This window comes from Cnephaeus nilssonii (genome assembly GCF_951640355.1).
Source record: "Cnephaeus nilssonii genome assembly, chromosome: 7".
Lineage (NCBI taxonomy): Eukaryota > Metazoa > Chordata > Mammalia > Chiroptera > Vespertilionidae > Cnephaeus > Cnephaeus nilssonii.
The window spans coordinates 27,926,131-28,070,309 of NC_137078.1; the positions used below are offsets into that span (position 1 = coordinate 27,926,131).

The 144,179-nt window shown below is 43.0% G+C and overlaps 1 protein-coding gene across 1 annotated transcript; it reads right to left on the reverse strand.

Moving 5' to 3' along the window:
* Nucleotides 1–7,545: 7,545 nt before the first annotated feature.
* Nucleotides 7,546–114,817, reverse strand: MBOAT1 (membrane bound glycerophospholipid O-acyltransferase 1). Its single transcript, XM_079778072.1, has 13 exons — nt 114,383–114,817; nt 59,655–59,800; nt 58,052–58,129; nt 53,306–53,401; nt 39,926–39,981; nt 37,399–37,453; nt 35,438–35,621; nt 33,051–33,243; nt 28,746–28,849; nt 26,424–26,488; nt 23,684–23,816; nt 20,808–20,959; nt 7,546–7,776 (listed from the first exon to the last, which is right to left on the reverse strand). Exons 1-13 carry the CDS (start codon nt 114,476–114,478, stop codon nt 7,656–7,658), a joined length of 1,479 nt encoding a protein of 492 aa, XP_079634198.1. The 5' UTR covers nt 114,479–114,817; the 3' UTR covers nt 7,546–7,655.
* Nucleotides 114,818–144,179: the final 29,362 nt, after the last annotated feature.

Below are 144,179 nucleotides of genomic sequence, written 5' to 3' on the forward strand. Positions count from 1 at the left end.
CATCTGCCTCCGCTGGCCGGCTCAGCAGTTCTGGAAAAACTGTGAGGGGCGCCCACAAGCTGACACAATGCACGAGGAGGCCAGCTGGTACCCAGGGCACGCAGACGGCCAGTCTGCTGAAACATCGCCAAACGCTCACTTGGACTCTCCACCTCAGGCCTTAGAGAGGATGCTCATCTGAGAAAACGCCATTGAAGATTTATGGTTCCTTTTTGTCCCGCTTGTCCCTGCGTGGTGCCCTCTGCTGGCTGTTTGTGAGAAGGGAAGAGGCTTGTGCCTGTGAGAATTACACTCTGCTGGGTCAGGAGGATTCACTTCTACCCTCAACCCTGCCACAGAAGAGCTTTGTGATGCTTGGGGCAAGTTGTGAAACTCCCGGGCCTCAGTTTCCTCAGAGGTAAAATAAATGAGGCTAAGCCAGTAGGTCGCAAACCTGGCTGCACATCAGAATCACATGGGAACGAGTTAAGTATATGGATTCCTCCGCATAACTCTGGGCCAACTGAGTCAGGAGTGGGACCCTGGGGTCTGTGTCTAACCAAATATCTGGTAAGGCATCTGTAAGATGTCGCTGCACTTAGAAATTCAAATAGAAAACATAGCACCGTCCCCAACCATATGACCAGCATTTTGGCCAGTATTTGGGGGCGGCGTGGGGGGCGGGGGCGTCTCTCACGAGGCTTAGATTACTACAGAACATATCTTGCCCCAGCCTATAGTGTCTACTGCGTTCTCTGTCTCTCCTCCCAGCGATGCCAAACTGGAACTAAGTGCCCCCTGCTTTAAGGTTAAAAGTGTCAGTAGCCACGGTAGCAAGAGAGGGAGATTCCCTAACGCCCAACAGTTCTACGACTTCCTATTCCTTAATTTTTTTAAAATTTTTAAAATTTAATACAGTTGACATACAGTATTATTTTAGTATCAGGTATACAACATAGCGACTAGACATTTGTCTAACTTACAAAGTGATCACCCCAATAAGTCACCCCTTCTGGCACCAAACATACTTATTACAGTATTATTGACTTTGTTCTCTATGTTGTACTGTACATCCCCATGACTATTTTAGGGGGATAATTTGTACTTCTTAATCCTTTCACCTTTTTCACTCAACCCCCCCAAAGCCCTTCCCATCTGGCAACCAACAATTTCTTCTCTTTATGAGTCTTTTTCTATTTTAGTTGTTCATTTCTTTTGTTTTTGGATTTCATATATATGTAAAATCATATGGTATCCATCTTTGTCTGACTTACTAGTATTTCACTTAGCATGATACCTCTAGGTCCATCCATGTCGCAAATGGCAAGATTTTATTCTTTTACTAGAAGCCCAGTGCATGATTTAATCATGCACGTGTAAGCTATCTGTCCGCTGGTCGGCAGCTCCGAAGTCCCTGGGCCCCTAGGGCGAGGCAGGGCGGGGGCGTGGTCCTCCTGCGGCCGGAGCCCAGGCCGGGGTCTTGCCTTTGCCTCCCGCCCAGGAAGGCTGGGGCCGCCGCCACGTGCTCCTGTGGCCCAACTGCCGCCAGACTCCTCCCCGGGGAGCCATGCCGCCTGCCCACCGCCCGCCGCCTCCAAACCTCCAAAACGCTGGCTCGGCTCGGCTCGCTGCCCCAGAGGCCCGTCTGTGCCGCAGCACAGCCCTGGCGCAGACGCTGAGCTCGCATCACCGCTGGCAACGCAAGCTCAGCGTCCTGCCGGCCCAATCACCACCCCAGCCACCCTGAGTCCCGCCCCCTGTGTCTCCCGCTGGCCCAATCGTGGGCGTAGCGGAGTGATGGTAATTTAAATATTACCTTTTTATTATGTAAGATATGGCTGAGTAATATTGCATTATGTACTTGTACCACATCTTCTTTATCCATTTATCCATCAGTGGACACTTACGTTGCTACCATATCTTGTCTAATGTAAACAATGCTGCAATGAACATAGGCGTACACATATCATTTTGAATTACTGTTTTTAGATTTTTTTTCAGATAAATATCCAGAAGTGAAATTGCAGGGTTGTATTGAAGTTCTCTTTTTAACTTTTTGAGATAACGCCATGCTGTTTTTCACAGTGGCTGCATCAATTTACAATCCCACCAGCCATGCATCAGGGTTCTTTTTTCTCCACATCCTCACCAATATTTGTTATTTATTGATTTATTGATGATAGCTATTCATTATAACAGGTGTGAAGTGATACTTCATGGTTTTAATTTGCATTTCCCTTATGATTAGATGTTGAGCATCTTGTGTCTGTTTTATGTCAGTACCAGCCTCCTAATGTACTTTGATATCAGGTAGCATGATACCTCCAACTTTGTTCTTTCTCAAAATTGCTTTGAGTATTCAGGGTCATTTGTGGTTTCATATAAATTTTAGGCTCATTTTTCTAGATCACTGAAAAATGCCATCAGAATCTTAATAGGGATTGAATTGAATCTGTAGATTGCTTTAAGTATTATGTACATTTTAATGATATTAATTCTTCTTATCAATGAACACAGTATATCCTTCCATTTATTTGTATTTTCTTAATTTTCTTTCTTCAATGTTTTATAGTTTTCTGAGTACAGGTCTTTTAATTCCTTGGTTAAATTTATTCCTAGGCATTTTATTCTTTGTTTCTGCAATTGTACATGGGATTGTTTCTTAAATTCTCTGATAGTTTGTTATCTATAATAATAAAAGGGTAATATGCTAATAGACCGGACATCCTTCTGATATCATTCTGGACGTCCTTCTGGACAAAGCGGGGGCCAGAGGGAAGCCAGCCCGGGTCCAGGGTGCCAAAGGGAAGCTGGTGCCGGCAGCCGGGGAAGGAAGGCCTACTCTTACACGACTTTCATGCATTGGGCCTCTAGTTGATGTATAAAATGCAACCAATTTCGAATATTAATTTTGTATTCTACTTTACTGCATTCATTTATTAGTTCAAATAGTTTTTGGAGGAATCTTTAGGGTTCTCTATAGATAGTATCATATCATCTGTGATAATGACAGTTTTGTTTCTTCCTTTCCAATCCAGATGGCTTTTATTTCTTTTTCTATTATGATTGCTGTGGCTAGGACTTCCAGTACTATGTTAAGTAAAAGTGGTGAAAATGAGCATCCTTTTCTTGTTCCTGATCTTAAGAGTAAAAGCTTTCGTCTTTTCACCATTGAATATGATGTTAGCTATAAGTTTGTCATATATGGCCTTCATTATGTTGAGGTATGTTCCTTCAATCTCCACTTTGTTGAGAGTTTTTATCATAAATGGATGCTGGATTTTATCAGATGCTCTGTCTCCTCATTTTGGCCAACTCCCTTTGCTTGTTTCTCTGTGTGAGGTACACCAGCTACATCAGTCTTGGCAGAACGACCTGATGTCACTCACTCCATCTCCCTGGTCCCCTGAGCTGGGTGCTCAGGAGTACCCCTTCTGTGGGTTTTGCATGCCTTCCTGTTGTAGCTAAGCCTCGATTGCCATGGGCATGTCAGTGGGTGGGACTGACCCTTAGGCCGACTGGCTGTGAAGGCTGGCCTAGCGCATAAGCTGTTGTGTGGACCCTGGGCCACAGAGGAGGAGTCACTTTAGTGGAACTCTGATGCCAGAGGAGTCTGCTCCTCAGGTGTGTAGTTTGTGGAGCTGGTTGGGTGGTTCTCTGGTGTGGTGTGAAGCAGGCTACCAGGTGTGTTGATTCTGGAGCCTCTTGAAAGGGGCTCTGGTGCAAGCTGATGTTGGCCGCCATGCGTGCCCGGCGTGGGGCCACCTGGTTGGAGCTACAAGGTGATTTCAGGTTGTTTGCCGCGTGTGCTGAGCTTGGAGGCACTTGAGAGAACTGAGGCCAGCTGCCGCCAGTGCTGGCCTGCGATTCTCGGTGGGCACCACGATGTGAGCCGAGGCCAGCTGCCCCATGTGCCAGGCTTGTGGCCACTTAATTGAAACCACCTTCCAAGCCAACACTGACCACAGCTTGGACAGGCGTTGGGCTAATTGAGACTGGTTGCCACTGTCACTGGCTTGGGGCCACTTAGCCAGAGGTACAGGCCACACTGAGGTCAGCCCTGCTTGTTTGGGGTTTGTGGACCTTTGAGGGGTTTTAGGAAAGTCCTCAGAGGAAGCCAAGGCAGGCTGTTTGAGCGGCAACTGCATTCACTGATACTGATATGTTGCCAGGTCAGCATCCAATTTCAGGCCAAGGGCAGGCTTAACTCTAAAAGTATTGGACGTGAGTCCTGGGCACGAGACTGAGGAGCAGCAATTCTCCTGGGTAACCTGCAGACACCATGAGACAGTGGTGAACTTATGGGAAAACAAGGATATGTCCATCAGTCACTGTAAATCTGATGCTAGGGCTCTCCGGGCACCCCTACAGCAGGCGCTCTGGGTCATGTCTTTCCGATCTCACTGTGAGCACTTCAATGGCACAGACGAGCCTTTAGCATCCTTTACCTGCACTGTCTAACAGAGTGCCAGGCCCATACCAGCCATGGCAACATTTGATAAATAAGCGAATTCATTAATTAATGTCATGGACCAGGGCAGTTCCGAATATGTAAATTGGCTGGCTGAGTGGTTATTTCACATAATATGCTTTCACAATTCCCTAAAAAACACAAGCCTTTCTTTCCCAAACTAATTCTGAAAAGCAGAAAAGATTCCCAGTGCAAAAATGACTCCAGCAAAACTGTCAAGTGCAATGACGCATTAAACTAATTCATTCAGCCCCTCATTCATCAGCAAACACTCACTGAATCTTCATTACCGCCAAGCACTATGCCAAGGGTAGAGACAAGAAGGGAAATAAGATGTGATCCCTCAAAGGGCTGGCATCAATCAAGTTTTAAAAATGTTCCTCTGTGGTCCCAGCGCGCACCAGGGAGGAGAAGGGCTGCCAGGGAAGGCCGCTGCTCACCCCGGAGCGGGCACAGTACTGGGGGCACAACCCCCATCTGGACACCACCCACCAGCTCCTCTCCCACCTCCCAGTTTCTGCCTTGTCCTCACTTCACCAGAATCTCAGACTGAATTCTTTATTTCTTTTTGCATCTATCAAATAATGTTTCCATGCTCTATGGTTACCTTAAGCAGAAAAAAAAACAAACACAAAACACCACAAACAAAAAAAAACAAGAACAAAAAACACTAAAATAAAATATTGTAAAATTAGCTTTTTCAAAAACAGAAGTAGAAATTTCATTTCTTTCAAACTGAAATCTCAATAAATACATATTTATTAAATTATTATTATGTGTAGGACAGCTTGGATCTCTAAGGCAATAAAAAACAGCCCCAACCTGGTATCTGCATTCACTTATTTATCAAACTTTGACTCTAAATGAAAATGATTTTCTATGGGTACATGTTCTCAGTGGGGGCAAAGGTGCCAATCACTTTTCTGCGCATTGTCCCTTTAGGGCTGAATAAAGCCTCCCAGTAAGAAAAGTGTGCCTGTGTCAGGCCCAGGAGTAAGTCTGACATTCACCTTCGAGAAGCCCAGATTCCAGAGGCCTGGCTTCCACTCCATTCCGTAAAGGATATATGACTCTGGGTGGTCACCAGGGGAACCACAAGTCCCCATCTTCCCAGACTGAGGGGCCCACAGAGTCCCTGGCAAAGCAGGAGGGCTGGTCACTCCAGTGGTCACCTCTGCTCTCACTCCCCAAGTTCTCCTCTCGGAATTGAAGATGCTTAAATTCCGTGAACCCTGGTCATAAATCCTACTGCGAGTTCACAGGCTGCACTGTGATGTGGACTATTCCATCCACTTCATGCCAGTGGGGGCAGCTGCTATTTTTGCTGCTGTACAAGCGATGTATTTTTGGTCTTACACCTAAAATATTCCTGTTGGAGATAGACCCCGACAGATCTGGGGCACGTACACCACCACCCCTTCCCTACTCTCTAATATTCCTCCTGAGACAGCAAAGTAGGGTCGTCCCAACATTTCCTGGTAAAATTAGGGTAAGCCTCATACTCTGGCCCAAATGTGCTACTTCTTAACTGCCACTGTTTCACACGGGAACTGGGGTTCAGGTGCCGGTCCTCTCCCCCACACCAGGGACAAGCACGTTGCTTCACACTTCCCTGCCCTAAGAGAAGTACCAGCCCAACACCCACCCCGGCCGACCGCTTTCCTGGGACGGCCGTGGGCCCCGCTCTCAGCTCTACCACCAACTCTGAGACCCTGGAGGCAGCCAGCAAACACCTCCCTGATTCTGCTTCCTCCCCTGTCAATCGGGCGCGCATGGCCTACAAAGTCGGCAAACGAAGGTCGGAAATCACACCAAAAACCAAAACCACCCAAGTGCCTGACAGAGAGGACACACTGAACAGGTGATAATCTCACGTTTTCAACGAGTGGAACCTTACGTTTGCTGTGCACATGTGTTAAAATTTCAGAATATCCAGTCTCTACTGATACAAAAAGCAATTCTCTCTTCAGAAATATTTCCTTAATATAACGGTCTTTATTCAGTCACAAACTAATTTTTAGCCATCTGATTTGAACAAATTCTTTCCTCCCACGGCATTTGATTGAGGGCACAGCATTGTAGCATATAATTTATTATCATCATTATTATTTTCCACAACATTTAATACCCTGTTTCTTTCTCCATGTAGAATATTACCCAACAGAAATCCCCAGAAGGAGCCACAGCACATTCATAACAAAGATAGAACACTGTCTCCGTTTTTGCTTTCCTATAGGAAAGTTCAACTAATACAAAGTCGGATCGAATCAGCTCTGAAAGGAAACGGGACAGCCAGCCCCTGGTGGCCATGACTATTAACACCTCCATGAAATGAGGGGAGAAAAGAGCAAAACATCAGCCTCTCACCAAACTTCTGTGTTCCTTTAAATTACTCTTTTAAACCACTATTTCTTTAGAAGACATTCTTCTGCCTTCGAGGCTGTAAACTCGGGGCTGATTCCTCAGGGCCGGCCCTGGGCAAGCAGTGGCGCCTGTGAAATGGGAAGAGATCTGGGAACAGCAGCCCCTCCGAGATTCCTGGTGGACGTGTCCAGGCGGCTTTCTGGTTTACAATCTTGGCTCAATTCAGAAGAGGAAAGGGAAGAGAGACATCCCTGGGGAAAGGTGCAGCCTACTTCAGGGCAAAGCTGCCTTCTGGTCCATTCAAGTGTTCAGGCAGCCCTCCTGGCTCGTACAGTTTTCAGTACCTGAAATACAGCCTCCGCGACCTTGCTCCTCCATGATCTTCGAGGTGGAGTTATTGTGTTCGAAACAGTCATGTCACAAGTCGAAGGATTTGGGGCATCCCGAGGAACAACTCGATGTGGTATGCTCTGGTTTGATAACCCTAGGACAGTCTCAGCAGTCACCTGCTAGCGTCTGGAGCAGATGTCCAGGTCCCAGCGTCCGCTTGTCAGGGGCTGGAAATCACACCAGAAAAGCAAAGACCCAGCAGCCCTGACGGACTATTGCCGCAACTCTGGCCCATTCACCACTCAACCGTCCTATAAAATATTAAAACAGATTAACTGGACGTGGCGGATTTAGCGGTACAAAAACGCTTTATAAAAATACTCCCTGAACTTTTATTAAAAAAAAAAAAAGCATGTAAACATCGCCTCCAAGTCACAGAAGAACCCTGGAACCTTGTCATCTCATTTTCCAATGTTTTGCAGTTTTCCGTGTCCAGCTTTCCTTGGAGATATCAGTCTGTTTTTTTCCTGTTAACAGAGTTCTGAGGCTGCCTTTGAATATGAGCTTGTGGTCTGATTGGCAGGAACAGTATTATCAGGAGACTTACGATGTGTAAATAGAAGTACATGGACCTAGGAATAAACACACATAAAAGTTATATTTCAAACAAGGACACGAATGGGAAACGTCACACGAACGGGATTGCATCATCTGCAGGGTGAAGACGAGGCACTGCTTTCTGAGGAGGGGGCGTGTTTTAACTCAGGCTCATCTTGGTCCACCCCATGATACTGCCTTTGGTGGAGAGAGGGATGGGGATGGACTGAAACTACAAAAGCAGGCAGAGCAGAGCAAGCAGCCCATCTGTGAATAGGCCTGCGTATGATGTCCGGTCAATGTAATAAGACTCAGAGAATGAACCCCACAAAAGCCAGAACTCAAGGTAGCCGGATGCACGGGACCAAATTCAAACTCTATACTATTGGTTCCCCACACACAAAGGCAACTGACACTTTAGCCAACATGCTCTACTCAAGGGCACAGAGCTTTCCTCGGGTATATGAGGAGCCAGAAGAATCCAAACTTTGAAAACTTACTCCATGACTCTGAAAATAACTTTCATCCAAACGTATAAGAAACAAGTTTTGCTTCTGATGCTTGTGGACTTTTATTGCATAAGTGTGCTATTCAGCACACTGGGTACAATGTAGGCAATAAATACTGGGCATATCAATAAATGCAAGGAATTAGAAACAGGTTACATTTGTATAACTGTTCTATATCCACTCAGAAAAGTCAGACTTATACTTTCTCCAATGCTTTTTGAAGAGCAAAGGAAAATAAAAATGGAGGAAAATCCCACAGTTGGTCTATGTATCATTCCTCAGCTGTCAGGCATACTACAATCAGGTAACTCGAGTATCCCCTGAACTTTCGGACCCTTTAGCAAGAGGAATGCCTCCCTGAAAATGTCTACAGAATAGTCACGAGCTCTCACAGAAGCAAACGTATCTTCATTCATTTATTCTTTTAATGAGGTTGTACTGTTTAGAATGCACCAAAGCATTAAGCTAGGATCTACAAAAAGGCGAAGCCGCTGCCACTTCCCTTGGGAATGGAAAACAAGACAAGTACAGGAGTAACAGGAATGATTCTTTTATGTTCAACAAACTCCTATTGTGATTATTATTACTCGTATATTCTACCAGCCACTATACAAATATTGTGGTAGGGTGGATAATGCCCCTTTAAAGATATCCACACACTAATCCTCAGAATCTGTGAACATATTGCCTTATATGGCATAAGGGACTTTGCAGATGGATCAAGTTCAGGATCTTAAAATGGAGGGATCATTCTGGATTACTGGGTTGGCCAGTGTAATCCTCTAGTAAGAAGTATGCAGGAAAGTCGTAGTGAGAAAAAGGAGATGTGAGGATGGGATCAGAGGTTGAAGTGATGTATTTTTAAAGACTGAGGAAGGGTTCATGACACAGGCAGCTTCTGTAAGCTTCTTTTAGAAACTGTCAAGGGAACAACTTACTTTGTGGTTCCATATACATTTTAGAATTAGTTATTCTAGCCCAGCTGGTGTGGCTCAGTGGTTGAGTGTTGACCTATGAACCAGGAGATCACAGTTCCCCGTCAGGGCATATGTCCAGATTCTAGGCTCAATCCCAGTGTGGGGTGTGCAGGAGGTAGCCGATCCATGATTCTCTCTCATCACTGATGTTTCTCTCTCTCTCACCCTCTCCCTGCCTCTCTGAAATCAACAAAAATATTTTTAGAAAGAGTATTTGAGTTTAAACAAGTAGGTTTATTCTAGTTCTGTAAAAAATGTCATTGGTACTTGGATAGAATTTGCATTACATCTATCAATTGCTTTGAATGGTATGGACATTGTAAGACTGTTAATTCTTATGGTATATCCTTACATTTACTTGTATCTTCTTCAGTGTCCTATAGTTTTCCTAGGTATTTTTTATGCAATTATAAATGGGATTGTTTCCTTAATTTTTCTTTCTAATCGTTCATTATTGGTATATAAAAATGCAACCAATTTCTAAATATTAATTTTGTATCCTGCCATTTTACTAAATTCTTGTATCAGTTCTAGTTTTGATTTGGATGTGTGTGAGTATGTGTGTGAAATTTTAGGGTTGTCTATATATACAGAATGGGGCAAATGTAGGTTTATAGTTATGAGTACAAAAAGTTTATTCTTGTAATGTTTATAAATTATTGTATTACTTTCTCTTTTTTCTCCATTGCTTTCCAGAGAGATTGGGGGAAAGGGAGGGAGGAAGAAGAGGGAGAAACATCAATGTGAGAGAGACACATTGCTTTGTTGCCTCCTACACACACCACGACCAGGAAGGGGAGCAAACCTGCAACCCAGGTAAGTGCTCTTGACCGGGAATCAAACCCATGACCCTTCAGTGCACATTAGCAAGGGAGAATTATTGTATGATTTTTCCATACAAACATCTGTAAACCTTCTTTTGTCCCACCCTGTAGTATCATGTCATCTGCATACAATGACAGTTTTACTTATTCCTTTCCAATTTGGATGCCTTTCATTTCTTTTTTTCTTGTCTGACTGATGGGGCTAGGACTTCTAATACTATGTTGAATGCCTATGTTCTAGGATTTTTATGGTGGCAAAAGTGGGCATCCTTATCTTGTTCCTGATCTTAAAGAAAAAGCTTTCAGCTTTTCACCACTGAATATGATAATAGCTGTGGATTTGTCAAATATAGCCTTTATTATGTTATGTTCCTTCTATCCCCACTTTGCGAAGAGTTTTTTTAATCACAAATGGATGTTAGATTTTGTCGATGGCTTTTTCTTTATCTATTGATATGATCATATGACTTTTACCCTTCATTATGTGTATGTGGTGTATCATGTTAATTTGCATTATTGAACCAACCTTGGATCCTGGGGACAAATCCCCCTTGATCTAAGTGTATAATATGTTTAATGTACTGCTTTATTTGATTTGTTGAGAATTTTTGCATCCATGTTCATCAGGGAAATTGGCCTATAATATTCTTTCTTCTTCTTTTATTTTTTATTTTTGTAGTGTCTGTGTCTGTTTTTGGTATCATGATAAAGCTGGCCTCATAAAAATAGTTTGGGAGCCATCCCTCCTTTTCAACTATTTGGAATAGCTTGAGAAGGATAGTTATTAATGCTTCTTTGAATGTTTGGAACAATTCGCCTGTGAAGCCAACCAGTCCAGAACTTGCGTTTGTTGGGAGTTTTTTTCATTGTTGATTCAATGTCTCTACTAGTAATTGGTCTGGTCAGATTTTCTGTTTCTTCCTGATGCAGTCTTGGAAGATTATATGTTTCTATGAATTTATCCATTTCTTCCAGGTTGTCCAATTTGTCAGCATATAATTGTTTGTAGTATTTCCTTATAATCCTTTGTATTTCTGTGGTGTCAGTTGTCACTTTTCTTCTTTTATTTCTTACTAGTGGCCTGGTGCACGGATTCATGCACATTGAAAGGAAATTAATTAGAAGATTCGTGCAGTAATTACGTTACTAAAAAAATTACATGTTGATGATGTCGCTTTCTTTCGGCTTCAGAGGTACATTGCGCCAATAGTTGGTCTTCAGATACATTTTGGCATCACGTGCGATTGGCGCCAGCGAGAACTTTGTATGTGTCACGCATGCGCGAGTCAACGTTTATTTTTAAATTATCAGTGTGCGTCACATGTACCGGTTGGTTGGACAGACGGACAGATGAACAGATGATCACTTAGCCTTTTATTTATGTAGGCCTTTCTGTTTTTTCTTAATGAGTATGGCTAAGGGTTCTACAATTTTGTTTCTCTTTTCAAAGGCATGCTTTTGGTTCTGGGATATTTTTTTTTTTTTATATTTAGACTATTTTATTTTCACTTGATATTATTGTTGTTAATCCTCACCGAAGGGTATTTTTTCCATTGATTTTTAGAGAGAGTGAAAAGGAGGGGGAGAGAGAGAAACATTGATGTGAGAGAGACACATCAATTGGTTGTCTCCCGCACACGCTCTGGGGCTGGGGATGGAAGCTGCAACTAAGGTACATGCCTTTGACTGGAATCAAACCCACAACCCTTCAGTCCAAGGGCCAATGCTCTAACCACTGAGCAAAACCAGCCAGGGTTCCACTTTATCTTTATTCTTTCCCCCTTTCTATCTTTATTCTTTCCCTCTTTCTATTTATTTTAGGCTTTATTCTTTTTCTAGTTCCTTTAGGTATAAGGTTAGATTGTTTATTTGATATTTTCTTGTTTCTTGTGGTAGGCCTATACTGCTATAAATTTCCCTCGTAGAAGTGCTTTGGCTATGTTCCATAGCAGTATGTGTGGTCACTGTGTTTTCATTTTCATCTTAAATTTATTGAGACTTGTTTTGTGCCTCACATATGGTCTGTCCTGGAAAATGTTCCATGTGTATATTCTTCTGCTTTGGGGTAAAGTGTACTAAAAATATCAATTCCATCTCGTCTAATGTGTCCTTTAAGGCCACTATTTCCTTGTTGATATTCTGTCTGGTTGATCTATTAACATGTTGATGTTAATGAGGTGTTAACATCCCCTACTACATACATATTACTGTATTACTAGCAATCTCCATCTTTATGTCCATCAATATTTACTTTATAGTTTAGGTGCTCCTACATTGGGTTCATAGATGTTTACAAGAATTCTATTCACTTGTTTGATTGTTCCCTTTATCATTATGAAATGCCCTTCTTTGTCTCCTGTCACAGCCCTTAACTTAAGGTCTACTTTGTCTGATATATGTATTGCTCCTAGCTCTTTTTTTATTTCCTTTTGCATAGAATACATTTTTCATTCCTTTACTTTCAGTCTCTGTCTTTGGATCTGAAGTGGATCTCTTATAGGCACCAATGTACAGGATTTTTGTGTGTGTTTGTTTTTTTTTAATCCATTCAGCCACCCCACTGTAGCATTTAGGACATTTACATTTAAAGTAATTATTGATAGCTATTAGTTATTGCCACTTTATTGTTTTCTGATGGTTTTTGTAGTTCTCCCCTGTACCTTTCCTATTTTCTTGCTTTCTCTTGTGTTGATGCCTTTTTACAGTGTTGTGTTTGGATTCACTTCTTTATTTCTTGTAAATTTTTGGTTTGTGGTTACCATGTGCTTCCTATAAACCAAGTTATGTTTATAGCAGTCAATTTTAAGTTGATGGTTGCTTATGTTCGAACACATTCTAAAATCACTAGTTTTTACCCACCCCATGTATATTTGTTTTTGTCATTATTTTTTACTTTTATTGTGTCTGTGTTAGTGGGTACCCTTAATTTATTGTTGTAATTACACATAATATTCATACTTTTGCCTTTTAACATTTGTAATAGCTTTGTAGTTGGTTGATCCATTGCTTTATTGTTTGCCTTTGCCAGTGAGGACTTTTTTCTCCTGAAATTTTCTCATCTTTTCTACTTTAAAAAGTTCCTCTATCATTTCTTGTGATACTGATTTATAGGTGATAAAATTCTTTAGTTTTTTTCTTATCTGGGAAACTCTTCATCTCTTCTACAATTCAAAATAATAGCCATTCTAGATAGAGTAATCTTGGTTGTAGGTCTTAGCTTTTCATCACTTTGAATAATTGATGCCACTTTCTTCTGGCCTGCAAAGTTTCTGGTGAGAAATTAGCTGGTGGTCTTTGGGAGCTCACTTGTACATAATCTATTGATTTTTCTTGCTACTTTTAAGATTCTTTCTTTGTCCTTAACATGTGGCATTTTAATTGTGATGTGTCTTGGTGTGGACCTCTATAAGTCCATCTTGTTTGGGACTCTCTGCATTTCTGTGATTTGTATGTCTACTTCTTTTACCAGGTTATGGCAGTTTTTAGCCATTATTTCTTCAAATAGGTTTTTGATCCCTTGCTAGCTCTCTTCTCTTTCTGGTACCCCTATGTTGTGAATGTTGTTATGGTTGATGTTATCCCAGTAGCTCCTTAAACTATCCTCATTTTTAATTTTTTTTCCTTTTTGCTGTTCTGATTGGGTATTTTCTGGTACCTATTTTGGTTTCCAGATTGTTGCTTTGGTCCTCTGCTTCATCTAATTTGCTGTTGATTCCCTATATTCTTCATTTCAAACTGGGTCTTTTTTATTTTCTATCTTTTTGTTGAAGTACTCTCTGAGTTCATCACCACTGTTGGAACCCTGTATCTTTTAAATTGCTTGACTCCATTTTATTTAGTTCTTTTTCTGGAATTTTGTCCTGTCCTTTCATTTGGGGCAAGTTTCTTTATCTCCTCAGTTGGCTGATTCCCTATGTTTGTTTCTATGGTCAGATAGATCAGCTATATCCACCAGTCTTGGCAGAGTGGCCTTATGTAGTAGTGATCCCCTGTGGTCAGAGGCGCAGTCTTCATTGTCATGTGATCTGGGGGTTTCTCTTGTGTGCATTGTGTATGTTCTTCTGTTGTTATTGAACTTTGATTGCTGTGGCACATCAGTGAGTGGAAAAGACCCTGAAGCTGACTGGCTGTGAAGGCTGGCCATGGCTACATCAGACAAGTGATGTGGAGACTGACCCCACAGAGCAGGAATCGCTTTAGTGGGGCTTTGGTGCCAGTTGAGTCTGACCTTCGCATGTGTCATTTGTGATGCTCAAGTGTGGTTTGAGGCCGGCCACCAGGTGTATTGGTTCTGGAGCCTCTTACGAGGGACTCAGTTGAGGCCAAGGTAAGCCACTGTTTCTGCCCAGCTTGGGGCTGCCTGTGGGAGCTATAATTGATCTGCAGTTGGTTGTTGCTTGTGCTTGGCTGGAGGTGCTTGGGAGATGCTATGCTTTGAACCATGATTCTTCCACTAATGCTGGGCTTGGACCCTTTGGTGGACACCATTATGTGAGTTATGGCCAGCTTCCTTTTCTGCTGGGCTTGTGGCTGTTTATTTGAAGCTGTGTGCCACGCCGACATTGTTTGCAGCTTATGCCAGGCTTGAGGCTGCTTAGCATGATACACAGGGCACCCTGAGGCCAGTCTTTGTTGTCATGTGATCTGTCACTGCTTCTTTGGGGTTTGTGGACCTTTGAAAGATTTTAGGAAAGTCCACATCAAGAACTGAGGCAGTGTGCTCCTTTGGAAAAGCTGCTGGAAGAAGCATAGGCTGGGCACTCAAGTTGGGTGGGGCAGGGTCTCAGGGAATCACCAGGGCAGGGCAAATAGTGTTAGCCAGGTTAATACAGAGTGCAGAGTTGGTGGTACAGGCCTGTGCCAGCCAGCTGGGTGATAAAGGGAAGCTCTGCAAATTAACATTGGCATCTGCCACCACTTCCATCCCAGGGGAGAGCTACCCCTCCAGTCCTCACTCTGAAGCTAGTCAATTCAATTCCTCTGTTGTCTGTCCCAGGTGTTTTTCAAGTTGCTGCCCCTGCACTGGAGGAGCCAAGAGCAACTGATTATATGAGTAAGTACATGCATGGGACCCTCAAGGGGGACCTCTGGGACTCCAGGAACCCACCATCTCACTCAGATGCAATCCCCACTGGTTTTCACAGTCAGATGTTATGACTGGCACTGGTGTTCTGGACTGGGGGGTCCAGTCCCCTCAGTCCTCAGGGGGGATACCTTCACAGCTGAGATATCTCTCCTAATTCTTAAATGCCACACAGTGGGTGTGAGACCTGCCCATTCCATGTCTCTACTCCTCCTACCAGTCTCATTGTGGCTTTTTATATCCTTAGTTATAAGACTTCTGTTCAGCGAGTCTTCAGGTGGTTCTCAATAATGGTTGTTCTGGTTGTAATTTTGATGTGGTAGTGGGAAGGGGTGAGCACAGTGTTTACGCTGCCATATTAACCAGAAGTCTTCAGAGGAGCAACAGTAATAACCAGCAGAGAGGTGAAGACCCACAGGAAGTGTAATGTACTGTCTAAACCACATATTGAGAATGAAAGAAAGCTCTACAGATAAACATGCTGGCTCAACAAGTGTAAACTGGGCTTCTCACAGACACACCCTAGCCACAGGTAACTCCAGCTTTCAGTCTGCTCACCTAAAAAACACTTTGTTCTTGCATTTTGCCTTAATTATTCCTATGTGGCCAAATGTACACTGGCGCAATTACGTTCGAGTAAATCTAAATATTTCAGTAATGAAAAGAAAAAAATTTCAGTTCCCTAGTGAGGTTTAGTAACCTATCCTGACAGTCTATATTTCTGTAAAATTTTAAGGAGTACTTCATTTTTTACTATGGAAAAGCTCAACTAACAGTTATTGGGCATGCTAGGAACCCAACTTAGTACTCTGGATACATAGATGAATAAGCATTGTTCCTACACTCAACAAGTTTGCAGTCTACAAAAATTTCTGCACAAAATCTAACATCCTTACACATTGAATTTTAAAAATGGCATCTGCCACCACTTCCTAGTTAAAGACAAATTAATGTGTGAGGATTTGCTTTACAAAAATGGTTTCGTTATAAAGGTTCTGCTATGGGTTGAATATTCGTGTCCCTTCAAAATTCACGTTAAAGCCATAACCCCCAATGTGATAATATTGGGAGGAGTGGCCTTGGAGAAGTAATTTGATTTAAATGAGGCCATTGCAACAGGGTCCCATCAGGGGCTTAGTGTCCTTATAAGAAGAGAATGAAACCAGAGTACTCGCAAGATCTTTCTTTCTCTCTCTCTTTGTCTCTTCCTCACTGTCTCTCTGTTCTTTCTTGCTGTCTTTCCTCTCTTCCTGCCTCTCATCCTCTCTCTCCCCCTGCTGTATGAGGACACAGTGAGAAGGCAGCCTTCTGCAAGCCAGGAAGAGAGCTCTCACCAACTGTGAGAAATGTATATCTGTTGTTTAGGGCCTCTAGTCTACAGTATTTAGTCACAGCAGCCCAGCTGAGTACAAGAGGTTCTCTGATAATACAGTATTCCCCATCTCCTTATCTCCTTACCCATGTTCAACAGAGGTCTGAAATACTGAATGGAAAATTTCAGAAATAAATAATTCCTAAGTTTTAAACTGCACACCGTTCTGCGCAGTGCAATGAAATCTTGTACTATCCCACCTAGGATGTGATGGTGCACCCCTCTGCCCAGTGTCTCCACACCTGTTATAGCCCCTCAGTTATCAGATTGACTGTTGAGGTATCTCAGGACGTACGTTCAAGTGACTCTTATTATACTTAGCGATGGCCCCAACGCACAAGAGTAGTGATTCTGGCAATGCAGCTATGCCTAAGAAAAGATGTAAAGGGTTTCCTCTACATGAAAATCTATGTATGCAAAGGGGAAGAAATAGAATATACAGGGTTCGGTGCTATCTGCAGTTTCAGGCATCCACTTTGGGTCTTGGAATATATCCCTGTAGATAAAGCACTGTACATACAAGCATTCACTTGGGTGTAATTTACAAGTTAAAGAAAAATATTAGACTAAGGGATATAAAGCTGAGATTTGAAGTCACTATAGAATGAAAACTGACTGGACAGAAAAATGAAACACATCTGAAATTTAACGTTAAGCGGTGACGGACGTACTGAGACAAGGATATGCATACAACTGTGGCTCACTGCTGAAATTAGCCCCAAGGGAGGAAAAGATCTGGACTACAACCAGCCCCACTTTCGCTGAAAGACCACGCAGGTTTAATTTCTTTTACAAGATTTAGTGATTCTCTTAAGAGATCCTGAAAACACTTTTTGGAGAGACAATCTATACTAGCTGTTGGCAATATGTGGCTGCTTCAATTCAAATTAATTAAAATGAGATAAAATTGACATTTCATTTTCTCCATCACACTAGCCAGGTTTCAAACGCTCAATGGCCACATGTTCTGGTGGTCAATGTATTGGACAGCATTTCTGTCACTGTAGAAACGTCTATTAAACAGAGCTGCTGTGGGTAAGGATTTTAAGTTATATATACAGGCATACCTCGGAGACACTGTGGAGTCAGTTTGGACCACAGTGAATATTTCATAAAGTGAGTTACACAATTTTTTTTATTCCCCACTGCATTTAAAAGTTATATTTACAACTGTAGTCTATTAAGTATGTACCTTAATTTAAATATACTTTATTGATAAAAAATGCTAACCATCCTCTGAGCCTTCAGCAAGTCATAGTCTTTTTTGCTGGTGGAGGGTCTTTGCTTCAATTTATACAATAGGCAATATCTGAGAAGCACAATAAAATGAGGTATGCCTGTGTAAATGGCTTTGAGAACAAGATAAAACATTAGGTTGAAGCATCTGAAATTGACAAAATTAACAGAAATGTCAACTTCACCCTAAACAAAGGAGTTTTTGTTTTAATCGTCTAGATTGGTTTCAGAAAGAAGTGGGAATCTACTTAGGAGTCATATGGATAGATGACTATTTGACTCTTACCCTAGAGCCCTGCCTAAGTGTAGGAATTAGCAGACTTTCATTGGTTAAGTGCATGTCATCCCAAATAAATCAACACTTAGTGTGATCCCCAAGCAGTAATTTTCTTCCAAAATAATTTGTCCTAAAGAAATGTTCAGTAACTGTACTATTGATCTTGCTGTTAAAGGAACTCAGGTCTAGCACTTACTTGCTGTGTGAGTTTTGTTAAATTACCCTCTCTGAACCTCCACTTCCTCTAATGACAAATAGGGATACTGACAACTACCCTTCTCTTCTCGGCTCAACATCCTCTACCTGGGATTGATTCTGTGTTCTGCACACCCTCGGGTTTCTCGAGTATTCTGTGCACAGAGCTTCCTCGTATCACCAGGGGCTTGTCTCTGGTGTTGCCTATGTTTAGAGCAAATCCACAGTGTTCTACCTCACCCACCACCCTCTGTGTCTGCTTCACTCCTACAATGCAGCTTTCAGGACTTAGCTGAAATGCCACTTCCTCCTAAAAGCCACCCTTGAGGCCCAGTCTGAGTCAGATTCCTGTTACTGTTCTCTTAGATCTTTGTACCATTCACTCATTGTGATATTAGTGTATATTTATAAATTTGTCAATTACCACCTATCTCTTCTAACAAGCTATTCCCTCCATTCGAGCAGGAATGAGTTCTACAGTTTGGTCACCATTTTAGCCCCACCTTCTAGAACAGTGCCCAGCACACTGTAGGTACTAAATAGCATTGAGTTGAATACAGGCACCTATCTATAATAATAAAAGCATAATATGCTAATTAGACCGAACAGCTGAATGAACTTCTGATATAATTCTGGACATCCTTCCGGATGAAGCCACTGCAGCGGGGACCAAGGCAGAGGCAGTTAGGGGCAATCAGACGAGTGGTTAGGGGCAATCAGGTGAGCAGTTAGGGGCGATCAGGCAGGCAGGCGAGTAGTTAGGGGTGATCAGGCAGGCAAGTGGTTAGGAGCCAGCAGTTCCGGATTGGGAGAGGGATGTCTGACTGCCGGTTTAGGCCCGATCCAGCGGTCCCTGATTGCGAGAGGGTGCAGGCCAGGCTGAGGTACCCTCCTCCCACCCCCGTGCATGAATTTCGTGCACTAGGCCTCTAGTTTCTATTATAACATGATACATATATTCCTGGAAAATCTCACATTCAGCAGTATTCTGTGTTTAAAACACCTGGGCTTATGGGGAAACACCATATGAGAAGCAGACAACTCAAAACTTATGAGACTTTGCAACCAGAACAATTAGCACCTAAGCCAACAAGTTGGACAGCCCAGCCCAGGCAGATGCTCAATGGAGCTTCAGGCTGCTCAGGGGGTGGTAAAACATAGGAGGCAATGGAGGCAAATGCTGGCTGGAGGGCACTGGAACCAGGGGAAGGGAAATGGAGCTATGAGCCCGTGGGCTGCCCCAGGTGGAACATGGGGGAGGGGAAACCAGCTGAGAGCCAGGATGGTGGGGGGTGCCTCTTGGAGAGGGAGCCCAGGGAAGGGGTGCTCAATTTCAGGTGTCTTAAATAAAGCTGAGCGCCCCCTACCTCTGTAGTGGATGAAATAAGGGTTCCCTCTTCCCCCAGAGATTATCATTCCTTTCCTACTGTATTGGTATCTCTTATCTAGAAAAATGTGGATATTAGTAAAACCGAACTCAACTTCCAGGTTATACTGACATAACTCCAATGACCTAATGAGTACTTAGAAACAGTTTTATTGATGAGTGTTGTATAGTTTCCTCTACCTGAAAAAAATCATCCTGTGACACCCATACTGGGTAGTATCTCTGATCATTTCCGGCCAGTGAATCAACCACAGAAAATACCCAACTTACAAATAAGGCATGTTTGCATTGATTACTTCTAAGTCACTTTTCTGACCATAGCTGTGCTCCAAAGCTACTCTACAAAAGCCTGTGCAAACCACTACATAAATGCAAGTTACCATTTATTGAAAACAAACGATATGCCAGACACCCACGAGTCCTTCCCACATCTGCCTAGTTCAGTCCTAACAAAGGTGTTCTGAGGTGGATTCTATTCTTAGCCTCATTTTGCAGTTGGGAAAAGAAAAGGTGAAAGAGGTTAGTAACTTGCCAGAGGTCACACAACCACGTTTTTGGAAGTAGTGGAGAAATGCAACTAATTCAACATAAGAATGAAACAAGGAGAGTGAGCAAGAAGAGGTTTGAACAAAGGGCCTGACACCTTTGCCTGAAGGCCTCTTGTCTCTGGTGTGAACCTTCCCCTCCATCCTAAATTCCACCTGCTCCCCTCCACGTGTACCACGTGCCACATAAATCCCATTCGCATCCACCAGAACTGCCATCTCCCAGGACACAGCCTCCTGCGACCACTCAGATCAGCCGCCCCCAGCCTTGGCAGCACCCCAGCACCTGCCCACTTGTCCTGCTCTCATAATGGCCCACGGTCTCCAACACAGCCTAGCCCCAGGAAAAAAGAGGCTAAGGCAGCAGCTTCACCCTCTGAGGAACTCAGATCCACCCCTTCAAAATCCACTACCATAAGCGGCCCTTAATTATGTTACGAATGGCTGAAGGACTTCCCGTCAGCGTTGCTAATGTACTGTTGTTTGTGAGTTGGGATTTCCAGGACGACCATGTCCACTTAAATCTTTCTATGGCCTTTTTTAGAAATCGAAGCCGTATTTAGAAATTGTTCGTACTGGTTGATTCAATTTACTGAGTCCTGTGTCAAACACAGAGAAAACACATGTTTACTGAACAGCAGCTGAGAACGCGGGAACTTACCTGTATAAACTGATGGTGGGTTCAACTGCCAACATGACAAAGGGCGCCACTGTGTAGGAGACGGCCAGCTGAGTGGCAGCCCAGGTGGCCACGTCATAAGCAACCTTGAGAGCTTTTGAAGAAAGGAAGTAATGTCTACAGTTGTTCCTCACCTGCCGGGCAAATGGGAGAGTAAAAAACACAACTCTGACTCGGTGCAAGCAGGTACACCTTAGGAACGTGAGGTCTCAAAAACACCAACCATCTGAGTCCTATTTTCAACTGAAAATACCATCGTCGTATTTAAAATTATTTAAAGAACTAAGCAAAAACAATTTTTTCTTTTTTAACATCTCCCAGAGAAAAACACTATTTAAAAAGTTGGCACATATCCTTCCAAGACTTACTCTACTCATATATACCCACTTTATGTTGTCAATAGCATCAATATAATCTTTCACCCTAGCTGGTTTGGCTCAATGGATAGAGCATCAGCCTGAGGACTGAAGGGTCCTAGGTTCAATTCCAGTCAAGGGCACATGCCTGGGTTTCAGGCTCAATCCCCAGTGGGGGTCATGTAGGAGGCAGCCAATCAATGATTCTCTCTCATCATTGATATTTCTGTCTCTCTCTCCCTCTCTGAAATCAATAAAAATATATTTTTTTAAAAATAACCTTTCATCTGCTTTTCTTATAAAAATTTTTAAATTGATTTTTCTAGAGAGGAAGGAAGAGAGAGAATCATCAATAGGCTGCCTCCTGCACACCCCCTACGAGGGATCAAGCCTGCAACCCGGGCATGTGCCCTGACCGGGAGTCAAACTGCTGATCTTTTGGTGACCGGGTCAATGTTCAAACAACAGAGCCACACCGGCCAGTAGTTAATAGGTCATGATGTGGTTGTTGTTGTTGTTTTTCTTTCACATCAGTAAGTATTAATCCCCAATACAATTATAAGTTAACGATGGAAAAGTTAGCTTGGGTGCCACCCCCCTGCTAGAGTGAACAATTCTGTGATGCTACCCTCGTAGACAAATCTCTGCAGTGTTTCCTAATTATTTCCTTTGAATAACAGTAATAAAGTAATATTAGCATTAATAATAAGAGCAGCTCCCATTTACTGAGTGCTTACTGCATGCCAAGCTTGTGCTAATGCTTACCTGTGTGATTCTCCCGGCAAGCCTACAATGTGAGCATCATTATACTCCTTTGACAGACAGGGACACAGAAATTCTTTGAAATGGACAATGCTTGTTCAAAAGATATACTCATGTGGAGGTCTTTTGACAAGTGACTAGATTTGCTCCAGAAAGACACCTAATCTCCAGATCCGAGAAGCAAAGGCGGAGCTGAAACCAAGGCTGACGTATCGGTAGGTCAGCCCCAAAGCCGGGCGGCTGGTGAGTGGACTCCTCTCCTCGTTCTGGGTTCCTCCGGACAGAAGCCAGAGGTCCATCCATGGTGGGGGCAGCGTGGGCAAGCATGTAGGAAATTATGTTCCTGAGTCTAAGATACTTCATGCCTATTTGATTGTATTCTCCATTCGGGGGAAAAAACAAAAAAAGGAATACTCTTCTATGAACCCTCTCTGCTCCAACCCCACCTTACTAATTTTTAAAAAAATGTTTCCAGGCTACCCACCCCCCCCCCCCCAAAAAAAAAGTTTTACATAAATCCATGCTTTTATGCCAGTTAAGATCAATTAAACCAAATACACTTTAAGAAATAATACTCTGAATAAATTAACAAACAAAACTCTAGTCTTTGTTTCTTAGTTTGTCCTGCCCTCTGGTTTTCAATGTTCTTTTGTAATCCAAGTAGGTATATAAGATGGAGAAAAGAAAATGCCTTCCTTGGTTTCTATTCACAAATATGTACAATATATATTTAATTTTTAAAGTGTGCTAATCAGCATGACTGGTAATCAATTATCCATACTGTTTACACATATATCCCAATGAACCTTCACCTAACTAAAAATTCCATGGGGAGAGGGGGGGACCTCTTGTTTTTGCTCACTACAGTAGCTTAGCACCTAGAACACTGAAGTAGGGCTCCTAAAATATTCATAGAACAGATACATTAAAGAATAAGTGAATAGCTTATACAGTTCAACAAATGTCATTTAAAGCTGTTGGCACATGAATAAGAAAGGCCAAAATCATTATCATAGGCTGAAATAAAATCAAATATAAAACTTGGCATCTGATAATTATAGCATATTGAATTGTAGTTACTTATATTCATATTCATCTCATTCTTTGAGGGAAGGCATATTTTTATTCCTTTATTATCCTGCTCTACTGCCAGCAAAAAGTAGGAACAGTCTAGGACAAACTTCCCAAAAAACCTAGAGAACCAAATTTATAAAATCCAAAGGATTTTACACAAACTAATTCAATTGGATCAGCCATGAGAGTTTGGAGCAATCTCCAACAGAACACAGTTCCTGCGGCTGTGATTTTACTGGCTGTTCACAGACTGAATTATTTCTGGGCTTAGGATAATGAAATGAGAAATGAAGTATAAGTAAAATGAAGTCTTATGAAGCCTACATTAATTAATAATCATTGTCACCTGTGATTAGTAGATTGTATATGTTCACAGTCATTAATGATTAAAAATGTTTTCATCTCTTAAGTTACTAAACGGTGCTCCTAAAATTCCTTTTCTTTTGCAAACACACTCTGTAAATAATGTGAAAATAAAATGATAAACCATTTGATGACCACAAGCTCCTAGATACTGAAGTATTTCTAATGGGAAGACTTCTGTTTGATTTTTTCAAAACATCACTTCTACCCTCTCATCCCCCGACTCCTAATAGGACTAAATGACAACAAACATACAGACATTACATTACTAAGGAAAAAACCCCACAACCAAAGCAAGCTTACCGTCCTGGCTGCTACGGTGACGAGGATTCCAGTTAAGAAGGTGAAATAGTACCCAGGATAGACACCATGCCACAGGGCAGACAGGATGAAGGTGAACACTGTGGGGTACCAAGGGACACGCTCGTAGCACACTCTGTGAAGAGAGGCAGGCACAACCAGCCACAGGTCAAACAAACCAGAAACCTCTAAGTACACCTCCTGGCATCTTTTCAAATCAGACCTACAGAAATCATTTGCTTCATTCCTGACGACCTGCCTGCCTAACCCTATTTAGGGACTCGCAATGCAGTCCCAGCAGCGTGAACTCACGTTTTCTTGAACACTATCAGGTAGGCAATTCACATGAACTTTTAACCTCCACAGAAGTAAATGATCTGACCCCATTACTCTATCCTATATAATAGAAGGGTAATATGCAAATAGACCAAATGGCAGAACAACCAATCAAAGCGTAATATGCTAATGATATGCTAAGGCTGCTAAACTGCTCACTATGACATGCACTGACCACGGGGGGGGGGGGGGGGGGGGGGAGCAGATAGTCAACTGGTCAACCAATCGCTATGATGTGCACTGACCACCAGGAGGCAGATGCTCCCACCAGTAGGTTAGCTTGCTGCTGGGGTCCGGCCAATTGGGACTGAGTGAGATGGGCATGCCCTGGAGCCCTCCTGCAGTCCCTCCCCAGCCTGATCGTGCACTGGTGGGGTCCCTCAGCCTGGCCTGTGCCCTCTTGCAATCCGGGACCCCTAGGGGGATGTCGGAGAGCTGGTTTTAGCCCGATCCCGCAGGTCACTCCCCTTGGGGAGGGTGCCAGATGCAGGGCTCATGGCTGGCAAGCGCTGTTGCAGCAGCTCGAGCCTCTCCCGATTGGGACTGATTGGGCGTGAGCCCGCGGCAGGCACAGTGGGGCTGGGATGAGCGGGAGCTGCAGGTAGGAGCTGCAGGCAGCACTGGACTGCGGGTTTTGACCCGATCCCTGCAGGCCACCCAGAGGGACCCCACCCATGACGATTTCGTGCACCGGGCCTCTCGTATCTAATAAAAATCCAAGTGGTCAGGCTCTGGCCAGCCCCTGCCACCAATGGTCTAATCTACCAGGAATAATTATGGATAAATAAGTGCCATTGGCACTAAAAACCTTGGAATCAGGTTCTTTAGAAGCAGATATCCTCATTTAGTGTAAATTAATTTACCTTTTCAGCCTAGCCCCTGTGCCATAACCAGCTCTGCAACCCTTTTCACCTCATTTGGGAATGACTCCAGGCCAAAATCAAAGTGTTGGTTATAGGACCTTTCAGTCCTCACTGTGCCCATTGGATTTCAATCCATGAAGTTGCCTTAAAGAGTGATATTGTGTGGATTAAGACATTGTCAGCAAAACACCCTGGAGAGCTCTGGCGTCGTTGTTGATTATTAACACAAAGGGGCAGGGGACTTTCTCCCAAGCTCAGTCTGAGAACTGCCAATGCACTGAATGGAGGCCACTACGACGTTTACTAAATGAGAGGACCCAAATGGAACACAAAATAGAAACTCAAACAGCTAACACCAATCCTGCACCGTATGGGTTGTCAAAAGTAACTGATTTAAACCCAAACTAAGGATTCTGGCTCCCTCTTCATGGAAAGACAATGCATTTGGGGAGAAAAACAGGACTGGGACCCCATTTGTATAATGTTGTTTTTTTTTTAAATGAGGAATAGTTTGCATAGGTACTTGTTTCTTACCCTCTTTATCTTTTTTATAAATCAAATATTTTTTTTCATTTTTTATGTGCATATATATATGTTCAGTCATCTTAAAACAAACTCCTAATGGAGACTAAAACTCTTGGTACATTGGTATTACTCAATATTGAAAAATTATTTGCAAAATTAATAGCAATATTAAGGATAAATTTTTTAAAATTGCATGTTCAGCTCAATTTTCAGACAAGACTGTAGGAGCTTACTTTGGGGGAATTACTATACATTGTCTCTTCTTTTACCCAGTTTTCACCTAAGAAAAATGCTACTTACCAACAGCAGAATATACAGCTTAGCATTTTTATACTCTCCCTGCACTTATATGATAGGAATATTCACTAGCTAGAGTTTCAAAGATAGTATATTATTCCGGGATAACATATTATCAGTTCCATAATAAGTAATGTTTTTAATTTTGGAATGTGTAAGGAAACAGAAATATCAATAAAAATACAAACTTTAAAAGCACAAACATCTGGGGTAGCATAAAGCTTTCAATGTTAGGGATAAATACCAGGATTTCAGTGGTTGGATGCTGACAATGTCCGTCTTTGACATCTGATCAACAGGCTCTCCTCTAGGTTAGATGTAGCGCAGCACAGAGGTTAAGAGCCTGGCTCTGCAGATGGTCTGCTTGGACTCTTATCTATTACTCATTCGCTGGGTGAGCTTGGGCAAGTTACAGAACCCTTCTGTGCCTCAATTTGCTCATCTGCAAAATGGGGATAATAACTACCAACATCTCAAAGGATTAAATGAGTGCCTGGTACATAGTAATGGCAGGATTAAATGTTTGATACATTAAAATAAACATGCTCTATTATTTGATCTTCTCAAATCACTATATTTCTACTTTTTTTACTTAGAGGGCATAGATGTTCATATAAAACAAAAGTGTCAGATGACATTACTACTATTGCTGTTCATCTAACAACTCCCATCTAAACATATCCCAGTGCCGTGAGGAATGAGGTCACTTTTGTTTTTCTTACCGCTTTAGCCAAGTAGCTGTCTGAATATTCCAGTTGCCTAGGTACATTTTGAAACTTGTAGCAGTCTAAAAAGAAGGAAGTAACACCTATCATTAGCTTTAAAAATACCCCAAGTAATGGAAAGTCCTCCCCAGAATTTCCCTGGCAGCAGACCAAAAGTGCTGTTTCACTAGTGACTCCTCGGTCAAGAGTGCATCAGCTGTTCCACTGAAGGCAGGAACATCCTGATGTTTATGAGACTGACGAACACTTGGCTTGCAAAGTCTCAATTTTTCTCAATTTATTTTCAAATTATAGGAAAACTTGAAGGAATGTTTTGTGGGTTTTCCATCCTCTCTGGTTTAAAAAAAAATTTTAAGTCATCTGAATTTTAAAACTAAATACCTTAAAAGGGGATTTGCCCTAGGAAAAGTTTAATCGTGTGAATTGAGTGCCTTTATGGAGACAGCTGCAATGTTACTGTCATCTTTTCACTGTGTTGCCATCTATAAACTAGGTCAGTCTTGTGAAGTTATTCTACAAACAGCTGCACAGGTTCAAATGCTTCCCGTTGTATTTAGAATAGTGAGAGATTTTACACATGAAGGAGTCACAATACAGAAAAGAAAGAAATATCACCAAACTGGCAATGACACAAAGAAATCAACCTCTGGGGAAGACACTTTCGAAAACAAGCCATGAACAAGGTTTCCTCATTTAAAAAAAAAAAAAAAAGTCTTAGCAAAGGCTAGTTGGCGGTGGAAAGCATGAAACGAACATTCAAGAACCAGATGCCTAGTGAAGGTAGGAAGTACAAGTGCCGCTTTTTTCTGTTTCAACCATAAGAAAATCTTAGATAGGTCACACACTGGCCTAATGTAATATGTTTAGAAAGAAAGAAGAGAAGGAGAGAAGAAGAAAGATCATCAGTAGATGTAAATAGACAGATTTTGTATTGTGAGCTTTTATTTCAAAGCCCTAAGGACTTCTATGTATCCATATCTTCTATGGCTAATAAAATGTCATACACACAGCTTGTAGGAACCTTAACTAAATCGGACTGCCTTGGTTTTCTTTAGCTCCTTCCTCTATAGCAACTCGATTGAAAATGCAAAGCTCCTCCTTCTGGTTTTTCTTTATAACAAACACATAACTTAATAAGTTGGCCCTTCACCCTGAACACATGCCCAGTGAAATGACTGTCTTTGTGTGCACAGCGGAGGAGACTGGGGGGCAGCCGGAGGTCAGAGGGAACCCCCGTGAAGGACATTCACCCACAGCAGCCAGCACTGGTCCAAGAGTTTTGAGGGAGAGAAGAATTTTGGTAGAAACAGGGAGGCAAGCCATAACACCTGTAGACTCCCTCTGACATCATCTGTATAGGAGCGAGAAGCATGGAGATTATCTACGTTGCTTTTCTGAAAATGAGAAAGGTTGTTCCTGAGGCTGGAGCTTGTCCATTTAGGATGAAGAGAAGACTCAGGCATCAAGAAGGTGGAAGGTATCCCCCCGCCCCAAGACTTCTTGTGGCCTAGTGTCCACCTAACGTGGGTGGCAGATGGAAAGTCTCCAGGGCCCTGGCTTCTTGCTCTCCCTGCATATCCCCTTCCAGCCACGAACCCGAGTCACCTGGCGGGAGAACCAACACTCTGCCTGCTGAGAACCATGCCCCACTCCATCCCGCTGCCAGGGGAATTGGGTCTGCGACGTGGTCTTCCTATGAGTTCTCACTGCTGACAAGGCCAAGGAAGCCAAGTGACATGGCCCCAAGGAGACCACCTGAGGATATTTTTCCATTGACTTTTTTAGAGAGGGAAAGAGAGAGAAACATCGATGTGAGAGAAACACATTGATTGGTTGCCTCCTGCACGAGCCCCGACCAGGGTCCGGGAGGAGCCTGCAACTAAGGTACCTGCCCTTGACCGGAATGGAACCCAGGACCCTTTGGTCCGCAGACCAATGCTTTATCTGCTGAGCCAAACCAGCTAGGGCCAGTCTGTGTTCTTGACTGAAGGAAGTAGAACGTGAACAAGAGAAAATGGATTCTGTACCTTCACGTTGAAGGCACAGTAATGGAAACAACAAAAGAGATTTTCCTGGCTCTTTTTCAGATTTTCTTGTGTCATTATTCCTTGAACCATTAAAACTATCAAGAAAGTATCTTTTAAAAATAAAATAAAACAAAGAGGAAAAATATTCCAAGATGTACCAAGTCCCGGAGACTGCTGGCCCTGGCATTCCCTATAGCAGACCTCGATGAAGAAGATCCCTGGACACTGCACTCAACGTAAACCACTGCTTTATAAGCGATCGCAGCTGGATTCAAAAGCACCATAGACTCACCTCTATTTTCCAGATGTTTAGGTTAGAAAGCAGATCCCAACAGAAATTTCCATTCTGATCCACTCCGCTGAACCCAAAGCCAGCTGCGTTATTCACGGCATCAGCTAAGGTTTTCAAAACAACACGTTAGGATACGGAACAAAAGTCACATTGTCGCTTTAAAAGGTCCCAATGTCTGTCTCGCTTTAAGGCTGAGAGATAGGTGGCAGTTTCCTCAGAAAGGACACCAAAAAGATTTAAAGGGCCTGGTGCCATGGTGAATCAGAGAAACATGTGTGGCTTTTTGGTGACCTCAATTTTTATTCATTTTTATTCATTCACTGGCATTTAGTGAGCACCTGATAGGTAAGAAGAAGGGCACTAGATGCTCATAGAATACAACACGGGAATGAGAGGAAGGAAGAACCAAAACGAAGCAAGATACAGGAGGACTTAGTGACCCGCTGGATATAGGAGGAGAAAGGGAAGAAGGGAAAATATACTTAAGCTCAGAAGCAGAGACGGGAAGAAGAAACGAGGGACCCGTGGAGGTCCAAGAGCCGTCATCAAAGACGGCAGGACGTTAACTGGTAAGACAGCACTGAGTCGGGAGACGCAGCTTTGAAAAGGAAAGCGCAGCTCATTCTGAACATAGGAAGCGCGACAGGCCGGAAGGATATCAGCTGGGGCTGCTGAGATGCAGTTAGAAACGTTCAGATTACAAGAAGAAGGGAGCTAGAGATGTGAAATGGGGACCAGCTGCCATGGAGACCACACGTGGACACAATACCGAAGTCGTCCCGCCCATAAAGTCCGTCTGAAAGCTCCTGCTACCATTGTTAGGTGACTTCACGGAACCCTAAGAAAGGTCCCCCTGCAGGGAGCGTGCACTTCTCATCAAATCCTTTAACGAAATGCTTTTTGTAAACAAAGACCTGATGAAACCAATAACTTCACTACAGTGACCAGAGAGCCATCCTCTCACTTCAGTGGTCTTATTTCAAGTTCACTGGTTCTTTTTTAAAAGAAAATCCTGTAATGAAACTGATGAAAGCACAGCACGGCAGGTACAGCCTGAGATCGGGAGGAGACCGTAGAAGACCTTCCTTCCCTGCAGCTCTGTTCCTCTGGGTCTAGAATTCAGGCCCAACTCCAGAGGGACTTCTGACGGCTGCTCTACAGGAGAACACCTGTTCTGTTTGTCTCCTTCATAGCTGATGATTTAACGTCGCTTATCTTACACTTGGCTTCACTGTAAAACGGTCTGGTTTCCTTTAGAAGAGAGGAGGAAAGTGCCGAGTCCTGATACGTCAGTCTCCCAGGCCAACTGGATGGGAGCTCAGTGGAAAAGCAAAGCAAGAGTGGGCCAGTTAAGCAACTAATAGTTTTAACTGTGTGGGCACAAATGTGTGAAGGACAGAAGATAAACTAATCTGGGGGAAGAGCCCTTGAGGTCTGTGTTGACAACTGAAAACGGGGCTGGACTGGCCGTGCTGGGACCCCTGAATGCCTGGTCCCACCTCCAGCCTCAGCTCTGGCTGACCAGGCCTGATCTAAAAAAATCAGAATAATAACTACCCTGTGTTTGTGTGTTCGCGCACGAGCACACTTGCTATCTTTTAGGATTCTGTAACTCACTCTACAGGCATTTCTCATGGAATACAGCTCACAGAGGCGTGAACACAGTGGTGAGGGGTGGGCTCTGGGGGTCGATCTCCTGGGCTCCTCTCTCCACGTCGGCATCAGAGTAAATGCATGGCCTTGGGCGAGTTCTTGAACTTGTAGAAACCTATTCTTTTGAGTATAAAATGGCTATAATAATGTTACCTATTTTAAAGGGATGTTGAAAAATTGGCTTTATATTGTACATGGCTCTAATATATCAATACAGATAAATTAATTCAGACACCCACATTTTACAGTTTGTTTTCTTTAGAACACAGCCTGGGCTAAAGTTGAGTCTCACTAATTAGTGGGGGGGGGGGGGGAGAGACAGAACTGTACACTAAATCAAAAGAAAATAGCTGTATTATTTCACTATAAACAGTAACTAGAACTAGGCTAACGCAGTGTAGCTCAGCTGAGATTCATCAAGAGGCCAGCTTTACGGATTAAATTTATAATCATGTATAATTAGTACATCAATTATATGTAAATGGTGTTTTAAGCAGCTGGATAAAACAATTACTCAGTTAAGCAGTTTAAATATTCCCTGTCATACTATTCACTGCTACTTTATTTATAAATAATACACAGGTTAATTGCAGACCAGCCCACGCAACCTAAACTGTAACGAACTTCAGATTGAGGCCATACACATTAATGAAGTGTTCTATGGAAGCTACCAAAAAAGATAAGGGGGGGGGGGCGGAGAAAAGAAAAAGAGCCAAGTCCACAGAGAAAGCTACCCACAAAGCTATTCTACCCTCCTAATAGCTGGGGAACTCCCCAAAGCACAGAACAGTGCCAGGCACCCCCGTTCCCTGGGACCCCCGCCCCACCTAGACCCGCAGGCACAACCCACCTCATAGACTTTCCCTCTGAGGCCATGGAATGGCCTTTCTTTCCTCCTTAAAGCAGGAGCCGATTTAGTCCAGAAGCCAGCCCATTAACCCTGAGATACAGAATGTGGGAGTGGAAGGGGAGGGAGAGGAGAGAGAGGAGGAGGATAAGTGAGGAAGTAGAAGGTAGTAAAGGGAGTGAGCAGTTCTCTCTCCATCTCACACACACACACAAACACGCACGAATATGCACACACGCACACACGCACGCACGCGCTGAGCTTAGATCAAAGTGAAAATACAATTTCACATAGAAAAATAGCCTGGTGTTCCAAGTAAGGTTCCAGCCACAGAAGGGATAATGCCTACCTCCTAAGGAAATGACTTTTAGATAATAAAGCAACTGCAGAAAAAGGAATGAGATACAAGGAGACTTTTGAAGGCTCCCTGATGACCACATTTGTCCTCTCCTCTGCCCACCCCTGGGACAGCCCCTGATGTGAACTGCTTTGTTGGTGCCCACGTCTATGGTCCCACAGAGCGTGACAATCTTGAGGATGGAAAACATGTCTTATTTTTTAATTCCTCGTAGCACAGAAGATGGTACTCAGCAAAAACTCCTTGAATTAAACTGAATGTGACAAGAAACAAAATTTTAAGAAGCTCTAAGTGAGATTTCTCTGGCCAAATGTTACATACGTACTATTTGGACCAAACTTCTCCCTGAACAACGACCCTTAGAAATAATGTGGACCGGGAGCTGGGGAGCTAACTCTGCTTAATGGATAGAGTTCCTGCTTGGGGTGATGGGAACAGCTCTGGGGGTGGAGGGTGGAGACGGTTGCACAACCACCTCAATGTGGTAAAAATGGTAAATTTCCGCTGTGTATACTTTTACCACAATGAAAATAATAAATGGGGAAAAAAATAGTAGCTACACCTTGGGGCTAAAACCTTGGAGCATGAAATGAGAAAAGAGGAACTCAGAAATGCCACGCCCTCACTCATGAAATATGGGCTAAGCACTGGGATCTGAGTTTAATAACCTATTCAGCTTTATAAACAGTCACTGCTCTGGGACATCAAACCTGTCACTTCAGCTACGAGGTTAAACTCCCATTCCTGAAAGGGTCCAGATGTAAAATGCACACAGCTGCCGTGCCTTATCCAAGTCCTTTACCATTCCTGTAAGTAAATGGAAGGGTGTACTGCTCACTCAGCTAAGCTGCAAACGTTTCCAGTCTAAAACTGTTTGAAAAGATAAGCGAGAAACTTAGTACTGACTAAGGTACATCACAGGGAAAGAAAAAAGTGTGTTAAAACCAAATTAAGTTGAACTTTCTACCTTAAAAAAAAAAATCAGTTGAAGTCAGCTTCTCTCCAAGGCATAAAAGCTTAACCAACTATTTCTTTAAAAGTGTAACCTAAATTGGCATGTGTGTGGGTAAAATTAATGTGTATCCAACATTGTATACTGCCCAGAAAAATTACAAGAAAGCCGGGTCATTCTGGAATTCTCCCCTAACCGCCCATTGCACTAAATGGCCATTTGACTGGTGGAAGAAGCAGCTTCCTAGGCGAGCCATCTGTTAGTAACACTGGGTTTAAACCAGGACTGCTTTCTCCTTATCACGCACAATTGGGTTTATGATGGCGGCAAAGAGGAGAGCTTCCCTGGGGAGCAGAAAATGACGCTGACTCCACTGCTTCCCATTACGTATTGGGCTTGTTTTGGTTAGGTGATCCGAAATATTGTTCTGGCAAAGCCAACCAATGAGTGTCATTTTCCACCCCCCTTCATTTAGGGCCACTCCATCAAACTTACCTAACGTCCAGGCCAAGTAGTACTTGGGCTTTGAGGCTTGCATGACAACATATAAGTAGCCCAGCCGCGTCAGAAAGTTTGCCTTATGGACAAACCAGTCATCGGCCAGGCAGGCGACCGGGAAGGTCTTCGTGAGCGTCAAAAACAACAGGAGAGACACCCCGGTCACGCACAGCTTGTGGATCACTGCTCCCTGGAATGAGGGGGGAACGTCAGGGGGGACCGCTCAGAAGATTCTGTAGGAGGAAGACAGTTTGGCCAGGGCCCATGGAGAGCAAAGCTGTTCGGACGGCTGCTCTGGCCACGTTCCCTGACGGAGTGGCGACAGGCGTTCTTCCTCGCGGCACAAATGGCACGAGAGGCAGGGTGCTCTATTTAGATGCAAAGCATACTTCACGCTGGAGGACTGAAGGCGTCTAAAATGGAACAAAACTTTTACCAGCAAATTCTACCAACAAAGGGTAGATGGTTTCATTACCCAAAACAGGAGAGAAACAGATACTACAGGGTGGCAGTCTTCCATCCGAAAGAAATAGTCATTTGCCTCCCACTTCTGTAGCCAGCAGCCAAGGAAATGGGTTGGAATGGCCAGCAAGGAGGCCAGAGCTTAGTTCGGAAGATTCCGTGTGTGTGATGAAATGCCTGCGCCAGGACACGGCAGGTAATGGAAAGCTTTAGAAACCCTCCAGGAAGGATGAATGTAGCCTGCTCTGGGGTTAAGATGTACTGACATTTTATTTTATTTTGCTAATCCTCACCAGAGGGTATTTTCCCCCCAGTGATTTTTACAGAGTGGAAAGGAGGGAGGTAGGGGGAGATAGAAAGAGAAACATCCATGTGAGAGTGACACATGGACTAGTTGCCTCCCGCACACCACCCCAACCAGGGCCAGGGTCGGAACCTGCAACCCAGGTACATGCCCTTGACCTGGAATCAAACCTGAGACCCTTCAGTGTGTGGGCTAACACTCTAACCACTGAGCCACACCGGTCAGGGAATGTACTGACATTTATTTTTATTTTTTTATACTGACATTTTAAATTCCTCTGGATGGAGTGATTTTGCCCAGTTTCCCTGGCATTCCAGGGAATGTCATTTAACATCAACACAATTATAATTCCCAACTTTATAAAAACAGACGCCTTAACTGTAATAAAGGGATAGTAACAGCACCTCCCTCAGAGGGTGGGCTGGGTTTTAAGTGAATGAATATAAGGTACCGAGAACAGTGCCTGGCTCCCCCTTAAATGCTCACCACACTTAGTCACTGATGGAGCACCAGTCCCCCGACTTAGCTCATGGGAGCCAGCCCCTCCCATTGATGTGTCTTTAGCCAAAACACAGCCTCCCCGCTTCACTCTCTCTGTGCACAAAAATGCAAGAGTCTCCTGGAGAGTGATATTCATTAAGACGCAATAATAATAATATTTTCTAAGCAGAAGCATGTGAAACACAAAAGCACTACTGTGACAGACATGTGGAAACACCTGTGGTTACTTTGATGTCTTATCGCCATGGTGACTTCACTCCTACTTTGTTTCAGTAACAAGTTGGAGCCGAGACATTTGACGAACTAGAAGGTGCTGAGGAGCCTTGTCAAAACCATCTGAAAATTCATGCTTAATTAATAAGTCACTTAAATTTTCAAATACTTAATTTTGCCTAGACTTTAGCATTTATGGAATATTTGAATTATCCTGATTTTCTCCCTTATCCAATTTTCCCCATTCCTTTAATTAATGACAAATTTCCCTTAAATATAGGATAGTTCATCTGAATAAGTTTACCATATTTGTAAAGTTCACTAAGTTACCCTATGTAGACTACTTTGAGATGAATAAAATTCAGATTGGAATTAAAAAGTTATTTCAAGAAACCATCTTAAACTCTCTCAAAGGCACTAAAACCAAGCTTGGGGCAGTGTAAAACTGGTTTCCCTGGAAACAAGTGGGTTCTCCAATAAAAAGCACATTTATTCTGGTCCCCACTTCCTCCCCCACCCCCAGCTTTTATGAATATTATCCTTTGGCTGTGTATTAATTTATATTCGTAAAGACAAAACACCCATAAATTTGAATGTGTTAGCTAGTACAGCGCTGAGAACATTGTAGGCACTAAATATTGGCTGGTTGACTAATGGATGGATTGCTTTAATATTCCCAGCCAATGACCAGCTCTGTGAAATAAGCATCTGTTTCTCCAATACAGAGAACGGCAAATAAATGCCAATACCAGTCTTTTAAACAAATGGAGGGAAAAGTTATTGGCCAAACTTTCTGTTAAACTGCTTGGCTTTTGAATTAGAACAATTATTAGTGAGAGTCAGCCCTGGCAGCAAAACTCTATACTTGGGGCCTCTGGGTAAACACGTGGCACTAAAAACTTACAGTGGGAGAAGGTTCTGGCAGGCGGTGGAAACCTTTCTCCTTCCAGTTCACTTCCAGCAGCTTCATGTGTATATGTCTCCCCTCGATGAAGGCTATATAGTCCTTGAAGTTGTTACACGGTCCAGCTATGACACTCATGAAGTTGAGAAGGTAGCTTAAGTATTCCAAAAAAGAGGGTTTTACTCTGTGAAAATAAAGTTTTTTAAAAAGGTTGAAAAGTATTCAGTCTTTAATTTTTCTTTCATATTTTCAAATAAGCAAATCGTAAACACGAGTGTTATCTTTACAGTTTATTCAACATAACAGGATCTTTCCTTGTTCTGTTTCTCTAAAACTCCGCCTAAGAGAGAAATCTTGTTGAAAGGAAAAGTTAATGAGGTGAGTGGCTCAGAGAGGCAGCACTCCGTGGCGCCCTCTGCTGACGGATCACTACCATAAGCACGGAGGGTGGGGTCTAGAGCAAAGGCAACTCTGAGGCTGCAAAATGCTTTCTCATCAACCTTAGCAGTCTACAGGAGAAGGTGAAGGTGAAGGTAATAAATATAAGGCAGGGGTTGGGGGGATCTAAACCTACTGTTACTTGATTGAGATGCTTTCAAATAGGAAAACTCCCTCCCAATTACTAAAATAAACACAAAACAAAGGATGAGTGGAACCAGTTTCTACTTGAAGAAGCCACACAAAAACACCGCTGTAAACAGTCTCTTGTCTGCTTTGGCATCCAGGCATGAGGTCAACAGACAAGGGTAGCAGCAGGGAAAATAGTCTGTAGGAGCCATTCTGTGTAGTCCTTTAATGGCATTTGGAGGGGCATGCTCTTCCAGCAAGACAGAATTGTGGGGAAAGGCTTCCTAAAATGCCATTGGTGACCAGTGAGTTATGCCTATAGCACTTACACACCCATAATGCTCAGCAAAGAACTTGACTCAGAAGACTCTTCCAATGATCTTCCATTGGTTCCAAGTCTCAAATTATTAATGAAGAAAGGAGGCACTCAATCTCCTTACCACCTGGGACCCTCTCACTCTTCCCAGTTATCTCCTCCTACTACACTCTAGTAGGAGCTCTCGGCCAGGGCTGCACACCATCCCCAATATGCTACCCCACATGTCATTTCTATTTTCATATGCTATTCTCCTACTTTGCATAGCCTCCTCCCTCTCGAGCACCCACCCCCTTTCTACTGCATGTCAACACTGGCCAAAGTCCACCTTCATCAGCCTTCCTCCTTCCTCCTCTCCCCAGCCAGTATTCTCTCTACAGCTTTACCTCCTATGTTTTTTCATGCTGGCATTTAATCATACTAATTTGCATTGATAACTGTTTCTTGAGGACCTGAGACACATGCCCCATAAAAATAGTTCTGAAATAGACATAACAACCCCAGTGAAGCAGAATCCTGCAAAACTAACAAAATCAGAGATCCATTTACTCTCTGGCCCAGCAATCCCACTTCTGGGAATCGATCCTAAAGCTCTACCCAAACTCATCAGAAATGACCTATGCACAAGGTTATTCATCATTTACTATTTGCAAAAGCAAAAGACTGGTAGACGCCCAAGGGTCCATCAATAGCAGATTCATTAAATAAACGCTATTACATACACATAGTGAAGCTCATATGCAAATATTTTTAAAAATGAAGATCTCACCCTGGCTCAGTTGGTTGGAGCATTATCCTGTACACCAAAAAGGTTGTGGATTCGATTCCCAGTCAGAGCACACAAGGGAAGCAACTTATTGATGCTTCTCTCTCTCTCTCTCTCTCTCTCTCTCTCTCTCTCTCTCTCTCCCTCCCTCCCCTCTCTCTCCCCCACCCTCCCTTCCTCCCTCCCTCTCCCTTTCTCTATAAAATCAATTTTTAAAAAAAAACATATCCTCAGGTGCGGATTTAAAAAAATGAAGATCTCTAGATATTGATATACAAAGCACTCAAGAATATGCTGTTAAATTTAACTTACTTTACAGCAAGTCGGTGTTGCTCAGCAGACAGGTCTTCAGCTCTTCGACCTAGTCCTATGAAAAAGAAAACATTTAGAAATGTTTTCAGTGAAGTAGATAACTTATCTTAAGAGAAGCTTATAAAACTCATCTGAAAAAAAGTGATTAATTATTGTTTCATAAATCAAAGCTTTCTTTTTTTTTTTTAAATGCCCTGGATCAAAGCACTACCCCACAAGTCCATGTGTAAGGAAAGTCTCTACAGCTTCTTATGAAGAGGGGAGAATTCAGAGCTATTCCAAGTCGATTCACACGGTAGGACATGGATCACAGAGCACCCTCCACAACTCCTACACTCCTTACTACGCTGAATATATATGCTTTTGTTGCTACAAAGAAACATAAGCCTAACTTTGCAGCCTACACCAGCATAAATACTTCTCCGAAATGCTGGGTGAAGACGCCTGGTACAAGCTGAGAGAATGGGTGTGGAATGTAATGAGGAAAGAAATAGGGACTTTTCTCTCCCAAAACACAGGAAACGTAATCCTGAATGCAGGGAAAACACAGAGGAATTCTTGGGAGGTTTTACTTCTTTTAAGATTCATCCATGCCAGAAAAACTCCCAACCAAATCACATTTGTGCTTCCCATAAAATGTACGTTACCTGAGTGTCAAAGAAACTGGAGGGTCATCTCATAAGCATCAGAAATTTCAGAGGGAAGGGGGGAGAGGGCAGGAAGAATTTAACCAAAGAACTTATCTATATATATAAAAGCCTAAGCGACCGTTACAACCAAACGACCAGAATGCTATGACATGCACTGACCACCAGGAAGCAGATGCTCAACGCAGGAGCTGCCCCCTGGTGGTCAGTACGCTCCCACAGTGGGAGCGCCACTCAGCCAGAAGCCGGGCTCATGGCTGGGGCTCCTCCCTGGCCTCCTGTCGCTTCGGCACTGCTATATCCCTCGGCGGGGGGTGTTGATTGGGGGTGGGGGACAGGGATGGCGGATTGCTGGGTCCCGGATTGTGAGAGGGTGCAGGCCAGGCTGAGTGGATCCCACCCGTGCACCTGGCCTCTAGTAAGCCTATATGCATAAACCATGGACATAGACAACAGTGCAGTGAAGGCCTCAGAGGGGGAAGTGGGCAGAGGGGGGAAATGGGGGACATCTGTAATACTTTCAATAATAAAAATAAAATTTTAAAAGTAACTGTATATTCAGCTAAGACTGATATGGTCACCAATCATAAAGGCAACTCAAAAACAAGCCTAAGAGAAGGCAGAGTGGTTCCAGAATTTACTTCTGCCTCCCACACACAAGAGAAAAAGACAAAGGCAAACAAACATTTTTCTGTATGTAAGTGATGTTCCAGAAAATAAACCGAGAATGCTTACAAAAGTAAATTCAGGCAAAAAGCCTGTATAAAAAACAAAAGTAAATTAAGCAAAAAACCATAAGAAGCAGTGTTTTTTTTAAAAAAATCACACTCACTTTTTTTTACAACCTCATCAAATAGTACAAATCGGGCAATCCCAGAAATTAAAGTGATTTTAGTTATTGATTTATGTTGCAGATGTTAGTCTCTAACCGCTACCAAGTTGGTTTTCAGGTACAATAACACTAACCAACTCACCCTGGTTTGCTCAGGACCTTGTCAATTTGGGCACTAAAAATCTCATATCTCAGGAAACCTCTCAGTTCTGGGCAAATCAGGACAATTATCACCCTAGAAAGATTCCATCCTTTGTATAAAATTACCCAGTTCTCTACAGAATGACTAAGTCACTAAATATGAATGAGAAACACACAGAGTCAAAATGAAATTGGTTTCCAAGCTTTAAGGGAAACAAGACTAGTGGAGACTGTACAGCTCAATCTGTCAACACTTGAAGACGTGTCAGCCGTCAGAAAGCATTTGCCAGAGAGGAACAAATCCTCAGATTATCCTTTTACTAATTGCACCTGGCATCGAGTAAGCCCATCTTCCGGCCAGTGAAAGTGCCATTCTCCTTCCCCGGGACCCAGTTTTAATAGTGGAAATAAAATTTTCTGGCCATTTTTAGAAAGTGTCTGAGTAAAGAAAATGTTCATTTTTTATAAAAAGAGAAGAGCTTCCTCTCCCAGCTTTTTTGTAGGGTCAGGCTAATCTCATTAGATAATTGTCCAAGCAAAACAAACAAACAAAAAACTAGCATTAAAAATTGGTTAACCAGCCAGGGTTGTTTAATCTTTTATTACCTCATGAGCTTCTCAGAGATTTGAAAAGGAAGGGCAGAGAGCACCATAAGTTAACTTAAATTTAAAACATTGTAAAAGTAAACAGAAAACCCACTGTTCTCAATGCAAATATTTCGGCAAATTTAGGCTACAGATCCAGGAGGGAAATCATAAATAATAGCTAGGAAAGTTACAACTACAATTTAAGAGGCCTACAAATTTTGGACAAGATCTTCCAGCACTTGTCTAAACTTGGGACAGTGTACAGAATATAAAAAATGTCAGGTGGCCTCAGAACAAGGAGGAAGGATGTTTTTCTCACCATCGTGAACTTGGAATGCCAAGGTTGTGATCTTCTGAGTGACAATCATCAGAGGCCTAAAAGAAAGATGGAAAATAATCAAGATTAGCAAAAGTGCCACTGCAACTTTTATTCTCTTTCTCTACATCAGGAGTGGGGGACGTCTGGCCCGCGGGCTGTATAAGGCCCACGAAATCAATCGGTCTGGTCCTGCCAAGGCATTAGGGGTGAGTGAATTAAATGTTTGACCAAATATAGCAGGCTAATTTTTAAGTTGATAATTTTGTATGACCCACAAATGATGTTATAAATACCCAAATGGCTCTTGGCAGAAATAAGGTTCCCCACCCCTGATCTAGAAAATGAAAAGGCATTTCACAGAATGCATGGAAATGTGTGTAAATCATGTATCTGTAAGCTAGAATTCATAAAGAACTCTGACAATTCAATAATTAAAAGACACCCAATTTAAAAATGGCCAAAGGATCTGAATAGACATTTCTTAAAAAATATATACAAATGGTGATAAGCACATGAAAGGACGTTCAACAGTGACTAGTTATAAGAGAAATGCAAATCAAACCATAATGAGATACCATTTCTCAAGCAGTAAAAGGACTGGAATCAAAAAGACAGATAACAGGTGTTAGCCAGGAGGTGGAGAATTGCAACCCTTGTACATTGCTGGTGGGAATATTAAAAGGTGCAGCTGCTTTAGAAACAATCTGGCAGTATCTCAAAAAGTTAAACATAGAGTTACCATAGAACCAAGCAATCGCACTCCTAGGTATATTCTCATGAGAAATAAGAATATGTCTACACAAAAAATTGTACACACATGTTCAGAGCAACATTATTCATAATAGCCCCAAAGGAAATTACCCAAATGTCCGTCAACTGGTGAATCGATAAATAAAATGATATAAATATTATTCTGTAATAACAAGAATAAAGTACTGATACATGCTACAATATGCATCGACCTTAAAAACATGCTAAGTAAAAGAAACCAGACACAAAAAAAGCCATATTTTATATGGTTTCATTCATATGAAATGTCTAGAACAGGCAAATCTACAGAGAAAGGAAGTAGACTGCTAGGTGCCTAGACTTGGGGAAATGGGAGAAAATGGGGAGTGATAGCTAATGCATACACATTTCTTTTGAGAGTGATGAAAATGTAAAATTAATTGTGGTGAATAGTTGTACTCTATAATTTACTCAGCAAATATGCAAAAACAACCCACTGAATTGTATACTTTAAATGGGTAAATTGTATGGTATATGAATTGTTTATCTCAACAAAACTACAATATTTCAAATGCACCTGTTTTTCCAATTGTCTACCCTAGTTTAGTACTTTTAGTAGCTCAATTCTTGCCCAAGACAAGATAAAATCCCACTGCTTTAACAACCATCGTTTCTTTCAAACCTTCTTAATTTATCCTGGTTTTCTGATCTCCTTCTACAACTTCTTACTGAATTGGTAACTCTGACCCCTAGGGACTGATGCCTCATTTATAGGCAATGCTGAGGCTATGATCAATGTCCTACAGCAGTGTCCCCGAAGGACCCCGGGATGCCACACAGCCTCAGTGCCCGGAGCTCAGGCCAGGCCCAGGTGCGTGGAGGATGGAATCGGACACAAGTGTGATGTGTGTCACCTGCACTTAGCCACCACTTTGAGTCCATTTTCCTCTTTAATGCTTCTCATTCTGATGCCCACTTTCCATCTCTTTGGCATAATAAGCATGGTATATTTTAAACTATCAATGTAAACTGACAAGATAAAGCATTTTCAAGAAAGTACCAACAAATACACTTTGAAATCTTAATCCTTACACCCAGCATTATATCTTATTTGCAAAAGCCCAGTGGCCAATGGCCATTGTTTGAAACAAGATTCTGAATGCTGCGCATAAGGCTAAGAGATGAGTGAGTCTGACTGGGGAAGGGAAGGCACCTGTGGTCTGCCGGGACTGGCGAGAAGAAGGTGTGGCACACAAGGGAGCCACCGAGGTGGCCATGCCAAGGCAGCAAGACGTGCTCAGAGCTAACACTGAGGTGACTACTCTCTTTTATACTGAAAAAAATAGCTGCCTTTCCAGAACACTGAGAGTTGGGTCCCAGAAATAAAGGCTCCCCGTACGCTTCCTAGAAGATCAAATTGATCTTACAGACCAGACCAGACCTGTGCAGCTACTTGATATTCAATGAGGCCTCTGACCCACCGTGTATAAGAGATGCCAAGAGCTGTTTTCCTTGAGAGGGACTCACGTTAAGCATCACATGGAAGGTAGTTTCTAATGTGACCTTCAAAGCAGTTACAGTTTTCTTTGCAAAGCCTTTTTTCTCCTGCAAGATTAAAAATCCCACTCTTCCTTGCACAAATCCCAGTACAAAATTTTTATTATTTTTTAAACATATTTTTATTTATTTCAGAGAGAAAGAAAGAGGGAGAGAGAGATAGAAATATCCATGAGAGAGAAACATGGATCAGTTGCCTCCTGCATGCCCCCTACTCACGATTGAGTCAGCAATTCGGCATCTGCCCAGACCTGGAATCGAACCGTGGCCTCCTGGTTCACAGGTCGACACTCAACCACTGAGGCACCACAGCTGGGCCCAGTACAAAATTTTTAAATTTGAGGCACACTCTCTGGTGCCTATGCAATTTGCAAACCAAGTAAGTTCCTACATTTTATTTCATTCACAAAAATACATTTATTTTTAGGCCCTTAAAATATAGATATCAACAAAGATATAAAATAGCTCAAGAAATTAACCTACCTTTCTATCTCTGTAGAAATACAGCATTTGTTTCCCTCCATCTGGGGTTCAATTTAATATATTCCATGATTTGACACATGTCCAGCAAGGCATGTGGTAGTCTGATGTCCACCTACAGGGTGGCCCTGAGAACGCATCACTGACCGGCTCCAGCTGTGCCCCCTGGTTCTGCCACCTTGTCTGTGCGAAGCCCACGTCTCCAGGCCTGTCTCTCATACTTCTGTTCCTATCCTGGCATGGTTTCCTCTGCCCTGGGGGATTTTAGCTCAATGATTTCCCATTGAACTTGCCAAAACTTAGAACAGCACCGCAGCCCAAGACCTCTCTTCCTTCTGATCCCCTCTCATCTCAGGTCAGACATGCTTTCAATCTGATGGCTCTCCCAGCCTCATGCAGTGGCCTCCCCATTTCCCCTCCCAGGCATTTCACCCCATAAATCTCTCATACTTCTGTTCCTATCTTGGCATCTGCTCCTCAGAGAACCTAGACCAATGCAATTCGTAATAATGAATAGATCAACGTCAATAAATAACTACTCAATATGAAACCAGCACCACTAGGTTTATGTAAAAACCATATTGCTGTCCTTGTTTAGAAAAAAAAATGTCCCTTTTCTGGGAAAAGAAGAAGCTCTGGATCAAATATTGTTACACATCATCCAGATGATCCTTTCCACAATATACTGCTTCTGGTCAGACATCTGAAGAAGTTTCTAGCATCTTAAATAAAAAACATCTCACACATGTGGTCACTGATAAATAACAGACTGATGACCTATGAAAAAGCAGATCTGAAATCCTCAAACTAAAACCTGTTCACTGAAAAGAATGAATTTAGAATCCTCCCACATTCTTACTTCTCCGAGGGTGTAAGAGCCATATGCTCTTCTTGCTCAGAGAAAAGTCCTCTCTGAACACATTTTCATTGATCAACTTATTTAAACTTATGGGTAGATCAGATGCCAAACTTTCATTGCACAAGTTACTGAGATTCAGATCCGTGAAAAATAATTTAAAATAAATTATTTATTTAATTTAAAATAAACTCAGCTCAGCTGGTGTGGCTCGGTGGTTAAGCGTCAACCTATGAACCAGGAGGTCATGGTTCGATTCCTGGTCAGGGCACATGCCGGGTAGCGCGCGTAATCCCCCACTGGGGAGCATGCAGGAGGCAGCCAATTGATGATTCTTTCATCATTGATATTTCTATCTCTCTCTCCCTCTCCCTTCCTCTCTGAAATCAATAAAAATATATTTTAAAATAAAACTCAAATACCATCCATGATGCATTCCAATAAAAATATAACACAATCTAAGACATGCTTGTTGATTTGTGGCTGGAACTCATGCTTTCTTTTTTTTTTTTTTTTTTTGCAAAAATGCAAAACCCAGCATCCACAAGCACCTACTACGAACGCAGGAAGGACATAAAAAGGCCCCTTGATGCAGCCAAAGAACAGGACAATGAGGCCTTAGAACTTGAGCTGCACTCAGATTTTCCACCCCTGTAGAGTATGCCCTGTCCTTGGGTTTGTAAACACCAGTCAGCTGGCACCGGGCACTTGAATCCATGGGAACCATCTGACCACTATGAAATGAAGGTTTGAGTCCAGCATGGTTGAGGTAGAACCACTTCTTTTTTGTCCCATGAATTCTTTTCATGATTAAAAAAGAAAAGCCAAAGAAAACCATTTATTTTCTTCCTAAACTGAAGATTATTAGTCGAATTTAGATAAGGAAATATAGGGGGGAATTAAAGGAAAACAGTCAGTTGGAGATGTGTTTAAAGCAAAAAAAAAAAAAAGACAGAACAATGCTATCTACTTCCCCCTCCTCTCCTACCCCCACAAAATCAATGCCTCCTGATACAGATGTTAGGCAAATTACCAGAAGTGGTATCCATTCATCCATTTCCATTTTCCCATACCAACTCCCAACAGAAAAATAACCTAGTCTTTAAAACATTAAACAAAATTCAGTTTTGAGCAATAGTTCAATAAAACGTACCTGTTTTACCTTAATCTTTGGACCTAAAGTGGTTAAGTTCTCTGTGCTGGTAAAGGTAGGGTGAGATAATGTAGTCATCAAAAGCGCCAACCAGTCACACAACTGGCTGGCCAGCATCAAGATGGATCTGACATTCAAGGATCTTCTACAACAGGTCATTTTAGATCCAAAATTAAGAATAGAATTACCATATGACCCAGCAATCCCTTTTCTGGTTCTCTACTTGAAACTTTTATTCACAAAGATACATATACCCCTATGTTCCTTGTAGCATTATTCACAGTGGCCATGACATAGAAACAATAGAAGTGTCCTTCAAGAGAATTGGACAAAGATGTGGTACATACACACAATGGAATACTGCTCAGCCATGAGAAAAGGTGAAATACTGCCATTTGATGGACCTTGAAAATATTATCCTTGCCCTTGCCAGTTTGGCTCAATGGATAGAGCGTCGGCCTGCGGACTGGGGGGTCCCAGGTTCGATTCCAGCCAAGGGCAAATGTCCGGGTTGCGGGCTTGATCCCCACTAGGGGACGTGCAGGAGGCAGCCAATCAATGATTCTCTCTCCTCATTGATGTTTCTCTCTCTCCCTCACCCTTCCTCTCTGAAATCAATAAAGAAATATATTTTTTTAAAAAAGAAAATATTATCCTAAGTGAAGTAAGTGACTTAGAAAAAAGGCTAAGAACCATCTGATTTCACTAATATCCTATATAATAAAGAGGTAATATGCAAATTGACCGTCACTCCAACCCACAAGATGGCCTCCCCCATGTGGTCAAAGATGGCAGCCCCCATATGGACACAAGATGGCTACTACAAGATGGCCAGCAGGGGAGGGCAGTTGTGGGCGAACAGGCCAGCAGGGGAGGGCAGTTGGGAGGGACCAGGTCTGTAGGAGAGGGAAGTTGAGGGAGACAAGGCCTGCAGAGGAGGGTAGTTGGGGGAGACCAGGCCTGAAGGGGAGGGCAGTTAGGGGTGGCCGGGCCAGCAGGGGAGGGCAGTTAGGCACCGATCAGGCTGACAGGGGAGTGGTTAGGGGGTGATCAGGCTGGCAGGCAGGCGAGCAGTTGGGAGCCAGCTGTCCCGGATTGTGAGAGGGATGTCCAACTGCTGGCAGTCGGACATCCCCCAAAGGGTCCCAGATTTGAGAGGGTGCAGGCTGGGCTGAGGCACACACACACACACACACACACCCTGTGCATTAATTTCATGCACCGGGCCTCTAGTGTGGGATATAAAATGGAAACTCATGGACACAGCAGAGTCCTTGCTGCTGCCCTCAGAAGCACCTTGATCTGCACCCTTTGTGAGCAACAAAGAAGAATCAGTTCTACCGCAAACTTCAAAGGAATCCAGGACCAGCTTTATCACAAGCAAGTGTTGAGCTTCCCTCAGTAGCAAATGTTCTAGTTACTTTATGTTTGTATTACTTCTTTGTTTATAATGCAAAGCCACGTGTGATATTTATATACTTAAGAAAGCGAGGAGTCAGGCAAGCAAGAAGTCTGGCACGAGTACAGCAAACTTCTAATCCGCGGCAACCTAGGCCGGGACGGCCAATGTGCACAGCAACCAGAGGGGCCAAGGCGCAATGCACACTGTGCACCCCACAGCCTGGAGCCAGTAGCTGAGGGTCCCAACCCCTCAGCCTGGGCCCAGCCTTGTCTCCCTGCTGCTCCTGCCCTGGCTGAACCCCCTGCTCCCTGGATTTCTTACTAAATGACATTACAGCTTTAGTGGAGTGTTCCCAGATGCCTTTCAACTGTGCCAATGTGAAGGGACTCCAGGAGTCACAGAAAAGAGTGTGCACAGCTCCATTGGCTTCCTAGTGCTTCCCCTGAAGGTCGGGAACCCTGAGACTCGGTTCAGAGCTCCTGGTATCTGTGTAGAACCAGACAGGGCCAAGCAGAGCAGAATGGGCCGTATACCCTTTCCACGCCTCTTTTCAAAGATTTCATCCCTGTACTTGGGCATTCAACAACAACAAAATCATCAGTTCCCCATTTTAAGAGGAACTCACCACATAAACGCTGTATAACCTGGGAACTCATGTCTTCAGAATGAAATTCCAGGTGATGTGCTAATTATTAAAAAGCTGGCACAGCCTGACGGAGAAGCATGAAATAATCAAATACAGAAATCTGTTGGCAAATAATCTTTTTTCCATCATGGGGAACCCAATTATTTGCACTTACTGGGCTGGTCAGATAGAGTGACCAGGGTGTCATTAATAGAAGAAAACCTTTGCCATGGAACAAAAGGGCAAATGGTCTCCACCACTAGGCGTGCGGGCAAGTGACACCACTCCTTTGGGTTACAAGGAACAAAACAGGGTAACAGGGAGCACAAATGGCTATTGTTCTACTCCTGTAGGCTACAGCTCTTCAAAATATGCATGCAAATATATTTAAATAACACTTAGGGTGTCTCATTATTATAATCATTTAATAGAATAAAAAAATTACTGAAATCCCCTCAGAACCACTGTCTTGGCATTTTGATTACTTCCTTCCCCTCTCTTTTCTCTACACTCATAAAAATGTAGAAAATGTGTCTGCATTCATAAAAATGACATCTTAATACATGTATTTGTTTTGTGGTTTTTACCTTCCATTATTGTGTAAGCACTTCCCAGCATCATTAAACATTCTTTGAAGACATCATTTTCAATGGGTGCATTTTAGTTCCATCATTTAATCATTCACTTCTTTTGAGCCATGTAGGAGACTTCTAATTTTTCACTATTATTCAAAACAGTTGAACATGCTTATGAATACATTTGATTTCCTTAAGGTAATTCAATTCCTAGGAATTGATCCTATTGCAGGATATGAACTTCTAAAAAATTCTTGCTTGAATTTTATGGCTAAATTGCCTTTTCAGAAGAGTTGTACCACTTTATACTCCCACTAGCAGTGTATAAGAGTTCTCCTTTCATAATGTTTTCAAAAACACATGGGCAACGCACGTTGCCAACGTGGTGGGAGAGCAATTGTCTGCCTGAATCTAGCCTGCCCTGCAGAGAAAAGGGGTTCTTGTTGCTGCTTTCCTCAGAAGAAAACCTTTCTGTAAGCAACAAAGAATCAGTTCATAATCACAAACTAAAAAGGAATCAAGTACCAGCCTTATCACAAGCAATTGTTCCGCTTCCCCCAGAAGATCAGTCAATGCTCTAGTATCTCTAACAGCCCGCATTCACAGAGAAAGCATGGGGGGCATTCGCCACTACACATATTGACATAAACTGGATCAGCAGCACTAATAGGTGTCCCTTGTGTGTTACCCTCACCGTTACCACCAGTCTAGCCCATGGAAACCTGCTCACGTTCAGAATGATAAAATTCCAAGCACCAGAATCGTCTAAAGTACAGCCAGTTTATGTGTTCCTCAAAATTAAAAACATATATTGCTTGACACAAACACTAATTGAATCCCAGCCCCATCCGGTTCCTATCTGCGCTCTTATTCTAAAGGTGTAATGAAATGTGCGAAGCAGTTAGGTGTGTATGTGCGCTCAAAAGAGAGTAGCCGCCCCGTCAGGCCGCGTTGAAAAGCCAGGTTTGAGTAAAAAGCCAGGTTCGGCTTCAGAACGCTACTTTACTCCTCAACAGAATCTTAAGATTTTTAAACTGAAATGACAGTGTTAAATTGCACTGTGAAGGAGCACCTGTGGTTGCCTGCGTGCTCGCCTGCATGCTCGTAATGAGAACAGACGGGTGAAGAATCTCTAACTGAGAGTCTGTGATTTAAAACATCTTGCCATTGCAGGTGCTATGTACCTCTCCCTTTATGTTAACTGACATTACCCAAGAAGATGGGTTTATGTCTGAGGCACTGTGCATTTATGGTGGTAGGGGAAAATGCCCTATCATTAAAAGGGGGGACATCTGTAATACTTTCAACAAGAAAGATAACGTTTAAAAAATTTTTTTAATTCAAAAAAAAAAAAAAAGACATACCATCAAGAACTGGATAGTATGGCCACTCGGTAATTAGAGAACTAAACTGCATGCAATTCAGAGGTAGAAGACATTTTTTTTTTGCCCTTTTCCTAACAACAGTCCTTTCTAGTTCAAACATTCTACAGTTTTGTGGGTAATGTCAGAGATTTCTTAATGCAAGGAGATCTGAAAATGCCAGCGAGCGAACACCCCTTGAGGACATGTATCCCAGCTCTGCTGCTGCGAGTGAAGGGGGCAGGAACTGGTTCTGTTCCCCCTGCTGTCCGACCCCAAGTCCACAGCGTGCCATAAACACACCACTGTTTTCCACAAATGCCCTTTATTTTTCCTTTGGTAACTTGCCGCAGTTCTGATTACACTAAAGTGAAGTAACAATCATTCAAGAGTTTATGGGGTTTTTGTGTGGTTTTTTAAATATATTTCGTTGGTTTTTTACAGAGAGGAAGGGAGAGGGATAGAGAGCTAGAAACATCGATGAGAGAGAAACATCGATCAGCCGCCTCCTGCACACCTCCTACTGGGGATGTGCCCGCAACCAAGGTACATGCCCTTGACTGGAATCAAACCTGGGACCCTTCAGTCCGCAGGCCGATGGGTCTATTCACTGAGACAAACCAGCTAGGGCAAGAGTTTATGGTTTTATGACTAAAACCAGTGGAGGAGGCAGTGTGGCAAGAACAGGGAGAGATGTGGACCGTGGAGGCACTCTTAGCTGCAGGATCAGGAGGAGGGGATGTGCTAGCTCAAGGAAGGTATGCAATCACAAAACAGCGTGTATCCGTTTCCTAGAGAAGCCGTAACAGATGACCACAAATTGGGTGGCTCAGAACCAGAAACACTGTCTGGAGTCCGGAAGCTGAAAGCCCAATACCAAGGTGTTGGCAGCACGGGTTCCTTTGGAGGCTGAGAGGGAGCACCTGTTCCGGCTTCTTCCTAGCTCTCAAGTGCCTGAGAGCAGGCCCTGCAGTTCCCGGCTTGTAGCTGCCTCACTCTTTTCTCTGCCTCCATCTCCACATGCCCTTCTTCCCTCCGTGTGTCCGTGTGTCTGCATCTCTTATGGACTTCTTACAGAGATACCAGTCAAATGAATTCAGGGTCCACCTGAATCCAGTGGGTCCTCATCTTAACTGGTTACATCTGCAAAGATCCTATTCCCAAATAGGGACCTATTCTGAGGTTCTGGGTAGACATGAATTTGGGGGAACACTAATCAACTCAGTACACAATGACATGCTCACATTTAAACTTCCTATACAAACTTGAAAGCAATAACGGTACATTCACTCCACAGTCTTGCTCACTCCTGTCTCCTATAACTGAGCCTGGCACATGCAGGGCTCTCCACCAGTGTCTGCTGAATGATGCACCGATGGACCTTTCGATGCAGGACCAGAGTGTTTTCTTGGAGCTTGGATCTACTCAATGACAGCCTCTCTCTCTCTCTCACACATAAACCCCCACCTACTATCTCCAGACTCGTTTCCTCTAACATGGACTGAGAGGGTAAAAGAAAGTAAAGATGCCTTCACAGCAATCCAAGTGCAGGACCCCTACTTTTTATAATCCTTCCGCACATCCTTTCAGCATGTTCACCCACATTTAATTCAGTAGCTATTACTTTAATACACTCAACTTGCTTTGGTGATTTTCCAAAGGACCCACCTTAGATTTAGAGAAACCATGTTCCTCCTTCCATATATAACCAGCTTACACATAAGTACAAACTGGAATAAACAAGTTCTGGAATAAGCACAGAGGACACTAGATAAGCATACAAATCAACTGATGAAAGCAGAAGAGCCCGTGAGTGCAGCTACAAACTCTCTAGGCACCAGGGACTCCATGGGTCTGATTTACAGGCCATGGGCAGCACCAGCCATTAAAGCCAAGTGCAAGGTCCAAAATGCAGTAAGCGCCTGGTGGAGGAAGGAGATGGGGAGTGCAAGGGGACAGCAATCAGGGAGTGCTTTGTAAAACAGTGATCTTTGAACTGGGTTTTGGGAAATGAAGCAAAAGGTTTCCTTATAGACAAGGATGATAAATGTACCTCTAAATGGTGGAATGAGCAGGGCAGAGGCAGAGAGATGTGGACTGACCCATGGCCTTGCAGACCATGTACTTTTCGGCACTGCTACCACCTGCAGTGCACAACGGGGGGTAGGAGATGACAAGAGATGAGGCAGGTCCGCTCATCACGTGCTTGGTATTCTAGAACCTCATTGGTTGTATAGAGAACACAGACCGGAGAAGAGGCAGGGTGGAAGGAAAGATGGCCAGCTGGGGAAACTGCAGACACGTGGTGGCCCAGTGTGGTGGCTGCAGGCTTGCAGAGCTGTGGATGGAGCCTGATAGGCCGGCTGCTGACCTGATAGGACCTGGTGACACAGGGATGTGGACAGTAAGGGTCAGGGAGGTGGCTTTCTGGGACCTCCCCAGGCACCTGTCTCTCAGCTCTGTGCTCCTGCAGAGCTGTTTACTGCAATACCCTTCCTCCTGCCTGGGTGTCTCCAGGCCCCGGCACTGTGCCCTAGGAATCCAAAAACAGTGCAGAAAGGAATGAATGAATACACACTTTGTACCTTAAAAAGGAAAAATGGCCCTAACCGGTTTGGCTCAGTGGATAGAGTGTGGGCCTGGGGACTAAAGGGTCCCAGGTTCGATTCCGGTCGTATGTATCTTGGGCATGTACCTTGGTTGCAGGCACATCCCCAGTGGGGGGTGTGCAGGAGGCAGCTAATCGATGTTTCTCTCTCATGGATGTTTCTAGCTCTCTATCCCTCTCCCTTCCTCTCTGTAAAAAAAAAAAAAAAAAAAAAAAATCAATAAAAAATATATTTTTTAAAAAGGAAAAATGATGTAGATGAGAAACAAGTAATAATCTACTTTGGGCTAAAGTCAATGTTTTTTATTCAATATCCCAACCAAATGGCTAGAGGGACTATTTGATTGAGGCTATTGGAAATACTGAAAAAGGACTGACAAATACTAGAGTTTTTAACTCATTAACTTACTGAACACCTATTAAGAGCCAGGAACTGCCGAAACCGGTTTGGCTCAGTGGATAGAGCGTCGGCCTGCGGACTGAAAGGTCCCAGGTTCGATTCCGGTCAAGGGCATGTACCTTGGTTGCGGGCACATCCCCAGTAGGGAGTGTGCAAGAGGCAGCTGATCGATGTTTCTAACTCTCTATCCCTCTCTCTTCCTCTCTGTAAAAAATCAATAAAATATATTTAAAAAAAAAAAAAAAAAAGAGCCAGGAACTCTTCTAAGTATTGGAGGGCTGGAGATATGGTTCTGGGGTGAAACCAAAAAACTGATGTTTGTTTATCAAACACTAGGGAGAGGTCTGAGCACCTTTTAAAAATTACTTTTAATGCTATAACTTCCCAGCTATATTGTTATCTTTCTTGTTCCCATATTTTGCTAGCAATACATATCATTAAAAACAAAAAGAAGTTTGTGAACTTGTTTCAGAAAAATTGAAAAACTGCTCCATAATCTAAGGGGGGAGGAATGCGGCAAGGAAGCAGCTCAAAAAGAAATCAGTAAAACCCAGAGGCCTGAGGGTAAGAAGAACTGGTGCGTGTAAAAGCCAGTCTGAGAACACACCACAGCCCTGGAAACGTTGATGCAATATCTCTGTGTCTGTCCCAGAGCAACACCCTTCTCCTTCCGAAGCCTCCTCATGATGTGGTGGGTTAGATGCACATTTGCAAAATTCACAGGAATGAGCCGTGAGTTGTAACCCGCTTACTTCACTGCCTGCTCTCCAATCACTCATCAAATGAAACGCAGTTCAACCTGCGGAGAGAACTCGGCTTCTCCCAGACCTCGGGCTGCCCTTGGGGAATAGAACCAAACTGCTAAGGAAGTACTGTGGATAACACACAAGGTGCTGTGAGGACTCACTCGGCTTTCACGTCCGTTCCTCAAGAGCCATGAAAAGTTGTTACTGAACGAACATCAAAGGGCATACAATTTTCACTGATCCATCCCATAATATTCCCAGGAGACCTATCAGGAGAAGGGTGGCCCACCAGGTAAAGGCCTGGTGCCAGACATGGACTTTCTAGCTGCTGCAAGTCTGATGGATCGGGTGGGGAGTGGCCGGGCAGCCAGGAGGCACCCAAGAAGGTACGGTAGCAGTTATTTATCAACTAGTATGGAAGAATTTCTGTATTAATAACTAGGAGACATAAACAGCAACCCTGAGTTAAGGGCCTTAGATTAAAGGTCAGCAAACTTTTTCTGTAAAGAGCAAGATAGCAAATATTTTCGGCTCTGCGGGATCATGTGGTTTCTGTCACAACCACTCACCTCTACCTTCACCATGCAAAAGCAGCCAGAGACAGCATACAGATGAGTAAGTGCCTGGTTGTGTTCCAACGTGACTACAAAGGCAGGTGGTGGGCCAGACACTGCCCATGGGCCATTGCTCACAACCCCTGCCTTACAACGTAGCAGAGCTCAGTCCTACAGAGCAATGGAGTCTTCCCTCTCAAACTCCTTAGCACCGACTTGCCTACTGACTTACCCAGGCACCCATGATTCTGATGTGCATACTGATCTTTCCAGACCCCAAGAGGCTGGGTCAAAGCGAGCAGTCAGACTTCCCCACCCAAGTTAAGATACTCACCCAGAAAAATCCGTAGTGAGGATTCCATAGTGGAAGATGTATATTCTGCTGATGTGGCATATTGTCAGGTATCCCATCGCTACAAAAAAGGAGTACCTGAAACCAAAACCCCACAGGACCAGATTAGTATACATTGCAATAATGCACTCAATCAATTTTCTCTTCTTCCTCTCCCTCACCCCCAACCCCCCTCCCAAACCCCCTGTTGGCAATGTCACAAAGTTCTGTCTGGTCTACCTACACTCCAGTCCTCCTCTCCCCCCACCCTCTGCTCTGAGCCCTTCATCTTTTCTTACCTGATCCACTGCAGTTCTCAGCTTTGGCAGCATAATGGGGAATCATTACAAACCACAGATGTCTGGGCCCCACCCCAGATAGTCAGGTTTAATCATTACAGCATGCACGTAGCAGGTGTAATTCCAATATGCAGTCAGAGCTGGGAACCACTCACCTGTAAGGTCTTGCCCACAGATTCTCCCCTTCACAAACCATCACATTTACACGATGGTCTTTGTAAATAAAAATAATCACCATGTACCCACCACTCTCTCCCTGAAACACTTTGTTCTCTAGCTTTCAAATCTCCTTGTCTTCTTCCCACGACTTTGGCTAATTCTTCCAAGGCACTTGCTCAGCACATCTTCCGTCTACTCCTTAGTTACCATTCCTAATGCTCTTCCCAGAACCCTCCCTGAGACTCCAATTCCCATCTGCTCCACATCACTCCATATCACCAGCCTATAGAACAATCCAGCAATACACACACATACACACACCTGCCACTTAAAACGTTCATCGACCTGTAATAATAAAGATATGTGATAATCTGATTAACTACTGTGGCCCCTTGCTAGAGTGAAAACTCGGTGAAGGCAAGAATGATCATGTGCGTTTTGTTCACTATAGTCAGTTACCGTGCACTGGATGAAAAACTAAATAAACATTACTTATCTTAAAAGTCTCCAAAGCATCTCACTACCCAGTGACATCCAAACTCCTGAACACGGCAGGCAAGGTGCTTCCTACACAGAGCTCTGCCTGGCCTCTCTGGACTCACCTCTGGCCACACTCCACATCCACCTTACGTTCTAACTACACTGGACATCCTGCATTTTCAGGCCAGTTATCTTTCTGAGAGCTCCCTCCTCTGCTACAATTCCTTTCTCCATGCTAGAGTTTATCTTGGAGCTGCCTAATTACCAGATAAGGCTCAGCTACCTACTAACATCTATAATTATAATATTAAAACTTTAAGTGTCTGTTTCCCCAACTCACTGAGACCTTGACCTGACATAGGAGAGGTTACCTTCCTGTTAGTTAAACGTTGTAAGTGTCTCGGGAGCCCATCAGAAGCACTCAATCAGAAGGACTAACTTTCAAATGCGTCATAACACGTGGAAGATACCTATTCTGATATTAAATTATCTTGTAATACACAAATTCACATTAAAATAACTCATGAAGACTAGATCAACCTAAGGGGGAGTAAATGGTAGGGACAAGAGAAGTTCATTTGGTAGCAAGGGAGAACCAGACAACGCGTGTGAAGGAGGTCCACGCACTCTAACGCACTATATAACTTCAACCTCTTTTTACCATTGTTTGCAATCAAAGACCTTACTACACAGCAAAGATCTTCCCCTACCCTGGCTTCATCCTTAACCTTTCCAAACCAGAAGATGGTGAAAAAAGCAAACGACTAAGAAAAAACAACTCCCTCCAGAGCTGAAGCAGAAGTTGAATGGAGTTTGGCCGTTTTGCCTCCCACACGTGTTCCCTTTCTCCAGCCAGTTCGCGAGGGTCAAGGAAGAAGCACAGAGCAGATTCAAGACAGATTCTTCCAGGACCTTTTCAAATGCAGCCAGGCCTGCTGCTTCCTCTTTCTCCTCAACAGGAGTTGGACCCATACTTTCCCCTGCCCCCACACCCTGAGAAAAAAGCCAGTTCGATTCAATTGTTATAATAAGACCCACCCACCAAGGATGGTGCCAAATGCTGTGTCCCAATACAACAGGGCAATGCATTCATGCACTGGACAAACCTGAAAAATCTAAGGAACCCAGAAGTGGCCTAGGGAGCGTGCATTCTGGAGACAGACCAATGTGGGTTCATAACCAGCATTGGCAAAACTAGCCCATGGTGTGAGATGGGGACCGTGGTTATTCCAGGAAGGTGGGCTGCGGTAGAGACTGGGAATGCATAAAGGTAATATTTCTCTTTCTGACCTAGGAGATGGGTACGTGAATGTATTCGCTGTGTGAAAATTCAACAAACTGTATACCTATCTACCTCTCTAAACTTTCATTTCCTCATCTTGGGAACAAAACAAAAAAATCAATATCCTATTGAGTTGTCCTAGAAAAAATATAGTTGCAATAATGATAAATATTAAATACTAGAGACCCGGTGCACAAATTTGTGCACAGGTGGGGTCCCTCGGCCTGGCCCTGCCCTTGGCCTGGCCCGAAATTGGGGCCTTCTCGCCCAGTCCAGGGGGAGAGACCGCAGGTTGGCGGCTGTGGGAGCACACTGACCACCAGGGGGCAGTTTCTGCGTTAAGCATCTGACCCCGAGTGGTCAGTGCGTGTCATAGCTACTGGCCAGTAGTCCGGTTGTAATGGTTGCTTAGGCTTTTATATTTACACTAATAAAAGAGAAAGATGCAAATTGACCATACCTTCACGACACCCACCAGCCAATCGGGAGTGAGTATGCAAATTAACCCAACAAAGCTGGCGGTTTAATTTGCATATGCAGGCTCTGAGCGGCCGGGGGCGGGGCAGCATGGGAAGGCAGAAAGGCGGCTCCGGGCGCAAGCAAAGGCGGTGCCGGCAGCCAGGGTAAGGAAGGCCCATTCTTGCACGAATCTTCGTGCATCAGGACTCTAGTATATAGATAATAACATATCAAACAATACACTTAACAAGAGTTCATATACTTAAAATGATGAAACATAATATATTTAAAAGAGCTTGGCCTGGCACTTGGCACAAAGCAAATACTCTGAAATTGGTAACTGCATCACCGAATTCACACCAAGGCCTCTGTCCTAGGCAATACTAACTATATTCTGCTCCAGCTGGTTCACATGTGGTAAATTAACTCCTGTGGCTTCTGCCCAACATAGCGACTTGCGAAGGAAACAGCTGGTACCCCAAGGACTCTCTGTAAACCCTGAATGACAATGATCCGTCCAGAAATGGGTTAGTTCCCATGGCAGCAAATGCTAACCTTCCCTCCCCTTCCAGCCATATGACAGGACCCTTAAAACCGGCTCAGTGATGAGAAGAGAACATTTCACAGAGAATCCTGAAATCCTGGTCCTGAAGAGAACTTAAGTTCAGACCACCACAAATGCCACCTCTGATGGAGGGGAAATCGGACGCACAGAAAAGATGCGTCACTTGTCTGACCTCACACGGCTGGAAAGAGCCAGGTTTCCTGCTCTTTCGGGTCTACTCTGCTTTCCTGCTTGGATAGGAAGCGACTTCATCCACTGGGGACTGAACCACTCCCTGCTTCTGCAGCAGTGGTGACCGCACAAGCAAAGAAAGGGGAAGACTTGTTCTGGCATCCTTTCTTTTTGGTCTTGTGACACGGCCCTCTGCTACCACAGCATGATTGCCTGTCTGTAAACCGTTCGGCTCGGCCAAGGCCGGAGTGTTCCATCCCTGGCCAGAGACACACAGAGATCAGGGGCCTGGCCCAGAGTGAGTGTGCATGCAAACTCTCCACCCTCTGAAAAACAGACCACACCCCAGCGGCATCCTACAAGCACAGGCAGAGCTGACAAATTACAGTTTGTAAGGAAATGCCCAAAGAGATGCAACAGCAATTTCATTCATCATTCCACTGTTTCAAAAATCAAGTTTAGTGAAAATCAGCCATGTTCACCCCTACTTTAAAAAAAAAAAAAAAAAAGCATTTTGTCATAATATAATGCATTTCCAAAACCCATTCTTTCCAAATTAGAAATATGGGTTTCCTATTTCCCTTCAGGTCTAATACTGAGGTGTCAGAAAGACCATGGGAAACAGAGACAATGGGGAACAGACACCCCAGCTATCTTAATTGATGGTCTAAGCATGTAGCCTTCAAGGTAGAATGAAATTACTTCAAAATATCATAGTAAAAATATTTCTTCCTTAACAGTTTCCGTGTACATCCTTAAAGCATACAAAGTTCTGACATACATACACACCCAGAAAACCACGGCCAAATTCAAGATAATGGACACATACATATCCATCACACCCCAAGTTTCTTCTGCTTCTTTGGGATCCCTGCCACATTCCCCTGCACCACCCCGCCCCTGGGAACCTCTGATCTGATTAGTTTGCTTTTTTGAGAATAGAATTTGTGTGGCTTCCTTCACTTGACATATTTATTTGAGACTCATCCACGTCATTGTGTGGTTCAATCATTCACTCCTTTTTATTGCTGAGCAGTATTCCGTGGCGGGAAACATTTGGATTATTTCCATTTGGGGGCTATCACAAATAGAGCTGCCTAATTCTGATATACTGTCTTTCACCCAAGTCCCAATTTGCACCCCGCCTTTTCTGTACAGCATTTCCTGAAGACTCCCGACATTTAGGGCTTCCCACCCCTCCATGTGATGTCCCAGAGAACCGAGGGTATGCCATGTGTGACACACGTGGGGAAGGGACCCCTTCCCATGGAAATAAATACATTTCAAAGATCATGAGCAACCCCACCTTGCACTGTTCATTCCCAGAGTCTTACCTGTGAATATTGGATACACTTGCAGTGACCAAGATTCCATAGCACATTAACACCAGCACAAACAGATGTGCAGAGTACCTTTAAGACATTGTGGGGGAAGGGGGAGCACAAACACTGAATATATTTCATATTAACATATCTATTGGCTACCAATACTGCTACTCCACCTCCACCCCACCACAAAGCAACTGATCAGTTAACTCATGTTTATGTAAGAAAAATAAATCAAGTATTTTTGTTCTGTGAAATTAAGAACTTTATCTTGAAATGAGATTAGGATGTCTTGACACAATCTGCCGGTTGTAGCACTAGTGATGTTAGGAATCACGAATGTGATGCTTGTACTTTTTTTTTTTTTTTTTTTTTTTAGAGAGAGGAAGGGAGAAGGAGAGAGAGAAACACTGACGTGAGAGTGAAACATTGATCAGCTGCCTCCTACTGGGGATCGAGCCCACAACCTGGGTAGGTGCCCTGACCGGGAATCGAACAACCAACCCTTGAGTGTATGGGATGACACCCAACCAACTGAGCCACACCGGCCAGGGCTTATACTTTTTTCACAAGTGCAAGTCTGAAAGAGAGTTCTTTCTTCAGACTTTCCCCCAAAAAAATGTTAAGTACCAGAACCAAAACTGAGCTAGCTTTTACCTGTCTTGTTGGTTGATTCAAAATACTCATCAATCTTTCTCAAATTTTTGTTGAAAGAGGAAGAGCAGCATTCTAGATCCCTGAACAAATTCACAAATTTCCTTCAGTTGTACTTCTAGAAATGTTGCTTCCTAAGCTTCTTCCACAAGAAGTGCCACTCCCAAGTATTTACCTAGAACGTCTGATCTACATGCTTTCTTTGTTTAAGAATGACTGCCAGCCCTGGCAAGTGTGGCTCAGTTGGTTGAGCAAAGAGGTTGCCAGTTCAATTCCCAGTCAGGGCACATGCCCAGGTTTTGGGATTGGGGGTGTGCAGGAGGCATCCCATCATGTTTCTCTCTCACATCAATGTTTCCTTCTCTCTCCCTCTCCTTTCCTCTCTCTCTAAAATCAATAAAAACATATTTTAAAATAGAATGACTCCCATTCCCTAAGACCAGCACTAAAACAATTGTTGTGGGTGGTGGGAAGAGACCCAGCAAACCGACCTCACAATCAGCTGCAGCCTTTACACGAACAAGTCTCCTGTTGTGGGTGGGAAACACCAATATCTCCGGCAGTAATCAAGAAAAACACCACTGTCCACAACATTTAGGAATGGTTCCTTGTCTGGAAAATTAAACCTTACAAAAACCCATTTACATGACCCAGGGGAGATCAGTAAAAGTGTAACTTTAAGAAAAATTCACCAAATGGACTTTCAATGGGTAGTCAAATTTATTGATTCCAGGTTCTTATAGTAAATGTAAATTTCTGCAACATCCCCAATATTTTAAGTAAATACATATATAATATATACTAGTATATACATACACACACACACACACACACACACACACACACACACACACACATATTTATTTATATATATTTCCTTAGAGTCTGGGAAATGCCAAGAATATTGTCACAAAACACCCGAATGATAAATATTAGAATTCATGAGGCTCATACTCACCAGCCAAAACAAAAGATGACAAAGTAGATGCCAAAAATGGTGGCAAATGTGTGCCGGGCCAAGGGACTGGTTTTACTGGGACTTAAGTAGATGCGAAACCAGAAAGCAGCAAACAAAGCAACAAGCTGGCATGCCACAAAATTCACCTGTAAGAAAAAAAAAAATCAAAACCTTTACTGCTCTGTGTGAGAATGTTCTCGACATTTTTCAGATTTCCATGTTGGGTGCATCTCAGACTTGTACTTCTTCCGCGGGAGGGTGTTCGTTTGGAGGAGGAGCCACAGACTGAAGAGAACTGGGCCCTCCTCACTGGTATAAGAAGCAAGCAACCCAATACAGGCAGATGAACCTAACAAAGGCAGACCTCTTTTTATTGCGCTTCATTTTACTGTGCTTCACAGGTGTTGTATGTTTTACAAACTGAAGGCAAGACCCTCCACCATAATCCAGCAAAAAGATTATGGCTCGCTTTATTGCCCTACTCGCTTTATTACGGTGGTCTGGAACTGACCTGAAATACCTCTGAGGCATACCGGTAGTTTCTTTTCCAGTTCTTTAAAACTAGCCAAGGCTGCTTCCCACCCATAAAAGGAGACTAGTTCACGTAAAGACTGCAGCTGATTGTGAGGTCGGTTTGCTGGGTCTCTTTCCACTACCCACAACACTATTTATATATCCAAAAGGCTAAGCAGCCAGCTGACTGGCTGACCGGCTGGTAGCTATGATGCACAATGACCAGCAGGGGGCAGATGCTCAGTGAGGAGCAGAAACCACAGCCCTGGAAACATGGAACAGACTGATGAATCTCAGAGGGAAGGGAAAAGGGGGGAGGGCGGGAAGAGATTAACCAAAGATCTTATATGCATACTAGAGGTCCGGTGCATGGATTCCCTCGGCCTGGCCTGTGGGGATCCAGCTGAAATCAGCTCTCCGACATCCCCTGAGGGGTCCCGGATTGCAAGAGTGTGCAGGCCAGGCCGAGGGGCCTCTAGTCCTAAGCTAAAGAATAAGTTCTTTTAGAGATGCAAATGAATCAAAGAGGCTTCTCTCATCTGATTCCTAAGAAATCAAATGCTTCTTCAAAATAATCAACACCTGTTTTATGACTCTAATTTTTCTCATTTTAAATTAACACCAAATAAGCAAGAGCATTGCTCAAATTCAAGGTGTGACACTACAGATCCATAAAAGAAACAGCCCAGCATTAAACTTTCAATGTCAATGCTGTCCAATTATGCAACTTTGGCACCAAATTTCCTTAGAAAAACCTCAGTGATCTAGCTCTCAAATATTTTCCATAAAAGAAAATATGAAGTAATTCCCTGACACCTGTAGGAAAGATCAGCTGATTTAACACAAAATCAAAATGCATTAAGTGCTTTATCAGTTAATGAAAACTGGAAAAACAATTTAATCTTTTCAGAGTATTCAGAATGAAAACTTCAGTATCAATTTACTTTTAGACGGTACCTAATTGAAATGGATCAAGGATATAAATATCTGAATAGACCCTCAACTTCAGCTTCAGGAGTTTTTTACGCTACAAAAAGCTCTAGCTGGAAAATTCACGATGGCTGGGCTCAGAGGTAGCAGACATCGCCTCCACCTGAGGTCATTTTGGTCTCCCAATAAAAAACAAGAATACTGCCCGGCCAGCATGGCTCAGTGCTTGAGCATCAACCTATGAACCTGGAGGTCACAGTTCAATTTCCGGTCGGGGCACATGCCAGGGTTGCAGGCTCAATCCCCAGTAGGGGGAGAGCAGGAGGCAGCTGATCAATGATTCCCTCTCATCATCTCTCATCATTGATGTTTCTCTCTCCCTCTCCCTCTCCCTTCCTCTCTGAAATCAATAAAAATATTTTTAAAATAAAAACAAGAATACTTTGAACCCGTTTCTAATTCATAGAAAAATAATACTTTTAGATAAATTTTTTGCTTTTAAAACTTGGCTGTACTGCAAGCATGTCAAACTTGTGGCCCACAGGCCGCATGCAGCCTACAACAAATATTTTTGCGGCCCAGGCAATATAATGGTATATAAGAAACCTTTTAACAAAAATTTCATAACTTAATTTTTACAATATCCTGTTATACATAATTATTAACCCTTTGCACTCGCTTGCTTTTTTCTCGATTCCTTTATTCTAATGCTAACCATGTCGAGTCACACTCAACATCCGAGTGCAAAAGGTTAATAATGAACTACAATGTTCACTAATGACTGATTATTATAATCGTGTTGCATTCATTTCCCTTACGCACAGGCACATCATTTCTCTCCACTAATACTAGCAGCGAATATTTTAGCAGCCGATTGCCACGTCATTAGTCTTGGACTGACTTGTTTGGTGTGCGCAACAGGAAATATTTCGCTTTCGGAGAACAAGAAAAATGGGTTCATTTGCGTTACGCTTAATTTGTGCAGTTAGTGTCTGGTAAGTTAATGTTCAAGAAAAAATATTAATTTTTATTAAAATGTTCTATTATTTTATGTTAACGATTACTCATTTATTTCAGCCCTTTGTATTCAGCATATCTCTATCGAAATAAACCTAGGTACGTTTCTATGAAAATGGAAGCTTTTGTTTTTTTGCGGCCCACATACACTTAAACCTTGTTTATTTGGCCCGTGTTAGCCTTTGAGTTTGACATGCTTGCTGCACTGAGTCTCCCCTCTATTTTGGAGATCATTCTTCATCAGTCTGTCCAAAAACCTATTTCCCCTACTGCTCACCCTCACTTAATACCATAAAAGGCACAGAGGAGTTGAGCTGTGTGGTCCTATCCTGCATAATTTTGGTCATATCTTTTTATATAGCCTAAATGCACAACCAACAACACAGAGAGAGAGAGATACAGACAGAGAGAGAGATAACCATCTTTGCAAGTTTCAAAATGTAAAGGACTTGTCAACTGGAAAGTCAAAGTTATGATCACCTGTAAGTCATCAATCATACATTCCTTCATTCTCTCAGACCCGGGTCCAGCCTGCAGTCACAGCAGAATGTAGTTACTAAGGAGACAACTACAGGAAAAGTTGCTCCCTTCCTGTTGGTTGGCCAGTAATTACTGAGCATCCCTGAACCTGAGCATAGAGCAGTGGTTCTCAAGAGTATAGTCCCCTAACCACCAGCAGGAACAGCCACTTGGAAACTTGTCTGTTAGAAAAGCAAATTTTCAGGTCCCACCAAAGACCATCTAAATTAGACATTCCCTCATTAACCCCCCTGCCAGCCTGCTGTTCATTTGTTTGGTCGTCCCTCACTAATCCCCTTGAGTAGGTCCAGCAATCATAATTGTGATGCATACTCAACTTTGAGAACCATTGGCATAGAGGAGAAAGAAGGCATGTCCCTTCCTTCAGGAGCTTATAATCTAACTGGAGAAAGAACACAAATAACTACAAGTAATTGTAAATTAACATTAGTATTGTGTGAACTTTTTATATTACTAGAGGTCCGGTGCACGAAATTCATGCACAGGGGGAGGGTCCCCTCAGCCCAGCCTGCACCCTCTCCAATTGGGAACCCTCAGGGGATCAGGCCTAAACCAGCAGTTGGACTTCCCTCTCACAATCCTGGACCGCTGGCTCCTAACTGCTCACCTGCCTGCCAGCCTGATCACCCCTAACTGCCTCTGCCTGCCGGCCTGATCACCCCTAACTGTCCCCCCTGCTGGTCTGGTAGCCCCTAACTGCCCCTCCTGCCTGCCTGATCTCCCCTAACTGCCCCCCCCTGCAGGCCTGATCGCCCCTAACTGCCCCCCCCACCAGCCTGGTCACCCCTAACTGCCCCCCTGCCAGCCTGGTCAGCCCACACAACCTGCTGTTCAGTCGTTTGGTCATCCCTCACTAACCCCCCTGCCAGCCTGGTTGCCCCACGCAGCCCATTTGGTCGTCCATTCAGTTGTTTCAGTTGTGACGGCCCCTGACTTTTTATATATGTGGATATGTCCTTTAGATCATAAGTAAAAGACAAGATGTTTCATGGTTAAGGAGAAATAGGACTCAGAGGGACAATAAGAAAACCTGTTGAAATAGATAAAAATTGAGTGGGTGGGAGAATAAAGACACTAAAAATACTGCTGCCTGGTTCCTATCCCCAATGCTTCTGATTCAATAAGCCTGGCATCAGGACTTTTCAAAGCATTACGGTAATTCTAATAAGCAGGCAAGATGCAGACCTCCTAGTTTGGAAGACAGAGCCACCCATGAGGAACTGGGCTTCCCCAGGATGGAGAAAAACACAAAGGACAGGGGGATTGGACTGTGAAAGCGTTGGGGCTGGGATGAGATGGAACAAATTTAGGAGTAATCAAAGCCTGAAGGTCATCCCTCAGCCAGCCCAGACTGCCTCAGCCTCCTGGCAATCTCCTGCACTGGGTCTGTCATCTGTAAGAGCCCTTTAAACCTACCTCCAAGGAAGAGAGAGCATTACCATGGTAAACTACCCTTGATCCTGTAACCCTACGGACTGCAAGGAAAGGAAGAACCCCTGGGTCCCTGAAGCAATCTGCCATTTTTCAGTCACCATAATATAATGTGCAGCCAGCTGAATGCCCTGGTTCTGACACTGAGATGTCAGCTGGGCAGCCTTAGGTGATTAGTTGGTTAATTCTACAAATATTTACTGGTTGACTCCATATGCCAGATACTGGGGACAGTGAGCAAGACACTATCATTACCTTCAACTCAAGAAGAGGCAAGTTACATGTTATAGGTTTCAATTCTTTTTTTTTTTTTTTTCCAAACTGTCTTTGGGAGAACTGGTCTCTAATGTCTCCTCTGGCTTCAGTGGTTTCTGATTCTATATCTAACCCCAATCCTTTCCCTTAACTGTTCTTGGTAAATAAACCCAAGACTTCATTATGGATTAAAAGCTTTCCCCTACACACGGACACAACTCACTCCCCCACCCTCTGCCTGGAGTGAGTCACGAATGGCTAGCTGAATGTTCCAAGGCAAACACAGCACCACTTAGTTCTAGCTGGAGGGTTCTAGAAGAATTGCTTTTCAGTTAGCAGATGTACACCTTAAAAGGTACAGGCCAAACCACAATTAGACATCACTTTACACCCAGTAGGATGGCCATTATTTCAAAACAAAATATGGAGAAATGAGAACCCTTATACACTGCTAGTGGGAATGTAAAATGGTACAGCCACTGTGGAAAACAGTAAAAAATATAATTACATATGATCTAGCAATTCCACTTCTGGGTCTATACCCAAAAAGATCGAAAGCAGGATCTTAAAGAAACATTTGTCCACCCATGTTCATAGCAGCATTGTTCAAAACAGCCAAAATGTGGAAGCAAACCAAATAGCCATCAAAAGATGAATGGATAAACAAAATGTGGTATATACACACAATGAAATATTATTCAGCCTTAAAATGGGTGAAATCCTGACACATGCTACAACATGGATAAACCTTAAAGATACTATGCTAAATGAAATAAGCCAGTCACAAAAGGACAAACAGTGTAGAATTCCACTTATATGAGGTGCCTAAAATAGTCCAATTCATAGACGGAAAGTAGAATGGTGGTTACCAGAGACTGGAGGGTAGAAAAACTGTGATTATTATTTAACTAGAGGCCTGGTGCACAATATTCATGCATGGGAGGTAGGGGGGTCTCAGTGTAGGGCCCTGCACCCTTTCCAATCCGGGACCTCTCTGGGGATGTCTGACTGCCAGTTTAGGCCCTATCCCGCAGGACATCCCTCTCACAATCCGGGACTGCTGGCTCCTAACCACTCACCTGCCTGCCTGTCTGATTGCCCCTAACCACTCACCTGCCTGCCTGCCTGATCGCCCCTAACCACTCTGCCTGCCTGCCTGATCACCCCTAACCACTCTGCCTGCCTGCCTGATCACCCCTAACCACCTCTACCTGCCTGCCTGATGCCCCTAACTACTCCCCTGCCAGCCTGATTGCCTCTAACCGCTCTGCCTGCCTGCATGATCGCCCCTAACTATCTCTGCCTCAGCCCCCACCACTGTGACTTTGTCTGGAAGGACATCTGGAAGACATCTGGTCTATCTGGTCTAATTAGTATAGATGGGTATGGATTTTCAATTTTGCAAGATGAAAAGAGTTCTAGAGATAGATGGTGGTGATGGCTGCATGACAATGTGAGTGTACTGAATGCTCCTGAACTGTATGCTTCAAAAAGGTTAAAATGGGAATTTTTATATAATGTATATTTTACCAAACTTTTTTGAAAGTACAGGATGAAGCATGAAACCAATTTCTTTGTGTTTGCTAGTTCATATCAACACTAGCAGCTGATAGAAACTATGACCATCTCTGTGGCCAAGAGTGACTGGCTGCCATGACAACAATTCATATAGAAACAGAATTAGATCTTTGCCCCTTTCCTCTCTAAGGGCCAACAAAATTGGAGGCATTATCCTTTAGAAATGCAGCCTGAAATGGGTTTGATTTGATGTATGAGATTTGCTTCCAAATAATCTTGAAGGGATGGAGAGAGTAAAGTGAGTATAAATCAGTGGTTCTCAACTGGGGATGATGTACACTCCAGGGGACATTTTTGGTTGTCATAACCAGAAAGGGGGAGGGGGTGCTCCTGGCATCTAATGAGTCGAGGCCAAGGATAATGCAAAAATATTCTAAAAGGCACAGGACAGCCCCTCACACAACAAAGAATGTTTCACCCCAAAGTGTCAGTAGCACTGAGGTTAAGAAATCCTGGCATGAAAGGGGAAAAAAAAGAAAAGAAAAGAAATCCTGGCATGGATGAAATGAGGTTGGCCTGTTGAAACTGTTGAAGGTAAGTGCTGGGAACGTATCACTCCACTTACCTCTCCATTATGTTTTAATTTTCCCATAACAAACAGATGGGTTGTGGGGGTATTTGTTTGTTTTAATATGTTTTTATTGATTTTAGAGAGAGAGAGGAAGGGAGAGGGGGAGGGGATAGAGACATCAATCGGCTGCCTCTTGCACATGCCCTGACTGGGGAATCTAACCAGTGACCTTTAGGTACAAGGGACAACACTCAACCAACTGAATCACACTGGCCAGGGCAATAAACAGATTTTTAAGAAAGCAAAATCACTGGCCTGAAATGATACAGATATTAACCTGTGGTAACTGCAAGCAGTTGAAGATCTCTTTATCCACATCAGAGAAACACCTACATGAGGGAGATAACATATATGAGTACAGAGAAAAACCAAAACAATAAAGGGACCATGTCTTCCTAAATAAAAAAAAGAGCCACCTCTTATGAAAATAACAAACTTCCATAAGAAAAGAATCAAATTATAACAAACACCAGAGAAAAAATCTACCTTCATTAATCAAATAAAGCACTGTGCCCTCCCATCCCATGACCAGCAACAGACCCAGTAGTTACCTGCATCGTCAACAGAGCCAGATGCCAGCGGCAAGACCCTGCTCCACCACTTACTGGTTGAAGAATTACAAAAGCTCACTGCATCTTGGCTCCTGGTCCATGCAATGGAGGTAATAATAGTAGTACTACCTCATAGGGTTGTTATGAGAACAAAAGAAGTTAATATGTAAGATCACCTGAAACAGTGCCTAGCATTGATAGGCACTTGCTATTAATATTATTCCATATCTACTAAATGGACACACAAGCTGTGCACAGAATAATCTCAATATGTGGTAACTGGGGTTGAGCTGTTGGCAGCTGGCTTCCCGTCTCTTCCCTGCTGGCCTCACACTGACTCTTCTTCCCACCCAACCTTCAGACAGCTGCCCGAGTTTCCCAGGTGTCCTTTCTTCAACAGGGAGGGGCAATGCAGCTTGGGACAAAGAGTCAATTTCAGGGTTTTCCAGCTCCTGAGTGGAGTTTAAAAGCATAATATGCTAATTATACCAGACGACCTTCCAAACGAAGCAGGGGCTGTGAGGAAAGCCCGGTCCCGGGTGCCTGCCAGTGGCCAGAGGGAAGCCTGGGTCCCAGGTGCCAGAGGAAAGCCGGTGTCGGCAGCTGGGGGAAGGAAGGCCTACTCTTGCACGAATTTTGTGCATCGGGCCTCTAGTGTTTTTTATAAGCACCAAAATGTCAAGAGTAACAATGAAAACATATACCATGATGCTCTTAAATAAACCCTTCACATTTAAAAGGAACTTGTGCAAAGGCTATTTTTCTACTGAGCCACTCCCTCCAAAGGATCAAAGAGCGCCAAACTCTCATTTGGGATCCAGCATGTGCTCCACAATTCAAGTATTGTGTGGGCCCTGCAGCATAAGGAAACAGCAGAGCACAGCTGTTCTGATCAGACTGTAAACACCAGCAAGACTGACATAACTCAGATTCAGCAAGAGCTCAATTTCCACAGCTCTTGCAAGATTTCGAAGTAACTGCAAGGAAACAGAACACATGCCCAAGGATTAAGAAGTACAAATTGGTAGTTATCAAATAGTCATGGGGATGTAAAGTACAGCATAGGAAAATAGTCAATCTAATACTGTAAGAACTATGAGTGGTGCCAGGTGGGTACTTGAAATAATGGAAGGATCACTCCGTAAATTATATAATTGTCTAACCACTGTGCTGTACACTTGAAACTAATATAAAATATTGAATTCAACAGTAATTAAAAAATAAAATTTTAAAAATAAATAAAGGCCTATTCTACTCCAAAACACAGAACAGACCAGAAAAACCCACATGCCCAAGAGTTTGACTTCTTGTATCACCAAAGCGCAATCAAACTATGCTGCAAATTTTAAATGTAAGTCTTAAATCTTTCTGCCCTAGTGTGCTACAGAAAGGCATTATTTGGGGATTTCTGTTCTATGGCCTTCATATTCTTCCAACAACAAAAAATGAACTTTGCCAAGAGTGAAAAACATTGCCTTCCTCCTAATGAAGAAATACAAGCAGTCTATTTTTAACAAACAGCAAATATTAACAGTCCAAAATGATTTCCTCTACTGCAGTGATTTACCAGTGGCTCACCACTGAGGCTCAGGCAACTGTCCAGGCCCGGAATGCTGTCCTCAGCAGCGCTGCCTTATATGCACCAAGACAAAACCCATCTGATTAAACAATTCCTGATTTAAAGGCCAGCCAGGCCTCCTCCACCAACGGTACTCGTTTGCATTGCCCCCCACAAATAGATGTGGCCAGGGAAGAGTACAAAAAAACGCTATTCCTTTCTGTGCCATGGAACAAAAGTAGCTTTTGTTTGTGCCATACTCTTTAGTTCCTTTTCACTTTCAAAGAGATCCTTGTTATGTACTTTCATTCCAAACCCCGTGGAATGTCAGCAAGAAATGCTTTAAATCTGGAATGAGCCCATTTTTTCCAAGCTGGTAGACAAGTATTATTTAAGATTGATAATCAATGTGTGTAATTTATAACCAAACTTCTAACTGATATTTCAGTTATTTACTGAGTGCTTACCATGTGTCAGGCACAGTGAAAAAAGTTACACAAGTGATTCAATTTAAGCTTTACAACGACTTTATGAAGTAGCTCTTTATATTTGAGGAAAATGAAGACAAAACAGTTAAGTACAGAAAGCAAAAAATGAACAAACAAAAACGCATAGACAACAGTATGGTGGTTACCAGAGGGAAAGGGGGTGGAGGAGGCAGTAAAGGGGGTCAAATATATAGCGACAGAGACTTGACTTTGGGTGTTAAACACACAATGCAATATAAAGATGATGCATCATAAAATTGTACATTTGAAATCATATATAATTTTATTAACCAATGTCACCCCAATAAATTTAATAAAAAATTTTAATACAGGTAAGTACACTGGCTGAATTCATAAAGCTAGTCAGCTGGGGTTTCAAACCTGGAGTGATTTCTCACTCAATATATTGTAACGCTTCCCCCCAGCTCCCAACGTTCTCCCCAGACGTACTATCACTCAGGGAGAATTTAATAGCTGCCTATATTCATTTGCTCAGGTTGCCATAACAAAGTGCCACAGACTGTGGGGCGGGGGGCGGGGGGCGGGGGGGGGGGGAGGTGCGGGGAGAGGACTTAAACAACAGAAGCTTGTGTCTCACAGTTCTGGAGGCTACAGGTCTGGATTCAAAGTGCCAGCAGAGTGGGTTTCTTTTGAGGCCTCTCTCCTCAGCTTGTAGACGGTTTTCTCCCTGTGTCTTCAGATGGCCTTCCCTCTGAGCATGTCTGTGTCTACATTTCCTCTTTTTATAAGGACACCCAGTCACAGTGGATTGGGGCCCACCCTAATGACCTCATTTTAACTTCGTTACCCCTACATTCTGAGGTACTGAGGGTGAGGACTTCAACATATGAATTTGGGGGAAATACAAGTCAGCCCCTAACATTGCCCAATAAAAATCTGCTACTCAACTGCGTGGATTAAAACACTCTTCATTTCCTTGCTCCTACAGATGGAAAGTGAGCAAGCCCCAACCAAAGGCTGTGAGGGAAGCGGAGTCCTAGCATAAGGTGGAGCCTCCTACTTGCCCACTACCAACGGCGCCTGAGAGGGTCTTCCCAGCCTCTGCCCCGCCTCCCTGCTCCATCCTATGTCCAAAGCTCCTTAGCCTACCATGGGCTTACCCATGCTGAGGAAGTTCATTATCCCTTAGCTTCTGTTTCAAACACACAAGTTTTAAGTATAACAGTCAGCATTTATTGACCATGTATGTTTATGAAGCTCAACAAATGTTGGTTATTTTTCTAAATGTTTCACATCTATTATCTCATTTAGTCTTCCCAACACCCTCCCTGTCCTATTGAGGAAACTCAGAGACCAACTGAATGGCCCTGAAACACTCAGCTCTAGGACAGCACCATGAGTTACACTGAGATGCTTAGTCCTGGTCTGTGACTGCCTCTCAAGATCTCAGCCTTGTACGGGGAGGGGGCGGGGGGGATGGAGAGATTGAACTAAACTGCCAGGCTCACAGTCCTTTCCAGCAGCTCTTCTCTGAGGCTTGCACAAACTTTCTCTCTAGGGTCTGACAATTCACATACGAGCCTCCTTCCATCAGTTCAGAGTAAGTCATCCGGTCCCTCTGGAGTGAAATAATGCCTCTCAATTCTTAGCAAGGAATCCTATATACTCGGTTAGAGCTTAAATTGTACAGGAAGACGTGCAGCTTACCTTATTCTGTAAATATCGTGTCATGTATTAGTCATGATTTAGAGTTAAAACCTTTAATAAGTGACCCCAATGGATATAACGGGGTAAATGTTTATGCCGTGTCTCTAGCCATGACAAAAAAAAATTTATTGAAACATGTAGTATTTGAAGTATGATATCTTTTGAGGATCTGCCTCCAGATTGCCTCCCACCCCATAAGTCAGATCCTTATAATCCTTGTCCCAGTAGGCAGGGAAGACTGAGAATTCAGGACTATTTAAGGAGTCCTGAAAAACCCTGTCCATAATCATGCTGTCAAGACCTCCTATGGAGATACAATTTCCCCATTAGTTAATTCTATTATTAGCCAGTCAAAATATTTAATAATAACAGCAGCAGCTAGCATTTAGAGTGTTCACCTACATCCCAGGCACTGCTCTAAGACCTTTTGCCTATATAAATAACTCCTTTAATATTCACAACTATTTGAGCCTCTTTGAGGCATTCATTTTACAAATGAGTAAAGTAAGTCACATAAAGGTTAGGAAATTTTCCCCCAAATCACACACCTAGTAAGTGGAAACACTGGAATGTAAACTCAGGGAGTCTGGGGTTCCAGAGTCTATCTGCTTAGCCAATACATGATGATTCATTCAATTCAACCTCCTCGGGGAATTCCAACATCTCATTTTCTAGACAAGGAACGTGGAGCCCAGAGATTGTCAGTAACTCAGCCTGGGTTACCAAGTGCCAGAGTTGGGACTAGAACTAAAGTGTCTTGATTCTGGTCCATTCAGCACACTTTCCGGCAATTCCCCACCAGCCTTGGATGTGGAGTGGAAGTAAAATGGGGTGCAGGGGGTCAGAGAGGCCCATCTGGAAATAAGATCTGTCTGAGTGAGGGAGGGAAGGCCACACTGCTGTGGGAAACACCACTGGGTGAGGAAGTGCAATGTTTGGGGTGACTACAACCTGACCAGGGCCTGGGTATGTCAACTTCTTCACACAGATGGAGACCACCACCAGCAACAGGCATGTGTGCGTGTATGTCTGTGTGTGCGAGTGTGTGTATAAAATTTTTCATGTGACCCAAGTCTGCCCAGCCAGGCCTGTGGCCCCCTTCTCTCAGTCTGGTTCCATGGTGAACAGTAACCTCAGCTAAGAGTCTCCCACCGCTGACAAGGTTATGTGGATAATATAATCATGTCCCCCACAGACTGTAATGGGCACTCAATGGCCTATGAAAGTACTTTGTAAACCACAGAGCTCCACAAGTACAGCAGGGCCTCGAAGAGCATCATTTTATCCAAGTCATTTCATGACAACACAGGAACTGAACTCTTATTTATGCACATTAGCCTACGTAAAAATGGTTTTATTACATGCAATTTTGCTTTAAATAGCAGAACCTATCAATGAGATTAAGTGAGGAGGCACTGTATTAGGTTAGCTACAAACTGTCAGGTCAGCTACCCAGCTGCCACACAGACCCCTCAATGCAGCATTCCCCACTGTTAGCTACCATGTGAGACCCCTAAGACCATGAACACTGAAATCAACCAGGGAGCTACAAAAATTTAAAATACAAAGGACTGAAGCTAAGGCTCCACTCTGATTTGGGGGGGGGGGGGGCGGGCGGGGACAGGGGGGACGAGTTGAGGGGAGGCCAGGCATGGTTTTTTCAAAGGTCCCCGAGTGATTCTAATGAGCAGCCAGGCCTGAGATCACAGCTTCAAAGCGTCACACTGCTAACTGGGAGGAAAAGGCAATTTGGTGAGTATATTTTAGAGTAAAGATTTTTTAATCAGGCATAAAATAGATAGGAGGATCATAGACTATTTGCAATGATCTGGTCCAAGCCCTCATTTTGTGGGTGAGGAAAACAGTCCATCGAGGGAAGTGATAGGGAGACTCTGGCCGGAGTCTCTCATCTCTACAGACAGATCTACTTCTACCTCATCAATGAGTGGATTCAGGACTTCATGCCCAAAGTGACCTGTGATGTCTGTATTCGCCTGCTTTGTGAACTCAGAAGAACTATGAAAAAGGTTTAGCACACTGCATCCCTAACTTCTCACAAAAGGTTTAAAAGTAAATGACATATGTAAAACTTTAGACAATAAATAAATTTTTTTAAAAAAAGTAAATGAGACACCAGTTGATTCATATAGAACAGGAAAAAGTCACACAAGTTAATCCTATATCCCCAGGACTGAATGAAACATATTAACACAGCTTCAGGTCCTTCTTCCTGGCATCTAGTAAAACTATACCTAAATGGAGTCCATTTAAAAAGACATAGAAAGCCCTGACCAGGTAGACCTGTTGGTTAGAGCATCTTCCCAATACACCAAGGTTGTGAGTTCAATCCCCGGTCAGGGTTCTTACAAGAATCAACCAATAAATGCATAAATAAATGGAACAACAAACTGATGTTTCTCTCTATCTCTCTCTCCTTTCCTCTCTGTCTAAAATAAATAAATAAATAATTAAAAAGTTTCAAAAGTCAGAGGTTTTTTATCTAATTTCTTTTTATTAGAAAATTAATAAATGCTATTTTAACAAATTGAACAATAGAGAGAGGTGCAGTGAAAGAAAGGACATGGTGCCACATCCCTAACCTTCTAAACGCACCACCCACCATTCTCCTTAGGGAAAAAACATTTTTTAATACTTTTGTCCATATTTATAAAAACATACCCATATATACTGGTTTATCCTTTTGTTTAATATGATCATGGTGTAAAAGTGCTCTGTAACCTGATTTTTCACTGAACAATTATCACAGACATCTCTTCATATTTATTCATACTGAGCTAATTTATAATTTATACTTTTAAAGCTGCATGATATTCCATAAGGTGTGTGTGTGTGTGGGGGGGGGGGGGATAGTCTCCACTTCTTAGATTTCTGTAAGTGTAAAATAATTTCCACTCCATTTCCCAGGAGTACAAATATAAAAGGAGAATTCCCTACCAAATGCATATTGAGCTCCTATATAGTTGAAGACCTGTCCTAGATGTAAAAATACAATTAGCCCATCTTCTTTCCCAAATGAGATTTGAGTTTATGATTGTGCTTTAAAGAGGTGGCATTTATTACTCTAACATTTTTTAAAAATCTTTTATTCTAAAATTCTTAGGCATATGCATTTGAAATTATAGAATTAATCAAGAAATAAAGCCCAATCAGCATGGAGCATAACCCAATTATACTACAATGTCATCTTTCTTATAAAAAAAATAACTCTACACACACACACTCACACACACACACACGCATACACACTGTACTTGGTTGTTCCACATCACTAAAGAGGCAATAAATATAAATATATAAATATCATCTGTGTTTTCCCAGTGGGTAAAATGGAGAGGTTAAATAAGGTTATTTAATGAGAGGAAACACACTCCCAAGTCGCCTCTTTCCCCAACAACCTAAGTTGCCTCCTACACAAAAAACCTGACTTAACAATTTCTTTCCTGATGGACATAAGTAAAAACTTTATCACTCCAAAGAAAGTGCCCTCCATAGGTATATACGCTTTCCCATCACCAATGCTACTACTCACTACTTAAGGTGCGACTATGAGTGAGATCTTTGGGGACAATGGAAAGTGCAGAACCAGAGCCAACTTTTCTTATGCAATACCCCAGGGTGTGACCAATTATCTCAGAGTGTGTTATGAAATGCTCAAAAGTCTCAAAACAGAATTAATTTTAAGTTAGCTTAAGTTAAGAATAAAACACAAAAAAACAGTCAGCTTTTATAAAACAGAGGTGTCGTGGAGCCAGATGGGACACACATGAATGTCACAACTCCAGGAGGCCCTGTGCATGGTACAACCGTGGACCATCAACTAAGGAATATATGGGATTCTTCCTGGTCCCTGGCAGCTAAGCTATTTTTAGCTCTTATCATGTAATCAACTTCTTTAAAATACGTGTTTATTATAATAAAAGGGAAACTCCAATGTGGACCAAGAGTCAAAGTAACCGTGCGTCCCAGGTTAACAAGAACCTTAGCCTACGCCAGAGCAAAATGTACAACAGCTTTCAAAGGCAGGAATCAAATTGCCAACTAGAGGCTGGAAACTGTCAAGTAGTAAGCAAGGGCTTTATGGTGTCCATTATATCTCCCCGCTATGGAGTCAGAGGGGAAAGGGAAGGGGGCAGGATTTGTTTTGTAAAAAAATAATTCCAAACATTGCCTAAAATTATACTCCATTTCTTCACCTCACCTTTATATGCCATAAACCACGACATATCCCTAACACCCCACAACAACTGCTCTGACCACGTCACCAACTAGCTTCTTGTTTGCAGAAGCCAATGAGCCATATCCAGTCTTTGCCTGCCATGAGCTCTTGGCAACATCTGACACTGTGCATCATTCGCTGCTCTTTCTTCTTGGCTCCCTGACAACCACCTCCCTGGGTTGTCTTTACCTTTCTGATCACTCCGTGCCCCCTCCTTTGAGAGCTGCTCCCCTGCCACCTGCCCCTGTTAAACTGATACCCTCGGGGGGCCATCCCAGGCCAGCTTCTCTTCTCCTGTTATATGCCGAGAGATCTCTCTTACTCCTGTGCCTCCAAATACCAGCTGATGACTTCCAAATTGTTTTCTCCAGCCCAGATGTCTCTCCTGAATTCCCAGGCATATACCCCCAGGCTTACTGAAATCCTCAGGCATGTAAATTTCATTACATTTATAACTGAGCTCATCATCTTCCCCCTCATCTATTCCTCTCTTATCTAAGTGTGGGGCCCTTCAACAACCCAATCATTTACACCCATCTAAATAGAATCCAGCTCAATTAATTCTATCTCCCAAGTCTATCTTATACCCATTTGCTTCCCTCTCTGCATCTACCTTAATTCAGGCCACCATTCATTTCTCCTGGACAACTTCAAGGGCCACTTAATCTCCCCTCTGACCTTGCCCAACCATCTCCCTCCCCTCCCGCTCAGTCCTCTGATCTCAGCTCAGACATCGCTTCCTCCAGGAACCCTTCCCTTCTGCTGCTCCCACAGCATCCTCGGCTTCTGCAATCACAGCACTCCCTGCACTCTGTTATAATGATCTCATTACCTGGGCAGACAGTTTCAAGAAAGCAGAGGCCATGTCTATCCTTTTAAATCAATGTATCTCTAGTACTTGCTATATACTTGGTTCTCAATATTGAAATGAATGGATGACTAATACATGAATGAATGAATGAATGAATGAATGAATGGTAAGTTCAGGAGCAAGGGGGTTGGCCAGTATGTTGGGGGAATAAGAAAAGATAAAGAAAAGGCCGGGCAGAGATCAGGTAACAGAGGGCACTGTAGATCATGCTTACGCTTTATTCAGTAAAAACTACAGTTCAGGCTTTGGCTGTGCATTCAGAAAGTTTACTGAAAGGCTTATGTGCAAGAATGAGCTGCTTTGATTTCATCAAAAGTGTTTTTCTTTGAGTTACAAGTGTCACTTTTTTTTAATTGTCAAAGTTATTTCATGTACAACTATTTGGATATAATTAATACAAACCAAACCTAGTGATCTGTTTCACATCTAATCCTCACTCCCAAATTCAACAGAAAACATAATAGTTAATCCCATTAATCCTACCTCAGCAGCATCACTGACAGCAGGAAAATGTGTTACATTATTTAACAGAAGGAAAACAAAAGAGAAAATAAGCACACTGTGTTATAAAATGCTATGGAAAACAGATTAGCAGGGCTGGCTAAATTTTCTTTAAAAGCAAAGTCGGTATACTACCTTACTCTCTCAACTCTTGCTCTTAATACCAAACAGAATGTGCCTTTTCGCCTTTCCAAATCTGTAGTTATCAAATGCCCCATGTGCCTAAGCTTTTTGTTGTTGTCTTTGTTTGTTTTTAATATACTTTTATTTATTTCAGAGAGGAAGGGAGAGGTAGAGAAAGAAACATCTTACCTTATAATAGACAAATATGCAAATTGACTGCACCTTCGCTATGCCCAAGCCACGCCCACCAACCACGCCCACCAGGAAACCGTTGCAGGGACCTTGGGGTGTGGCGGAGCCCAAGGCCGGGAAAGCCGCCCGAGGCTTTCCCGGCCTTGGGCACCATCGGGGAGCCTGAACGGATCGCAGGAAACCACTGGGGGTCGGCTCCTGCGATCCTTAGCAGGGATGTTGGGTGCGGCTGAGCCCAAGGCCACCGCCTGGGGCCAAGCCCCAACCCTGAAAGAAGGCAGAAGGCGGTGGCCACAGCCAAGGCCTGGGTCCCTGGTGCCGGCAGAAAACTTGGTGCAGGCAGCCAGGTGAATGAAGGTCTATTGCACGAATCTTCATGCAAACGGGCTACTAGTCAATGATAAGAGAGAATCATCAATCGGCTGCCTCCTGCACGCCCCCTACTGGGGATCAAGCCCGCAACCCATGCATGTGCCCTGACCAGGAATCGAACAGGTGACCTCTTGGTTTCTGGGTCGAAGCTCAACCACTGAGCCACACCTGAATGGGCTGTGCCTAAGTTTTTGTTCCAAGGAAAGTAAATTCCTAGGAAAACTACAATGAAAAGTCCTGCAAAGACATAAATGTAAAATATATATATGTATATATAACCTTGACATAGATCTAGAGATCATCAATAGCATGCTTAGTAAACATTTCAACATGATAGAATGCATAAAAGCGTAGGGGGAAAGTCAGAAACATATGAATGTGGTTTAGCTTCCCTGGATGGACTCTATCAAGGAAAGGCAAGTTCTCATCCATGTCACACAAAACGGGAATTTTGTGGTCTCTGAATAACACTACTGGTATTTTCTAGACCTCTTCTCCCATAAAAGAATAAACTTCTGAAAGTTCATCTAAGGCTTAAATCTTAACATTTCATAAAACAGGCTTAAGCAATTTAAATGGGTTTTTAAAAGACACCACAATTTAATGGAAATATTTCATCAGAAATGACTGATGACTCATTTTGGAAAATACCTGAGAAAGAGTCAAAATACATTTGGCTGTTCGTGAATAGGAAGACATAAAAGAGATTAAAATTTTTTGTTTTGACTCAGCAAGAGATAGACCAGAAAGTGGACTTAAAATCTGAGTACTACATGCTGAGCTAGGCAGTGCCAGTAAATATTTATGAATACTGGGTTTAAAGTTCAGAAAAAAAAGGATAAAGACAAAATATTGGGGAAGGGAAATAAATAAGAATGGAAAATACGAGAAGAATTTGGTGTTGGTCACTTCTTACAAGAATGAGTATAAAATGCAGGTGAGGTCTCAGAATTGACAGCATAGCATAATAAATGATGAAAGCCTGGCAAAGCCTAATTATGTTTCCAGTAGAATGTAAGGGTCCCATTAACAGAAACCCAGCGGCTTTGATCCCTGGCACATAATAAGTATTTCATCTCTGCAGAATGGATGCATGGGGAAAGGTGTAAAGATGAAAGCTAAAGAAAATCCAAGAGAGAAAGCAGAGTACTGAGACAGTCACAATGGGTATTGGCACCTACAACTGGTGGCTCCAAAGAATGACCCCAAGTGGTTCCTCTCTCTTCTCTCTTTACAGCAGGTACATGCTATGCGATACTCAGGCTTTACTGACTAGAAAGCTGCTTTTCTTGTTCTCTGGCGTTATAAAGTAAAGGCAAGCCCTAACCAGTTTGGCTTAGTGGATAGAGCGTCAGCCTGCAGACTGAAGGATCCCAGATTCAAATCCAGTCAAGGGCATGTACCTTGGTTTCGGGCACATCCCCAGTAGGGGGTGTGCACGAGGCAGCTGATTGATATTTCTCTCTCATCTGTGCTTCTAACTCTCTATCCCTCTCCCTTCCTATTTGTAAAAAAATCAATAAAATGTATTTTTTTAAAAAGTAAAGGCAAATCTAACCTGATGTTCTCACCACTCCACCCACCTCTTCTTAGTGTCCAAGGGACCAGTCCTACACAAATCCAGCGTGGACGAGGCCAAGAAGCAACGGCTCCCTCTCCATCCTGTGGGCCAAGCTCCACGGGCTACCTGGCTGCCTCGAATAGCCTTGGCTGGCCACCTCCTGGGACCTCTGGTCTTAAGAGAAAAATAGAATGAACAATAACTGTCAGGTCTTCTGCAAAAGACAGCACACTAACCAAATCCGTGATGGCTCCCATCACAGTTCTTATGGTACGCTCCAGACGCATCATGGTCCAAGGAAAATGTACATGGACCATTAACACAGAGGTCAGTGGGCCGCTCGCCCACCTTCAGGTGGTGGGGTTGCACTTGTTTTTCTCTCCGAGTTAAAACTAATCCTCATTCTACGATTGAGCTCTTTAGCATGCTGCAAGCATGTCAAACTCGCGGCTGGAGCAGGCGGCCAGGCATCTATGAAGGAAAAAAAGGATCAAGTGTCCAAGTGCCCAGGCTGCCAATCTAGAGCAGGGTGTGCAGCAAGGCCACACCACTCGACTCCAGGCGGCCACTCCTGGAGTCACACAGCACAAGCCGCTCTGCTGTGTGCAGCTGCTTGGGCCAGGGGAAGGAGTCCGGGGCCAAGTAACTTCAGGAAATCAAGTTCCAGAAAAGAGTCCCCTTCATGGCATCTACACTGAATGAAAATGATACCAAGTAACCAATTAGGAGAGGAATGTTCAAAGCAAAAAGTTAGTTACTATGTTTTTAATTCTTTTATTTTCATGTCTGACATTATGGGTATAATCCAGAAGGAAGACAGTGACACCCATGAGAGGCAAATTAATTCACCCTGAATATATCTATAATAACAAAAGTGTTATATGCTAATTAGACTGGACAGCCAAAATGACGTCCTTCTGGACAAAAGCATGGCGGCGGGGGCCGAGGCAGAGGTGGTTAGGGGCGATCAGGCAGGCAGGCAAGCAGTTAGGCATGATCAGGCAGGCAGGCAGAGTGCTTAGGAGCAATCAGGCAGGCAGGCAGGCAAGTGGTTAGGAGCCAGCATCCCAGATTGTGAGAGGGATGTCCGACTGCCAGTTTAGGCCCGATCCTGTCCCTGCGGGATCAGGCCTAAACCGGCAGTCGGACATGTCCTGAGGGGTCCCAGGCCTCGGACATTGCGAGAGGGCACAGGCCGGGCTGAATTCTGTGCATCTGGACTCTAGTTGTTTAATAAGACAGTCAAGAAATAAGAGCAAAGCCACTGTCTGGTAAGTTCAGAATGCAGAATGGGCTAGTAGCAAAAACAGAGAAGCATCAAAAACATATTCCCTCTCCTGAAAGCTGGTCCCTTTTACCTGGGGAGGGTGGGAAAGGACCATAAAATTTTTTTAATTAATAATAATAATATAGCCAGAAAGGTCCAAGGAGAGGAATTACTTGAACAAAGACACTGCTTCTACTTAAATGAAGATTTTTAAGCTTAGGTTCTTAAGAGAAATTTGTATTTTTCTCTTCAAGAGAAATTCAAGGAAATAGTATTACCAGTTGAAAAAAATATATATACATATATACACACACACACACACACACACACACACACACACACACAATTGCAAAATATATCAAGTAGCCTAGCCAGTGTGGCTCAATGGTTGAGCATCTACCTATGAACCAGGAGGTCACAGTTTGATTCCACGTCAGGGCACGTGCAGGGATTGCGGGCTCCATCCCCAGTGGCGGGGCGTGCAGGAGGCAACTGATTGATAATTCTTTCTCATACTGCTATTTCTATCTCTTTCTCCCTCACCCTTCCTCTCTGAAATCAATTTAAAAAAAAAAAGACATATCAAATAGTCCAATAGCATCGTAAGGGTTGCCTGCAAAAAACTATTTAGAGCTTGGTGGTGAGCGCGTGTTTTGGTTGTGTTTGTTTGAGGATTAATACAGCGCAGTGTCATGGTTAAAAGCACAAGATCTGGAATCTGCTTCAATCCAAATCTTGGACCCACCCACTACTTACTGTCTTCAACTACAAAATAGACAAAAGCCCTACCCCTTAGGGTGACTGAGATTTTTAATGAATATTTGTAAAGTATTAAAATTTTAAATGCTGCTGGCAAAGAACTTTCTCAGTATTGGTTATTTTATTGTTATTAAAAATTATTTTATTTCAGAAATAGCTCAATTTTTTAAAGCTAAGGCTTTATACAGTCTGAAAGTAAGACAGAGGAAATTATGTCATGTACTACCAGTTTTTACTCCATTCAAAGATAATAAAGCGGTCTAGCCTCAAAATTGCTAATTATAAAGATGGGTAGAAATGAACACTTTACAAAGCTATTTCATACATATTAGAAACACTAAGATTTTTGAACAATCTAACCTACCATCAAGAATTACTTACAGTCACTGCCCGGATCAAAGCACTAATAAAGACCCTAATTGTTGGTGCTTCAACAATAAAAAAAAGAGGCTTAGTCACCTTCACCAGTGAGTTGGCCCTTGATCTTGGGGAAGTTACACTTTTCTCCTGCTTCACTACCTTCAGCAGCAAACAAAAGAGCTCAGACCTGCCTTGGGGATGCTACAATAACAAATGTGTCTATTAAAAAATCCACCAAGATAAGCAGACATGGACAAAAAGTGAGGCACAGCATCGTGGTTTCTCTATGAAAACTGGCAACTGCTTCTGCGGCACTGTCCTAAAACGGTTGCTTTCTCTAAAGCTTTACCTTTATTTTCTCACTTTTGTTTTTCCCCCAAAGCGCAGCCTGTCTGCCGCCACCTCTGCCACCTGACTTCCCTCCTTCCCTTTACTCTGATGCCAGTTTCTCTAATTCCCTGAAGGCTGAATGAATGGCAACTGGGCAGATCAGCTGGCATCAAGTGTCACTCACAAGACTCATGTCCTACAGTTGCCTAAAAGGTTCTCAAATGTGCCCTTCAGTCCTACAGAGTCTATAATGCACTTTCGCCAGTGGTGTAAACTTAAAAAAAAAAAATCTATGCACCCCAGAATCACTAATTCAAGATGCAATCTCCTTTCTCCTCTTGTGTGTGTGTTTTTTTGTTTAGTTTTGTTTATAATTTCTGTTTTACATCTGAATTGGCCCATTCCCCAGTATAAGGCAGAAGTTCCCACCTGCAGCTACTAGTTCCCAGGGATACAAATTCTACGGGGAAGAGGAGGAAGCAGAGGGGCATCTGCCCATAATGAAACAGGAAAGTCCCTATCATTTGTACGCCATGTGCACACAGCCCTGACTTGTTTATTCAATGAATGGACTTCTAGGCCACCGCACACGACACCATTTCCCTTCGGAGCAAAAGCTAAGCTTGCGATGGCTACCTCCTGCCATGAAGACTCCATCCTGCCATCCTTATGAAGTAGCTAATGCCACAGAAACTTACCAGTGTTAGAAAAGCATTGCGGAATTGTGGGAAATCAATATTTAAACATCAATAGTTGTTTTAGATACGATGGCCCTTCCAAGTATACGTGGAGTCAGAGTGAAGATATCCATTCCCTAATCCTGGACCAGATACTGACCAGCTCTGTGACAGGCTCAATGTGGGTTGTAGTCAATGCCTACTATGAATTAAACATCAGACAACTCATCTAACCGCTGAGGGAAATCAGGAGATCCACAATGGGGAAATCAGGAGATCCACACGGACCCATAAAATCCTTCCTAACTCAAAAATTATTCTAAATGTGTTCACTACTTTGGCAGGGATAAAGTGACTTAGCCTCGGGGAGCAGGCTGATCTCCACCTGACAGCTATATGATTCACTTCATATAGTTGAACATATAGATGACTACGAGACAGCATGGGAAGTAAATACATTGTACTGATCCCAGTCTAACAGGGGGAGCAAGGTGATCCCATCACATGGCCACTCTGCATCAAAGTTCAGCTCATCAATCATGCATTGCGTATCTAGTCGGTGTCAAGGACTCGCCAAGAATTGGATTTAAAACAAAACAAAGCAATACTTTCCCTCAAAAAACTGGGGCGAAGCAAGCGTTCAATCTCTCCCTCCCTTGGGCGAGTCCTGCAATGGGCTTCTGCCAGCCTCCTGCACCCACTGCACGCTGTCCTGTACCCTAGGTATCTGCATACGGCTCGTCTCCATTACTAGACTCAATCTTCCTTGCAGAGAGGAACCCTGACCAGCTGAGCTCTGCATAGCATAGAAAGCAGACAATTCTTGCTTTCTTTTCAACAAACCTCTGAGATTGCTTGATATCCTCCACCTGCTTAAATCCCCCCTCATTCCGTTTTCCAACCATTTCCAATACCCTTGCTCTCACTAATTGCCATTTTCATAGTTCCCCAAGTCTCCTGCCCAACTTTCTCCCCATTGGCTTTACCATCTTCCCTCCTTTGCTCACTCCTGCCATCGCCTGAGCCTCCCCAATGTGGACCTTCAGACAGGCCTCAGGGTCAGCTCACTAACCCCTTTCTTGCTCCAATAAACACCAGTGGTCCTGAACGCCCTGCTCCCCACTCTCTGACCCTACAGAATCAAATGCTCTGACTTTTCACTGACTAAACTCAAGAGCTGTCTGGCCCTGGCCAGTGTAGCTCAGTTGGTTGGGCGTTGTCCCGTGCACCAAAATGGTTGCTGGTTGGATTCCTGGTCAGGGCACATGCCTAGATTGCAGGCTCGATCCCCATTGAGGGTGTGCAGGATGCTGCTGATCAACGTTCTGCTCTCACATATGTTTCTCTTTCTCTCTCACCCTCCCTTCCTCTCTCTCTTAAAATCAATAAAAAATTGTTTAAAAAAAAAAAAAGAAAGAAAGAAAGAAAGAAAGAAAGAAAGAAAGAAAGAAAGAAAGAAAGAAAGTTGTCTGCACTTGGTAAGTCTAACAACAAAATTTCACTTTTGAACTGCCCTAGACATTATTTGAATTTCTGGCCTTAAATGTGAAACTCACTCCTTTCTACCACTTAACAAACACCAATTATTTGTTACTTTTCTTTCTTTTTTTTATTTAAAAACATCCTGTATCCATGGACAAGTGAATTTAATGAAAATTTTCATTTAATAAATGACATCTCTTAGGTAAATCTGCAAAATGCTTTCAATTTGGTGGTACAGAAAGGCTTAATTAGAACTTAAAATTTAAGAATTAAAGAAAGTGAAATGACCAGAAACCAGTTTGATTTAGCCCAAACTGAGTTTAACGAGACATATAATTAAAATAGAAAGAGTAGCAAGTGATTGCCTTGAACCAATCAGTTTTAGGCAGTTGCAAACAACTGGCTAAAAATAGGAACCAGATGCTTTAATCTCGCCTACTTCTCAGTTGCCAAAGTACTGGCCTGTTGAGGGCATTTACCACCTTGATGGCTGCAATGGGGAGAGATGTTTTATGAATGACTCTGGCCATAAAAGAGGCCACACTGCCCACTGCTGAGGTGAATCCCCACCAAATACCACCGCAAGGCAAGGGTGGTGAGAGCCACTCAAAAGGGGCAGGACCATCTCGGGGAAAAGGAAGCACAGCACCCTGGGCCATGTCAATGCCTGCTGGGTGACCTCTCCTCCCTTTTTAAACCTCTTTTCTTTCACCTTCTTATCATCACTCCTCTTCTGCCCTCTCTTTCTTCCTGCTCCCTCTTTATTCTATTTTCTCCGGCTGGCCTTTGCTCTCCACCCTGACTTCTCTCTTGAACCCTGAAGTGGAGGAAGGGTAGTCACTTAAATTTATTCAATTACATAAATATTCCCAGGGAGCCTGGGTTCAGGCATTGTGCTGCGGTTACTGTGTGAACAAAAGCGACAGCCACTTTGCCACCCGCCTTGTAGAGAGAGGGGCAGAGCTAGCCCCGCAGACCACTACACAGACAGGGCTCCCTGCCCTCTGCTCCCCTTGGTTTCTTTCTCACTCAAGGAACCTGGCAGGCCGTCCTGTCCCCAAGGCTGGAATGCAACCACAATAAACCGTAATCTCATCCATGGCACTATAATCTACCTGGGAGAGATAATGTGTTTAGAAAGGGGAGGGCCACAGGATTCTTTTAAACAGAAAGAGAAAAAAAAGTTGAGTGTGTGAGCACCGATGGCGAACAGGTGCCACAACCCGCTGAGCCAGGAACAGCCACCTGATGCAACTGGGCCCTCTGACCAGCATGGCTCCATCACCATGGCCATGATGCCCACCTGGCTGACTCCCTTTACCTTTTGTTTTTGTTTGTTTTTTTTATCCTCACCCAAGGATATTTCCCATTGATTTTCAGAGAGTGGAAGGGAGAGGGAGAGACAGAGAGAGAAAAACGTCAATGTGAGAGAGACATCAATTGGTTACCTCCCACACTCATCCCAACCTGGGGTTGGGAATCAAACCTGCAACCGAGGTATGTGCCCTTGACCGGAATTGAACCCGCAGGCCCATGCTCTATCCACTAAGCCAAACCGGCTAGTTCCCTTTACTTCTAATCAGACTCTGAATTAGCAGGGCAAGTCTCCTCTACGGGATATAAGTGGAATTACTACCCAACATCAGTGTTTCCAAGGTGCTTATAGTCACAGTGAATGGATAAAACGCCATCCTGTTGGTTGGCACCCATCCATGAACCCCATCCAGTGTAAGTCCACTGACAAAAAGCAAGAGTCCAGACTAATTAGCAAAGCCAAGAAATAGGATCCTGAACAGTTGTGACCCTACCGAGTTCCGGCTGTCGACAAAGCCCGGCCCCAAATCTGTGACATTGCTTCCACTATGACTAAACCGCACCGTAGCAATCCAGGCATCTCCGGCCAGTAACTCACAGCACGAGGCGGGGACCCAGCATCAGAACCACTCATGAAGGGAGCATATGGGGCATCATGGATGTGCTGGTGCAGACAGGGAAATTCAGCCTGGCCAGCAAAGCCAGCTGATGATGCCAGCGTCCCCGGTCACTGAGCAGATAGGGTGGGTGGGAGGACAGGAGGAGGAAGGGACACTGTCTGTGGTGATGCCATTGACAACCGGTGGACAGACAATAGTTGGTGACACACAGGGTAGGCTAGACCATGCTGGAAGCCCACGGTGGCAGACAGGCAGACAAGGATGGGCAGCTGCCCTTGGCGATCAGGACGCTAGTAACTAAGCAAAGGCTGAGAGTTGGGCCTCGATCCCCGGAAGGAAGACTAGCCCACATTCTGTGGTGAGCTATTCGTCTGCACCCCCTCAAACTGTCCTCCACCAAATCAGCTATGGAAAGCACAATCCAATCATGTCCTTCCTGGCTCAAAAGCCCTTCAGCTCACCCTCATCCCCCGCCATCTTCTCACCTCCACTCCCTACCCACACCCTCCTCTCAGAGACCAGCTCCTCATTCCCACCCCAGACACACGCACATGCTGGGCTAGGCAACCGCCTCTGTACGGCTCCGTACTACCTACATGTATCTGACATTTTAATTGCCACACGTAATTGCAATGACTTTTTTTGTACATGTGTATCTATATTTTAGCTAAACTTGGTTCTCTGTAGGCAGTTAACAAGTTTTACTCATCATCGTAAGCCAAGCACCGAGAACAGTGCCCAGCACACAAGAGTAAAAATTAATTTTATTCTCTGTGAACCAAGCATTCTATATTTTTTCATTCCATCCTCTTAACAAACCTATGAGGCAGGTATTATTATCTCCACTTCACAGACGAAGACTAAGACTCAGAGAGAGGGAATGACTGGCCCCAGGCCCTGCCAGTGCTTGGTGCCGCTCTGCCTGACTCCCCGCCTGTAACCAATGCTTCCCATCAGTGCGTTATTGGGAGGAAGGGAATGGCAGTAAGAGGACTGACATTGCCTGAAAGTTTCGGTTATGTCTTCATCTGCAAGTATTTCACCTTTTTGGCCCCCCTGGAAACAAGAGTCTGGCTTTTCAATAAGATGACGGGCATTTCCACACAACCACGAATCTTTTTCTTCCCAGCTTTACTGAGACATAATTGACATATAACATTGTGCAAGGTTAAGGTTACAAGGGATGATCTGATATGCTTATATATTGTGAATACCACAATAAGATCAGTGAACACATCTATCATCTCCCAGAGTTACCTTTATTTTTTTTGGTGGAATACATTTAAGATCAACTCTCTTAGCAATACTGTATTATATACTTGAAAGTTGATAACTATAGTCACCACGCTGTACATTTGATTTCCAGAACTCATTCCTTCCATAACTCAAAGTTTCTACCCTTTGAACAACATCTCCCCATTCTCCCATCCCCTACCCCCTGGTAGCCACCGTATTTTACTGTTTCTAAGAGTTCAACTTTTCTAGATTCCACATACATGCGATATCATACAGTATTTGTCTTTCTCTTCTGATTTATTTCACTAAGCACAATGCCCTCAAGGTTTATCCATGTGTGTCAAATAGCAGAGATAATAATATCCCATTGTATGTATATCCCACATTTTCTTTATCTATTCATCCCTCAATAAACATTAGGTTGTTTCCATATCTTGGCTACTGTGGATAATTAATTTTGCAATGAACATGGGGGAGCGGGTATCTTTTCAAGATTGTGATTTCATTTCCTTCGTATATCTACCCAGAGTGGTGTTGCTGAATCATATGGTAGTTCCAATTTTAGCTTAAGAACTTTCATACCAGTTTTCATAATGGCTGTACCAACAGGTATTCTATTTTCAGTGATGTTTCTGGCATACCCATCCCATGTGTCCTCTCTCTCCAGGTCCAAGCACTTAAAAACCCATGTGTCCTGAATTTTGTCACCCTTCCTAAAGCCCAGGGTGAAGAAATGAGAAACAGAACGAGAAGTGATAGTGTGACCCTGTGTGGAATGGTGTTTGAAGCAAGTTTACTGAGCAAGTCTTCCCTGGCTGGTTGCTGGGTCTAAATCTATAGAGTCAATGAGATCAGCCTGAAGAGCCATCACTTTGGGGCAGAGCTCTGGGGAGCCTTTGAAGAAGGAGCATAAATAGGAATATTCTATCAAAGGCAAACCTTGAACAACATAAAGGGTAAAAATTGTGTCTGTGTCTGTGGCTTAAGAAAACCACATGAGAAGGAAAACATCCACATCTGAAATTAAATAAACTAACCAGAAATTCAGAAGAAAAACCAAAGTGCCTTGGTTCAATTTCTAGTTAATTTAACAAGTTCCACAATCTGACATGGGGAAAGCAAAGCACAGGCCATCCAGCTTTAAGCAAAATGTGCATGAAACTATTTACCAAGTTGACTAGAAACATTTGTTTCAAACTTAAACATCTTTTGGATAAAAATAACCTTCTATGTTTATTCCTCTAAAGCACCTTTCACCACCACAACTTGCTCATTCAGATATTAATATAAAGTTCTCCGGAGGACATGAGAGAAAATTCCTAAGCTGCCTGGAATGTTTAAACACCAGTGACCAATAGCAACTCCATTTGCACTAACCATTTAATTCTAAGGCCTAGCCTTTGTACCATGGCCACATTCTATTAATTCCGAAGATCTGAGCAAAGTAGGAAGCATGCCATATGGGAAAAAACGTGGACTTTGGTGTCAGACAATCAATTCTACCACTAGCTGTGTGTCCTTGAACAAGCGATCTAATCTCCATGAGCCTAGATCATGTCTATAAAATGTGAAGGAAATAAGATCATTGTTAGGATAATCCTGCAAATTCTATAAGAAAATACATGTAACGCATCCAGCACAAACATCTAAGTGGCTCTTCCACTTAGTGGGGAGTGTTCTCCAGGGAAAGTCTCTGCTATGGTCCCACAGAGCTCACCTTCTTCTTCCTTCTTCCCCTGTGAAAATAGTTCCAAATTCTTATTTCCCAAATTTGAAACCATTTGTGAAGCCAGGAGAGACTCAACAATCTCCATCTTCAACCAAAAAAAGAGAGAAATAAGAAAAAGAGAGTCATGTCACTAAGAGACCCCTGGATTAATTACTATCCTCTTACCTTATAATAAACAAATATGCAAATTGACCGCACCTTCGCTACGCCCAAGCCACGCCCACCAGGAAACCATTGCAGGGACGTTGGGGTGTGGCGGAGCCCAAGGCCAGGAAAGCCTCGGGCGGAGGCTTTCCCGGCCTTGGGCACTAGCGGGGAGCCTGCACGGATCGCAGGAAACCACTGGGGGTCGGCTCCTGCGATCCCTAGCAGGGACGCTGGGTGCGGCCGAGCCCAAGGCCACCACCCGGGGCCAAGCCCCGACCCTGAAAGAAGGCAGAAGGCGGTGGCCACAGCCAAGGCCTGGGTCCCGGTGCCGGCAGAAAACTGTGCAGGCAGCCAGGTGAATGAAGGTCTATTGCACGAATCTTCGTGCAAACGGGCTACTAGTATATAATAAAAGGCTAACATGCAAATCGACTGAACAGCAGAACGACCGGTTGCTATGATGCACACTGACCACCAGGGGGCAGATGCTCAATGCAGGAGCTGCCCCCTGGTGGTCAGTGTGCTCCCACAAGAGGAACGCCACTCAGCCAGAAGCTGGGCTCACGGCTGACGAGCACAGCGGCAGTGGCAGGAGCCTCTCCCACCTCCATGGCAGCGCTAAGGATGTCCAACTAACAGCCATCAATCAGACATCCCCCTAGGGCTCCCGGACTGCTGGAGGGTGCAGGCTGGCTTGAGGGACCCACTGAGTGCATGAATTTCGTGTGCTGGGCCTCTAGTGAAATAAGTAGAAAAGTAATAATTCATTGGTCAGGTCAAAAAAGAAAGAAACTTAACAGAACACTGGTTTTCTACTAAAGTTTATAAGTACAATGGAAGCATCATATGGGGCATAAGAGTTGGAATAGCAACTAGAGAAAAAGATTCCAGGGTACTCAGACATGCCTCAGAGTCTTCATAGGAACAAGACATGGAAGGCTAAAAATGGTATACAACAAAGCACATACCCACACAAACCAAGGCTGGCTCAGCCTTGGAAATAGCAAGTAGCCTGATCACCATGGGAGACCTGAAATTCCCAAGTGAGCAAAAACTCAGAACAAGTCCCTAAAGAAGTAAAAGCTCAGACAAACCTTTACTCAAAGTTTTTATACTCTAGAAGGTCACGCTTCCTGTTAAAGACCCTGCAGCATATCCCAGGCAGCTCCTAAAGGGTAGATTGATTCTTTAGATTCCCTGACTCTTGGACTGGGACTTTTTAGGAAATTCTGACTCAGAAAGTTCAGGGGTGGGGCCCAGGAATCCCTGTGTTTAAAAAGTTGCCCAGGTGATTGTCATGGGAACCACTGTTAGGGAATGAGTGCTGTAAACCAAGGACACTTTCAGCCACATTAGGATGCCTTAGATCCTGAGGACACGCTGAGCCCACCCCACCCTTTTGATCGCTCATATCTATTAGCTCTTTCTGTTGAATAAATAAATACGGATAAATTAATTTTCACATTTCCACCCAGGCATTCTTCGGTTGAATGAAAAAGCAAAACCAAGGCTATAGAGCAGGAGCGCCCGCACTTCTTCCAGTCTCAGCCTTGAAGTGAATTTCCTTCATCCTCCCCAGTGATTGTTAGCAGGGTGGAGGCCACTGTGACCACTAAGATAGAAAAATAGAGCATTTTTTAATTTAAATAGGATCACAATATTCACTGCTCTGCAATTTTCTCCTTTTACTGAATATGATGTACATCTTTCAATTGACCTCATTTTCTCCAATACTTATATATGATCCCATAGCTTGAATATACCATCATTCAGTCTAACTACTCCTCTACTACTTAGAATTTAGGGATCTTTCTATCTTTAAAAGGCCATAACAAAGGTCACTCCTTAAGTCACCGACTTTTTTGTCAATTGGTACTAAAATAAATATCACTGTGGACTGGCTGCTGGATAAGGAACGGAGCTCAGAGCAAGTGGGAAAGGGTGTCAGGAAGGAAAAAGGTAGTTCCTAACCGTGGGAATCGTCACCACACAGCTCCTGCTTCAAAACCACCAAGGATGGGGGACTCGTGAACACCAATGGTGACCAATTCTTTTATCTCCACAACTCTCATTAATAAGGAAGTCTATGATAGATTGAAACCTAACTCCCCAAAGTTTCCATCCCTTGAGTTAAATTCTGCTGGGGACACAGTATAATTGTACTCTTCAAATATCTGAACATTAGTATTATATCACCCCTAAGGCTTTTCTTCTTTAAGTTAAACACATCCTCTTCCTTCAACAATTTCTCCTGACATGTACTAGGTTCAAGACTGCACACTTTGCTGCTCACCTGCCTTCTGCTATACCTCAGTTTGCCAGTGTCCCTCTTAAAAGCTGACACTCAGCACTAAACCCCTGGGGAGCTATGAACAGACCAGCACAGAGTGGACTGCTGTGGCCACCTGCCCTTCCACAATGTTACCGGCAAAACGTGCCCCCTGGGTCATTTTACCACTTTGGATAAGCCAAACAGGGCAGATGCATAACTGCTTCACATTCTGGTTCATTCTCAGATCTACCCCAATATTCTCAAAGGCATCCTGCTTTGCCACAAGAGTGGATAGGAGTCTAGGTTAGGAACCCAAACCTCCTGGGTCCAAATCCTGGCTGACCAGCCATGGGATCTTACACAATGACTTACCCTGCCTGTTTTTTTTGTGTGTGTGTGTGTGGCTTTCTTTTTTTATGGGGGCTATTATTTCTTACCACACAGGGTTGTTGTGTGGCTTAGATCATTTATATAGAGTGTTTAGCGCTATATATCGGAAGCACTCATTGTAGGAATTTTAATGTATAACTTGATTAGCACTATGACCAGAAGCTGAAGGTAGAAATATTGCCATACGATAGAATAAATAGGAGCTGCTATGGCCCATACCTCCTCAAGAAGTAAGCTGTATTTTCCTTTTTGTTGGAAGAGAGATAGAAAGAAGTTATGTATTTTATATATACCCAACTGGCTAAGTAAAACACTGTTATGGAAGACAGCTGATTTTTTTTTTTTTAATATCCCCACAGGCAAAACCACTCTGGTGGCTATAAACTCACCCAAAGGAACAAGTATCACATTTCAGGTGATAAGAAACAATGTTTACCTGATAAGAGAGTCATTCCTTTGCAAGGTTCTTTCACACTTCCTGGGTGCACTAAGCTTCCTTGCATTTCAGCCTAGATCTCCACCCTCACATTTCACTCCCGTCACAAAAAAGTTTTCTTTCCATCTGTGTCCATGTTTTTACTCACTGCCTTCTTCTGCCCCATTTTTTCTGCCCTGAAGTACCCTAAACCCCTTCATCCCCTAGCATCCTCTAAATCAAGTCTTTTCTTTCTCTTCACCAGATACAAACTGAAAACCCAACTTCTCCTCCAAAAACCACCCACACCTACCTCACTGCCCAGGCATCCTATCCATTCATTAAGGTCATCTCAAGAATGTATTGAAATCTAAGAAGTTTCAATGGAGTAAAACCGTGTTCAGCTTAGACCACTGGAAAGTAAACTCCTAGAAGACAGGAAACGTGTATTTCTTAAGTTCAGTGCTATAACAACAAAGCTTTTTGTCCCTATTGGCTACAAAAATGTGATGGGCTGACAATGGGGAAATAACAGCAAACAACAACTACATGTTTACTACGCAGTTTACTAAAACCTTCCCCATGGATCACCCACCTCATTTGATATTCACAACAACCCATTAATGTAGATATTATTAGCTCATTTTACAAATTAGGAATCAGGCTCAGAAAGTTTAAATAGTTTGTCCAAGGTCTCATATCTACTAAATCCTGGTTCTAAACTTAGAACCCAACTTTTTACAGTCCTATTCCAGCAATCTTCCCACTATCTTGAGCAAGGTGAGTTCACAGGACAGATCTCAGAAGGAAACCCAGATGTTAATTACACAGCCTTGGTCTAAAAGCTGGTCTACTTTTATGCAGCTAGTATTCCATCATTCCTTATGAGCAGACTTTTTCATGAACTCTGTGGATTAAACAATATGCACTTAGAATGTTTCTGTTGAATGGAGAACTGAGAGGCAAAAGAGCAATCTCCAAGGTCAAAACTTAATGAGGAAACATCTCCATGAGTAATGGTAAATAAATGGAAGGTCTTGTTTGTTGGTGGTTCTGTTGCTTGATATTACCAGGAGAAAATTATTTATCTTATGAAACAACTATTCATTCATGAAAATTACCTGGTGAGAAGCCCAAGGATGCAGGGTAAACTAAAAGTCCTTTACATCTTTACTAAAAGTGACTTAGAGGCATGCAAAGATTTTAATAAATCTAACTTTCAAGGAACGGGTCAATCTAAAGCACAAACACATACCCATGTAACTGCATTTTTCTTTCCATTCCTCTGACTAGAAAATTCTCTAAAAACATACTGGTCTCAACTTCTATTTCTGACCATATGGTGAGCTCTGTATTCACAGATACACCACAACTAATGAGTCTAGATTTAAAATTTTTTTAAAATCAGCTTTTTAAATTAGCTTTACTCTTTAGAATACTTTTAAATTTACAGAAAAATTGCAAAGGTAGTACAGAGAGTTTCCATATATACCACCAGCAGTTTCCTCTATTAGCATCTTATATCTTACTAGAGGCCCAGTGCACGAATTCGTGCACCAGTGGGGCCCCTCGGTCTGCCCTGCACCCTCTCTCAATCTGGGACCTTTTGGGGGATGTCGGATAGCTGGTTTGGGCCTGATCCCCACAGGCCAGATCCAAACAGGAGGTAGCCTGATCCCCACAGGCCCGATCCAGACAGGAGGGAGCCTGATCCTGTGAGTTGAGCGTCTGCCCCCTGGTGGTCAGTGCACGTCATAGCAACTGGTCAACCAGTCATTCGGTCATTCAGTTGCTTAGGCTTTTATATATATAGACTAGAGGCCTGGTGCACGAAACTCTGTGCACGGGGGCGGGGGGGGGGGGGGAGAGAGGTTTCCCTCAGCTCAGCCTGCACCCTCTCCAATCTGGGATCCCTCTCACAATCCAGGACTGCTGGCTCCCAACTGTTTGCCTGCCTGCCTTCCTGATTACCCCTAACCGCTTCTGCCTGCCAGCCTGATCCCCTAACCACTTCCCTGCCAGCCTGATCACCCCCTAACCGCTCCCCTATCAGCCTGTTTGCCCCTAACTGCCCTCCCCTGCAGGCCTGGTCATCCCTAACTGCCCTCCCCTGCAGGCCTGGTCACCCCTAACTGCCCTCCCCTGCAGGCCTGGTCACCCCCAACTGCCCTCCCCTGCAGGATTGATTACCCCCAACTGCCCTCCCTTGCAGGCCTCATCCCTCCCAACTGCCCTCCCCTGCTGGCCTGATCACCCACAACTGCCCTCCCTTGCAGGCCTGGTCCCTCCCAACTACCCCTCCCCCTGCTGGCCATCTTGTGGCGGCCATCTTGTGTCCACATGGGGGCAGCCATCTTGTGTGTTGGAGTGATGGTCAATTTGCATATTACTCTTTTATTATATAGGATGGTACATTTGTTACAGTTAATGAACACTAAAGCTCATAGTTTATTCAGATTTCCTTAGTTTTTACCTAATGCCCATTTCTATCCCAGGATCCTGTCCAGGATACCGTATTACATTTAGTTGTTATGTCTCTTTAGGCCCCTCGTGGTTATGACAGTTCTCAGACTTGTTTTTGATGACCTTGACAGTTGTGAGGTGTACTTATTAGGTATTTTGTAGACTCTCTCAATTGAGATCTAATGTTTTCCTCAAAATTAGACAGTTTCTTTCAGAGGGGGACAAAAATGGTTTGGGGAAGGAAGAGCACAGAAGTAAAGTGTCCTTTTCACCATGTCATATTAAGGGTAATGTACTATCTATATAATTATCACTGCTGGTATTGACCTTGATCACTTGGACAAGGTAATATTTGTTAGGTTCCTCCACTATACTCCCCCTCCCCCTAACCTTTTCCATACTGATCTCTTTAGAAAGAAGTCACAATACATAATGAGGAGTAATATTTCTGCTTCTTGAGGGAAGAATATCTACATGAATTACTTGGAATTCTTCTGCAGGTAAATTTGTCTATTTCCCCATTTATTTAGTTATTCAATCATTCATTTCAGTATGAACTCATTGATATTTATTTTATACTCTTGTTTATAATCTAATACTATTATAATCTATAGATTATAGATTAATAATTTATACTTCTTTAATCTATACTTTTATAATCTCCTACTTCTTTATTTTATTGCTCAAATTGTTCCAGCTTTGGCCACTGGAAGCTATTTCCATCGGATCCTATGTCCACTTGACACACTCTCAACAAGATGGATTTTGTTTTGTTTTTGTACTTCTTTACTTTCTGGCACTATGAGATACTGCACCCTTATTTTGAATATTTCCTGCCCCAGTTCCAGAATCAGCCATATCTCCAAAGATCCCTGGTTTCTTTTACTGGACGAAGGTCTTAGAAACCAAGATCTAAGTGTACGTGTGCCCATTGCTAATGGAATGTCACTCCTTGTAGACCCTTTTTGCTGACAGATCAAGGAAATACATGTGTGCATACTAACCCTTGAATATATATACATCTATAAATATTCCTACATGCAACCACCTATGTCTATATTAAGCTAAACATGAGTTCATACTGATGTGCTTGAGTATTTCCATGCACAGCTGAAGTGGTGGGAAAATAGGAAAATTCCTTAGAAGCCAGAAATGCAAGAAAGCAGAAATGAGAGATGGCATTTGCCCTGCGGCATATGCCCATTCAGGTCACCTAGAGCTTGGGCACTAGACCCAAAGCAGGCTGAGAAAGGGGAAGTGAAAGAAATTAGAGCCACTACATAAAATAAGACATGTCCTGAAGGCAGGACCCTCCTAAACTTCTAAAAGGTGGTACCTCACTAGAGAAAAAGGTCCTCCCCACAGACAAAGACAGTGGGATGTGTATTTATGTGGGTTTTGGCTCTGGGCAGAGAGAGAACATGTACAATGACTCCCCTGGGAATGAGAGTTTGGAGGTCTGAGTTCACAGGCCCTGTGTGGGGAAAAACAAAAAGGAAAAATAAGTCCAAAGCAGAAATTGCAATGTCAGCGAGCCTGGTTGGGAGTGCCCCCAGGTGCCCTGACAGAAGGAAACGCAAACTCTCAAAAGGCTTGTGCTTTAAATCCAGGTCTCTAAATATTCCCACAGATAAAGTACAACAGAGCATGAGCACCCAGTCCAGAAATCACTAAACACCCTTGAAAATAAAAGAAATCAATCACAAAGACACATATTATTTGATTCCATTTATATGAAGTAGCCAGAACAGGCCAGTTTATAGAGAGAGAAAGTAGATTAGTGGTTGCCAGGGACTGGTAGCGGAGGAGAAGGAGGGAGGTGGGATTTGGGAAGAAGTAGAAATTGCTAATGATACCCAGTTTCTTTCAGGGGGGGACAAAAATGTTCTAAAATTATATTGTGACAATGGTTATACCACTTTGTGAATATACTAAAAACACTGAATTATACATTTTAGATAGGTGAATTATAAGGTACAGGATCCTGGAATAGAAAGAGGACATCAATGAAAAAAACTGGTGAAATTAAAAAAGTCTGGTATTTAATAGTTACATATCAGTGTTAATTATTCAGTTTTGACAAATGCACCATGGCAATGTAAGATGTTAACATTGGAGAAAAATAGGTGAGGCATGTATAAAAACTCTTTGCACTAGCATTACAACTGTTCTATAAATCTAAATTATTCCAAACTAAAAAAGTTTTTTTCTTAATTTTCAACAAATGTGATCCATCTATTATGAAGCAAAGGGTGTCTTTAAAAGATATGCAATGCCGAAGCCGGTTTGGCTCAGTGGATAGAGCGTCAGCCTGCGGACTGAAAGGTCTCGGGTTCGATTCCGGTCAAGGGCACGTACGTTGGTTGCGGGCACATCCCCAGTAGGGGGCGTACAGGAGGCAGCTGATCGATGATTCTCTCTCATTGATGTTTCTAACTCTCTCTCTCTCCCTTCCTCTCTGTAAAAAATCAATAAAATATATTTAAAAAAAAAAAAGATATGCAAGTTGTTTCTGAAAATACTGTGGAGACAGTATTTTCACTTGAGTGAAAGAGGGCTAATTACAAAATAACACAACAGAGGAACTCTCCAAGACCATCAAGTTCAAGGCCTTCTTCAGGAAATGACATGCATTTGTGGTGCGCCCCATTTATGGTTACATAATTACCATTTTAAGGTCCCCACTAATGGCCACTCCATGATCTGTGGCTTTTGCAATCTTTAGTTAACTTTTTAATCAAGTGCATTTTCTTTTGTTTAGCAATCTTCAGTCTAGCTTCTAACAATTTTTCTTGTTCTTTTTTAACTTCTCCAATTTTTCAAGAAACTGGCAACAGAGAACCAAATCTAGATACATATTATGCTAATAAATGTTTGAGGGTTGCCAAGTACACAAGAAATGACTTCCCAGCTCTTATTTTAAAAAAAAAAAAAAACTTCGTAAGTGGTCAATTTTTAAGTCGTTTTACAGCCCACTACCTGCCTTTCAAGTCTCTCTGCAAATTCAGTTAGCTAAGATGGACAGTCACAATTCATTACTCGTCAATGATGAAATAGGCCACACCCTAAATCTTGACAAAATGACTTCTTTTAGTTTTACTACATTTTGCCCTTCTTTAAACTAAGATAACAGAACTGGCATTCAGATAAAGACATATAAAAAGACATTCTAAATACTTCAGTATGAAGATAAATTACACATAAGTCAACTGTGGAAGTTTGGAAACTCAGTAAAGCTAACTATAAAACTGAGGTACAAGTTAACTCAATACAGCTGAGATTACAAAAATAAATGTAAGATGGTCTTTTGGTAAACTCCATCTCCAGGCCTCCTACATTAAAAAATAAATTAAAAAATTTTTGTCTTTCCCTCCACATTTGAATAAAATTTCTCTCTGAATCTAATTTTATATAAATATTGATTTGCTTCCCTTTTGTAAAATGGCCTGCAGGTAAGTTAACACTTATTGTTTGGAGAAGAACGGGTATTTGTCTTTTAGAGAGGGAAGTAAAACAATTCAACTTCCCTGGCACACAACAAACAGAAGCTCTTGGTCTTTCTTCCAGAGTAAAGCACACAAATTCTTAAGGCATTCTTTTTTTTTTTTTTTTTAAGATTTTTAAATTGACTTTTACAGTTAGAGGAAGGGAGAGGGAGAGAGAAACATCCATATGAGAGTGAAACATGGATTAGCTGCCTCCTGCACTCCCCACCCGCCACATGGGGAATCGAGCCTGAAACCTGGGCATGTGCCCTGACCGGAAATCAAACAGCAACCTTTCAGTGCGTGGGATGATGACCAACCAACTACACCAGCCAGGGCCTTAAGGCATTCCGACTTTACTCCAATAAAGAGGTAAAAGAAGAGAGAAGACCCATTTGTTCATTTTTTCCTTTGTTTCTCTTGCCGTAGGTGATGTATCAGTGAAAATACTGCTGTGTGAATTATCTGAAATTTTACTACCTATGTTTCCTTCTAGGATTTTTATGGTTGTATGACCTACATTTAAGTATTTTATCCATTTTGAGTTTATTCTTGTGTAGGGTATAAATTGGTGGTCTAGTTTCATTTTTTTGCATGTACCTGTCCAGTTTTCCCAACACCATTTATGAAAGAGACTATCTTTACTCCATTGTAGAGTCTTGCCTCCTTTGTCAAATATTAATTGACCATGTTGGTATGGGTTGATTTCTGGTGCCTCCATTGGTCTATATGCCTGCTCTTGTGCCAGTACCAGGCTGCTTTCATTACAATGGCTTTGTAGTATAGTTTGATATCAGATATTGTGATTCCCTCCAACTTTGTTCCTCAAACTAAAAAGCTTCTAAGCAGAAAAAAAATGGTTAAAAGGGAACCTACTGTATTGGAAAGCATATTCGCCAATGATACATCTGATAAGAGGTTAATTTCCAAAATATATAAGGAACTCATACAACTTAACACCAGGAAGACAAACAATTCAATTAAAAAATGGGCAAAGGACCTGAATAGACTTTTCTCCAAAGAAGACATACAGATGGCCAAGAGACATATGAAAAAATGCTCAACATCACTAATCATCAGAGAGAGGCAAATTAAAACTATAATGAGGTATCACCTTATACCTGCCAGACTGGCTACCATCAACAAATCAACAAACAAGTGCTGGCAAGGATGTAGAGAAAAGGGAACCCTCGTGTATTGTTGGTGGGAGTGCAGACTGGTGCAGCCATTCTTGAAAACAGTATGGAGGGTCCTCAAAAAATAAAAAATGGAACTGCTGTTTGACCCAGCAATGCCACTCCTGGGGATCCTAAGAATCCCTTAACACCAATCATAAAGAATATGCATGGCTATATTCATAGCAACATTATTTACAATAGCTAGGATATAGAAACAGCCCAAGTGCCCATCAATAGATGACTGGATAAAAAAGCTGTGGTACATTTACACAATGGACTACTATGCAGCTGTAAAAAGGGAGCTCTTAACCCTTTCAGACTATTATGCTAAGCGAAATAAGTCAGCTAGAGAAAGACAAACATCACATGATCTCACTTATATGTGGAATCTAATGAACAAAATAGGTCCAGAGGTATGGAACAGACTGACAGATCTCAGAGGGGGAGAGGGGGGACAGGAAGAGATTAAGCAAAGAACATATATGTATATATGCATAGCCCATGGACCCAGACAGTGGTGTGGGGAAGGTCTGGGGTGGAGTGGGGTTGGGTAGAGGAGGACAAAAAGGAGAAAATTGAAGATATCTGTAATATTGTCAACAATTAAGAGAGAGAGGAGAGAGAGAGAGAGAGAAGATTCCAGAGTTTTCAAGGTCAATTCACTTCAGCCATCATGCACCAAAATGCATACTGTTTCATTGGAAGAAATAAGAAAGTAAAATACACAGGTACAATCCTTTTAGCTATGTTAGCTTCATCCACTGAAAATGGAAAATAAAGTCTTGGTTTGTGGGCTTTACCCTCAAAAAGTGTTTCTTGACTATCTAAATCAGCCCTGCATGGCTATTGTTGAAGGTCTTGGAATCACAGAATTTAAGAGGTAAATAGGTCAGAAAGAGTATCATTTCCAGCCCATGGGAACACAGTACCAAGAATTCTGGGGACCTCGCTAGTGAGAGGCAGGGCCATTTTTACCCCTGAGACACAGGGGATGTGGGAATCTGTCCTGTCCTCCTGCCTAAGTCCAGAGTGTACTTGGGCAAAACTGGGAACCAACACCAATCTCTGCCTCCCCCAGCTCAGTGTCCCCCCATGCGTGCCCTGGTAAGTGGCCCTCACTGCTCTCCACTCCAGATCCTGGGAATGTGAGCAGAGGAGGCAGTGCCAAGGTGGGAAGACCCCACCCCAGCCCCGCCCCCACCACCAGCAGCACCAGCAGCACCTCCAGCCTCAGCTTAAGGACAAGGCTGTTCCTGCAAGCACAGAAATAGAACTCTCAGAGAAGGCGGAAAGGAAGTCAAGTGTCACAAGAGCTCTGTATGTGCAGATATGGATCAACCCCTAAGAGATGCTGTTACATGTTTTTTTAAAAAGAGACAAGGAGTGGAAGCACTTGTGTCAGAAACAGAAAGATTCCGTGTGCACGTGTGCACCGCCTGGCTCTGAAGGAGGCCCTGGCTTCCCTGGGAGGGGATCTGGGCAGCGGAAAAGATGGGTGTGGGGGACACTGGCCCTGCATTATAGCCCCTTTTCTGCCTTGATTTTTGATACATGAGCTACCTACTCAGAAAACTAATTTTTAAACTGTATTTATACAAAATAAAAGCAAAAAAAAATACTTAATTTTTTAAGTTAAAATAGATAAATAAATATGTAATATCAATATTCAAACAAAAACAGAACAAAACTGTAATGTGGGAGGGAGGGGTTTGGGTACTAAAGACGTCTCACCCCAGTGACACTCACAGTTAAACCACTTCATGAAATTTCACAAAATGACTTTTGAATTTAGCAACTTCCTGCAAGCCTTAGCAACCTTTTGCTGTATACCTTTGTTGACCCTGTTTCAAACTGGAGATACAGAATAATGAATAAGACAAAAGGGAGAGGTATGAAGGTAAGGGAAGAAACCAGTCTTTTTTTATTTTAATTACTTGACATAAGAATTTAGAACCACCTGAATAGAGCCTTTTCAAATGTACCCCTGCTCTTTTTCAACTTAGACTAGAACCTAGCTCGTATTGTTATTTTGGTAAATAAACCTGAGAATGGAATATTTTAGTATGATGTTTGGGAAATCCCCAGCACTATCAGCCCAGCTATATCTTAATTTAACACTTAAAACTGCTGTGCTCAGTTGATTGGAGTGTTGTCCTGTGCACCAAAACGTTGTGGGTTCAATCCCTGGTCAGGATGCATAGGAGGCAGCAGCAGATCCATGTTTCTCTCTCTCTCCTTTCTTCTCTCTCTAAAGAAAAAAATAAATAAATAAATAAATAAAAGCAATTAAAAACACACATATCTTCAGGTGAGGATTAAAAAAAAAACACATGAATGCTGTTGTGAACTTTCAAAACCATTACTGCAAATCAGATCGGTACTACTAATGCATAAAAGATTAACCACTGATAACTTTAGAAAGTTATAAGCAGAGTTACATGACTCCAAAGACGTCAGTAGATATTTACCAAGTACACAGTTTTTGGATAATTAAAAAACACATTACAAATGGGTTAATGAGTTCATCTGTGGCAGGTAGTCATGTTTCTCCGGCCCAAAGGGACAGTGGTCTTTTAGCAAAGCGTGTGTTTAACCTGAATAAACTACTTGAAGTTACGTTTCCCACTTATTACTCTCCTTCCTTGTGTTGTCCTGGCAAAACCACAAGAAATTGTCATTAATAAGAATGCAGCAAGTTTTCCCTTTATCTTGTTTACTGAAAGGCTTGCTTAAAATAGAAAGCTTCTGAAAAGCACACAACCAAACACTGTTATTAAATTACACATCTTGATTTCTGCTGCTACAGAAGATATTTCCAGATTGTATCTCCTTAGATGTAATCTTTTCATGAGCTTTGCTTTTATTAGTGGAGTGCTGAGGCCATGCTGCACAATCCCAGGAGCACTTGGGTAGATGTCATCACGTGACTTGACTTTCAGCTGCTCAAGGAAACGTCCACATGTTGCTCACACGAACCTGAGATGGTTCATCCAAAAAAATGATATGGCCCTAACCGGTTTGGCTCAGTGGATAAGCATCGGCCTTCGGACTGAAAGGTCCCAGGTTCGATTCCAGTCAAGAGCATTTACCTTGGTTGCAGGCACATCCCCAGTAGGGGGTGTGCAGGAGGCAGCTGATTGATGTTTCTCTCTCATCGATGTTTCTAACTCTCTCGCCCTCTCCCTTCCTCTCTGTAAAAAATCAATAAAATATATATATTTTAAAAATGATATAACTATCTGCATATGTCATTGCATGTGATACATACATCAACTCCACAGAATGAAAATGGGAATAGAGTACTTAGTACTTAAACAGCCCAAGATTAACATTTAACTATCAGCAATTGGGCCGTGATTTAACTTTCAAATTGTAAACTAGGACTATTCAATCTGAAATGTAGGTTCCAAATAATAAACAGGCCAAACCAGTTGGTAAAAAGAACTGGCTCCCAATGTTATCTTAACTTAGTCATTCATGCCAAGGGAAAAATGTAAATAAAATCCTATTTCAATCCAACAAACATTAATTTAGTTCCTACCTTGAACCAAACATGCCAAGATGACTAAGATTCACTACCGACAAAGAACGTTCATCTTTTCTCCAGTCTCAGTGTCTTTGTTCAAACAGCTTTCTTCCTAGAATATTCTGCCTGTCCCACCCGTCCCCACCCTGGCACCTTCTCCTTCTCCTTTAAAGGCAGCAGCTCCCAGGAAGTCTCCTTGGCACCCTCTCAGGACAAGCCCATGGGTGCAGAGGCCATGTCCTTGGGCAATGGCATGGGCACAGGCCCGTAGAACACTGAGTACATATATTACCAGGTTTACGCGTAAAACAGTAGTAACAAGTGTTCACAGGTCTGTCTCCCAGAAGGCTTGGATCCTCATTAATCTCTGTATCCTGTTCTAGCCCAATATTTGGCATATGGTGTTCCGTAAGCTAATTCAGCCCTGTGCCACTTACCGACAGGGCTCCATTCTGAGAAACGCATCATTAGGTGATTCTGTCACTGTGTGAACACCACAGAGTGCACTTACACAAGCATAGATGGTATAGCCTACTACACACTCAGCCTATGTGGTATAGTCTATTGCTCCTAGGCTATAAGCCTGGACAGCACGTTATGGTGCAAAACAACACGGGATTAAATCAAGCACAAGAAGAATGATGCAATCAAGAGATGCGATAAACATGAGATGTATGAAGCACACTGTGCTACAGCAAACTTCTTATTTACAAGTAAAAAGAGTTCACTCTAAATTAACGATAAAAAGTATAGTGTAGTAAATACCTAAACCAGTAACAGTCGTTTACTATCATGATCAAGAAGTATGCACTGTACCTACTCGTACGCACTATACTTGCATACAACTGGTAGTGCAGGCTTGTTTACACCAGCATCACCACAAACCCATGAGGAATGAGCTACACTTAAAAGTCACAATGGCTACAAAGTCATTAGTCCATAGGAATTTTCCAGCTTCATTATAATCTTACTAGAGGCCCAGTGCACGAAATTCACGCGGGGGGGGGGGGGGGGGTTGTCCCTCAGCCCAGCCTGCATCCTCTCCAATCTGGGACCCCTTGAGGGATGTCTGACTGCCCTCTCACAATCCAGGACTGCTGGCTCCCAACTGCTCGCCTGCCTGCCTTCCTGATTGCCCCTAACCGCTTCTGCCTGCCAGCCTGATCACCCCCTAACCACTTCCCTGCCAGCCTGATTGATGCCTAACTGCTTCCCTGCCAGACTGTTTGCCCCTAACTGCCCTCCCCTGCAGGCCTGGTCACCCCTAACTGCCCTCCCCTGCAGGCCTGGTCCCCCACAACTGCTCTCCCCTGCAGGCCTGGGTCCCCCCTAACTGCCCTTCCCTGCAGGCCCGGTCGCCCCCAACTTCCCTCCTCTGCCAGCCTGGTCACCCCTAACTGCCCTCCCTTGCAGGCCTGGTCCCTCTCAATTGCCCTCCCCTGCTGGCCTGATTGCCCACAGGCCTGGTCCCTCCCAATTACCCTCCCCTGCTGGCCTGGTCCCTCCCAACTGCCCTCCCCTGCTGGCCTGGTCCCTCCCAACTGTCCTCCTTTGCAGGCCTGGTCCCTCCCAACTGCCCTCTCCTGCTGGCCATCTTGTAGTGGCCATCTTGTGTCCACATGGGGGCAGGATCTTTGACCACATGGGGGCAGCCATCTTGTGTGTTAGAGTGATGGTCAATTTGCATATTACTCTTTTATTATATAGGATAGAAGCCTGGTGCACGGGTGGGGGCCAGCTGGTTTGCCCTGAAGGGTGTCCCAGATCAGGGTGGGGGTTCCCTTGGGGTGTGGGCGGCCTGGGCGAGGGGCCTGTGGTGGTTTGCAGGCTGGCCATGCCCCCCGGCGACCCAAGCAGAGGCCCTGGTATCTGGGATTTATTTATTTTCTACAATTAAAACTTTGTAGCCTGAAGCAAAGCAAAACCTCCTGCTTGCTCCTTGGCCGCAGCCATTTTTGTTGGGATTTATTTATCTTCTATAATTGAAACTTTGTAGCCTTAAGTGGAGGCCTGGGCCGGCCAGGGTGTGAGGAAAGCTTGGTTTCCTCCATCGCCGGGGACACCCAAGCCTCCCTCCTGCTTGCTCAGTGGCCACATCCATCTTGGTTGGGGTTAATTTGCATACTCGCTCCTGACTGGCTGGTGGGCGTGGCTGGTGGGTGTGGCTTGTAGGTGTAGCAGAGTGATGGTTACTTTGCATATTACTCTTTTATTAGATAGGATGGGACCACAGTCATTGACCGAAAAGTTGGTATATGGCACATGACTATGGATGAGATAGATAATATATGCAGAGCAGTTGGTAGCATAAGCATTCAGTACAGAAGTTCTGGCATCATTAAGCCAGACAGGGAAACCAAGGCCAAGTTTGAAGAACAGCTCTTGTTCCACAATGGGAAGGCTCCAGGACCCAGAGGCCTCTCCTTGAAATGCCAGGAAGTGGCCACACCTCCACTCTCTCGGCCCTCCTTGCAATTACTGTCAAATGAAGCTGCCAGACTGTGACACCAGCCAGGCTGGACCCACCCAGGGTCCCCTAGAATGGAGACTGCTCACCTCCAGTTCTGTGTGCAGAGCTGGACTAAGGGACGATCCCCACTCCACCAGCCCTGTCCTCTTAAGTCTGTGGAATTGGGGGTTTATACCTCACAGTATTGCCCTGAATATACTTTACCCTTTGATGTCCCTCAACCTTGAAACAGCAATCTCTTTAGAACCACAAGGAACCTCCCACCACACTTCTGTGTGGTCCCAGGAAAGACCAAAATGCTCAGGGTTAGTCACTAGTCTTATCAGATCTCTGGGACCCTGGGCGGGGGGTGGGGGGGGAGAAGGGGGTAGGGCGGGCACCCCTACCTGCCTAGAACTTCCCACTCATCGCACACCCTCATGCCCAGCAAGCAAGTTCCACTTCTCAACTTGCAGCCATATGCTGCTCCTGACTTCCTCCTCCCCCCTCCTCTGTGATGGCTCATCTTCCCTCCTTCCCACTGCTGGCCTTCTCTTCGCCCTCCCTCTGCTCCATCCAAAACTTCAGTCTTCCCAGCTCTCTCCTTCCACTCTTAGCCTTACAGGAGAATTGTTTGCCTCAAAACATTTTCTTTCTCATTTTACCACTACAAAGGGGGTAGAGGGAGCGAGTGGGAGAAGTAGAAAGAAGAAAACCACTGCCTTTCCAGGTTCCTCATTGCTGCTTTGGAGCATCTTTCTTCCACCATCCCTTATACAAGACCTTCCCTCCCCCCAGACCCCACCCAGACTCCTTACATTAAGTGAGCTGCGGCCTGCAGAGCAGCTGGCTGAGTGCCTGGTAGCAGAGCAGGCCATACCCTCTCTGGTCCTTACGCTTATAGAATCCATCAACCTCCACCATCCTGGGGAGCTGGGGTCCTACGTTGTCTTTTTCTCCTCACATCCCCGAATTCAACTTGGAAGCTTCACTGTTTAAGAGAATAATCCGTCCAACCCCCAGTTCCTTGGCTAAACCAAACTGACTTGTACCCCAGGTCCCACATCCACACCCTGACTTTCATCACTGTCCAGAAAAGCTCCACTGAGAAGCCTTCAACTGCAACATCCCAGCCCCCAGGCTCTCTCACTTCCGCTGCACCTGCTCCTCAAAGTCCCTCCATCTCTGGATATTTCTCTTCTCACTTTCAACACTTCCAAGTACTTGTCAGTATCTTTCAACACCCTTACTCCTTAATTTTCCAACAACCTTCTCTGGAAATCGCCAACTATCTGTTTACTTCTGCTCCTGAAAGGAGCTGCTGAACGAGAAAAGTCACATATTGACACAAATCCGTGCCTCTAAAAAATCTAGGATTTTCAGTAGGCTGATGACCCTCCAGCCACCCATAAATTGCTCTGGTCAGTTCTTTCTCCACCCGCCCATAAGGACCACTTTACATCTTCCCTCATCCTCAAAACTGGTAGCAGTGGCTCTAAACTTCGGAGACTCACTGGGGAGCCCCTCCACCCTGATATCCAGATTCATTAGGCCTGGAACTGATCCCAAACACACACAGGGCAAGAGATTCTGATGAACGATAGTCCATACAACCATTTTCGAAAAAATATTAGTCTACAGCAGAGTCTGCAAACTGGCCCTTGGGCCAAATCCAGCCTGCTGCCTGTTTTTGTGTGGCCTGCATACAAAAATTGTGTTTTACATTTTTTAAACAGTTAAAATAAAACGAAGGAAGAAAATTCCACAACACCTGAACATTACATGAAATTCAAATTCCAGGGTTTATACATGGTTTCCTGAGAACACAGCCAGGCCCAGTTATTTACACCTTACCTACGGCTGCTTTTATGGTATCATGCCAGAGTTGGGTAGTTGTAGGGAAGACTGTATAGCCTGCAAAGCCGAAAATATGTACTGTCTAGCCTTTATAACAAGTTTGGCGACCCCTGGTCTGCAGGATAAAGTGTAAACACCTCACCAGAGCGTTTCAGCTTCCTGGTGAGGTGACTGCTGCTCACTTCTCCAACCGAGAGTCCTGCAATCCACACAACTGCAGCCCACCACGCACTTCAGTGGGCTCGCAGTTCCTTGAATGAAGCACACATTTCACACGCCATACCTCTGCACGTGCCGTTCTTTCTCATCACTCCGCCTCATAAATTCCTTCTTCCTTCAAGACCCAGTGCTGACCCTCCTCACCTGAGAGATGCTCTTTGATGACCACGCCGCACGGCTTTCACCTGTGTTTGATTAATGTGTATCCCACTTCTCTGTCTACTGCAGTGGCTCTCAAACTTTCCAGCACATCAGCACCCACTGGAGGGCTCATTAAATCACCTGTGGCTGAGCCCATCCCCAGAGCAGCAGATGGGGGCACCAGGGAGAGAATGTACATCTCTAACAAGCTTCCAGGCTGCTACTGCTGGTCCCGGTACTACACAGGAGCAACACTGGTTGATGTATGTGTCCCTGACCCAACAATGAGTTTTTTGAGGATGGGCCCTATTTTATTCATATTTGAATCATCACAGCCTAGCACAGCTCCGGAAATTCCTGGAACACAGTTGAAACTTAATACCTGTTGTTTGTCCCTTAACTGAATTATTTTCCTCCTGTAAGCTAGTCATTTCCATTATCAGACAGTGAAGGGGAAATTAAGAGGCAAGAGGAGATCTGACTTTGCAGGAACTACTGAGGCCAGAAAAGAAGAAAGTGGCTCTCTGCGAGAGTGATTTCTGTGCCGGCCACACGCACCCTGAGCTGGGGCGAACAGAGAGCCCTGGGTGAAGTCAGAACCCCACGGGTACAGCCTAGAGGCAGTGTCATTGGGGGCGGGAGGGGACAAGTTAGGTGCAGGACCCTGCCTCCCTCAAAGGCCAATCCACTGCCCACTGTAAACACAAGGCTCTATAGAATGAAGTTTCATAACAGACATCAGTAGCACTGGCATATATTGTTACTAATGATAAACATTTATTGAGCACCTATTATTTCCTTGGAATACAAGAAGGGATAAAACCTCCACCTCCAAGAGACTTTAAATTAGTTTGAAATTGAGCCTATAAATGCAGCAAGATAACTAACAATATAAGGTAACATTTACTAAATGTCAAAGGTCAACAGTAAGTTCTTCAGGCGTCCTCTGTGTCCCAGGGCTTTCCCTTCTCTGTTCCACCGGGGCTCCATCTGCAAACCTCCACCTGCAAACCTCCATCTGCAAACCTCCACCTGCAAACCTCCACCTGCAAACCTCCACCTGCAAACCTCCACCTGCAAACCTCCACCTGCAAACCTCCATCTGCAAACCTCCACCTGCAAACCTCCACCTGCAAACCTCCACCTGCAAACCTCCACCTGCAAACCTCCACCTGCAAACCTCCACCTGCAAACCTCCATCTGCAAACCTCCACCTGCAAACCTCCATCTGCAAACCTCCATCTGCAAACCTCCACCTGCAAACCTCCATCTGCAAACCTCCACCTGCAAACCTCCATCTGCAAACCTCCACCTGCAAACCTCCACCTGCAAACCTCCACCTGCAAACCTCCATCCGCAAACCTCCACCTGCAAACCTCCACCTGCAAACCTCCACCTGCAAACCTCCACCTGCAAACCTCCACCTGCAAACCTCCATCTGCAAACCTCCACCTGCAAACCTCCATCTGCAAACCTCCATCTGCAAACCTCCACCTGCAAACCTCCATCTGCAAACCTCCATCTGCAAACCTCCATGGGCACCGCACAGGCCTGTGAGGACACCGCGCTTGTATACTCATATGGGTCCTTTGTCTCCTCTGGTTTATCAACTCTTCCCAGACAGGGAAAATCTTGGCTTTTTTTCGTCTTTGGATTCTACAACTTGCCCAAGGTACCTGGCACTAATAGCGTTAAATAAATATTTAATTGATTTAATAATGACTGTGGAATGTGAGCTGAGCTTTTAAGGAAGGGCAAATCTTAGATAAGAAAAGAAGTGAAGGCTGGGCTTTCCAAGAATGAGCAAGGGAGCCAAGTGGGTGATTAAAAACTGCAGGCAGGTAAAGAAACCTTTACAGCCCTCCCCTCTACCCCATTCCTGAAATTATCAACTCCCTGCTGGTATCACCCTCAGTCCAAGAGCGCCAGGTTTTCAGAGCTGGTCTTCCTTCGTCCAGCCTTTTAAACTGTAACACCAAGCTTACGGTAATAGTCCTAAACCTTTGCTGTGCTTTGATCTCAATATCATTTCCTGGTCTATTTTTCCCTTGTTCCTTTTTCTGCTGATTAAATTAGGAAGGAAGGAAAGGAAGAAAGGAGTAAACAAACAAACCAACCCAAATAATCCTAATTTAATACTGAATTGATACTTTATACAAACACAAAATGTGGGAGTGCCAGTCAGTAAAAATAGCCTTGGCGCGGGGAGTTACCCCCACCCACCAAAGTGGAAAGTCCTTAAAATCAGGAGACAGCTTCTCAGCTTTCACAGCTCCTAGGATATGACTATGCATCATACAAATTAATAACGTCCATATCACGCCCCCATCTTGAAAACTTAGAAGGCTTTAACTGGTTAAAGTCAGATCATGTCACACTCTGTAACCAAAACAAAGTGGACAGGACATGAGCAGATGATTTAAACAAGAAGTAAAACAAAACACTCATCCTCCACTCCTTGAGTCCCCTGAAATAGGAAAGAAAAGCTCTTACCTAACTTATCTTGGGTAGGTGAAGGTTTATATCTGAAAAATCCTACTAATTGCCAGAGCTCCGTATTTGCTGGACAGACAGGGACTCACTATTTAGAAATGCAACTTTCCACAAGCTCATCCTGAGGTACCTGTGGAGGCCCCTCCGTCATCACCCATTTCCTGTGCTCTATCTGAAGTGCTGTGCTGTACTTGTTTCTAATTAAATAATATGATTTTACATTTCACATCTTCAAGAGGATATCAGACTAATAAAAGTCCCTGGAAACTAAAACCACAGATTTTTTTCCTCAGCATGGTCACAAGTGAACACAGGCTTCCCCCAGGAGTTAACAGAACAGGTAAATGGAAGAATCAGAAAAAGATAATAAAAGAGTTTTTCACTCACATACTAGAATGGTAAACAGATATTTCAGTTTTTGCAAAAAAAAAAAAATAATAATAATAATAAACTACTTGACAAAGGGACACCCAGAAGCCAAGTTCTCAGTTCATTCAATTCAGAAATTCTGAAGGTATGTGAAATATTAAGACAGTCAGCGGGGAAAAATTCAGTGTCTTTAAGGGGCATGTGAAGAACAATTTGGGTAACTTGAAGTATATGTCTTATCATTTTTAGCATATCACAGGGCAATAAAGAGTCACTCTCACCCTGACTGGTTTGGCTCAGTGGATAGAGCGTCAGCCTGCAGACTCAAGGGTCCCAGGTTCGATTCCAGTCAAGGGCATGTACCTTGGTTGCAGGCACATCCCCAGTAGGGGGTGTGCAGGAGGCAGCTGATCTGTGTTTCTCTCTCATCAATGTTTCTGACTCTCTATCCCTCTCCCTTCCTCTCTGTAAAAAATCAATAAAATATATATTTTTTTTTTAAAAAAAAAAAGAGTCACTCTCAACCAGCCAGCGTGGCTCCGGGTTGAACGTCAACCTATGAACCAGGAGGTCATGGTTCGATTCCAGTCAGGGCACATGCCCAGGTTGTGGGCTCCATCCCCCAGTGTGGGGCATGCAGGAGGCAGCCAATCAATGATTCTCTCTCATCATTGATGTTTCTATCTCTCTCTCCCTCTCCCTCTCTGAAATCAATAAAAATATATTTTTTTTTAAAAGTCACTCTTCAAAGCAACAGGAGCAAACATTTATCAAGGACTATGTTCTTGGATTGCCCTCCAGATCTGGCTCTCCCTTTTTCTGCCCCATTCTGTGCCCTGGGAGGAGCCCCTGCAGACCCAGGTCAGCCACCTTTGGGTGGGGTCTGACCACTAAAGAGCATTGGCAAGAAGTGGAAGGGCTGTGAGGTGGAGGGCTGAGAGGGCTGAGGTTCACTCTCGCTGCTCCCCCCACCCCATCCTGGCAGGTGCAGCTCTCACTGGACAGCAGCAAATTAATAAGGAAAATGGAAGAATCAGAAAAAGATAATGAAAGAGTTTTTCATTCAAACTTCCTTCACTTTCCCCTTCAGCTCCCAGGTCTTGGTACCTGAACATCATTTGCCAGTTCCCTTAATCCTGCACACACCCCTCTAAGTAGTTCATTAAAGTTTCTTCATTGCAACCCACTGAGTTGAATTTTGTTTCCTGCCAGGACTGTGCTTGACACAAGGACCTTCCTGACTTTTATATCTATATAAAAATTTTATATCTATACTAGAGGCCCGGTGCACGAAATTCGTGCACAGGGGTGGTGTGTCCCTCAGCCCAGCCTGCACCCTCTGCAATCTGGGACATCCCTCTCACAATCCAGGATTGATGGCTTCCAACTGCTCGCCTGCCTGCCTTCCTGATTGCCCCTAACCGCTTCTGCCTGCCAGCCTGATTGCCCCTAACTGCCCTCCCCTGCCAGCCTGTTTGCCCCTAACTGCCCTCCCCTGCAGGCCTGGTCTCCCCCACCAACTGCCCTTTCCTGCCAGCCTGGGTACCCCCCAACTTTCCTTCCCTGCAGGCCGGTTGCCCCCAACTTCCCTCCTCTGCTGGCCTGGTCACCCCTAACTGCCCTCCCCTGCAGGCTTGATCGCCCCCAACTGCCCTCCCTTGCAGGCCTGGTCCCTCCCAACTGTCCTCCCCTGCTGGCCTGATCGCTCACAACTGCCTTCCCCTGCTGGCCTGATCCCTCCCAACTGCCCTCCCCTGCTGGCCATCTTGTGGTGGCCATCTTGTGTCCACATGGGGGCAGCCAACTTTGACCACATGGGGGCAGCCATCTTGTGTGTTGGAGTGATGGTCAATCTGCATATTACTCTTATTAGATAGTCTAGAGGCCTGGTGCATGGGTAGGGGCCAGCTGGTTTGCCCTGAAGGGTGTCCCAGATGAGGGTGGGGGTTCCCTTGGGGTGTGGGGCAGCCTGGGCGAGGGGCCTCTGGTGGTTTGCAGGCCGGCCACGCCCCCCGGCAACCCAAGCGGAGGCCCTGGTATCTGGGATTTATTTATCTTCTATAATTGAAACTTCGTTGCCTTCAGCAGAGGCCTGGGCCGGCCAGGGCTGTGGAAGCTTGGCTTCCTCCATCGCCAGGGGCAACTCAAGCCTCCTGCTCTCTCCAGCTCCGTGGCTGCCACCATTTTTGTTGGGATTTATTTATCTTCTATAATTGAAACTTTGTAGCCTTGAGTGGAGTCCACGGCCGGCCAGGATGTGTTGGAAGCTTGGCTTCCTCCATTGCTGGGGAAACCCAAGCCTCCTGCTCACTCTGTGGCTGCAGCCATCTTGTTGGGTTAATTTGCATACTCACTCCTGATTGGCTGGTGGGCATGGCTTGTGGGTATAGTGGAGGTATGGTCAATTTGCATATTATTCTTTTATTAGATAGGATGAAATTTCTCAACTGCAAGATGTAGGTCTTAATGCCATCTCCCATTTTACACATGAGGATGCTGAGACTCTGAAAGGGTAGAGTGCCAGCCATGGTCACACAGGAAGTTTGCTGGCAGAGCAGGAATTACCCCCTGGCCAGTCCGACATCTAAGATCTTTAAAAGCTCTTGAAAGTGTGAGGGAGAAACACTCTCAAGCTGCCACACAGCCTCAAATCACATTATTCATGGTTTGGGATTTTTCCCTGGGTCTAAAATAAGCTAGTTGGGGCATTGCCCTGCAAGTGCTTCTTCCACCAAGAGCCATTCAGATTTGAGCCTGCTGGAGGGTGGAGGGCTGTCCTAAGATGGAAGAGTTCACAGGTGCTCCCTCCTTGCCCAATGCCCACATCCTTCTTTCAGTTCACCCCAGAAATCCTTAAACATAAGGCTCTTTTATTCTTTTTTTATAAACTAAAAATAGGGTTCTTATGACAGAACCCCCGGATATTTGGAGGGGGGTGAGTGCAGTTAAGAAGCATTTAATAACATCATACTAGCACCTCCCATTCATAACCTGCTAGGTTCCATTAATAGTGTATCTCTTTTCTTACATAGGCCTGGCTGGATTACTCTCTCTAGCTGTGCAGAGTAGCTTAAAACAGAAAATGACTTGTATGCATGCATATTAGCATAACCAATGGACACAGATACTGGGGCGGTGGGGGCTTGCCGTTGGGGGGGGGGGGGGCGGGGGCGTCCATGGGGAGGGGGAAGGAGACATAAAACTTTAGAAAATAAAGGAGACGTAAAACTTTAGAAAATAAAAAAATAAAATGAAATACTAAAAAAAAAAGAAAGAAAGAAACTCCGATGGGGCGTGGGGGGCAAGTACAAAATGAACTCCCCTTAAGGATTTAGCCATGGGTCATATTCATTTCAGGGCTAAGACTGCTCTTATTTCTGCCTTTGCCTGGGTCCCTGGGTCTCTCCCACCCTCACTACACACACGGAAGAGTCACTTACAAAAGCACGAGTTAGGACTCTACATCTCTCCCAAGATCTGAACTCACTGGATTTTGCAACTGATAAGAAGGCAGCGGTGAGATCAGGTGGATTCTGAATCAGAGGGAGCCCTTGGAAGGGTGGCTCACCAGAGTGTCTGAGTAAGGCCACTGGCTCTCACTTCCTCCTTGCTGCAAGAATGTGAGTAGAAAGGGCAGCAGGTGTGCTCTTGCTTGAAGCAAAAAAAGATCACAAGTGAAAGGCAGAGGAAGAAACCTGGGCCAAAACTCAGCATGAAAGAGAACAGGCAGGAGTGCAAGGGGCCCTCCTCCAGCAGCCCCACCCAAGGCCTTGTCAATCAATACACGTTGTTGACTCAATACTAAATCCACGGTGCATCCAGCCGCCAGCACCTGAGGCAGACCTGAAAACAAGTAAGACAGTCTCAGCCCTCAGGAAGATTTCTGGCCAGGAATTACTGTTCTTTATTGCCGTTTTCAATGTTAATGGTAGCAGACAATACGGGACAGTCCAGATAACGCCAACAGCGCCCCTCTTCTTCCACTCACTAACCTGTCCTACTGGGGAGCCTGGAACCTTAGCCTGGGGAAACCAGGGCTGTGTCCCTCCTCCCTCTCCATGGACATCACACGTGGTACAAAATAATTGTCATCCTGATTTAACACGTCTCACTGCTGAAGTTTAAAACCCAGGTCTCTCACTCAAAAACTATAGGCTATAGCCTCTAAATCAATCAGGTGTGTTTTTATGTAGGGTCCTCTACATTCAAAATAATGACTTGACTCCGCTGATGAAAAAAAAACAACCGATTCAGCTATCAGAAGACTTTAGAACTTGGTACCAGGAAACGGGGCAACCCAAAACTTTATATTCAATTATTATTTAATATTTTAAATAATATCATTATATGATATTTAATATAAATATTAAAACATTAAAAAGAAAAAAGTTATTTCGAACCTGTCGTGCAGGGTATATATAATGTTTTTTCACACTGACAGTTTTGAAAAACAAACTCAAGAAACTGCCCACCTGTCCAGTTTGTAGCTGGAGAATCTGCTCGGGGGGCGGGGTCACGGGGGGCTAAGGTTCCCCCATAGGCCCCACGCCCGCACCGGCTGGGGAGGGGTCGCGCGCCCCGCGCCGCACTCACCTGGTCCAGCGGAATGCCCAGGAGCTGGCTGAGCGGGTGCAGGCAGGTGGAGCCCGTGGTGCGGTAGGAGAGGCTGGACGGCGGCTCGGCTGCCATCCCGCATCTTCGGGAGGCGGCTGCCCCGACCCCGCACGCTACCCGCTACTCCGCGCCCTCCCGTCCGTGCGCTCGTCGGCGGCTGTTCCGAGGGGCTAGCGACCGACTCCCTCCCAGGGACCCAGCGGCAAGGCCGAGGGACGCCCACTCCTGGGGCGCAAACTTAGTGTGGGCGCTGCGGCCAGGGCGCCGTGGGAGGGCCGTGCCGAGCGCGCCGCTTCCCGCTCCCTCCTCTCGGCGCCCATTGGCCCGGCCGCCGGGACAGCCCAGGAGGAGGGAGGGAGCAGGAGAAGTGGGGACAAGGAGTCCGGCCCCCAGCGCCGCCTGGCCCGCCCAGCCCAGCCCAGCCCGACCCAGGCCGCCGGGGGTGGAAAAGTGATGCCAGCGGGCGGGCTGGTGGCGGGCGGGCGGCGCGCGGCCCAGGGGGCTGGAGGCGCCTCTCCTCCTCCCCGGAGCTCGCTGTCCCGTCTCCCCAACAAATGACACGACCTCCACCGGGATCACCCAGGCGGGCGCCTTTCTGCCCCACCCTATTGACGCACTCGCCCCCACTCCTCCCTGTCCTAGCGCCAGCTAAGATTTCCTGCACTTTCCTTTGGAGCTTTCTCCCTCGCAGCCCCTACTGCAAAGGGTTAATATGCCAGTGGCTGGAGCCCAAGGAGAACCCCTTGCTGCTGGCCATCGCTCCAGCACCCAGACTCCCTTCTTTCTTGAGTTTCATCACCAACAAACTGCACTAAACTGCAAATGGCCAGGCCAGAGTTTCTCAACCCATGTCCGCGGTCATGGAGCAAAAGCAGTCCCTACCACTGCTCCTTGTCCCCATGGAGATTTTAAAGGAGGCCACCACCACCAGATGACAATCTCAACACACACACACACACACACACACACACACACACACACACACACGCTTGTAAATTAACTAGGCTACACAGGTCTAGAAATTGACCAAAATTGAAGCAATGTTCCTCTTATCTTGAGCAAAAGTGAGGTGTTTCAAAACACGGTGTTTTTTAAAAATCAACACTTAGGTATAAATTGCCACATAAGAAAAGTTTTACTGGTACTGTAGTACAATTAATATTAAGAGGACTATTAGATGGTACAGTGTCAAGAGAATCAGTTACATTGTTAGATATAACTTAGTAAAATTTCTTCATTTACCAGGGACAATCACCATGTGTTAGTTATTATAATCTCTATTTACAGATGAGAAAACTGGAGCTTTTGGAGCTTAAGAACTTGGTTTTATTTGGGGAGGGTCAGTACAACACCCCTGCCCGATTCCCGATTCCGGAGCCTGGGCCTGAGTCAGCCTGGCGCTTTGCCCCTCGAAAGCAAAGCATTGCTCTCTTTATGGAGAGGCCCACCCACATACCTGCCACAGGCCTGTCATTGCTGGGGACAGGCGTTATATTTACTGCTCCAAGAGAGGTGGCAGCCTGATGCTACAGGCACTCTGTCTCGCCAGTTTTCTATCTGCAGTAGAATGAGGTGTGATATCAAAGCCAGGTTTTTAATCTCCTCCTGGGAGATTAAACCATGCTCAGAGTGTGAAGTCATCCAGAAGACCCAGTGCGGATGACTGGTCTAAAATTAAAGGCCAAAGAAACCTGGAAATGCTTCTGGCGCATTTCAGGAAGGCAGGGTGATGCTATGGACTGATAGAAACACAAAACTAGTCACAAACCAGTCCAGGCCCAGACAAACAGATACTCAGACAGCAAAACTGAATTAAAACAGTCCTCAAAGTTTTCAAAGGTACAACCCCTCAAGAAGATAAAATTCTAATGATACAATCAGTCTAGATTCAACCAAAAATGATCACCACAAAACCAAATTAGAACCATCAACAATGATATAACACATGTAAAAATAGAATTACCATTTTAATAATACTACATATTTGTATGATGATACTGTATATTCACAGAACATATTCATTTATATCATCCTTGGATCCTGCCAACAACTCTATGGGGTTGCAAGGGCAGGTGTTATCATTTTTATTGTTATGCCATCATCCTTTCCATTTTTATGCATAAGAATCCCAATTTCTGAAAATTTGCAGCTAGCTTATATACTAATAGCTAGTAAACAGCAAAAGTAGATTTCAAATCTGGCTATTCCATTTTTCTTTTTATTATACAGAAATCTTTTTATTATGCTAGGAGTCCACCTTCAGGAAAGCAGCAGAAACTGTTGCCTGCACAGGACATTAAACTCCATGCTTAACATTTGAGAACTGCTCTGCAGAATGGTCTGAAGTGACCCACCATGGGTATCACTCTTGCTTTGCAAGCAGTCTCTTTAAGCATTATCCACAAAACCTTAGGGAATATAGACTTTACAATGAGCACTCAGCTTTTCAATGTTCTAGCTCAACCGGTCTGTGTTTGCTTGGAACATATATGGCTGCCTACCTGCCTAACATTTTTTAAGGCTGAGGTCACAGTTAAACATTGTTTTTATATTTGTACACGCACAGAAAATGAAGAAATATTACTGAACACCAACCAGATTTAGCTATTACTGCTGAGTAATCAATCGCATGTTTCCCTAAGGATTTTATATCAGTTAGTCATTCAAGGTAAATCAACACAAATCAGCTCAGCTTCCCAACCTATGTACAAACACCAGGGAGATGCTGAGATGTCTAAAGTCAAAAAAATCCAAGAAATCAGTTTGGATAATTGAATGCAGAAACAAAGCTTACTAACAAAACTCCATTAACTAAAAATGCTCAGAACAATATTTATAAATATGATTTTGTACAACTTCTGGGTGGTCAGGACCGGAGCCTAAAACCTAGAAGAGGAACAGATAATGAAAATCTAAAGAACCCAGCCTTCAGAGCAAGACAAAACTGGACCTGACAGCCAATACAGCCTTTTACTGGTTTTGTGACTGAGCAAGTCAATCAACTTCCTCAAGCCTCAATTTCCTCCTCTATAAAGTGGGAGTAAGGTTTATGATCTCTTGTGGCTGCTATAAGTGTTGGAAGCTGCCCATCGCCTTCACTAGCAGAAAGAGGTGGACCAGGAGTCTGGAAGGCTGGTCAACCTTGAGGCTCTGACAAGGGTCAGAGCCAAGCACCCACTGTCTAGTTGAGACAAAGGGAGCTGAAGCAACTTCCACCTTTTAGTCTTAATGTAAATCCTTGCTGATGGGCTATCATCGAGCTATTATTGGAATTGCCTGCCTAAGGGATATGGGTGTATCCCAAAACCTGAATAAAAGGGATAGCAAGGCCAGAGCGAGCAAAAGGTAGTCCTCTCTTGGGCTTACGCCTGGCCCCCAATTCCCAAATTAATATTTTCTTGTCTAGTCTCTTTCATTTGTGTGCGGCCTCCTCCAGAGCCCGAACCCTGAACCTAACCCTGAACCACGCGGGATGTGGGGGGGACACTCGCAACTGGCAGCCCAATGTGGGGGGATCATATTCACATATAAGGACTGAAGGAAAGATTATATGTGAAATAACTTATCACAAGTAATGGTTCAAAAAATATTAACGGCCACCCTAGACTATTGTGCTTAGTGGTCAGAGCGTCAACATATGGACTGAAGGGTCTCAGGTTCGATTCTAGTCAAGGGCACATATCTGGGTTGCAGGTTCTCCACCCAAGTTGCAGATGTGTGTGGGAGGCAACCAACTGATGTGTCTCTCTCACATGAATGTCTCTCTCTATGTCTCTTCCCACCCCTCCCTTCCACTCTCTCTAAAAAAATAAATAAATAAAATCAATGGGAAAAAAAATCCTCTGGGGTGAGGATTAACTATATATATATAAACTGCCTAAAATGTACCCTTTATGAACTAAACTAACATTTTATTTTTAACTTTGGTCTTTTGGGAAAAGATTTTCCTAAAATGCATCCCTGCATATTTAAATGGAGTTAGTGATCATAACTGAATTTTTAATGATGGATTGGACATTATTATAAACAGGAACCATCCTGTAATACAGTGATGCCAGAGTTTGTCCTTGTACTAAACTATGCCCAAAGAGGTAAGCTTTCTCAACTACTGTGTCTACTTTCTAGTTTTCAGTCTCCTCTCCTGCTCTCATCTTTCAGTTGTCACTGCCTCGCCTGCTCTTTTGGTTCTCCTATGATCTGGGGAACTCTATAGATTGCCTTAGAATCACTAGGCTTTGAGAGCTGGATGCCTAAGGAATTCTTAAAGAAGTGAAGTACTTCAATTTTAAGTAAAACTCTATGCTATCTTGGATATTCATAGGTGGTTTGTTTGTTTGTTTCTTATTTCTTGCTTCTTTGGCTGTGTTCCAAATAGTCACTCTTGACAAAGAAGAATCCTGTGTAATAAAGTATGATCGCAAATAATATTTGTGAATACAGAGAGAGGCAAAAACCTATCTGCTTATGCTTCCAGAATCTTCTGGTTGGCTGCAGTAAAAGAAGGAGAGGAGAAGAAGGAGGAGGAGGAGAAGGAGGAGGAGGAGGAGGAGGAGGAGGAGGAGGAGGAGGAGGAGGAGAAGGAGGAGGAGGAAGAGGAGGACAGCAAGGTAGGGCCTACCCTGATACCCTGATACCCCTGGAGCCTTTGTTATCCTGAGATGCTTGGCCCTACCCTCTCCACCCTCCACCCCAACCGTGGGTATTGTTGCTGAGGCCGCTGTCATCTTGGGCTTCAGCAGTAACCCTTTACCCCAGACCTTATATTGGTCTTGGAGGCCACATGGAATCTCCCTCACCCTTGTATTTTTACCTTACTCTTCACTCTCTTCTGCAGCCTGGCCCAATGATAGTGCCAAGCATAACAATATTTCAGAATGAATGGATGGATGGTTCCCTGGCAATCAATGCAGCCAACACAACTCATGACTGCCTCCCCCTTTCTCACTTAAGTCCTCGTGAGCTAGCTCATTGTTCAGAGCCTGGGTGGCCTTCGGTCAGCACATTAGGCTGGGCAGCCCCAAATGCTGAGTGTACAGCCTGTTATTTATAGGACCAGAGTAGGTGTTTGCCCCCATTACCGTGGTTCTTTTCCTAGACTCCTAATGTGCCATTTCTGCAGCTTTTATTTATTTGTAATTATTTTTTATCATTATCGATCAATTCTCTCAGAGTACCCTGTAAAACAAGCTTAGATTTTCACAAAATAATACACTAGCAAGTACTACCTTTTCAATCTCCAAGAAAAGGGCATCAAACTTAGTTGACCACAAGGGATTTTCTTTTACTTTTTTACTGAATTTATTGGGGTGACATTGGTTAATAAAATTATATAGATTTCAGGTGTACAATTCTATAATCCATCCATCTGTTTATTGTATTGTGTGTTTACCACCCCAAGTCAAGTCTCCTTCCATCACCATTTGACCACAAGGCATTTTGTTGTGTAAGTAAGTAGTGTGCATATTTTAGAATTAGCATTCTCCAGACTCAGCTGGGGAAACAGTGTTTTTTGCTTGTGAAGGTTGATTTAACATCCAGCAAATATTTATTGATGAGCTATTATTTACAAAGCGCTCCTCTAGGTGCTTGGGAGACACATCAACTCCAAACAGACAAAAACCCCGCCCCTCCTGGAGCTTACACTCCAGCAGGGAAAGGCATAAACAACAACAACAACAAAATCATATTAAAAGATGATCAGTGCACAGAAAAGGAAGGTGCAGGAGGGTAAAGGGGTGCATGGGGCAGGTTATGTATGTTGCAGTCTTTAGAAGGGTTGTCAGGGGAGGCCTCATTGAGAAGGTCACATTTGAACAAAAAGCTGAAGAAAGACAAGAAGTTCATGGAGCAGATTTCTGGGCAAAGTACATTCCAGAGAGAGGAACTATCTAGAGCAAAGGCCCTAAGACAGGAGCAGGCCTGGCAGGGTGGAGAAGCATGAGGCTGACCAGGAAGGTTGGAGCAGAGTGAATAAGGGGAGAGAATGAGGAGGCGGGCCAGTGAGGTGTGGGGGACCAGCCTATGGGGACCTTGGAAGCCATTATAACAAGGTTGACTGCTCCTCTGGCTGCAATGAAGAGTCAATGCAGCGATTCGAGTAGAGGAGTGTCTATACTCTTTAGACAACGACTCTGCTTTTTCTCTCCTCTCAGGCTCTAGTAACCACCATTCTGCTTTCTGTTTCTATGAATTTGACTATTTCAAATACCTCACCTAAGTGGAATCATACAGCATTTCTGTCTTTTGGTTACTGGCTAATTTCATGTAGCATAATGTCCATAAGATTCATCCATGTTGTAGTATTTGTCAGAATTTCCTTCCTTTTTAAGGCTGTACAATATTCCATTTATGTACCTCCCACATGTTATTTATTTATCTGTTAATGTACACTTGGGTTGCTTCCACCTCTTTGCTGTTATGAGCAGTGCTACTGTGAAAATGGGTATGCAAGTATCTCTTTGAGACCCTGCCTTCAATTCTTTTCAATACATACCAAGAAGTGGGATTTCTGGATCATATGGTAGTTATTCTAATTTTTTGAGAAACCATCATACTGTTTTCCATAACAGTTTTTATAACCCCAACAACAGAGAACAAGGATTCCAGTTTCTCTAGGTCCTGGCCAACACTTTGTTTGCTTGCAATAGTAGCAATCCTAATGGGTATGTGGTAATATCTCATTGTGGTTTTGATTTGCATTTCTTTGATGATTAGTGATGTTAAGTGTCTTTTCACATGTTTGTTGGCCATTTGTATATCATCTTTAGAGGAGTGTCTATTCAAGTGCTTCAACCATTTTTTAGTCAGGTTATTTGATTTTTTTATTGTTGAGTTGTAGGAGTTATCTTATATTCTGGATATTAACCCCTTAGCAGACATATGATATGCAAATATTTTCTGCCATTCCATAGGTTGCCTTTTCATGTTGTTGACTGTGTCCTTTGATGCACAAAAGTTTCTGTTTTTGCTTTTTTTATGTAGTCCCACTTCTCTCTCTTCACTTTTGTTGTTTATGCTTTCGGTCTCATAGCCAAGAAATCATTGCCAAGTTCAATGTCATGAAATTTTCCCCTATGTTTTCTTTGAAGAGTTTTCTAGTTTTAGGTTTTATGTTTAGGTCTTTAATCCCTTTTGAGTTAATTTTTAGATGAGGTGTAAGATGAGGATCCAACTGCATTCTTTTGCATGTGGGTATCTGGTTTTTCCAATACCATTTGTTGAAGAGACTATCTTTTCCCCATTGAGTGATCTTGATACCCTTGTCAAAGATTATTGAACAGCCCTAGCCGGTTTGGCTCAGTGGATAGAGTGTCGGCCTGCGGACTGAAGGGTCCCAGGTTTGATTCCGGTCAAGGGCATGTACCTTGGTTGTGGGCACATCCCCAGTAGGGTGTGTGCAGGAGGCAGCTGATTGATGTTTCTAATTCTCTATCCCTCTCCCTTCCTTTCTGTAAAAATTAATAAAATATATATTAAAAAAAGATCATTGACCATATATGTAAGGATTGATCCAATTCTCTCATTTTTAATATTACACTATTCACTATTGAACTATCTTTTTGCTAAATAAGCTCTTTAAAAGGCTTACAATTATCCTACTTAAGACAGCTTTCTCCCTGAGAGGAATTCTGCCAGATTTGACCATTTTACATTCCAACCTCCCAAGTGTCACACCTGTGAATCCAGTTTTCCTGGGCTGCAGTTTCTGTGTGTGTGTGTGTGTGTGTGTGTGTGTGTGTGTGTGTGTGTGTGATCATGTGATACTTATCTTTTTTTGATTGACTTATTTCATTTAGCATGATACTCTCCAAGTCCCTCCATGCTGTCTCAAAGGGTCAGAGATTCTTCTTTTATACTGCTGCATAGTTTTCCATGGTATAAGTGTACCACAGCTTTTTTTATCCACTCATCTACTGATGGACACTTGGGCTGTTTCCAGATCTTAGCTATTGTAAATTGTGCTGCTATGAACATAGGGGTGCATACATTCTTTCTGATTGGTGTTCCAGGATTCTTAGGATATATTCGTAGAAGTGGGATCACTGGTTCCAATGGCAGTTCCATATTTAATTTTTTTAGGAAACTCCATATTGTTTTTCATAATGGTTGCACCAGTCTGCATTCTCACCAGCAGTGACCTAGGGTTCCCTTTTCTCCACATCCTTACCAGCACTTTTCATTTGTTGATTTGTTGATGGTAGCCATTCTGACAGATGTAAGGTGATAACTCATTGTCATTTTAATTTGCATCTCTCTGATGATGAGTGACTTTGAGCATTTTTTCATATGTCTCTTGGCCATCTGTATGTCCTCTTTGGAGAAGTGTCTATTTAGATCCTTTGCCCATTTTTTAAAATTGGAGTGTTTGTCTTCCTTTTGTTAAGTTGTATGAGTTCCTTATATATTTTGGATATTAACCCTTTATCTGATGTGTCATTGCCAAATATGTTCTCCCATACAGTGGGCTCCCTTTTCGTTCTGTTGGTGGTTTTTTTTTTTTTGCTATGCAGAAGCTTTTTATTTTGATGTAGTCCCATTTGTTTATTTTCTTCTTAGTTTCCTTTGCCCTAGGAGATGTATCCGTAAACATATTGCTACGAGAGATGTATGAGATTTTGCTGCCTATATATTCTGGGATTTTTATGGTTTCACAACTTACATTTAAATCTTTTATCCATTTTGCATTTATTCTTGTGTATCGTATAAGTTGGTGGTCTAGTTTCATTTTTGTGCATGTATCTGTCCAATTTTCCCAGCACCATTTATTGAAGAGACTGTCTTGACTCCAGTGTATGCTCTTGCCTCCTTTGTCAAATATTAATTGAACGTAATGGATTGGGTCAATTTCTGGGGTCTTTCTTCTGTTCCATTGGTCTATATGCCTGTTCTTGTGCCAGTAACAGGCTGTTTTGATTACAATGGCTGTGTAGTATAACTTGAAATCTGGTATTATGATTCCTCCAACTTTATTTTTCTTTCTCAAGTTTGCTGTAGCTATTCAGGGTTTTTTGGATATTTTTTATTCCATATAAATTTTTGGAGTATTTGTTCTAGCTCTGTGACGTATACTATTGGTAATTTAATAGGGGTTGCATTGAATCTGTAGATTGCCTTGGGTAGTATGGACATTTAATTATGTTGATTCTACCAATCCATGAACACAATATATTCTTCCACTTGTTTATATCTTCTTCTATCTCTTTTTTCAACGTACTATAGTTTTCCAAGAACAGGTCTTTTGCCTCCTTGGTTAAGTTTATTCCTAAGTATCTTAACTTTTATGTTGCAATGGTAAATGGGATTGTTTATTTAGTTTCTCTTTCTGAGAATTCATTATTGGTATATAAAAAAGCCATTGATTTTTGGGTGTTGATTTTGTATCTTGCTACATTGCCAAATTCATTTATTAAATCTAGTAGTTTTTGTGTGAAGTCTTTAGGGTTTTCTATGTACAATATCATGTCATCTGCAAATAATGAGAGTTTTACTTCCTCCTTTCCAATTTGCATGTCTTTTGATTGGAGCATTTAATCCATTTACATTTAAGGTTATTATTGATAGGTATTTGTTTATTGCCATTTTAATTCTCTATGTCTAGGTTTTTCTCTCTATTTCTTTTTCTCATTACAGCAGTCCCATCAGCATTTCTTGTAATGCTGGCTTGGTGATGATGTACTCCTTTAGCCTTTTTTTGTCCGGGAAGCTCTTTATTTGACCACCTATTTTGAATGATAGCCTTGATGGATATAGTAATCTTGGTTTCAGATCTTTGCTTTCCATTACCTTGAGTACTTCATGCCATTCATTTGTGGCCTGTAGAGTTTCTGATGAGAATGGGAATTCCTTTGTAGGTAACAGTTTGCTTTTCTCTTGCTGCCTTTAGGATTCTCTCTTTGTCTTTAATTTTTGCCATTTTAATTATGATATGTCTGGTCGTAGGCCTGTTTGGGTTTCTTGCTTGGGATTCTCTGTGTGTGATTCTCCTAAACTTGTGTGACTTTTTCCTTTACCAGGTTATGGAAGCTTTCTGCCATTATTTATCCCTTTCTCCTTTTCTGCCTCTTCTGGCGCACCTGCTATTCTAATATTGTTACATTTCATGTTATCCCACAGCTCCCTTAAGCTGTCCTCCTGTTTCTTAATTGCTTTTTCTTTTTGGTTCTCTGACTGAGTGATTTTTTTTCAACCCTGTCTTCTAATTCACTGATTTGGTCCTGAGCTTCCCATAATCTGCTGAGTATTCCATCCAATGTGTTCTTTATTTGTGTTATGTCATTCTTTATTGCTGACTGTTCTTTTTCCATAGTTACTATATCTTTTCCCATGCTGTTGAGCACTTTTAACATCATTACTCTGAACTCTGTTTCAGATACATTTTTTATCTCCTTTTCATTTATCTCTTCTTCTGGAGAATTATCTTGTTCTTTCATTTGTGGGTAGTTTTTTTGTTTCCTCATTTTGGCTGCCTGTTTGGGTATATGACTATGTATTAGGTAGATCTTCTACACCTCTCAATCTCCAGTGCAGGACAGTGTCAAACGCTGTTTCTGACTATTAGATCAGGCAAAGACTCAAAGCTTCTAGAGATCGCTCTGGCTGCATACTGATAGGATTCCTCTTTTTTTTTTTTTTTTTTATAGGATTCCTCTTGATCTGCCTTCAGGCGATCGTTTGCAGGTGTAGCAAGAGTTTTTTTCAGCAGGATGGGTTAATTGTTTCTGCCTGGTGGCTAATTGTCATTCTTAGTCTCATAAGGGGTAAGGAGTTTTCAATAGGGTGGGTCAGCTGTCTTCACCGAGGCAATGCTGCCTATATAGAAATTGTCTGCAGGAAATGGCTAAGCACAGGAAACCAGAATGTCTGCCTTCTGAGCTCTAACCCCAGAGCCCTTGATCCTGGCTTCTGCTCACGCAGCTCCAATCCACTCTGCTATTCCTCTTTTGGAGCACAAGATGGGTGGCTCCACAGGGAATTCTATGCATTGGCCCTTTAAGAGGATGCCTGAATTTCCAGCCATCTCTAGCTGGCAGACAGCTGCCCCACTGCTTTTCACAGCCAGATATTATATGCGTACCCTTCTCAGTTCTGGTGTTCTCTCCTGGGGGGCCCAGCTTGGGAATTAGAGCCCAGAGTTCTCAGTGGCAACCTCCCACAACTGAGATATCTCTCCGGAACTTTGGAACTGCAGCTGCTCTCTGTGGGGTCCCAGCCAGCCCTTTCGCACCTCTGCCCTCCTACCAACCTCTGTGTGGTTTCCACTTTTGGTCCTCGGTTAACAGGGTTCTCTCCAGGGAATCTTCCATTGATTATTCAGGAAGTTTTTCTGTATTTTAGTTGTAATTCCAGTTTGGACCTGAGAGCATGTCCATACAGCATCCCCTTACTCCACCACCATTTTCAATCCACCAACTGTAGATTTTCAAAACTATATTTATTGATGTTTACACTATACATCATATGTGTAAAATGTAGCAATATATACAGTTTACATAAAACTAGTCAAATAAAACAGATATGCATGTTCCCACAACCCATTTTAAGAAAGAGAACATCAGAAATAACATCAACAGTATTCTTCAAACTGAGGTTTTCAGCCTCCTCACCATTCTTCAGCCCTAATCAGGTAATAAAAACTATCTGGGGTACATATATCTACAGTAAAAGGAAATCTGTTTCTAGATACCCAAATTTTATATATACTCTTCCTAAACCCAATTTGCCTGAGAACACTTCAGTTCACAATAGTCCTCCATCCACTTAACCAAAGCACCCATTGCAAATATCACAGTGGACCAGAATCCTGGAAAGTGAACCCTCTCATCTCCAGATGGGCCATCTCCCAAAGGATTAAACAAGCATCATAAACCCTCAGGGCTTTCTTTGTTTCCAATTTCATACATATTTCTGTTAAGAGTAAAGCATGAATTTTAGAATCAAGTATTTTGGCTCCTGTTAAGATGTTCTGAAGTCAGATATACACTGATGATAAGGATGGGGGTGGCAATGGTATGTTTCACCTCTTTCTTTCCCAGCTTATTTTCAAAAATGAGGAAGAGTTCTGGGAGAGCAAACCAAGAACATGGGCAAGAAATATTCAAGACTAAAAGGCTGGGATTTTTCCATATATTTAAAAAGAAGCATTTCAAGCTATTCTCAAGACTCTTTCCTAGGATGTGTCATTTTCTGGAAATAAAACATCTTGATGAGATGAAGAAGCAAAATTATTTTAATTATTTTCAATAAAACTGGAATGTTTTCTGGGACTGCCAAAATTTTCAGGGTCATTTTGTGTAAAACCTAAAGATAACGTGTGTTACTTTGTTCATGTGGTATTCATTGTAGAAATTAAAACATTTATCACCCTGGCCAATGTGTTCAGTGGTTAGAGCATCAGCCTGCACACCAGAGGGTCGGGGGTTCCAGGCACATACTTGGGTTGCAGGTTCCATTCTCACCCCCAGTTAGGGCAGGTGTGAGAAGCAATCAATTGAGATCTCTCTCTCTCTCTCTCTCTCTCTCTCTCTCTCTCTCTCTCAAAATCAATGGGAAAAAATATTCTCACTCCTTGGGTGAGGATTTTTTAAAAACACCTATTTTCTCAATTATATTATGAATTTTCTTTGTAATCATACTGATTCCTCATTTTATTTCATCCAAAAAATGCTTACCATTTTCTCCTATTAATAAAAAATTTCTAAATGAACTGCTAGTCCCACTGTTCTTACCAGTATAAACCTTTCTCTTCATCAAAAGCATAGGAGATCATGGTTCTCCTTATAAAGAATGTATTTCCAGACTTCCAGTCAGGATGGTAATATAGGTAAATGCAGTACTCACAACCTCCCACAAACACATCGAAATTTTTAACTAAGCTACTTCATTCAGAACCACCCGAAATCTAGCTGAGTAGAATTCATACAACTAAAGACTTAAAGAAAAAGCCATATTGAGAGTGGTAGGAGGGGCCAAGACTCAAAATGGGCTGGTCCCACACCTATGTGTGGTGGATAAAAATTGGGAGGGATATCTCAGCTGCAGAGGTGACCACTGAGAAGTGAGAGGTCCCAGACCCACACCAGGCCCCCAAGCCCAGAGTTCCAATGCTGGGAAGAGAATTCCTCATAACTTCTGACTGTAAAAACCAGTGGGAATTGAGGTTCAGTGAGACAGAGGACTGCTGGAGTCCCAGGCAGCTCCTCTTAAAGGGCCCACACATGGACTTATTTGGACTCACTCTCTCTGAGTCCACCACTAGGATAGTATCCTGAAAGGCACCAGGGACATATAGGGAGAAACTGAAGTGTATGGTATCAGGGCAAGAGTTGGAGGAGCAGCTTTCTTCCAGAGAGAAGTGCTGGCAGAGGCTATTGTTCCTCTGATGAGCCTCCCCCCTCCCCAGATACAGCAGGTGGGTGCCATAGCTGAGACTGCCTCAAGCTGGATATCACTGTTTGCCCCACCCTGGTGAGTACCTGAGACCCTGCCCACCAAACTTGCGGGCCCACCCACGCTGTTCTCAGTGCCTTTTCCATAGGAATAGCCTGTCTTAGCTCATACTTCAGACTTTCCTCAAATCGCTTAAACAAGCATCATCTGGCCTCAGTGAACCCTGTACCTCTCGCTAAATGGCACCAGGCCCAGGACAAGCAGCAGCCAGCCATGATTTTCAGTTTGGCCACACCTGGTCACCTGCAAACCCAGCACAAAAAGCATGCAGCTGTAGATCAAACTGTAGCTCAAGATGGGTAGCCCTGGGCAGAACACAAGCCTCAGCAGACCTTGGTCTGTACCACCTGGGAGGCCCCAGAGCCAGTGTACCCAGTGGACTGCTTCAGACCATGTCAAAACACCACCCAATCAACTCTACAGTGACACAATGAAGTGACAGATTGAACAGGCATCAGAGCCTTGCTGAAGTAAGTCCTGCTCTGTGGGGTGTTCCCCTGTACAGCAGATGCTCCACAGTGGTGGGTAGTCACAGCCAGTCCTTGCAACAGATCAGCCTGGGGGTAAATACCTCTCATTTGAGTGCTAACAGCAATCAAGACTCAATCATGAGAGGAGAGTCTACACAGCCCACACGGGTAGAGGGACGGGGGGAGGGGGGGTACACCGTGAGTGCCAAGCTTGGGTGATTGGAAAGGCTGTGCCACTGGACCCTACAGGACATGGACTACACAAGGCCACTCTACCAAGCCCAGGAGACATAGGAGCTCTACCTAATACACAGAAACAAACACAGGGATGCTGCCAAAATGAAGAGATAAAGAAACATGTCCCAAAAGAAAGAACAGAACAAAACTCCAGAAAAAGAACTAAACAAAATGGAGACTGTTAGGTTTGACCGAGCAATTGAATCAATACGCCTCTCCTGGGAACTAGCTTTTCAGGCCATTTTACTATGGACATTCCCTTTGCTGAGACCACATTTCTCTTGCTGCGGCCACATTCCATTATCTCCCCTCTGGGTATGCACAAAGAATTCTCCACTCAGAGATAACACATAGTGTGATTCCTCCAATTTTGTTCTTCTTCATTTTTAAAATACATTTTTATTGATTTCAGAGAGAGGAAGGGAGAGGGAGAGATAGAAACATCAACGTATTGAATGGGATAACATATTCACCAATGATACATCTGATAAGGGGCTAATATAAAAAGTTTATAAAGAATTCAAAGAACTAATTATCAGAGAAATACAAATTAAGACCACAATGAGATACCACTTCACAACTGCCAGAATGGCTATCAATAAATTAACAAACAACAAATGTTGGAGAAACCAAGATGGCGGCATAGGTAAATATCTAAACTGCTGCCTCGCACAACGATTTCAAAACTACAACTAAAAGACAAAACGGACATCATCCAGAACCACAGGAAACCTGGCTGAGTGGAAATTCTACAACTAGAAGGAAAGAGAAAAGCACACTGAGACTCAGAGGAGCTGCAGGAGGCAGAGGTACTGAGACGCGCGCGTGGAGAGGACTGGCAACTGAGTGCGCGGCTGACTTTCTCAAACGGGGGGAGGGGGGGAGACAAAAGCTCCTGACTGCGCTTAACTCCAGTTCTGGGTGAGAATCTGGGGACCCAGACTCATATGAAGTGAAACTGGACTGTCAGGAAAGAGAAAAGCACACTGAGACTCAGAGGAACTGCAGAAGGCAGAGGTACCAAGGCCCGCGTGCGCACGGAGCGGGTGGGCAACTGAGTATGCGGCTGGCTTTCTCAAGCAGGAGGGAGACAAAAGCTCCCTACTGCACTGAACTCCAGTTCCGGGCGAGACTCTGGAGACCCAGCCTCATCCGGGGAGAAACTACACTGTCTGGCAGTGGGCAGAACTCGAGGACAGCTTTCTCTCAGAGGTGCTTGCAGTGATTACCATGGGACACTGAGACACAGGGGCCTATTAGAGCAGGGCTGACGGGAAACCAATGCTATCTGCTCCACCCTGAGACTCTGCCCCATCCAAGCTGAGCACAGAGGCTTTTGCAAGTCTTGTCTCATAAGGGTGTCTCCAGCACAGAAGTTCTCCCATCGTAGACACAGCTGATCCTCACAGCGAATTGGCCTGGAGGTCAATTCCTACCAATGATACCAACAACAATCAAGGCTTAACTACAACAAGACTGTGCACACAGCCCACAAAGGGGTGCACCAAGAGTGTCCACCTCAGGTAACTGGGGAGGCTGAGCCACTGAGCCCTATAGGACACCTAGCACACAAAGCCACTCTATCAACTCAGGGAAGCAGCCAAAATGCGGAGACAAAGAAACAGGTCACAAATGAAAGAAATGGAGGAAAGCAAACTACTGGAGATAGAGTTCAAAACCACAGTTATAAGGTTTTTCAAGAATTTTCTAGAAAAGGCCGATAAATTTAGCGAGACCCTCGAGGATATGAAAAAGGACCAACTAGAAATTAAGCATACACTGACTGAAATAAAAAATATTATACAGATATCTAACAGAAGACTAGAGGATCGCAAGAATCAAGTCAAAGATTTGAAATACAAAGAAGCAAAAAACACTCAACTGGAAAAGCAAAAAAAAAAAAAAAAAAAAAAGGAATCCAAAAATATGAAGATAGTGTAAGGAGCCTCTGGGACAACTTCAAGGGTACCAACATCAGAATTATGGGGGTGCCAGAAAAAGTGAGAGAGCAAATACTGAAAACCTATTTGAAGAAATAATGACTGAAAACTTCCCCCACCTGGTGAAAGAAATAGACTTACAAGTCCCGGAAGCGCAGAGAACCCCAAACAAAAGGAATCCAAAGAGGACCACACCAAGACACATCATAATTAAAATGCCAAGAGCAAAAGACAAAGAGAGAATATTAAAAGCAGCAAGAGAAAAACAGTTAGTTACCTGCAAGGGAGCACCCATATGACTGTCAGCTGATTTCTCAACAGAAACTATGCAGGCCAGATGGGAGTGGCAAGAAATATTTAAAGTGATGAATAGCAAGAACCTACAACCTAGATTACTGTACCTAGCAAAGCTATCATTCAGAATTGAAGGGTAGATAAAGAGCTTCACAGATAAGAAAAAGCTAAAGGAGTTCATCACCACCAAACCAGTATTATATGAAATGCTGAAAGGTATTCTTTAAGAAAAGGAAGAAGAAGAAAAAGATAAAGATAAAAATTATGAACAACAAATACATATCTATCAACAAGTGAATCTAAAAATCAAGTGAATAAAAAATCTGATGAACAGAATAAACTGGTGAATATAATAGAATCAGGGGCATAGAAAGGGAGTGGACTGACAATCCTGGGGGGAGGAGGGGTGTGCGGGGTGCGGGAAGAGACTGGACAAAAATCGTATACCTATGGATGAGGACAATTGGGGGGGGGGGTTAGGGCAGAGGGTGGGGTGGGAACCAGGTGGAGGGGAGCTGTGGGGGAAAAAAGAGGAACAATTGTATTAATCTGAACAATAAAGATTTTTAAATATAAAAAAAAACACACAAATGTTGGTGAAAATGTGGAGAAAAGGGAACCCTCAAGCACTGTTGGTGGCTTTGCAGACTGGGGCAGTCACTGTGGAAAACAGTATGGAGTTTAAAAAGTTAAAAACGGAATTGATGTATGAGATAGTGATTCCACTTCTGGGAATATATCCAAAGAAATTGAAACACTTGATTCAAAAGAATCCATGCACCCCAATGTTCATTGCAGTGCTATTTACAATAGCCAAGATTTAGAAGCAGCCCAAGTGCTGCCCATCTGTAGATGAGTGTATAAAAAGGCTATGGTACATTTACACAATGGAATATTATTTGGCTATAGAAAAAAAAAAGGAAATTTTTCCTTTTGTGGCAGCGTGGATGGACCTAGAGAATATTATGCTAAGTTAAATAAGGATAGTTAAATAAATAAGTTAAATAAATAAGTTAAATATTATGCAAGTCAAAGAAAGACAAACATATACCTTACTAGAGGCCTGATGCACGAAATTCGTGCAAGGGGCTCAGCCCTCTCATCTGCAGCGGCTTGCCTTGGCCCTCAAAGCCCCAGCTTTGTCCGGAAGGTCATCCAGAAGGATGTCCGGAAGGTCGTTCATCTGTCCAGTCTAAAAGTAATATTACGCTTTTATTATTATAGATGATATCACTTATATGTGGAATCTAATAAACTAAATAAACAAACATACAAAACAGAAACAGACTCAGATACAGAGAACTGACAGCTGTCAAAGAAGAGAAGCATTGGGGGGCTGGATAAAATAGATGAAGGGATTAAGCAAACAAACAAACAAACAAAACACCACACACACACACAACTCATAGACACAGATAACAGTATGGTGATTACCAAAGGGAAAGATTGGTGGGGACAGGTAGAAGGGTTTAAGGGGATATAAATGGTAAGGGAAGGAGACTAGACTTTGGATGGCGAATACACAATGCAATGTACAGATGATGGCCCAACTGGTGTGGCTCAGTATTTGAGTGTCGACCCATGCACCAACAGGTCACAGGTTGGATTCCCCATCAGAGCACATGCCTGGGTTGCATGCTCAATCCCCAATGATTCTCATCATTGATGTTTCTATCTCTTTCTCCCTTTCCCTTCCTCTCTCTGAAATCAATAAAAACATAAAATATATATATATATACAGATGATGTATTGTAGAGTTGTATACTTGAAACCTATATAATTTTATTAACCAATGTAACACCAATGAATTCAAGTAAAATATATTAAAAATAAAAAGGGTAATTCAAGCTAGAAGAATTATTTTTAAATCTTAGAGCCTAATGACTTCAGAAAATGAAGTAAATTATTTTTATATGCATATTTTGCTCTGGATAAAGGGTAACAAATAGATCACTTTCAAGCATAAAAAATGTATTAGGACAAAAGTTTTAGAGGAAGTAGAATAGAAATATGATTCAAGACTTACATATTTTTAATGTTAAAAAAGCTTTTTTTGTGTATGTTTTAAGTGTTTGCTTGTGGTAGTATCCAAATTTATAATAGATTCTTTTAAGTACTTTTAAGAACAAGATATGACAGTATCTTTTTTTCTATCGTCAATTATCCCCCTATGACAGTATCATTTTTGTTTGTTTTTTAATTCTCACCTGAGGACATGCTGAGAGAGAGGAAGAGAGAGAGAGAGAAACATCGATCGGTTGCCATCCTTATGTGCCCTGACTGGGAATCAAACTGGCAACCTTTCCATGTACAGGATGATGCTCAACCAACTGAGCCACTCCATTCTTTTCAACTATTTCAACTTATAATAAAAATTTTATTTATTCATTTTTATCTATGTTTTATTGGTTTTGAAGAGAGAGGAAGGGAGAGGGAGAGAGAAACATCAATCGATTGCCTCCACCTACGCCTCGACTGGGGATGGAACCCAAAACCTGGGCATGTGCCTCCTGACCAGGAATTGAACCTGGGCATGTGCATGGGGACAATGCTCAACCAAGCCACACTGGCCAGGGCTATGATAAAAATTTTAGATGTTAATTTTGAAATGTGGAAGCAAATACATGGTTTTTCAAAATTCTTTAAGGAAATAAGTGATGAAAATATTTGCCTTAAGAAGCCCTATGTGACCCTTCTCAAAGCATCACCATCTCTCAAAGGTAACAGTTATTTGAGTGTTATGTTAAGTATGTACTTGCTTCTTTTGGCAGCTTTACCATATATGCATATATCTCTAAGCACATATATTTAGATTAGGTGGGTTGACCCTCTAGATAGTAATCCCCTCATTCTTGTGGGTTTTTTTTTCCACTTAATAATATATTTTTGAGATTCACCCATTTAGAGATGTGTTAAAACAGTTTTTTCATTTTCACTGCTGTATAGTATTCTTTTTTATAAAATGTACCATGATTTATTTAACAATAGTCTGGTCCATTTGACATTTAAAAAAAGTTTATTCCAGACTTTTGCTTTTAAAAACACTACCATAAAATGCTGTTATTAATCTTCTTGACCCCTGGTAGACATGTATAAGAATTTCTCTGTCATGTAGACTTAGAGTGAATATTGCTGGCTCATAAGCAAATGCACATTTAATATTCCAAGGTAAAGCCAAGGAGTTTCCCAAAGTATTTGTACTATCACACTTTGTTGGCAGCCTTTTCAATTTTTGTCAAACTGATGAGGGTGAAGTACGTTTATTATTTTGTCTTATTAGTAATGAAATTGAGTATTTTTTCATTTGTCTGGGGACCACTCATGTGTCCTCTTCTCTGAAATATCTATTCATTCCTTTTTCCTATCTTGTGATAATTTTTGTCTTATCTATTTCTTTTTAGGAGTATTCTGTATGTTCTGGATACTAGTACTGAACATTTGTTGATCATAATTGTAGCAAATATCTTCTCCTAGCCTGTAGCTTATTTCACTCTCTTTATAGTATTTTAAAGTAAATCATCTTAATTTAAATTTAGTTACACTTATCCATCTTTTTTGCATATATTTTTATTGCTTTCAGAGAGGAAGGGAGATGGATAGAGAGATAGAAACATCAGTGACCAAGAAACATTGATTGCCTGCTTCCTGCACCCCCTACTGGGGATTGAGCCCTAAACCCAGGCATGTGCCTTGACTGGGAATTGAATGTGACCTCCTGGTTCATGGGCCAATGTTCAACCACTGAGCCACACTGGCTGGGCACCTTTTTTTAAAACAAAATCTTTTTTCTTTATTGTTGCATCTTACTTAAGAAATCCATCTTACCTGGAATTCACAGATAACCTTATTCTCTATTATCTCCTAATTTTTAAAAATGAATAGATTTGTTTTTTGAGCAGTTTTAGGTTTACAGAAAAATTGACTGGAAAGTACAAAGATTTACCACATACCCCCCAATTCCACAGTTTCCTCTATTATTTACACCTCACGTACCACATTTATTAGTGTGGTACAATATTGGCTCAACTGATGGGCCAATATTGATTGCTATGCTATTGTTTTCTCTTTTGTTTGTTTTATTTTCATTTTTGTTGCTATGTTATTGTTAACTAAAGTTCATAATATACATTAGAATTCACTCTTTGTTTTGTACATTCTATGGGTTTTGACAAACGTATAATGATATGCATCTCTCACTGCTGTGCCAAACAGTATAGTTTCACTGTTCTAAATGTATTCTGTGCTCCACTTCTTCATCCCTCTCTCCCTGTGCCTCCCCCTCTATCCTCTAGTAGTTTTGACTACTCCAGAATGCCATGTATTTAAAATCATACAGTATGTGGTGTTTTTCAGATGAGCTCTTTTCATTTAGTGATAGGTTTTTAAGTCTCCTTCATGTTTTTTTCATGGCTTAACGACTCATTTCATCATCAAATAATATCCCATTATATGGATGCACTACAGTTGTTTATACACTCACCTACTGAAGGACATCTTGGTTGCCTAAGATATTTTACAGTTTGTTTTTTTTACTAAAGTACTTATCTCATCTGGAATTAATTCCTGGGTATGATGTGAGATAGAATCCAGGTTTTAATTTCCCCCATATGGATTATCAGATGTCCCAGAACCTTTTATTAACATGTCCCTTTTTTCCTGACTGATCCAGCTGTCACATATCAAGTTTTTATTTTGGCATTGGTCTGTTTCTAAGCCCACTATTTTATTCCATGGTCTGCCTGTCTATCCTGAGCCAATACCACAGTGTCACCATTACAATACATGTGTTACAAGACTTGGTTACATGACTGGGAGGGCACATTTCACCATGCAATTCAGGAGCATCTTGGCTAATCAGGACCTTCTTCGTCCATATATATTTTAGAACTGGTTTCTTGGTTCCATGAAAAATTCCATTGAGACTTGGTTAGAATTATGCTAAATCTATTTCTTCATTTGTGGAGAAATTCTCAATTTGTACAGAACTGAAATCCTTATATAAAGAGTCGTTTGCTCCATAAGTACATATATTTCCACATATTCAGATCTTCTTACGCTTTTTAATAAAGTTTTATCATTTTCTATATAAATGCCATGATCATTTTTATTAGATTTATTCCAGTATTTTACATTTTCTGTTCTTTTTTTCTTACATTACATGTTCTGTATATTGCACTTTACTTTTGAAACTGATCTATCTTATATGTAGCAATCTTTTACATTTGTATTATTAATTTTATTTATTTGTATATAGATTCTTTTGACATTTCTAAGTAAAAAGTCATACCACCTTCTTAAAAAGCTTACAGTTTATTTCCTCCTTTCTAATCCTTACATTTATATTTCTTTTTCTTACCATATTGAGCTGGCTAGAACCTCTAGTACTTTCATATGGAGTTTAATAAGACATAGTCTTCTCCTTGAAGTGCTTTATTGGGGAAACTAAACACATTAATATGATACGGTGTGACAGAACATAGGAATAGTTTATATCAAGTGTACAAAAACTAAGGCCACATTTAATTTCTCCTTAGAAGATAGAGGTCAGGTCCTGCCATATGTTTATCATTGTAACTTAAAAGTATAAATTAATAATTTGCTAACTGAAGTCAATTATATAAGCATTCATCAAGTCTTAAGACAGATAGAACATTGTTTTTGAAATGAGAAGATAGGTTTAAGAACATCAGTAATTTTATTCATATATTTATTGAACTATGCCCTTATTGAATGTATGCCCTATTGTACACTATGTACATATTAAAGATAATGGCTTTATCAGACATTGTCCCAGACCATCCTACCTAATAATAGACCAATATGCAAATTGACCGTACCTTCGCTATGCCCACGATTGGCCAGGAGGTGCGGGGGGGGGGCGGGACTCCGGGGTGGCCGATTGGACTGGGGGGACGCTGAGCTCATGTCGCCAGTGGCGGCTCAAGCTCAGCGTCTGCGCCATGGCTGTGCTGCGGCACAGAAGGGGCCTCTGGGGCAGCGAGCTCACGTCCCACCGGGGACCATCAAAAGTGGGGGAGCTGGGTGCCTGTCCGCAGATAGGCATCCAGCTCCCCTGTGATTGAAAGCGAAAGCATGTAGGGGACCCTACACGTGCATGATTCAATCATGCACTGGGCCCCTAGTACAGATATAATGATGTACAAACATAGTCCTCTCTCAGTTATTAACTAGGGGAGGGGAGAGGCTCTGTTTAAACAGTGAAACATTTTTGTGTCAACTGGTTCTTCCATGTCAATAATCAGAATATGGGGCTCATATGTAATCCATGACAGACACTGTGGAAAGAGTATAATGGTTAAAAATTTTGCTCATATGAACCACAGACACTAGAGGGGTGAAGGCATGTGCTGGGGGTGGGAGTGGCCAGAAAGAGATCAATGGGGGATAAAGGAGACATTGTTTAACACTTTAAACAATAAAGAATTTTTTAAAAAATAGGAATGTAATATAAATTTTTTTGCTCATATTGAGTTAAAATCTGCCTTCCTAAAACTTAACCACTATTCCTAGTTCTGCCAAAGAAAAGAAACTGATGAAATAACATTTATTTTCTTCCAATTGACAGTAGTTAGCATCTATGAAAACATCACTTTCTCTCTCTCTTCTAAGCCTTCACTTTTCTTGGCTAAACTTCTATTCCTTCAATAGGTGTGATATTAAGATCCCATATCATCCTAGCCACCCTCCTCCTGAGATCGTATTGTTTGTCCCTGTCTCTCTCAAAAATCATTACACAAAACTGAAAATAATCTTCTAGTTGAGACATGATCTGTGCAGTGCACATTGGCTGATTCTAGAAGTTAAGAATATCCTTGCCATATAAAAGTAAATTTACATTACTTTTTCATTTAGTTCTTTGGTATAAAACCAAGACCTACTGTTATGTTTCTCAGGAAATCAGATTTCAACTTAACATGAGTAAGAATTTCTACTAAGAGCCTTTTCCACAGGAATAGCTATTAGACCATGTTTCCTCAATCCTATACTTACCAACTAGCTTTTTTTTTTTTATCATGTTTCTTTCAGTTGCAAATAATAGAAATTCCATTGGAAATATCCTTAAGCAATTTTTTAAAGGCAGAGATTTATTGGTTTGCATAACTAATTACTCAGATGCCTGAAAAGTTCAAGAGTATTATTTGCACTTCAGATGCATCTAGACCCAGGGCTTCAATGTTTTTCAGGATTGGTCTTTTGCCATCTCTAAGCTTTGCGTTCCTCTGTGATGGTTCCATTCTCATGCAATGCTCCCCTAAGATGGCAGATAGCTGCCTGCAATTCCAGCTAATGTCCCATCCTAGCCATTTCTCTCCTCCCAACAGAAATCTCAGGATTCAAGCTCATTGGTTCTGGACAGGTCCTGTGCCCATCTCTGAACCACTGTAATTGGCCAGGCCTGTACCACGTGCCCCTCTTGAGCTAGGGATGGCATTCTCTTCACCCAATCGTGTTGGACTGAATGTGGGGGTTAGTAATTTTACAAGGAAAAGAAGGGGTTCAGTTCTCAAAAGAAGAGGAAATGGATGTCAGGTTTTCAATAAAAACAAATGTCTACTTCAGCTCTAGATTTCAGATGCATTTACCCCTGTTAAACTGAACCCATATTCTAATTCTAATGTTGATGTCTTCCCTACCTACCAGCATGGTTTGGTTTAATCACTTAACTCCTTTGAGTTTACTCTGTAAAATGAAGGAGAAAAGGAGGTGAGCTAAAGCTATTTCCACTCTTAATTACCTAATTTCATGATATATATGTTAAGTGAGTGGAGGAAAACAGGACTTTAAAATATATTATTGGTAGGACTGTCGATGATTTTCTTTTGTGTTTTCCAGTTTTCTATCCTGAGGCTGGATCATACTTTTACAGATATTTACTTTTTAATTCAAAAGTAAAACATGAATATATTTGCATTTTTACAAATATATCAAATGTACAAGATAAAGTTTCCTTTGGCACCACTCAAAATCTGAGTCCTCTTTCTAGAGGAAATTACTCACCAATTTGGTATGTATCCAAACCTATCTTTACTTTGAGTTTAAATCTGTGAGTATGTGTGTGTCTGTGTCTATTTCTCTGTGTTTTATATGTAGGAACGGTTGATTTTACACCTAAACCTTGTTATACTTTACTTCTTGTTCTGCAAATTGTATTTCTGTCTCCTAACAATATCTTTTGAAGACCCTTCCATATTGGTACACATAGTTCTGCCCCATTTTTTGCTATATGCTGCCTAGTCTGGATGTACTGAGGGGTCTTTGTTCAATCCTGATATTTTCAGCTTTGCCTGCTATCAGCACTGCTGCATTGAGTGTACCTGTGCTCTCATACTGGCCACACGCAAGCATATCTCTAAGTTAGACATAGTCGCAGAGTTACTGAGTAATAGATTGTATATGTTTTTCTTCTAACAAATACTGCAAAACTGTGCTGTGAAATAGCTATAAAAATTTATACTCTCAAAAGCAGTGAGTATACCCATGTCTTCGTATCACCATCAATATTTGATACTAGTTTGTTCCTCTGATGAGTTAAAAATTATATTTGTTTTGTTACAGAATTTACCAGGCAACTGAAAAATACACAGGGAGTGCTCAGAGATTCAGGAAAAACCCATATATTTTCAGATGTACTAGTACAGTGACTCAGGGGAGCCTGTTTCCAAATCCTGAGTGAATATGAAGGAAGCTTTCCCTTTATATCCTTTAGTTTCTTTGTCCCCCAAATATGGATCAGGCTTCCGGACCTTTCGCGCGGGCTTTGTGAAAAGCCTCCTGTGTTGGGATGGAGGATGTGAGACCACACCCAAAGGCCTGGCCTGGTGCCAGCACTGATAACCCCCTCCAGGGGTTCTGTATGGTTCATGGTTTATGGCCTCTGTAAAATGGGAGTATTCTGGGAAACAGGTTCTGCAAGACAGGACAGGCATCAATGAATAATTATCTGCTAGCAAGAGTGTGCGTTAGAGGGCAGGTTACTGGCACAGATTCAGATTACTACCCTCCCCCTGCCCCAAATGTCTTATATTCCCCATCAGTTTCAATTTGCATTCCCTTGTGATTGATGAAGCTGAGCCTCTTTTCTTTTATTTATTAGTCAATTGTATTTCATCTTGAGGAACAGGGCTACCTGTTCATGACTTTTGTCCATTTTTCCACTAGGATTTTTTGAAACAACTGTCTTTCTATATTCTGAGTATCAGTACATATATATATATAGCTATTTCAGCCCAGCCAGTGTGGCTCAATGGTTGGGTGTCCACCCATGCACCAAGAGGTCCTTGGTTCAATTCCCTGTCAGGACACATGCCCAGGTTGCAGGCTTGATCCCAGTAGGGGGGCATGCAGGAGGCAGTTGATCAATGTTTCTCTCTCATCATCGATGATTCTCTCTCTCTCTTCCTTCCTCTCTCTCTAAGAATCAATAAAAACTTATCTTTTAAAAAGCCAGCATCCTTCGAAAACTAATAAATAATAAAGCTATTTCACCCCTGGCCTGTGTGGCTTAGTGGGTTGCAGTGTTGTCCTGTACACCAAAAGGTTGTGGGTTTAATCCCTGATCAGGGTGCATATGGTACCCAACCAACTGATGTTCCTCTCTCTCAGTGATATTTCTCTCTCTCCCCCCTCTAAAATCAATCCTGAGTGATTGAATATGAAGGAAGCTTTCTCTTTATACCCTTTCTAAAAGCCCCCCCCCTCTCTAAAATCAATAAACATATCCTCAGGTGAGGATTAAAATAAATAAATAAATAAATAAATAAATAAATAAATAAATAAATAATAAAGCAATTTCAGCTAAAAATAAAATATATTCTCAAATGAAAGCAATGATAAAATTAAATCCCTGTGACTATAAGGTTTATCAAGTATGCTAGCTCCCTGGGAATCCCTAAATTAAATTCTAAAAATATTCATTGAGTGCCTACTCTCAACTAATCAGCAAATACTCCTCTATATAGAAAAAGGCTCTTGGGAAGTATTCAGAAGAGGAATTCTAATTTCAAAATAGCAAATGATCACCAAAGTAGAAGAGGGGGGTGGGGATCTAAAGACATAGCTTCAATTGCAGGCCCTATTTAACACATATTTTTTAAAACATATTTAAGAAATGTGGAAGGAAGGAAACAACCAAGTACAAGTAAAACATGACATTGACCTATCAGAAATAACAGGAAGTCCAAAATCCAGAATTATTTGTGGCTTGCCTTGTGAGATGGGGCAGGATATAGAAAGGAAAACAGGGGCCTCAGATTCAGAAAGAATTGGGTGTAAAGGCTGTCTTTACACTTACTATTTGTTGGCTTTGGGAATTTGAGCAACTTACCCATCTGAGTCTATTTCCTGATCTTTAAAATGGTTATAATGATTTTTCCCAGGAGAATGGGATTATATCAAATAAATAGGTGTGAGCATCCAGCAGTCACTCGAGATTTCCCTTCTTGCCTGGATGGCGTGACTCAGTGGTTGAGTGTCCATTATGAACCAGGAGTTCATGGTTCGAATCCCAGTCAGGGCACATGCCCGGGTTGTGGGCTCGATCGCAAGTGTGGGGCATGCAGGAGGCAGCCAATCAATGATTCTCTCTCATCATTGATGTTTCTATCTCTCTCCTTCCCCCTTCCTCTTTGAAATCAATAAAAATATTTTTTAAAAAGATTCCCCTTCTTTCTCCAACAGGCCTGACCTTGTGCATTTTTTTAAATCAATGGCTTATCTGAAATCATGGAGACATTCACTCGATCTCACAAGTGATATGAAACTAAACAAAAAATATGAATTATTAGATGAAAGTTGGAATTCAGAAAGGTTCCCTAGCTATGTGATCTTTTGCATTTGTTAAACCTCAGTTGCCTCATCTATAAAATTAAGATAATTATATTTACCTGTTTTACAGATTATTGGGAAGAGCAAATTAGATTACTTTGGGGAAAACTGTGTAAAGGAAAGCACTGTATAAATCAGTGGCCACTGAAGGGTGCCAGGTTAGGCTGTGTCAGTGGTACACTGTGCAAGGGGGCTGCATTTAAAGGGACACCATTCACTCCCAGACATCATAGATCCCAGCAACAAGTTTCTGATTGGTGGCAGCAAACACCTCGTGCTACAAAATGGTTCATTATAACCAATTCCCAACAGAAAAAAAAAGGAAAGTGCCTTGAAAAGGGGGAGCTCTTTTTTCTAATTTTTACCAAAGCACTTTGTAGGCTAGCAGTGTCCCTGTGGCGAGTATTCCAAAGAACTCCAAATGACAGAATAAAACTGGTACATAAAAACTATGAAGAAGAGTGTTTTTAACAATAACTTTGAAAACAAACTGAATAGAGTGAGCTCCCTGTTCTTTGCGGTATTCAAGGAAAAGTGACTCATGAAGGATATTACATTAAAAAGCCCTATACCTGCTTGGACGGCCTGGCTCAGTGGTTGAGTGTCGACCTATGAACCAGGCAGTCATGGTTCAACTCCTGGTCAGGGCACATGCCCGGGTTGCGGGCTTGATCCCCACTAGGGGCGTGCAGAAAATACCTGTTCCCACTGCAGCTGTGGGTCTTCAAGTCAGACTCCAAGTCGGAGCAGCTAGATCCTCCAAGGGGATAAAGTTGAGAGCCACTGAAGAGAGAGATCACTGAAAATAGTGCTGACATAAGAAACATCCAAACCTGTAAAGAATTTTTATGAGTTTTTTTGAGCCAAACTGATGACATATGCCAGGGAGCAAGATCTCAAATACTGTACTCCTGAGAATAACACTTCTATAGCTGCTTTCATACATGTGTTCCCTCCTTGATTTCAGGAGGAAATATAAAGAAAGATTGGAGAAAGCAACGCTGGAGTTGGATTACCGGATAGTTGACAAGATTATGTGCTCTCTTCAGGTTAATACCCACTTTGAGGGGCATTACCTCTGGCATTTCAAAGGTGTGTCAGCCTAGATGCCCAAGAACAATGGACAGGGCTGGTTTAAAACCTTTCACTAAAGAAATCATATGCCTGGCACAGGCTACCCACCCTGATCTGCTGAGTTAGGGATTTATGACCCTGTGAGGTTACTTTCCATAGAAGATCTTTCCTTCACCCATGACAAATTAATACCCTCAGGTAAAGGTCAATGCACTGAGGCAAGAGGAAGAAAATGTGAAGAAAAAGACTTGTTTCCGGGTACTGTGGCCACTGCAGAAAGCAGCTCTGGGAAATGTAAATGTGGTTGCTAACAAACATCCAACCTCCCTAGACTGTGCTCAGACCCAGCCTTTGGTGGTGCCAGCTACTTGGTAAGGTGTGGAACATAAGAAAAGGACTGTATTTTGTTCTGCAATGGTATTATTTTGATCATTCTGTATTTTCTTTTCTTTTTTTAAAGAATAGTTAATTGATTTTTAGAGAGAAAGGGAGAAGAGAGAAAAAGTGGATGTGAGAATATAACATCCATCAGCTGCCTCCCGCATGCCCCCTACTGGGGATCGAGCCTGAAACCCGGGGCATGTGCCCTGACAGGTAATCTAACCAGGAACCTCTCAGTGCACTGTTTGTAGATTTCTTTGTATTTATCTTTCTTGAAGTTCACTGAGTTTCCTGGGTGTGTAGATTGTTGTTTCTTTATAAATTTGGGAAGTTTTCAGTCATAATTTCTTCACATATTCTTTCTATTCCTTTCTCTCTCCTTTTTGGTATTTCTGGTACACATATGTTGGTATACTTAATGGTGTCCCACATTCTCTGCTGCTCTGTTCATTTTTAAAAACAAAATATTTATTTGCCCTGGATGGTTTGGCTCAGTGGATAGAGCGTTGGCTTGTGGACTGAAGGGTCCCAGGTTCGATTCTGGTCAAGGGCACATGCCCAGGTTGTGGGCTCTATCCCCAGTGAGGGGTGTGCAGAAGGCAGCCAACCAATGATTCTCTCTCATCGTTGATGTTTCTATCTCTTTCCTTCTCCTTTCCTCTCTGAAATAAATATATATTGAAAAAAATTTAAAATATATATTTATTTATTTTTTAGGTATAGAGAAAGGAAGAGAGAGACAGAAAACATTGATATGAGAGTGAAGCATCTATCTGCTGCCTCCTGCATGTCCCCTACCAAGGATCGAGCCTGCAACCCAGACATGGGCCCTGACTGGGAATCAAACCGGCAACCTTTTTGTACATAAGACAACACCCAACCAACTGAGTCACACAGAGGCCAGGGCCATTCAGTCTTTTCTATAGCTATAGAAAGAACATGTATTAATTGCAGTGGAAAGAAGACTATCAACAACATTTAAAGGGAAATCTTCCTTCAAGCATATATTCACCTATTCACCAGTGGCTGCTATAAATTATAGGTGGATTATAAGGAAAGTAATAACATTGATACTTACTGATACTACAA

What these genes read in the sequence shown, in the direction of transcription:
- MBOAT1 (XM_079778072.1), bottom strand. Translation starts at nt 114,478, where the DNA reads ATGGCAGCCGAGCCGCCGTCCAGCCTCTCCTACCGCACCACGGGCTCC. An exon ending in CTCACTACGGATTTTTCTGG is followed by an intron (nt 39,982 to 53,305) that starts GTGAGTATCTTA and finishes TCTTTCTTTTAG; the next exon opens with GCCTCTGATGATTGTCACTC. An exon ending in CTACTTGGCCTGGACGTTAG is followed by an intron (nt 28,850 to 33,050) that starts GTAAGTTTGATG and finishes TGAAAACCTTAG; the next exon opens with CTGATGCCGTGAATAACGCA.